Source organism: Rhinatrema bivittatum, chromosome 15, assembly GCF_901001135.1.
Source record: "Rhinatrema bivittatum chromosome 15, aRhiBiv1.1, whole genome shotgun sequence".
In the NCBI taxonomy this organism is placed as follows: domain Eukaryota; kingdom Metazoa; phylum Chordata; class Amphibia; order Gymnophiona; family Rhinatrematidae; genus Rhinatrema; species Rhinatrema bivittatum.
The window spans coordinates 58,153,102-58,297,280 of record NC_042629.1 but is presented as its reverse complement, the minus strand read 5'-3'; the positions used below and the strand labels follow the sequence as shown (position 1 = coordinate 58,297,280).

Genomic DNA, 144,179 nt, shown 5'->3' with positions numbered 1-144,179 from the left:
ATCGACTCATCCCGACCAGCGAAGTTTCCTTCTTCCTGTAAAATTTTTATTTTATTTTAAATTGTTTTAAAAATTTTTAAATTTTCCACTCTGACTAAAATTCAGCAGGTTCATCAATGAAAAGGTAGTGTATCTCTTTTCTTTGGTTTGAGAAGTATAAAAACACCTTTTCATTGTGTGTGTACACTGTGCTAGAAATGACCTGTTTACAGTTCCTTCCTGCATACTGATCGGGTTGTGCACTTTTCTTGTGATGTGATATATAGAAACAATTTTCCAAAGATTTAACCTAGGTAACTATGCAGTCACCCAAAAGTTAACACTGTTTGATGACGTCATAGGAAGAGGAAGTGTGTCATAAGCCATTCTCCCTGGGCAGTAACAGGGTGCAGAGCGAGGGGTTTGTTTAGAAACACAAATTCATGTTCATCTATTTTGCAACATGCATGGTATCACTGAGGAGATACACTGTAAAGGAACTATCGAAACTATCATAAAACTATCCCATGGCTTATTTTTCTGTGTTGTGTATCATATAGTTTGCATTGTGAACAATATCAGTTTGTTCCTAGTAAAGTAATGTGATTTCAATGTTCATCCACTTGAATGTGTGGAAATAAAGGTCTTCAAATACAAAATACATAAGGTGGTATCTTTTTATTGGACTGATAAATACATTTTTTGACTAGCTATCGGGAGACCTCATTTTGTTTTGATATGATGAAGGGAGTGTAACTCTTGAAAGTTAGTCAAGAAATGAATTGTTAGTCCAATAAAAAGAGATTGTTTTACTTTGTTGAACTTTATTTCCATGCGTCCTAGTTTAAGGAATTTTCAGATAAAACATAGGCCTTGGCTCTTTGGGAGGACAGAATCATTTAAGTGGAGCTGAGTTTGAATAAGTTTGGTTTTATGCTGTTTTGCTTTTACTTTAATATTGCAGAAATTGGACTTCACTGTGTCGGACTGCTGCAGTCCCTCAGAAGCACTTTCAAGGAAAGAACTCACTGCAGAAGAGCTGGACAAGCGACTAGAGAAACTCATGATAGAAGAGAAAGCAAATGATGAACAAATCTTTGATTGGGTAGAGGTATATAGGCTCTTGTCATCCTCCTTCAATAAGGCTAGATTGAGAACAGTACAGTTAAACATCCATGTCTGCCCACCCCGCAGGCTCTCTGTCACCTCCATTCTTTGTTCTTGCATATAAGATCCCTGACATGCTCTCAGTTCCACAGAAGCCTTGAATATGACAGATAATCATAAGGCCCATCCAGTCACTTATAATGCTAGAGACTCCAGTTAATCTCTGCCTTTCCATTCACTTCACAAATATGGATCCTGTTACTCTTTTCTGCCTCTACCAATTTCAATCGAAGGCTTTTCTCCTGAGTCTATCCACTTGGAGCCTCATATCGTGAACTTTTGTTCTAGAACTTCCTTTCCATTGAAAAGTATTTGCATCTGGGCATGTATTATACCTTTGAGATGTTTCTGTCTCTCCTTGCTTTTAAGATGTACATATTTAGGTCCTTAAGTTTAATTCCATAGGGCTTTTGATGCAGACTTTGCAGCACTATGGTAGCCCCTCTCTGAGCTGTTTGCACTGTATGACTGTTTCATGCATCTGAGAGGGACCTGGAAAGCATTCATCAGTTTGGACTAGATTGCTTGGTCCTGAGGCACTGTGTGCCACTGAAAAGTAGAGGGGTCCTCCTAGCACTTGACAGGCAAACCTCAGAACAGAGAGGGGGGGCTTTCAACTATCATATTCCAAACCTTGGGGAACACGTTTCTCCAACGAAAGAGTATTACATATGCAAAACGTTAGAGCTGGTTAGTACACCATTGTTTGATCACCTTTCCATGTATCTGATCTGTATCGTCTTTGAAACAGCAAAATTAGGGATAAGTGACTCTGGGCACCCACCCACCCAGTATTCTACGTTATCTTTGCCTTGTCTTGAGTTCCAGACATGTCTGATTTCAACAAGTCATTTTTACAATAGCTTTAAGATTTCAACAAACATATTATTTTCCAAATAGCTTTAAATGTTCACGCTTGTTCCTCCCATTGCTTCTGTTCTCAGCTTCCCTCCTCTCTCTGTCCTGTTTATATGTGAGCTCTGTCACCTAGCACCTATCTCATGCTCAGCACTGGCGCTTTGCCATACTGAGCACCCAACCAACAAGATCACTTATAGCTGCTGCTTTAGCAAACCAAAATAGGTGAAATTTTGTAATAAATTGAATTTGGTATACTGCTTTGAGACTCCATCAGACTTGTTATACCAGGTATCATTTTAAATTTTATGTATTTAGAGTTCTATGATAATGGGGCTGATTCATGCCTTCTGATTTATATGCACATATTTTAGTATAGATGTGAATAGCTTTATAGATATGGTAAAGACCTGGATTTATTCATCGGTCTGTACATTTATTTACATGTATAGTCTTATATTCCGCTACAGTCCAATAAAATTGATCAAAATTGATTACAATAAAATATTCATAGTTGAATAAAACAAACACAAAAACAAGTATAGAATCTACTTACTCCCATAAGCCTGTCTAAATAACATTGTTTTCACCTTCTTTCTAAATTTTAGCCATCCAGTTTTTATATTAATGCAAATTTCTATAATTCCAGTATAGAGAATGGTGTACTGCGCTGTGTGAGTCTTCCAAGTGTTTTGGGGGGGTTTTTTGTCCCAGTGATTTCCTCTTGCTCTTTTGTGCTTCCAGCTCATTCGGAACCAGGCCTGAAATCTGGTGCCATGAGCCTAACTATCTAGAACTTGTTCTCCTATTTTGTATCTTCTTTCCAACTTACTTTTAGTCCAGTTATTGCCATGATGGTCCTGTGCAGGGTCCATGCCCCAGGGTTGCTTGTAGAAGCCTGCAGTCATGGGTCCTGAATCCAGCCCACTAGGCGTCATCCTTAGACAATGACCATGACACTCTCATCCTCCACCAGGGGCCCTAAGCAGCCCAGGCTCACCTGGGGAGCAGAAGACCTGACCCAGGGATCAAACCAGGGACCGTCCATATGGCAGTGCTCAGCAAATAACAACTGAACCACCGGGCCAGCTCTCTTCCAAGTTTTTAGTGTGATATATTGGAGTACTTTATCAATAGCTCATATCCATATTTAATATCTGGAAAAGTCTATTATATTCTGCTTGTATGTAACCATCAGCTGCATCAAAAAATATTCCTAAAACTCTTGAACCTCATTTGACAAGCCTACCAAGTCTGGATCCAATTTCTCTTAGAAGTCCTGCGTAGAAAGTGTATGCTGAGTCCCAGCTGGCCTCTAAATGGGCATCCACATAACAAACCTGCCACACGCATTGCCTTTTTTTTTTTTTTTTTTTTAACAGGCACAAATAAGTAAATATTTTATAAGTCCTGCCCATACTGCCTGCTCTGAATTAACCTGGGAAGTGAACGCATGAAATCTGCAGTGAAAAAAATCATTGTGGTACAATGCAGAGATCAGAGGGATTCCTTCGAGGGAGCTAGTCTAGTAACCATTGGGTGGGTTATTGTATATTAATGTCCATCCAAGTTAAACTTTCTAAATTAATTTTAATGTAGAATAACTGAATATGCACAAAAAAAAGTTACATTTTAGCTAGTAAAATGAACAGAAATAGCCTGGAGGTGATTGAGCAGGGCATATTGTAAGCATTCTTAATCTCATTTTGCACAATGCTTTTAATCACTGGAGGCCAACTTTAAAAATAGAAAAACTAGAACTTAAACCTGGTGGCATCCACCCAGGTCTTAACAGCAGTTGTACACAGTATAGGTGGAGAAGCCCAAACCACAATATGTAATCAAGACACAAACATTAGGGAGTAAATCTCAGAGTCCACCAATCTATGCTCTTCATAAAGTGGCTTTATTGTCGTTTCATAAAAAGGTAACTCCAACAGTAGAAAACTGATTGGTGATCCTCTGACACGGACAGTGTTTCGGAAAACTGCATCGGGAGGGACCAAATCAATGATTTAAGGCAAATGTAAAGCTTAAATAGCAAAACACCTTCAAAATGTTCAATTTGCATATACAGATCAAAAATCAGGAAATATTTCTTCACTAAACGTATGGTAGATGCCTGGAATGCACCTCCAGAGGAGGTGGTGAGAACAAAAACAGTAAATGAATTTAAAAGGACATGGAATAAACACTACGAATCTATAGAGGTTAGATGTTGGAAATGAAGAAAGAGGTGCATAGGGGTACCCTGCACAGAACGGTAGTTACTATCCTTAACAGAAAGTTGGGGGTAACCTGCACGAACAGCAGTTACTACTATGAGCAACTTGCGGGCCAGACTGGATGAACCATTTGTTCTTTACCTGCCATCATTACTACATTGTTACTATGCCTGACATATTCATGATGATACAAAATAGAATCTGGAAAATACCTTTCTCCGGTTCACCAGTAGCGAAGAATATCAACAAAGTACAGAATACAGAAATGCCCAGGACAACAGCTTCCTCATGATTCCATTATTGTTGAATTAGCAATGAAGAAGGCCAAGAAGACAAACACTTATTCAAATTCTCCTCCAGGCAAGAACCCAAGGATTATAAATACAATTGAAAAAAGGACATTCCAAGGAACAACTTTACAGGCCAGAATTACAGCACATCGGATCATGATGATCCAATATCTCTACAATAACCTCAAAAAGCTCCAGGAACATTCTTTGAAGTTACCAGAGGAGAAACAACATCCTCTTCTAAACAGAATAGGATGGCATTCAACTTTTTTTAAAGCAAGTTTGGATATGAGCAGTTTTCTGAGGCAAACTTCTAAGTTGCTCCAGCGTTGAGTATGAAGGCTTATCTGGAAATGGTATATCTGATTCTAATATGCAGGATTCTTTTGAACTGCAAGAGTTGTCTGATATAGTTTGTAAATATGAAGCTGTTTCTGAGTTGTTTCTCCAATCTTGTATTGTTGGCTTTCTTTGGAAAATAGGAAGATGGTAGTTTTGATTGTAGATGCTCAAGCAATTGTATTAAGCATCTACAATATATTGAGCAGGTAGCTGTTTCATGTACATGCTCATGAAGTCAGCCCATAATCTGCATAAATGAGTGACATTTTTGCACAGGTTCTTGTGGTATTCTCTGGTTGGTGAAGCCTTTACAATTTCGTTTTTAGCTCCATTGCAGGAAGTGAAGCCATACTGCTTGTTGATTCCATATGCTTTGTCTGTCTTGTGTGTTTATTTCCTACTTCAGATCTGAGGAAGACTGATGAAGAAGATGGAATGTAGAGTTGATATATTGTTGCTTTGATTTAGTCAGTACTTTTGTCACTTGATAGGATATCTGTGTACTTTTGCTTGGGCAATGAAGCTTGTTTGCACCTGTGCTTCAGTGCTGGGGATTTTCTGTGCTGTTGCTTTGGAGCTAGCAATTTGTGGGTGCAACTTTGTGCACTGATGTTTCGGCCATGGCGATTGTCCATGCCGATGCTTGTGTTGGTGAGTTCTCTCTGCTCTGTTGCTTTGGCTCTGATACTGCAGGATGCTTTTTTTGCATGGTTAGCTATCTGCTCCAGTCTGGTTCGTTACTTTGCCTCTTCGGCATATGCAAGTTCAGTTTCTTCTGCACTGTAGTATATTCTCAGCTTACCTTATGATTTTGCATTAGTCTTTGATTTGTCTTCCTTAGATGAGCTTGGGAGCTGTTTGTAAATGAACGCCCTCAGGGACATCCATCTGCAGGGGCCACAATGTGACAAAATGTGGTCTAAACATAGGCATTTTAGGCACAGGGAGTACAATGCCCACATTGTTGATACTTTTTAAATGGACTCTTGCCCGTTTTCTCCAGCGACATCATCAAACAATTGCAGTGGTGCTGTGAGAGTGCTGACTTCGCTGAAGCAGATGAAAACAGCCTGAGGCGACTTGGGTGTGGGAAGGACCACACATGTGCAGAAAGCAAAGCTCAAACTTTCTGAGCTATGAGAAACAACCTGACTCATCGCCATAAGATGTCATTACCCATCTGTGTGGCCGTTTGGGATGCTTGTCCACAGAGAAATTGTTAGTTGGTTTGGCCTGGTGGCTCCGTGGCAGTTGGCTCTTTCTTTTTCTGGGTTGGCCAGGGATGTTGCAGAGACAGTAGTCACAGCTCCTAGGGGAAAGGATGGAGACTGTTGTCATGGTCATTACTCAAGGGTGACACCTAGTGGCCAGATTTAAGACCCATGATTACAGGGTTCCAGAATGAGCCCTGGTGCATGGCCTTTGGCCCTTTGCAATGATGAGAATAAGAATATTTGGTGGGGAGGAGAGGAAAAGGGGGTAAATAAAGTTTTTTATGATAACACGACACAAGCACTGGCAGATCACTGCCCCACTTACAATTTATCTTTTTTTTTTTTTTTGCAAAAAAAGGCAGCCATCTTAGAGCAAGACAATAAGGGGATATTCCCCTGAGTCTTGCAGCCCGGAACAGGTGAGGAGGATACAGAGGGACTGAAATAGCCAGGACCCCTGACTTTCAAGTCCTTTGCTTACGTTGGGCTGAGACACCCAGGGATCACTAACCTTCGACTCGACCTAAGGGGGATGTCCCACGAATGAACTTAGCACCTTAGGGAGCCCAATCCTTTCTTCTTTTATTTTCTTCAGCTTTTAATTTTTCTTTCTTTATTTTTTTAAACTCTTCCAGACTGCAGGGTTTACACCTCTACCATCTGCTGGAAACAGAGAAATACTGAGGGGACTGCAGGTGGCGCTCTCAGTTGTTTTTTTTATTCTCTGCCTCCATCTGCTGGTAGGGATGCAAACCCCACTTGTCTGGACTGATCTGGAGTCTGAACAGGAATGAAGGCTGTTGGTTTCACCTCCAGCTTATTTGTCAACCTTTAGTTCTACGTTCCCGCTAACATGAATTCAATTTAATATGATGTATCCTAGTATTAGCACTAGTCGCTACTTGTAAGAGGTCGCTAGCTCATGCCAGTGTCCATACAAGGTACTGAAGACATCTGAGTGCTGTTTTCATAACAATTTGTCTATTTTTGCAAGCAGGCTTAATGGGGGGGGGGGGGGACGACTCTTAGTCTGCAGATTTTGCTGAAGTCCAGGAAACTTGTGCAGGTCATGATTTTATGAAGTCCTACATTCAGATGTCACTGTTTGCTTATTGAGCTAATTAAAATGTTGTTCCAAGTCTGAATGAGAAGGTATGTCAGTTGTTCCCTTGATCATTCCCTCAGCCATTTGGAGTTCTCTTCACCAATATGACAGCCTCTAGGGTGGGAATACTTTTTATGATTATATATTTTAATTTATTATTATGTATGACTTAATATAGTATGTGTGAGTATACCACCTAGAAGCTTCTTGTGATTTCTGCAGTAAATCATTTTTAAGGTAACGATGAATGCAGCATTTTTTTTTGGTTGGATCTACAATTTGCTCAGTGGATTTAAGGGACAGTGATGGTTATAAGGAAAACTTCCTTAACAGATTTATTTGGTCTTAATTGCAGGCTAACCTAGATGAATTCCAGATGAGTTCACCTACATTCCTTAGAGCTTTAATGACAGCGGTTTGTACTGCGGCCATTATAGGTGAGTGTTCTGGCTCTCTCTTCTTCCATTTCTAAAGAAATACCAAAAGTCCATACAGAAAGCGGAAGGATCTAATCACCACTCTTATGTTTCGTCATAGGCTTCCATTGCTCTGTGGCACATTTACATTGTTCTTTAGACCTCTGTATGTGAAATGGGAAAGCAGAGCATCACTAACCTAAGAAGAAACAGCCTATAAACATTGAAAGTAAACATTCTGCCCAAGGAAAACCAGCATTTGCTTGAGGAAGAGAGTCTTAAAAGCTTACGTCTTTAAACATTTGTTAGCCTTAAAAGGTTCTCTTCTCTAGCCAGCCACTTTTTTGTTTTCTTCTAACTAGTTTTGCTTTTGGCAGGTAGGCACTATACTCCCATTCTACCTTTAGGCATTTGCTTCAGCGCATCCTCTTATTGGAAAGGTTTCACTTGCATCAGAGTGCTAGGTCCTGAGAAACTGAATAGTTGGGGCTAAAAGGTATCTCTGAAGATCTGATATGAAATAATTGGAAAACACAACACTATTAAACTCTAGTATGTGTTCAAATCAGTCAGCTGAAGCACACCACTGGACAATCATGCAGATGTGTGTACTCTGTTGCATTCATGCCATGAGCTGGTTTAATCCTACATGTACTGGTGTCTTCTCCAGGAAGGAGAAGCCGATGCACTAGAAAGTGCTGAGAGGAAGAGGTAATAAAAGCATTCTAATACCAGGAAGGTTTAGGGTGGAAGAATGATTTTTTGTCTTTTCAGAAGCCTGTAGCGGGAATCTGTCCAGTGAAGACACATACTGTGCACCTTGGGGATGTTAGGTATCACCAGTGATATGCTGAAGGGAGCACATGTGTCTCTTGTTACAACAGAGGGACTTATTCAGAAAGAATTCTGTGCCTGTGGAACACATTTTTATTGAATAATGCACAGAGAATCTGTGCATGGTCAATTGATGGGACCTAGTTGAGAAGCCTGAACTGGATCAGGGTTGCACTAATAGTAGAAGTAATCTACTGTGTAGCAACAGTATAGACAGCAGCAGAGGAGGAATTAGGTGCTTTATGCAAGAGCCCTTTGATTAATAGCTGTGCAGCACTTCACTGGATATCACAGTCCTCAAGGATGGCACGTGACTCCCATGTCCATGCCTAGCATGGAGAGGAATGTGGGATGAAAAGGCTGGGAAGAAGGCTGGGGAAAATCAGGTAGAGGGGGAAGGAAAAGAGGAGAGGATAGAATGGGAGGAACAGACAATGAGAAGAGATGAGAAATGGGCAGAGGCAGGCAGAACAAAAAGGAAGAGTCAGACTGAGAAAATGAGTGGGAGTGCTAGCCTGAGGTAGGCTAGTAAGGAAAGAGAATATATTGAGCATAAGTGACTAAATAAAAAGGGAAGATGGAAAAGAATGACAGGCAAGGAGTGAGATTAGAAGAAAACATGACAGTGTGTAACAGAACTTGTTAGTTACGAAGAGAGAGTGATAGGATCTTTTATTCTGTTACGATGATGCTTATAATTAGGAATATTGACTGAGTTTGTTTATTTTACTGTATGTAATTCTTAATATTTTAGTTTATCATGTGTTTCTTTATCTGTTGTAATCTACTTTGGAATGACTTTTGTCATGAAAAGCAGAATAGAAATGTATAAATTAAATATTGACACCATGTGACATAAGGCAACAGAGAAGCGAGACTAGTACATGGTAAGCTGTGCCAGATCCCAAAGAGCTGAGGGGAAGGCAAAGGAGATATTTAGGTTAGGCTTTCACTTTTCAAATATTAGAGAGAAACCTTTTAAACCTCAACTAATGCAAATATAAGTCTGTTTCAGTTTCACAGCTGGTGAGAGTAGGGGAGATGTATGACCATGAAGGTCCGTGGATCATCAGATGATCTAGCTCTTGGTAGGTCTTCCCTGGGAGAGTGACCCCATGCAATACTGTGAAATTTTATCCCTTATATTGGTATCCCTGTTTATTATGGGTGGGTTGAAATCCAGCCATTTCAAATATTATGTTCTCTCCTCATTTCATAGGATTTCTAAAAGGATGGTCAAACATGGTCTGCATACACCTCTGCCTGCCTAATGCAGCTGTTTTTCTTACCTCCTCAGGGGACTGTTCTTCCTTCCGTGTGGACACTGCTATTATCAAGCAGAGAGTGCCGGTCTTACTCAAGTACTTGGGCTCTGTTACAGAGAGGGAACTACAAGCACTTTATGCACTACAAGCATTGATAGTAAAACTTGATCAACCTCCCAGTAAGTATCCAATATGTCTACAGTTACCAGAAGTCATATTAAGAAGAAATTACCTGAGGATGATTGTCAATCATTTTCCTTCCCTTTTGTGTTGAAAATGGCACATGTGCTTTGTGAACATATAGAAAGACATGGTTTAATGGAACAAAGTCAGCATGGCTTTACCCAAGGCAAGTCTTGCCTCACAAATCTGCTTCACTTTTTTGAAGGGGTTAATAAACATGTGGATAAAGGTGAACCGGTAGATGTAGTATACTTGGATTTTCAGAAGGCATTTGACAAAGTTCCTCATGAGAGGCTTCTAGGAAAAGTAAAAAGTAATGGGATAGGTGGCGATGTCCTTTCGTGGATTGCAAACTGGCTAAAAGACAGGAAACAGAGAGTAGGATTAAATGGACAATTTTCTCAGTGGAAGGGAGTGGGCAATGGAATGCCTCAGGGATCTGTTTTGGGACCCTTTTCAATATATTTATAAATGATCTGGAAAGAAATACGACGAGTGAGGTAATCAAATTTGCAAATGATACAAAATTGTTCAGAGTAGTTAAATCACAAGCAGATTGTGATAAATTGCAGGAAGACCTTGTGAGACTGGAAAATTGGGCATCCAAATGGCAGATGAAATTTAATGTGGATAAGTGCAAGGTGATGCATATAGGGAAAAATAACCCATGCTATAGTTACACAATGTTAGGTTCCATATTAGGTGCTACCACCCAAGAAAGAGATCTAGGTGTCATAGTGGATTACACATTGAAATCGGTACAGTGTGCTGCGGCAGTCAAAAAAGCAAACAGAATGTTGGGAATTATTAGAAAGGGAATGGTGAATAAAACGGAAAGTGCCATAATGCCTCTGTATCGCTCCATGGTGAGACCGCACCTTGAATACTGTGTACAATTCTGGTCGCCGCATCTCAAAAAAGATATAATTGCGATGGAGAAGGTACAGAGAAGGGCTACCAAAATGATAAGGGGAATGGAACAGCTCCCCTATGAGGAAAGACTAAAGAGGTTAGGACTTTTCAGCTTGGAGAAGAGACAGCTGAGGGGGGATATGATAGAGGTGTTTAAAATCACGAGAGGTCTAGAACGGGTAGATGTGAATCTGTTATTTACTCTTTCGGATAGTAGAAAGACTAGGGGGCACTCCATGAAGTTAGCATGTGGCACATTTAAAACTAATCGGAGAAAGTTCTTTTTTACTCAACGCACAATTAAGCTCTGGAATTTGTTGCCAGAGGATGTGGTTAGTGCAGTTAGTATAGCTGTGTTTAAAAAAGGATTGGATAAGTACTTGGAGGAGAAGTCCATTATCTGCTATTAATTAAGTTGACTTAGAAAATAGCCGCTGCTATTACTAGCAATGGTTACATGGAATAGACTTAGTTTTTGGGTACTCGCCAGGTTCTTATGGCCTGGATTGGCCACTGTTGGAAACAGGATGCTGGGCTTGATGGACCCTTGGTCTGACCCGGTATGGCATGTTCTTATGTGATGCATGTGTACACTGTCCCCTGTAGTAAATGTAGTAAATGCTCTGTTTCAGTAACTCTGTTCCTCTTCATCCAGTCAGACCAGTCTGGACAAGTTGGTTATGCAGATGGAGATAGAGAACAACAGGCTTGCGGATGTTATATACTTCCGTGCTGACAATATTCTCTGGCTCCAGCAGATGGGTGGACAAACCTCCTGTGCTGGAAGCGAAGGCCTGGTTAGGCCAGGTGAACAGAAAAAGAGTGGTGCGCAACTCCTGAGGTGACTGATGAATTCTCTCTCCCTCAGTTGAGCCTGACTCTAAGCCTGAGGTGACAGCTTCAGGCTCCTTCCCTCAGTGGAGCCCTGCCAGAGACCATGCATATGTACACTGTCCCTTTTAGTAAATGTTCTGGTACATACACCATCACAGGAAAACACGTGTGTGCATCACTTCTCATTCATCTGCTCTGCTTCACTAACTTATTGATTTCTCTGTTAACATTACCCACTATTGTTTTTTTCTTATCCACTTATGGAGACCTAATACTTTTATACACAGCTTAAGCCTAATAATCTTAAACAATTTATTTAAAGTACTCTTTGTTAGATACCTCATTACATTTTGTCTGATTTTCAATTAATCTTGTCTGGTTGGGAGAATTGGATGGTTTGTTAGATTGACAGAAAGATGCAGTCTTTCTTCTTTAGGACTGAGAAGCCATTTAATTGGCACAGAAATACAGAGCCTTTAAGCTGTGGGGCATAGGTTCCAATCTGATCTAGGTCACCATTAACCAAAGTTTACAGTTTGGCAAAGGGATGACCTCAGTCTTGTTTCCAATGAATGGCATGAAATCCTTCAGGATATGATGCTAAACATAAAAAGTCCTAGAAACCAAAGCATCTTCTTGCTCTTGGTTGTTAACGTTTTGATGGAGCAGGGATAAGGTACATGAATAGGGGAGAGTGGATAAGCTCATATTCTGTCTGCATCATGCCTGCTGTCTGCATGAATGGAGGACTGTTTTTTTTCTATTGCTCTCAATCTATCTCTAAAATTAACTTGAAATATATAGGGATTTAGTCTGAGCAACGAAGCCTGGTTTTAAAATCCAGCTCATAATCCTTTTCTGTGGTTTCTACTGCACCCCGTGTAAGCTGCTGTTCTCTTCTCCTTTCCCATGCAGATTTGTTACGGATGTTTTTTGACTGCCTGTATGATGAGGAGGTGATCTCGGAAGATGCCTTCTACAAATGGGAAAGCAGCAAAGACCCAGCAGAGCAGAATGGCAAAGGAGTAGCATTAAAATCTGTCACCGCTTTCTTCACGTGGCTGCGAGAGGCAGAGGAGGAGTCAGAGGATAACTAGAACTTACAGCAAAATAGATAAATACAGGCACATGAACAGCAACAACGAAAAGCAAGAAACAATTTAAGTATTTTTTTAAATGTTTCACGTCTTCGCCAATCACAGTGCAGCAAGGCCAATTCCCGCGCCGAAAATATACCCCATGTATGCACGAGTAGGGGAAGCAAATAAATGAAACATTACCCACCAAGGGTGATCATGGAGAAATACGGTACTGGGGAAGGGGGGGTGACAAAAGAAATACAACAGGAGGGCAGGCGCACAGAACCAAAATTTCACCTATGATCTCAGATATTTTCTGTCCATTTTAATTACATTTGTTCTTAATAAACAAGGACTCCTCTTCAAAACAAAACCACAAAAAAACCCGATCTGTTTAAACTATAAAAAAAAAAATTAATTTATTATTTTAAGGACTGGAAATGGCAGTTTAATTTTTTACAAATTAGCAGTTTCTGTAAACAGATTATATTGTATGAAAGGAAAAAATATAGCAAAGAGTTAATTACCCTCCCCTTCCCATGCACCTCACTTTTTGCTTTCAGAGCATGGTAGATAGTTAAAAGCACCAAACCAATTTACAGGGGCTTCAAGTGAGCAAAGCAAAAAGCAATGATCATCAAGTTTTGTTTTGGGTTTTTTTTTGTTTTTTTTTAATTATTGTTTTTCCCCTCATCCAATCTTCCTGCCTGCCTCTCAGCTTGCTTCACAAATTAAAAAGAAAAAATAAAGTAATCCTTAACCGTACATAAACCTTGGAACCGAAGAAAAATACATTGGAAAGCCGGAAACATAAATCTCGCTGTGGACAGAAGTGCTTGAAGAATGAACTTGTACAATAAGGAGGCATGATGCCGTGGAAAGTACTCATCAGAACACCTTTAGAGCTACTTTAAGGTTTTGTAAATACATAGAACAAATATTTAAAGAGAAAAAAATGAAACAAAACAGAGAAATTGACTCCATGCTCTTTCTTTTCATTTTCCAAATATAAAGAACAAAATAAAACGAACATTGCAAGTTTAAAAAGGAATAAAGCCGCTTCTCCTTCTGAAATGTTCTGGGTGAGAGCCCTGGCTTCAGCAAGGAAACAGTTCCTTGTCTTTTTGTCCACTTGGTGTCCAGGTACAGGAGGTATATTTTTAATATATAGTATATGTGAGCAAATGATGACTGTGTGTGCGTGTTTACAAAAATGGGGTAAGACCAGTACAACCGTACAGCTTTATAAATGAACAGTATGCCATGTACAGAAAGTATAGACTTTTGGAGCATGCTTTATGTGCCTGGGGGGGGACTGAAGGTCTCGCACTATAACGCACTCCAAGGTTCTACTCTGTTAACCCTTCTCCTGCTAGAGATCTTGAATTGTCCATCTTCAGTGAAGAATAGGAGGCACAAATGTAAAAATAAAATAAGAGATAGGAGAGCAATAATAAGATAGGGAGCAGATGTTATGTTGAGAAAAACAGATCTGAAAATTGGAAGTGATTTTAGTGCCTAGGACTGAGCATCTGGATCCTTTGTCCCTGCTCTGCTACTCACTGTTAATGATCTTGACTCATTACCTCCATATGTTTTACTTTGGCCAACCCTTACTGGGTGAGCAAACAGACTTCAGTGAAACTTACATGTGAGGACACCTAACAACAAAGGCTACCCATTTGTTAAGATCAACCATTGGATGCACTAATTTGTCAGCATGTAAGTAAATTGTTCAGGAGACTACTTCCCCAATAAGACTAGAAATGTGATAGTATTAAGTTCCCTATTTCAATATTCATATAGTTAGACCTGGGTCTGTAAGAAAATAATTTCACACACATTTTCTGTTTACACTCCCTGATTATGCTATAGTTGGTTTTCTCCATGAACAAGCAGGACAGAGTGGGTGATGTCATCTGACGATGTCAAGATAGAAAAGCAGAAACCTCATGGAGTTTTCCCGAGTATGTATGGGCCTTCCCGTGCATCAGTTGCCTTATAAGTATCCTCAGTCTTTTTTCTTCCACTAAATGCCCTCTCCACAATCTCTTACGACCCCTCGCCACAATCTCCTAGGATTATTTCTCTTCCTGAGGACACAGCTTATCCTGTTTTTGTCCAGAAGGTAGCCAATTGATCCTCCAAAACAAGTTGTAGTAGTACCAGCACATGGAGTACATCAGGAGCTTAAGACAAAATATGTGCCAGACACCTTTATCAATGTTACCAGTGTCGTGAAAACTACATACCAAATATAAAGTTCAATCTTATCCAAGAAATCAGGAAGTTCAGCTGTCCCACCAATCAGTGGCTGTAGAATCAGTTTTAAAAAAGGCAAACCCCCCCCCCCCCCCCAAACTCCTCCAGTCAAAGATCGTGCCTGGTTAGATTCCACAGCAAGAAAGGTGATCTAGTCACTCAGCTATGTTAAGTTCCTGAATAGCTGCATATCAGTTAAACATGGTACTATATATGTATTCGTGCTTGCAAAAACTAGAAGATATTACCCACCAACTTTCATCTGAGTTGAAGCAAGATTTAATGCCAACTCTCCATGAAGCTGAAGAGTGTGATGTGTACCTCATTAGATCAACCTTTGAAGCACATGATGTCAGCTATAGCCATTGGAGCAAGACTAGCTTGGCTTAGAACTTCAGGGCACCATGAAGATGTACATGAAAAGCTTTCTGATATCCCATGTACGGAGAAAAAGTGAAAGAAACAGTAAGCATTATTTAAGATCATTGTGCCACTCTACATTATTGGCAGCAATGACAGAGCAATCTTCTTGCTTAATGGTTCCCAAACTATGGCCCAATGGCCAGATGCAGCCCTTGGATGAATTTTATCCAGCCCTTAGCAGCAATGGCAAAAGGAGTTTGATCTGGCTTGCAGCAGTGATGACAGAAGGCATTTAATCAGGCCTGCTGTGGTGGCAGTGGGGAGCGCATTCTGCCTCTATCACCAACTCAGATACTTGAAGTTGGAAGTGCAAGTGGCAAAACATTAGAGCGGCATTGGCAGGGCATGCTGATGCAAGGCCACCACTGGCTGGTTGCATTATGCATTGCTGGTGTAAGTGCTGCTTGTACAGGTGGAGCCACTTGGGCCAAAGACAGGGAAAGAGGCTGTAACACCACTATAAAGAGTTTGGGGCTGCTGTGGAGGGCTGTGCAGGCAACTGGGATAAAGGCACTGGTAGTACCAAGCCATGGGTTCTGTGGGGTTGCCAGAGAAAGCCAGGTAAGTTTGGTAGTTCCTGGAGTTCCCAACTGTGCTACCATTTTGAGCTGTGGAGAAGGAGCATGGACCCCATCCCCTAAGGATGCAGGCTTTGGAGGTGCAAAGTACAGAAATGTATTTATTTAAAGGCGCTTATTACCCGCTCTTCAAACGTTCAGAGCGGGGAACGTATATAGGCAATAGGGAGAGGAGGGAAGGTAATACGAAATCTTAGGGGGGGAAAGGACCGTCATCAAGGGATTGAGATCAGATGTGACAGGGGTCATCAGAGACAGGAGAAGAAGGCTAGGTAGCATCCCCTGCCGTGGGACAGGTTGAGGGTATTTTTTTGTCATCTTGGTTTGGGAATGCTCTCTTGAAGAGGACAGCTTTTAGAGCTTTTTTGAAGAGTGTATTTTGTCAGAGACATCTTATTGTCTTTGGTAGGCTGTTACATAATCCAAATAGCAAGTCTGAGCATGTATCCCTAGATTAGGGTCTCCAGATTTGGGTTATTTTGCTCATACCATGAATGTTGCAAGAGAAGGGGAGTGGTAGGGGAAAAGGGAGAAGGTTTTGGGGGAAAAGGTTAAGAAAAGGGAAGGAAAACAAGAGGAAGTAAGAGTGACCTGGGGATGTGAGAGAGAGTGCACCACACACAGTTCATCCTGCCATATATCCACCTTCCCTGCCCCCTAGTTCCCTAGCTGAGCAGAGAATAGGGAAATGAGGGAGACAAGTTTGCTGGGGCTCTGGCAGGGTTGCCAACATTTGATTTTTAATCACTTTGATTTTTATGAGAAAGGAGATTCATCAATTAAAACCAAATATAATTGATACTATCTAGTGCCTGCCTACACTCTCTTCGGCTTGCCTCCCCACTTCCCCACCATTTCAAATCACCGAAAGGACCAGACAGGGTCCTTCTCTTGAACCCTTCTCAACAAATAACTCCAAGAAGTTCTCCCCCATCCCCAGCTTCCTCAGTGATTTGAAATGTCCTATGTGGCCCCTTGAAAAGTTTGGTAACCCCTGTTCTAGATCTAGGAAGCCCTAGCCTCAGTTCTACAAAAGGCAATATTTCTATTCAAGGAGGCTATATCAGCCTTACCCTTTTCAGAAGCAGCAGCAACCTAAGCAGTAACTCCAGAGTGCAATCCAAATCTTTGCCACTCATACCAAACAATTTGTTGACTGTGCTACCAAATAAAATTCCTGGTTAATCTTGGACAGTCTTCCAGTGGGGGAAAGACTCATGAGAACATAAGTACTTCAACATTTCATTCCTACATGGTCTTTGATGACAACAGATCACTGGGCATTAATTAAAGATCATACAGCAAGCGTACCATTTCAAATCTTTCCCTCTAAATAATCCTCCCCCTTTTTTTTTTTTTTTTTTTACTTACTGTGCTTCCCTGGAGCAACAGCTAATGGCTGCTGTCCTGGCTGTCCTCCATCCTGCCCCGCCCAGACCACACACCCCCCGGTCGGGTCTTTTTGAAAATGCGCGCAGGGCCTGGCCACACGCATAAGTTCCGATTTTTACGTGCTTGGACCTTTGAAAATTCACCCAATAGGTTTTTACTCCAGGTTCTTCTTAATTCTAAAAAGACCAGAGGTCTTTGTCTCACCTTATTCCTCAGAAACTTCAATAAGCATCTCAAGAAAATGTTCAAGATTTATTCCTTAAGCATTATCCTCCTTCATCTGGAGATCAATGACTGGCTATCTACCCTAGATCTTGAGGATCTTATACCCAATTTCAGTGCACAAGAATTGCAGCTTAAATTTCTACATTTCACCATAGGGAACAATCAAGATCAGTTATCAAGTTCTTTCTTTTGGCCTCTCATCAGCTCCCAGCGTCTTCATAAAATGCCTTGCAGTAGTTGCTGCTTTTCTATGAGTGCTCAGTGAATTTGTTTTTTTTCTACGTAGACATAGCAGGCTGTCTCCTCCAGATTTGGTATGATGGAAACTCTTCAGTCCCTGGGTTTTGTCATCAGTCTCCCAAAATCCAAGGTAGAATCTTCTCAAGTAATAGACTTTATAGGAGCTCATCTGGATACAACACGAGAGAGAGCTATTCTTCTTCAGCAAAAAGTAAACATCTTATTCAGCATAATCCTGACAATCTCCGAACAAAGACAAGTCACAGCCTAGGTGTTTATGCTGCTGATGGGTCTCACAGGTCCATGACACCGCTTTTGCTCACCTTGCTATAAGACCAGCTTATTGCACTACATATTCCAGTGAACCAACATATTCAACTACTATTTCATAAGGTGCAAATATCCACCATGCCCATCAGTTCTCTGACATGGTGGTTAAATCCTTCCAACCTACACAGAAGTTGGGTTTTTTTCACCAACCTCATCTTCAGGAAACAACCACCGATGCTGCAAACGGAGGTTGAGGAGCTCATTTCAGCCACTTATATTCCCAAGGAACCTGGTTACCAATGAAAAAAATTACTTCCCAAAAACCATCTAGAATTAAGCCATCTTCAATGATCCCAGAGTATTTAGTCTTAATTCAAACAGGCAACCAAATGGCTTTGTTTTATATAGACAAACTGGGAAAGACTCACCCATTCAACTTTGTCAAGAAATTAAGATTTGGAAATGTGCAATTTCCCAAAGAATTATTCTTCAAGCTGTCTGTCTACCAGGGATAGAAAACAAGATAGCAGGCAAACTCAACAATTGCTGTCTCACAAATTGTCACTGGATGATTGAGTAGCTCAGAACCTGTTTCAGCTCTATGGTACTCCAATCGTAGACCTATATGGAATTAAGCAGCAGGTTTCCAACATACTACTCCAGGACACCAGTGGAGAATAGTCTGGCAACAGATAACCTCTCAGTTCCTTGGAATTGAGGACTACTGTGTTTTTCCCCCAATTTCACTTATAACCAAAGCACTTTAGATGTTTAGAAGGGAAAAAAGGGCCAAATAATTTTGATAGTTTCATTTTGGCCTTGTCAAGTTTGGTTTCCATGACTACAATACCTAGCTGTTTAACATCCAGTAAAATATTGCATATTCCCATCCCTGATCATGCAGAGCTCCAGGATTATTCTACATCCTATCTTTCAGTCACTGGCTCCATAGCAAGGTGAGCAAAAGCGGTTGTTGAAAGAAGTTGAAATCTTCTCTACAATTGACTTCTGAAGTGGGCCAACTTCTCCTAGCATTTAGAAAGTGCTCAATGAGAAAATCTTATAACCTCAAATGGAAAATGTTTACAATTTGGTGCCTTACTCTTCAATAAAGACCCCTTTATGTGGCCTATTCTGTTACTTCAATAGCTGTTAAGCCTTTCTAAATTAGCATAGCATTCACTTTTGTATACCACCTTCCTCATCAGAAGTCCCAAAGCAAATTACAAAAAAAATAAATAAATAAAAGTACAATAAACATAAAATATCTAAAAATACATCAGCATAAAATAGGTAAATTTCATCCCTAATCCACAACACCATCCACCCTCTACTCTCACTATCAGAATTTCTTTCAGTGTTGTAGTAACATATCATGAAAATTTCAAGGGTCTTCCTATTTCTCATCAATCAACAGTTGCCTAAATCATCATAAACCTCTGATTAAAGATCCTCTTATACCCTGGAATGTAAACATAGTTCTGGCTCAATGAATCAAACTGCCATGTGAACTTTTGGCAAAAAAATGAAATTTCTGTCTTGGAAAATTTTATTTTTTATTAGTTACATCTATGCAGAGAATAAGCATGTTCTCCCTATACTAAAAAAGTTCCATAACTGAATGGTTTTGAAAACTCATCTTAAATTTCACTGAAAGTTCTCTTTCATTTTCATTTAAATCAATCCATTGTCTTGCCAACATTTTTTTCCAAGACCACATGCCAGTAAGAGCGAGCGAGCAAGCAAGCTCTTCATACATTGGCCTGCAAAAGAGCTGTGTTCTTGTTAGAAAGCACAAGGTCTTACAGAAAGTCTTCACAACTGTTGCCTTCAACTTACTTAAACAAGATTTGACTAAAACCAAAACTCAATTTCAATATCTGATTGATTTCCTACTGTTATAATCAGTAAGGACAGGAGCTCAGCTGTTTGATCATATCACTCCCATCTTGCTCACATTTCACTGGCTCCCAGTACATCAGCGGGTAGAATTTAAGATCTCTACTCTGGTTCCCCATGCTCTTGAGTCATAACAACCCACTGTGTGTCAGCACTTTGCTCAAAATCTATCACCCATCAAGAGTCCTAATATCAGCAGGCCAGAACCTATTGGATGTTCCATCAGCTCAACAAAACAAGGGAGAGGATCTTTTATGTAGCAGGCCCAGTACTCTGGAATAGTTTACCAGATTAAATTAGTCAGATTTTCTGATACAACACCCTTAGGAAGCAATTAAAAGCTTTATACTTCTCCTAAGCTTTTGGCATATGATTGATTCACTACTAAGATGTTTCTTCTTTGCTTGTTTGGTCTCACATGATCTTTTGTTTTTATTATGTTTAAGATGGTTTAATTGTTTTTATTTCACATTTAAAACATTTTAATTATCTTTAATTTTAAATTTTCAGTTCACATTTTTGTAGTTTATTACGTATATTCACTTTGTCATCCACAGAGTATTTCAGACATGCAGACTATAAGTCTAAAAATAAAAAATAATTAAGGACAAAATCTTCAATGTAAAGTGAAAGCCCATCAAATCAGGGCTACAGCAGCTTCCTTATCCCGTCTTCACTCTGCCGCCATTAGAAGACATCTGTAAAACTGCCAGCTAGTCTAGCCATACCTTCACTGCTTATTAATGCCTAGAAAATGCTTTATGTCAAGATAGTTTTGGCCAAGCAGTTCTCAAGCTTATTGAATTAATTCATTCAACTAGCCTAATTATGGATTGCATGGTCCTCTAACAATGTAACAGCATGATATACCGTTCCATGCAAACCTCTGCTTTGGAGTCCCCACTTGTGTGGCAGATCTTTGTCCTGCTTGTCCACAGAGAAAGCAAAGTTGCTCATGTATAATGAGCCACACGATCCCACCTTTTTCCCCTAATGGTCATCTTGCTATCTAGACTGAGGAGAGTCTCTTGGTGCCAGCTGTGAAGGAAGGTCCACTTATGCTCAGACAAACCACCTGGCTTTTTCAGTGCTTTTCCATCTCCGTGCTGTTAGATGACATCACCCACTTGTGTGACTGATTTGTCCTGTTGTCTGCAGAGAACATCTGCTACAGGTGAGCAACTTTACTTTATTATTCTACACTCTGGACACACCCTTCAGCACTCCAGCATTAGTAGAGACCATGGTGCTCTTAGATCCTTTGTGTGGCAGTGCAAAGCATGGTCACTGAGCCAATTCTTCAACCTTCCAATGAGTATCTATGTTCAATGCCAAACCAGGCTTTGGGTTGTCCAGGGCTGAGGATGCTGAAGAGGAAGAGTTCTCCGCCTTCTTCCATTGGTGACCCCTACTGGACACATTTAGAGTCCACATAAGCTGGGTTCTGAAGAGAGCTGCAGCTTGTACCTCTGGCCAAGGACTATTGCTGCAATGACTAAGTTGGCGAGGGGCATAGAAAATGGGATGGAGAAAGAGAGGTAAACCTTGGCCTCTCTGCTCCCATTAGTTACTCATTTTGGTTCTACGTAGTAGTAGAAGTAACAAACCTGAAAAGCCTTTCCTTCCCTCCACCCCCCCCCCCCCCCCCCCCATGTGCCAGAAGTATATGTGAAGGCTCTTGGCCAGAGTCGTGGAGGACATACGGAAGTGGGTAAGGTTGCCAAAGTGATAAACTGCTTGAGTTCTCCCATGATAACAATTCATAAATGTCTGTGAAACTGTATTGTGTAGTCTGGTGGTTTGACATTTCTGTGGCTCTACACTGAATGATGTTTGTATATTTTATTGTATGTAATTCTGGGATTCTTTTTATTTTTTTCCTTCCAAAGACAAGGTGACTTTAACAATCACACTGATGGGTAATGGTAACAATGCACATTAGTCACAATGCTCACCCAGCCAAGCCTTGCATCCCAGTTCTTTGCTTTCTGTTTCCAGCAATGGGCATGATGTTCCCCTCGTTAGGGGATTTGTTTTCTTGTTGCATGATCCCATAGTGTTTTCTCTCATCCTCTAATGCCCGTTAGCTTTTCAGCAGATTTTTTTTTTGTTTTATTTTTCAAAGATTCCTTCCTGTAGGACCATCATTTCCACAGTTTCAGACTGGCTTCCACTGATCAGGAAAAACCCTTTTTCTTCAGCTCATCTGTCTTAAAAAAAAAAAAAAAAAAATCTATTTTGCTTTCACTGTCATTTTTCTGACAAGGTTATTTAAAAAAAAAAAGTCAACAGTTCAAATTGTGCCCTGAGTGCAGGCAGAAGGTCTCAGTTACAGACCATCATAAGACCTGAACCAAGTGCTTGTGCAAGGCTCATAATGTCTCACCTTGACATCTGTACAAGGATGCCTCCAAAAGCCACCAAGACTCAACAGATGAGATTTAAATTCTATGCAGAAGATTTGAAGTCCAAGTCCACCAACTCATTTGCAAAGGCATTTGCTGGAGGCTTTGCTTTCCCTGCGGTTTTCCATCAGGTCTGTTCATTAATTACTTTCTGCCCTCTCTTCCATTCCCCAAAGATCTGCAGAGAATTTAAGGGCTTGTTACTCATTTGGCTGTGACAATATTTTAAAAACATTGAGGCTAGAGCTCAGCTTTGCTGACTGACCCCAAATTTCAAATTGCTGTTAACATTTTAACAGTGGTGATCAGAACAGCTATTACCCTTTCCTCAAGCTAATGTCTTTATTTTGAGTTAATTGCACTGTAAACGTGCACACTGCGGTACATTAATATTAACAGAGGAAAAATGGAGAATATATCACATGAGACAGCAAACAAAACATCGCATTAAAGGATAATGTTTAGATATTCAGGAGATCTCGGATGCAGCAATAGTTCTTGCCAGAAAGCATTCCCTGTACGTACCCGGATCATTCCAGACCGTGGGTTGAGCCTCCTGTCCAGCAGATGGAGACAGACCAAAATTGAAAGGGTATCCTATATCAGGACAGAGCCTACCCTGCGGCCCCTCTGTATTTGTCTGTCTCCAGCAGATGGATCCGCTCAACCTGCGGTTCCCTGATCTTGGCCAGTCAGCCCTTTTCCCTGTTGGGTACTTTTCTTTCTTAAGGATCAAGCAAGAAGTAATTTATTTTGAGATATATTAAAAAAAAAAAAAAAAATTAGAGACTTGGGCTCTGTCTGTTTTTTCCTATCAGGAGACAGTTCTGTCTCCTGGCTCTTGCGGGGCTTAGGGGGGGCTTGGCCCCTTATGTTTGGAATAGCCTAAGCCCTGTTTTTTTCTGGGTGATCCTTTGGGGGGTGAAACTGGTGGTCCAGTCACTCCTCCCTTATCTGGCTGCCTTGGGGCTCAGAGGCTTTTCTTCCCCTGCACTCGGGAGGCACTTTCCCGTCTCTCAGCTTTTGGGGGAAAAAAAAAAATCCACAAGCCGGCAGCCAGGGTATTGTGTACAGAGGAGCGTGCAGGGTTCATTCCTCTGACTCCGCTCCTGCCAGCAGCTACGTTTTTGAAATCAGCTGTTTGAAGATCGCGGCTTCTCTGCACAGAGTATGCCGCGATCACATTGCTGCATTGCTTGTGGTGAGCCCTCACTCTGCTCTTCATGTTTGCCGGGTGAGGAGGGTCCCTCCTCAGCAGCGCTAACAAAACCAGCCTGGGGTCGCGCTTCTCACCGCATGGCAAGGCCGTTCCCGGGTTGGCAAACCGCAGGAACGGTGGACATTTTGGGGGTTTCAGTAGCTCCCGATTCGGGGCCGCTTGGCGCTGAGGAGTCAGTTTTTGTGGAGTCTCCCCCCAGATTTGAGCCCCGTGCAGCCCCAGGACATGGTCCCTGACCCCCGCCCCCCCCCTCCGGCAAGTTTAGGCCCCGTTATTCATCGGAATTTATGCTTCTCATGCACAAATCCTACCTGGCCAGCTTGCAGGAGGAGGAGGACCCTTCCCCAGGTCCCCTACCGGCCAAACTCCCGCGGCCAGCCCCTCCACCCGCTCCTATGGCTCCGGAGGTGCAGGGGTCGGTCCAGGTGCAGGTAGTGCCGGGGGTCCCTCCCCTTCCTGATCCTCAGACTCCCCTGGTCACTCCGGATCCAAGTATGGATTTGGTGGCTGCCCTTCCCCCCCCCCCCCCCCCACCCCCGGAAGGGGATGATCCCTGGGTTCTCCGTATGATACAGAGGGAGGAATTGGAACCCTTCATTCCCTTTGTTCTTCAGGAGTTAGAGATTGAGGGGCCCCCGGCGGATACTCTGACTGCTGCGCTGCCAAAGCACATGGACCCGGGACTCAGGGCTCCAGCTTCTGCTTTTCCCTTTCACCCTATGCACAAATTGCTGCTTTGGGAATAGGAAGCTCCCGAAGCAGGGCTCCATGTCTGAAGGGCTATGGACAAGCTTCATCCCCTCCCGGAGAACTGCGTGGACGTGCTGAGAATTCCTACAGTTGATTCCTCCGTCTCCGCTGTTACCAAGCACACCACTATTTCAGTGGTGGGTGCGACGACCTTGAAAGATTTACAGGATCATAAACTCGAATTCCATCTTAAGCTTATCTTCGAGGTTCTGGCCTTGGGAGTTCGGGTGATTGCAGCAGTCTCATGCAGCAGGCAAGCCTTAGGTAGGTTCAACAATTGCTCGGCACCCAGGACCTCCTGTCTGCAAAGGCGGAGCAGGCTGAACGGTTGGAAGGCGCCATTGCGTATGGGGCAGATGCGGTGTACGACATCCTCTGCATCCAGGCAAAAGCGATGGTCTCGGCGGTATCCGCCAGAAGGCTCCTCTGGTTGCGCAATTGGTCAGCGGACCCGTCATCCAAGGTGCGGTTGAGCACGCTGCCTTTTAAGGGTAAGTTGCTCTTTGGAGAGGACCTTGAGCAGCTTATTAATTCCTTGGGGGAAAACAAGGTCCATAAGCTGCCTGAGGACCAACCGAAACAATCTCGGGCGTTTGTACCCTCCCGTTCCAGGGTCAACGTAGATATACTCCTCGAGGGCGAGGTGGCTCCTCTACAGGTTATTCTTCCCTGTCTCAATCTTGGTCCCAGCCCTTTCGAGGTCGCAGGCCCTTCTGCGAGGGGGCCTCCCAGCGTACCACCCCAAAGCACGCTTCCCAACGAAATTCGGCCGACCCATTCCTCTGTTCCCAATCTAGGTGGTCGTCTCTCCCTGTTTCTCGAGGAATGGGTCAAAATCATGTCGGACCAGTGGGTTCTCGAGATTATCCGAGACGGTTACGCTTTAGAATTTTCTCGATCTACCGGACCTCTTCGTAGTCTCCTTGCGGCCATCTGAAGCGGGATGCGGTGGACCAAACGCTACCAGGCTCCTGGTGAGCGTTTGGTCCACATCCTCTGGAACTGGCACAATGGGCGCCATTGTGCCAGTTCCGGAGGAGGAACTTGGTGCAGGCCAGTATTCCATCTACTTCGTAGTACCAAAGAAAGAGGGTGCTTTTCGTCCGATCTTGGACCTCAAGAGGGTCAACCGGACCCTCAAGGTGCCGCATTTTCGCATGGAGACTGAGAGCGGTCGTCGCAGCGGTTCATCCCGGCAAATACCTTGCCTCTCTCGATCTGACAGAGGCCTACTTATACATTATGATTCGCCACGACTACCAGAAGTATCTTCGCTTCCACATCCTGAACCAGGATTTTCAGTTCCGGGCGTTACCCTTCGGTCATGCCACCGCGCCGCACCCCTTCACTAAGGTCGTGGTGGTGGCGGCTGCTCTCCGCCGAGAAGGAGTCCTGGTCCATCCTTATCTGGACAACTGGCTCGTGCGGGCCAAGTCGGACACTCGTTGCCGGCAGGCTGTCGTTCGGGTCCTAGCTCTCCTCACCTCTCTCGGGTGGATAGTCTACTTTCCCAAAAGCAATCTTCAGCCTTCTCAGGGGTTGGAATTTCTGGGGGCACGCTTCAATACTCGGATCGGCAAGGTATCCCAACCTCGTGCTCGGGCTCTCAAACTTATCGACCAGGTGCGCAATCTTCTCTCGCTTCCGCTTCCGACGGTGTCGGACTACCTCCAGGTTCTGGGATCTATGGCCTCCACCATCGACCTAGTCCCCTGGTCGTTTGCGCATATGCAACCATTACAGAGAGCTTTTCTATCCCGCTGGCAGCCGGTGTCGGAACAGTTTCACGTGGTTCTCCCACTTTTGGCCTCTACCATCGCCGACTTGCAGCGGTGGCTTTCGCTTCCTCATCTTCTGCGAGGAATGCCTCTTCAGACCCCACAGTGGATGGTAGTCACCATGGATGCCAGTCTCTCCGGCTGGGGAGCAGTCTGCCAGTCTCAGACCATGCAGGGAGTTTGGTCCCCAGGTCAGTCCCACTGGCACATCAATCGGCTGGAGGCCCGGGCGGTGCGTCTGGCTCTCCAAGTGTTTCTGCCCCTGATCCGCAGTGAGGGTCCTCGCCGACAACTCTACCACAGTCGCTTATTCAACCGGCAGGGGAGCACTCAAGAGTCACCTGGTGGCCCTGGAAGCCTGGGTGGAACGTCATTTGGATTGCCTGGAGGCCTCTTACATAGCGGGCAAGGAGAATGTGCAAGCCGATTTTCTCAGTCGCCAGCATCTCGATCCAGGAGAGTGGGAACTCGGACGAAGCCATGGAGTTGATCATCAGCAGGTGGGGTCCCCCTCACATGGACCTCATGGCGACCTTGTGCAATGCCAAGGCCAACAGATTCTTCAGCCACTGGAGGGAGCACTGTTCGGAGGGAGTGGATGCTCTAGCTCTCCACTGGCCCAAAGACATCTTTCTCTACGTGATTCCTCCATGGCTTCTGGTGGGAAAAGTTCTCAAGAGAATAGAACTCCACAAGGGGTCAGTTATTCTGGTGGCGCCCGAATGGCCGCGCAGGCTGTGGTTCACGGATCTCGTCAACCTGGCGACGGACGGGTCTCTTCATCTCGGCCATCTTCCTCGTCTGCTTCGGCAGGGGCCCATATTTTTCGACCAGGCAGATCACTTTTGTCTAGCAGCCTGGCTTTTGAACTGAGACGCCTGAGGCGTAAAGGCTATAAGGAGGAAGTTATCTCCATTCTCCTGCAGGCTCGTAAGCTGTCTACTTCTTTGGCTTACATACGCGTTTGGAAAGTTTTTGAGACCGTCTGTGCGGAAAAAGGTGTTTTGGTGCGCTCCGCTCCGATTTCGTTGGTGCTTTCTTTTCTCCAGAAGGGTCTCTCCAAGGGTCTCTCCTTCAGTTCGTTGTGTGTGCAAGTCTCCGCTCTCGGCTCTCTCCTCAGTAGTGTAGAAGGTCATACCTTGGCATCTCACCCGGACGTGGTTCGGTTCTTGAAGGGCATAAAGCACTTGTGGCTGCCCATCCGCTCCACTTGTCCATCCTGGAGTCTTAATCTTGTCCTTCGGGCTCCCTGTGTGGCACCGTTCGAGCCCATCCGTCGGGCTACGGTAAAGGATCTTACCCTTAAGGCAATTTTCCTCATTTCTATCTGTTCCACTTGGCAGGTTTCAGAGATTCAAGCGGTGTCCTGTCGGGAACCTTTTCTGCATTTTTCCAATTCAGGAGTCTCTCTCAAAACGGTTCCTTCCTTCTTGCCAAAGGTCGTTTCCGCTTTTCATGTCAACCAGTCTGTGGAGCTTCCCGTGTTCTCTCCAGCGGATGTTGCGGTCCCGCTGGTGGCGATCTTCACCGGCTGTATGTGAAGCATGTGTTACTACGGTACCTCCAGATTACCAATGAGTTTCAGGTCTCTGATTATCTTTTTGTCCTCTGGAGTGGTCCAAATCGGGGCAAACCGGCTTCTAAAACTACTATTGCTCGGTGGTTGAAGGAGGCAATTTTCTCTGCCTATCTTTGCCAAGGCCGGGTGGTTCCTGAGGGCCTAACATAGAAACATAGAAATGACGGCAGAAGAAGACCAAATGGCCCATCCAGTCTGCCCAGCAAGCTTCCCTCATTTCTTCTCCCATACTTATCTGTTTCTCTTAGCTCTTGGTTCTAATTCCCTTCCACCCCCGCCATTAATGTAGAGAGCGGTGATGGAGCTGCATCCAAGTGAAATATCTAGCTTGATTAGTTAGAGGTAGTAGGGGTAGTAACCACCGCAATAAGCAAGCTACACCCATGCTTATTTGTTTTTACCCAGATTATGTTATACAGCCCTTATTGGTTGTTTATCTTCTCCCCTGCCGTTGAAGCAGGGAGCTATGCTGGATATGCGTGAGGTATCAGTTTTTTTCTTCTCCCCTGCCGTTGAAGCAGAGAGCTATGCTGGATATGCATCGAAAGTGAAGTATCAAGCACATTTGGTTTGGGGTAGTATCCGCCGTAACAAGCCAGCTACTCCCCGCTTTGTGAGTGTGAATCCTTTTTTCTTCTCCCCTGCCGTTGAAGTTATGCTGGATATGCGTGAAGTATCAGTTTTTCTTTTCCCCTGCCGTTGAAGCAGAGAGCTATGCTGGAAATTCGTGATGTATCAGTCTTTCTCCCATGCCGTTGACGCAGAGAGCCATGCTGGATATGCGTCGAGAGTGAAGTATCAGGTACATTTGGTTTGGGGTAGTAAAGGCTCATTCGTTGCGTTCTCAAGCTACTTCATGGGTGGAGAGTCAATCTGTTTCTCCACAAGAAATCTGCAGGGCCGCTACATGGACATCCCTGCATACTTTTGCTCGACACTACCGTCTGGATGTGCAAGCACCGGTTTTGGTTTCTTTGGTCGGCAGGAGCTTCGAGCAGGACTGTCTTGGTCCCACCCGGTTTAGGGAAGCTTTGGTACATCCCACGGTCTGGACTGATCCGGGTACGTACAGGGAAAGGAAAATTAGTTCTTACCTGTTAATTTTCGTTCATGTAGTACCACAGATCAGTCCAGACGCCCTTCCCTGTTTCTTTCATTTTGTCCACTCTAAGCTTTTCCTACAGGTTTCTGGGTGACAGTTATCTATCTCTATATTCAGGACACCGGAAGCAACCGTGTTGATGACCACGAATATGCAAGAGCGTTCTTATACAGAGTTCCTTCAATGGTTGTAATTGTTACTCAGTTGAGTTTTCTGGTTACTTGCTTGATCTTCCTCTTTGGGGGTTTTTCTTTGTTCTTATCTGCTTTGACAATGGTTATACTGAGGGGCTGCAGGGTAGGCTCTGTCCTGAATAGGATACCCTTTCAGTTTTGGTCTGTCTCCATCTGCTGGACAGGAGGCTCAACCCACGGTCTGGACTGATCCGTGGTACTTCAGGAACGAAAATTAACAGGTAAGAACTAATTTTCCTTTTAAAGAATGGTCACTACTTGTTCTGTAGAAGGCAGTAATAATATGAACAAAAAACCATAACCATGCAAACAAACTGAAAATGCTTTGTTCTTTTAGCTTAGAGGGTAATTTTTTCATTGAGCCTGTAGTGCTTGTAGGCCTTATGGATACTTCATACTCTGAAGCTTAGCTTCTCTGAAAATTATGGTGGGCTGGTGCCTGTGGGGGATCATTTACCCTGTATGCAGATGTGAGAATTTCACAATGAAATCCCTGGACCCCTTAGGGGGAAAAGAATACATGCTATTGGCAGCACACCTGCTTTTACTTGCTAGGGCCAGGGTAGTTTTCAAAGGGGCGTTCTCTGTGGGCAAATGTGGGTTTATTTGCAGAGAATCCCTTTGAAAATTGCTTCCTTAATGTATTGCCCAGATAACATTGAGAGCATCATGTGTTTTGTAGTAAGGGCATCAGTAACCTCACCTATTATGGTAGCTGTTTACCATAATTAGTGAGGTTGTTATTACACAGCTTCTTTGTAAAGTATGGAAAGAGGAGCCTAGGTGTTGGATTAATGGGACTTTTAGGAATTAAGAGGAATACAAAAAATGACTTGTATAAGGAACTATTTTACAAATGATCAAACTTCTATGGCAGGCAGCTGGACAATTCTTAGCTAAGTAGACTGGATGAGCCAATCAGGCTTTATGTGCAATCATCCTTCTCTACTATATATTAGGCACAAAAGAAACGTGAAGAGGTGGCATACTGGCAGAGTTTGGACATGCTTGGGAAAGATGTGGGTAGCCACAGGACCAGATTCAGAGGACAGGAAGGAGAACCAGTTTTTGTTTAAATAGGGAAACATAAGAAATGCCATGCTGGGTCAGTCCAAGGTCCAGCGAGTGCAGCATCCTTTCTCTGACAATGGCCAGTCCTGGTCAGAAATGCCAAATAAGAGCCCAAAAAGTGAATGTATATCTTTATATTCCCAGAGATATCGGTGGCTTTCCCCAGTCTACCTGGATAATAATATGGTGTTGAGTTTTCCTCTAGAAACTTGTCCAGACCTCTTTTTAAACCCCACTATTCCATTCGTTTTGACCACATCTTCTGGTACTTTGTATGCTCAATAGAGAGAGAGAAAATGAAGTAGGCAAGGTGGGCCAATTCTGTCTGCTGTCGTCCATGTTAATATTACCATTTCACCATTAATTCAACAGTTTTTGGGGTCAGGCATAAAGATCTAAACATGTATACTCTAGAGCAGTAGTTATCAAACCTGTTCTGGAAGAGCTCCAACCAATTTGGTTTTCAGAATACCCACAATGAATATGCATGAAATAAATCTGCATAGTTGTTCTTCTGCAGTAATTTCCACTTTGCTAAGGGCCAGAAAATTTTCTACATCTCTGGCTTATGTTATAGTTTGGAGAGGTTTTGAGGCCTGGTGTGAGGAGCGAGGTTCTCAGCCTCTCAAAGTGGAAATTCCATTGATTTTGGAATTTCTACAGTAAGGATTGCTCAAAGGTTTGTCCCTTAACATCCTGAAGCTTCAAGTAGCAGCTCTCACCTGTTATAAGAGATGAGTCAATGGTGACTCTTTGTCTTCTCATCCAGATGTGTCCTGTTTCTTGCAGGGAGTTAAGCATCTCCATCCTCCTTTGTGGCTACTGGTGCCTCTATGGGACCTTAATCTGGTTTTGAATTTCTTGGCGGTTCCTACCTTTCAACCGCTATGTGGTCTCTACTTGCAGATACTTAGCTTGAAGACCGTTTTTCTTGTGGCAATCTGTTAAGCACATCGGGTTTCTGGGCTGCAGACTCTTTCTTGCCACGAACCGTTTCTGCGTGTGACTCCAGGAGCGAACTGTGCCTTCCTTTTTGCCGAAAGTGGTTTTGGAGTTTCATTTGAATCAGTCTATTTCCCTGCTCGCATTGGACAGATGAGAGTATCATATCGTCTTTTGTGTGCCTTGTATGTCAAGCGGCATCTGATGAAGGTTACTAATTCGGTCAGGAAGTCTGAACGACTGTTGTGCTCCATGATGGAGGTAAACAGCGGGAACTGGCGATGCGGGCAACTATAGTCTATTGGGTTAAGGAAGCTATCACGGCTGCCAATGTGGAGGCTGAGATTCCTTTGCCTAAGCAAGTTAGAGCGCATTCCACTAGGGCTCAGGTGGTATTGTGGGCAGAGCTTTGATTATTATCTCCTGTCAAGATTTGCCGAGTGGTGACATGGTCCTCCTTACACACTTTTTCCAAGCATTACCGCTTGGATGTTTGGGCTCAGGAAGACGCCACCTTCACAAGTGCAGTGTTGACTGGACCACTCGAATGGATTGGCATGCCTGAGTGCAGAGAAAGGAGAAGTTACTACTTACCTGATAATTTTCTTTTCTGTACAGAAGGCAGGTCAGTCCACAACCCGCCCTTGGCTGCCAATTTGCCTTTAGTTTGTCCTTTAGTTGCGGACGATGCAGAGTGTTGTTCCTATTTCTTTGTTGAAGGACTAGTAAGTGTCACAACCAGCCACTCAGTTTAGTAAATGTTCATTCTTTTGTCTGAGTTAAGTGTTCCCAATTGGTTGGAAGCATGAATGGTTGACTGTTAATAGTCATGTTCTGGCTTTTCCAGAGAATACTGGTGGGCTGATGTCGTGACATCAGCTTTGTTCTGTCTCCATCTGCTGGTAGAGGTGCATAACCTACTCATGTGGGTTGGCCTGTCTTCCTTAAAGGAAAGAAAATTATCAGGTAAATAGTAATTTCTCCTTTTTTGGCCCAGTAATTCCTTCTCTATTTGCTTCCAACTCAATCTGAACCAGTGTTGGGATTCTGGCACTGTGAGCCTTACTCTGCAGCTAGCTACATGGGTATTTTCCCCCAATTTTAATAGACCAATCATCCCGCAGGAGCCATGCACCAGGGCTCTTTCCAGACCTCTGTGTTGTGGGCTCTAAATCCAGCCATTTGGTGTTGGCTATTTTTTTTTGATGGACATGAAGTCCTCCTTCCAGGTGCTGTGAATGCTAACTCGGCAGCATCCCCAGTTCAAGCCAATGTGGGGTGCTGCCAAGGACAGCACACAGCACTGCCACTGAGCCACAAGTCTGACCATAACTGAAACTTTTTCTGTGAGCTGACATCACTGCATGCCATCAGTGATCTCGCTACATCATATTGCTTGTCTCATTTTTTTATCTCAGACTCAGTTATCTTGAAAACACCAAAATAATTATGTTTTGCTTGCAGTTCTGCTGATGCTGCCTTTCACAACATAGTTTGTTGGTAGCTGTTCTCTTTTAAGTCTTTGACTTGAAAAGATTGAAGATAACATCTTTCTTGCCTGCTTACTACTGCACTACATGTGTTCTAAGCTTTATAGCAGGAGCTGATAGTACCTTGTCTGTCTGGGATCAATTTAAGAGAGAGAGAGAAAACTCAGGACCCACTTTCCAGCTGTGACAAAATTAAGGGACATAGCACTAAACTGAGTTGCTGCAGTTTATTTATTTATTTATTTATTTGTAAACACTTGTTTCACAATTTTGTGCTATGGTTCTAGCATTAAAGCTTTAAGTTTTTGGAATAATAACCACAATCAGAGCAGTCACTGCTATAATAGAAAACATAGCAGACTGGTGAGGAGGGTTTTGTACCACACCTCCTCACTGATTGGCTGGGTTGTAAGAGCCCTGCTGTTAAACAGAAAAAGACCTTTTTCCCTAAGAGGTAAAACTACAGAAAGAATCAAGAGAAGAGTTTCAGAATCAAATTGAAGACCCCAACTGGATCTCTACCCTGCTATTAAGTTCACTTAGAGAATAGCCACTGCCATTAGCAATGGTTACATGGAATAGACTTAGTTTTTGGGTACTTGCCAGGTTCTTATGGCCTGGATTGGCCACTGTTGGAAACAGGATGCTGGGCTTGATGGACCCTTGGTCTGACCCAGTATGGCATGTTCTTATGTTTTTATGAAATGTGATAATCTGTTTTAATCTCTATTTTCCTAATCTTACGTGACATGTATGTTTTCTGGGTCCCATTTTTTAATCCTGATCCACTGCCAAAGAAGACACTAAACACCTGAGGAAAAACCTTTCTACTCTGTCAAACCATATGGAAGTGCACATGCCAGGCTGGGTTCATTCAAAGCCCCTGGTTCTGAGTTTGCACTCTTATCTATTGGTGCTAGCTAAGGCTAAGAAGACAATCCAGGCATAAAACCCTGGCTGCAGGAGTGAACAAAATATTGCAGATTTCAATGTAAGTTTCAGGTAAAAGTTCTAGGAAAGCTGCAGTAAGTGCCAGGAGATTGCAGTATTGTCAACCAAGTAGCACATAACTCGGGGAACGTTCCTGCAGTGCTGTTGGATTGTGGCTCTGTATCCTGATTATTGCTTTTGTCACTAAATGTTCTCTCCTATTTAGCATGCTTAATTGTTTTCAGTACCTCTGTTTGCCTGTCTGAATACCAAAATTATTAATCAAAACAAATTGTTGAACTGGACAGATATTCTAGTGCGGCTATTTTATGTTCAGCATTCATTCCCAACTGCTGAAATATGTTTTGAAGCCATCAGTAGATGTATTTGTTTCAAAGAAGCTTTCCCACCTTTCAGGAGAACATAAGAAAGAGGTGCAATGTTGGATCAGACCAGGGTCCATCTAGCCCAACATCCCATCTCTGATGGTGGCCAGGCTTGGGCACAAGTAGCTGGCATATCAGAATCCCTTCCTTTGTCATTTCCAGAAGTAAAAGGTAGAGATTCCTTTGGCTGCATTGCTGATATATGTTAATGGAACTGTCCTCTGAAAACTAGACCAAACCTTTTTTAAACTATTAAGCTTGGCCACATGCTGTAGCAAGAATTTCACATTTTAATTCTGAATTGACTGAAAATCTGCTATCATTTGGTTTCAAGGAGAATTCTCTAGTCCTAGTATTTAAAATAGTAAATAATTGATCTGTATTAACTTGTTCCATGACAGTTTATATAGAGTTCAGGAGCATATGCTACAATGGTGCTTTACCATGTCTTTTAAAGTTACTGTGTCCTGTTCCAAAAACTTAACTAGTAACTGAACATGGAGAAGCCATAGAAACGAAGTAAAGCCAGCAGATAAAGACCAAATGGTCCATCCAGTCTGCCAGCAAGTTGTTCATGGTAGTAACTGCCACTTCTTACTGGTTACCTCCATGCCTTCTGTTAAGTGTTATCTGCTGCTCCATGCCTTCTATTAAGGGTAGTTACTGTCACTCTGTGCAGGTTACCCCCATGCCTTCTGCTAAGGGTAGCAACTGCTACTCCATGCAGGTTAACCCCATGCCTTCTGTTAAGGGTATTAACTGTAACTGTGTACAGGTTACCCCCGTGCTCCCCTTTTCTCATTTCCAACATCTTGTATTTAGGGATCCCCAGTGTCTATCCCATGCCCTTTTGAAGTCATTTACCGTTTTCATCCTTACCGTCTCTTCTGGGAGGGCATTCCAGGCATCCACTACTCTTTCTGTGAAGAAATATTTCTTAATGTTGGATCTGGGTCCCCCCTGGAGTTTCATTCTATGACCCCAAGTTCTACAGTTTCTTTACCAACAGCAAAGGTTTGAAGTTGCGTGTCATTAATACTTTTCAGGTATCTGAAGGTCTGTATCATAGACCCCTGCACCTCCTGTCCTACAGAGTATACATATTTAGATCCTTCAGCCTTTCCTCATAATTCTTCCAATACAGACTTCATACCATTTTGTTTGCCTTTCTGTGGACTGCTACCATCTTGTTTCCATCTCTTTTGAGATACGGTCTTCAGAATTTAACACAGTACTCCAGGTGAGGCCTCACAAAGGACTTGTACAAGGGAATTATCACCTCCCTTTTCTTAGTAGTTATCCCTTTCTCTATGCAGCTCAGCATCCTTCTGGCTTTAGCTATCACCTTATCACATTGCTATGCTGCCTTCAGATCACCAGACACTAAAACCCCCAAGGTCTTTTTGATCCAATCACATCAATCTTTTGCCCCCCATCACATACAGCTCTTTCGGATTACTGCACCCCAGATGCATGACACTTCACTTCTTGGCATGGAATCGCAACTGCCTAATCTTCGACCACTCTTCAAGCTTTCTTAAATCACTTTTCATTCTCTCCTTCAAGCGTGTTGACTCTGAGAGTGTAGTATCGGCTGCAAAAATATAAACTTTACCTTTTATCCCTTCCACAATGTCCTTCACAAAGATACTTAACAGAATTGGTCCCAAAACCGATCCTTGAGGCACTCCATTTAACACTGTTCTCTCCTCAAGAGTAGGATCCATTTACAATTACACACTGTCAGTCAACTAGTTCGCAATCCACTCCACCACCTTGGCACCCAATCCCAAACTCATTTTATTCACAAGCCTCCTATGCGGGACTGTATCAACAGCTTTACTGAAATCCAAGTAAATCACATTGAATGCTCTTCCTTGATCCAGTTCTCATCACCCAATCAAAAAAATCAATCGGATTTGTCTGACAGGACCTTCCTCTTGTGAATCCATGCTGCCTCGTGTCCAGCAGTCCACTGGATTGGAGATAGTTCATTATCCTTTCCTTCAGCAGAGTGTCCATTAATTTTCCTACCACCAAGGTGAGTCTGACCGGACTATAGTTTCCAGCCTCCTCTCTGCTATCACTCTTGTGGAGTGGGACCACAACTGCTCTTCTCCAGTCCTGTGGCACCACTCCCATTTCCAGGGATCTATTGAACAGGTCTTTCAGCAGACCCACCAGCATATATCTCTGAGCTCCTTAAGTATCTTGGGATGTACCTCATTCGACCCCATGGCCTTGTCCACTTTCAGTTTTCTTAGCTCTCATACATTCTCTTCTGTAAATGGGGTTGCATCTACCCCACTCCCATCCAGCAATGGTCCTTCTCCAGGGTCATCTTTAGTGAACACCGAAATGAAGTATTTAATATTTCTGCTATTTCTTCATTTTTCTCCATACATTGCTCATTGTCACCTATCAATTTCACAATATCACCTTGGGCCTTCCTCCTCTCGCTTACATATCTGAAAAATGTTTTGTCACTTTGCTTTACCTCCTTGGCAGTCCTTTCTTCCACTTGAGCTTTTGCTTTCTTGATGTCTTCATCTCCTTCAGGTTCACTAGATAATCTTCCCTGTGTTCGTCTGTTTGGGATCCTTTGTACTTCTTGAATGCTGTTCTTCTTGCCTTTATTTTATCCACTGCCTCCTTTGAGAACCAGATTGATTTCTTTATCCTTTTACTTTTGTTTATTTTTCAAACATAAAGATTTGTTGCCTTTGTAATAATAGCTCATTTTAATTTTGCCCATTGTTGTTCCACTTCACCCATTTCCTCCCAATCTTCATCCTCCAGGTATTTCCCCATATGGGCAAAGTCTGTATTTTTGAAGTTCAAAGCCTGGATCTTCGTGTGACTTCTATCTCCCCTATCTGCGATATTGAACCATACTGTCTAATGATCACTGGTGCTCAGGTGAACCCCTATCAAGCCATTAGCCACACTATCCCCATTTGTGAGCAGTAGGTCATGTGTCATTCCTTCCCTTGTGGGTTCTAGCACCATCTTCTGGAACAGAGCCCCTTGAAGGGCATCCACTATCCCTACTTCTTGCAGATTCTGCAGTAAAGATAACTCCAAACCCCATCTGGCAGATCTCCGCCTTAAAGTACTATAAGCCTCGGTAATGTTCCCCCTAAAAATATACCAATACCATAAACAAAATACAGGAAATTATTTATTTTATTTAAAAACTCTTCTATACCGTCGTTGAGTTGGATAACCATCACAACGGTTAAGAAAAAGGCACGATAATGAAAAAATGAGTGGTATAGATTACAGATTAACCATGTGCCATCATAGAACGGTAACAATTTAGTTTAAAAAAACTGTGTGTAAATTAAGCTTGTTTGTTAGGAACATATTAGGCGGTTTTAATTTAACATTAAAATGCATTTGTCTGTTACAAGTAATAACTTCTAGTTAATACCGCTTAGTGATCTCTGTTATCCGGTACCTTGTACAGGGGTCATGCTTAACCTTAAATATATTCAAATACCATTTTTTAATTTGGTGTCCTTTCTTCTGATGGCAATTCAAGTTTATACAAAACAATTTTTTTTTATTTAATCTTTATTAATTTTTTCATCAATGACCATCATCATGAAAACAAGAAAATATGTATTCCAACACAACATAGAATAAAGGAAAACAATTACCATTCTAATCTGTTGTTACATATTCAATAATTGAGGGAGTCTCATGGAAACATATATATATATATATAATCTTCATATATAATAAATCAGGAAAATTCCTACATTCCATTTATTTAAACAGAAAAATATATAAGAAGGGAGTTATGCTTTTTCTTTACTGAACGTTGTCCTTTGATACCTCATCTTGACTTTTATCTGATAAAAAAAAAAAAGTTTATAGATGTGTTGGATCAACAAATCCAAATCTTTTTCCTCTATAATTAACTAAACATAGACATGGAAATTTTAAGAAAAATGTTGCACCAATTGTAATTACATGATTTTTTAAAGACAATTGGTTTTTTTGTTTAAAAAAAAACCAATTTTTTTAAAGACTTTTTCATCTTTTCTGCTCCTTTGCTTAAGCATAGAATATTGAGTTGATTGATTCTATTTTGTCCTCTCTATATTGCTTGGGGATGACATTCCAATTTTGTTGACTACCTTCTGCCAACCCCATCCTCGAGTTTAAATGTCTGATGCAGTATGACTGGAACTTCTTGCTTTGGATCTTCATTCCTGCCACTGACAAATGTAAGCCATCCTTATGGTATAGTTTTTTTTACTGTTCCATAAACGGCCCCAGCCTCCTATGTATCCAAATCCACTTTCTTTACATCATGTTTTAAGCCATGTATTGAAATTTTCTATCTGGGGTATCTTATCCTTTCCATGAACAGGTAGTATTTCAGAAAAGTCAATATTATTTGCCTAATCTTCTTCCTCATATTCTGGAAATCATTCTATACTACTTGATTACTTTTTCTAGCAAGGTCATTGGTCCCCCAAATGATTGATAGTATTGATATTGCATTGAATATCTGGTTTGTGTTTCTATTAGCTGAAGATCCAAGAAAGCATTTAACTATGGTGTCCCCCCTCAAAGTTCTGCCCTCTCCCTGCCTACCCCACGTGTATACTATAACCTCAACTCCAAGTTTTGCTTATATTTATTATCTATTTGATCTTTCCAAAGCTTGCTATATAACTGTATACTCCCAAGTTCCACCTATCTCCCTGTTTAATGTATTTCCCTGCTGTTACAAGTTACATGTAAACCAATATGATGTTTCAACGAATACCGGTATATAAAAAGCTTAAATAATGCCTGAATCTCCCAGCAGAAGGCGATTTCACTTATGAAATGTCTTCATAGGAAAAGGATTTTCAGGTACATGAGGTGTCTTCTTCCTTTTCCCACACCACCTCATTTTCTGTTCCATTTTCCAATTATGTAAAGGTGTCATCGGGGAAAGTGGATGCCTTTTCTTCACAGGCCTTATTCTATCTGAACCGCTATAATCCATTTATTGCTGGATTTTAGACACCTCTGTGGGAGTGGGGGCAGATATCCTGGATGTTGCTCAGTTGAGGATACAGGCTCTCTCAGGGTCATAAGTCTTACTCTACCAGAGTCCACTGTAAACCTTTTTTTTTTCTTGGATTTCTGAACCTTCTGTGGGAGGAGGGGATGATATTCTGGATTCTGTGAATAAGGGGAGGTTTTCTGAAGTGTAGACAATTACTCTTTTTTCATTGCAAACAGCTGAATGCAAATTGGACAACCCTTAAGTGCCCAGATGGTCTGCCTTGGGATGTAAGCACCACATTGTTCCTTTGAATAAAAGACATTCTGCTCATAATGGTCAGTGAGAATGACTTGTAATAAGTTATCTTCAATACTTACAAGCTGTTTGATTTGTACTTAGGTTAAGTGAGTAACAGTAGACTTAAGTCCTTCGAAGAAATATTTAAGAAGAAAAACTAGGGGAGGGTGGGAGAGAACAAAACAACTCCTAACAGATACAAGCTTTTTTTTTTTTTCTTTTTAAAATTCCCCTTAAAATACAAACAAATTTTAAAAAGGGCTAGCAAAAGATTCTTTATATTGTAATTAAATAAAGGAAAAATATGACTTCAACAAAAGCCAATAGCACAATTTAAGCAGAATATCAGCAAGAGAAAGGCAAGCTATACTTTGGGAGAGTTAATATTTTCCTAGCCAATTAAACAGAAAGTAAAAACTATTTTCAAAAACCCAAATTAGGCAGAACTATCAGTAAAGGACAGCAGGCAATATTAAGGAAGGCTGAAATAATTTAAATTTAAAATTCCAGAGTCTTAGCTGAGGTGCATCTGGCTGGCTGCTTGCCTGTCTACAATCTGAACGATCAAAAGAGGGAAGGGAACATTGGAGGTGGTGGTGAAGTTATATATAATGGCACAAGTCCTTCATTTCATTTTAGGGGACATAGTAAATAATTTGCTAAACTGTTTCCCCATTAGACACGGAATGGGAAAAAAGCCCTAGTGAATCAGCCTCTTTTCTAAGACGCCATAGAATGCTGATAAAGGGAGTTTGATTTGATTTTTTTTTGGTCATTTATCATATCTGGCTCTTCTTATAAGAGGCAGAAATGATAATCAAACTCTATATAAAGTACAGTATGAATGTATTAAACTATTGTCAATCAGTTTTATTTAATAGGAACAAGGATACATTGTCTAAAATTAGAGACTGTATAGAGTTCTATCAATTAAAATCTAATTGATTAATGTAAAGATTGTTGTAGGGAATAGCACTTAGATGCACTTTCACAGTTTCTAAAGTAGCACAACAGATTATTGACCACAGGTTTGCACAGGTTTACTTCAGAGCAATCTCAGGCCATCTACCCCAAAACTAAGAGTTAGTTTCTTCTCTCACCATGCTGGCAAACAGTGGTTGAAGGAGATGGATAGCTTCTCTCTGTAAAGACATCGTCTGTGTACCAGGCTGGAAGGCTTAGCTGAGTGCAGGCATCTCTGGTCGGCATCTGTTCACCCCAAAGATCAGGTTCATTCATCTGCTTCGAAGGATACTGTCCATTGGTATTGTTGGAAGCTCTGTGGTGATAGGCTCTCTCTGATGGTGGCCATTTCTGAAAGCAGGCTTTTTGGCTCCTTTGCTTCACTTACCTTTATAGGAATGAATAGGCATAATCCATGCATAATCAGTGCATATGGATAAAAGCCAAGCATAGCTCTCTGGGAATTAATAAGTGAAGAGTTAATTTTAGCATGGAGAACTGCATAGTCTCAAAATGACAGAGATTGGAAGACCTATCAGTAGCAAAGCTCTTTGTTTCAGGTAAAACTAAAAGCTAGACAGTGCGAAATATGTTTTATAACCTAAGCATTCTTTCCTACAGGGCCTGCAAGTCTCCGAAAAAGAGTGGAGAATAAAATGGAAAATATATGACCTCTATCGATCCATGGTGCAGCCACACCTTTGAATATTGTGTGTGATTGCATCGGATTGCCCCATCTCAGAAAAGATGGCGTGGATCTAGAAAAGGTGTAGAGTACAGCATCAAAACCAAGAAAGGGGATGGAATGGTTCTATGGAGGAAGGCTATACAGATTAGGACTGTTCAGCTGAGAAAAGAGAGGGCATGATAGAAATGTATAAAATCATGGATTTTAGGACAGTTTCGCTATAGGAATAAAGGGCATTTACTAAAACATGGGACCATGCCATGAAACAACAACCAGCAGATTTAAAACAAATCATAGAAAGTATTTTATCACTAGGTACACAATCAAGCTGTGGAATCTTGCTATGGAAGGCTTTTTATTTGTAGTAACATTACAGTAATGCACAAAACTTTTCCTTGGCAAATACATGTATTAACAATTATCTGGTAACTGCAGTTAGCCTTTAGTAACACAAAATAAGGCACAAAGCTTCTCACTAGGGGGATGTACATTTGTTCTGTTTTGGTGGATTCGCATGTACCTCGCCGACTCAGAAGCAAGGCATAAATAGTGCCCAGGATTTCAGCCTGCCTTACCTGCCCACAGAAACCCTTTTACCTTCTGGCTTGTCACTTAGAGGTACTCGTTAGTTCATGGGAATCCTCACAGCCCTCTGTTCTTCCACTTCCATGGCTCCTGAGTCTGGCTGCCTGTACAGAGAACCATCCTTCCCTTCCCTCAGAATAGTGTCTATTTTATAAAGCTAGTCCCACTCCTTAGAGCTCACTGCTAACCCCAGGGAACTTGGGAAATCTGTGTTTCCTGAGTTTCTGCTGGGTTCTAGAGGTTTGTTCCCTCCTGTTTGGTACTTGAGTGGGGATTGGGGTTATTCGCTCTTTCTCATCACAATGATTGAGAAAGGAATATGATGGAAATTTATAAAATTATGGGTGGGATGGCATGGGTAAATATGGAATGGTTATTTACTAGGGGATGCTCCATGAAACTAGCAACCAGCAGATTTAAAACAAATCGTAAGAAGTACCAGTATTTTTTTTACTCTGCGCACAATCAAGCTATAGAATCTGTTGCTGGAGGATGTGGTCAAGGCAACTAACACAGTGGGATTCAAAAGAGAATTGGACAAGTTCTTGAAGGAAAAATCCATAAACAGTTATTAGTCAGGTAGACTTGAGAAAGCATTTATCCCTGTAAGTGTGAAACAAGAAATAGATCAAATATTGGGGATGTGACTGGAGAAAGTAATCAATATATTATTGGGATAATTGGTTTATGCATGTAAATGATTTCTTATGAAAGTGCATGGCGTGCACATAAAAGTAGGTGCGGAACCTGATGCATGCATATGAAAAACATACATTCTGGGGGTGGAACTGGGATTTACATAAATACTTTTGATTTTAAAAAGTGCGGTTATATCTTGCAAAGAACAGGTGTAGCAGTGTGCGGATTTGTGTATGTACTGCAAATAAGTCTGCTTTGACAGTTATATAGGTTTACTTTAAAAATTGATGGTTTTCAAAGGCATAAATTACACAGCTTGTTATAAAATTATTCTCCCCGTGACTAATACCCTGGTTAACTCAACATGCCAAACTATTCCAGTTGAAATGACAGATGAGCTAATAGCAGTGCTTCAGTTTGGCTGTGGTGCAGGCAGCGGATGCCTTAGGCAGTTGAGCAATGCTGTATAAAAGTCAGGTTAGCAGCAAACAGGTATCCTCTCAGATGCTGTATTATATTTGCTTTTATGTGGTGATTGAAAATTGAGCTGTAGCATTTTCTCAGTTCCATCAGAAATTGATTATAACTCCCAGAAAGCTTCAGAATAACAATTAAAAATAACCAAACAGGCTAAACATGCTGGAGCCATCTGGTCACCCTGTGGATTAAAGCTAAAGCTTTTTCAGGAACAAGCTATAGTCTTGAGCTGTAGAAGACAATGGTAATCATAAATCTGTGAATGTTAATGTCCTCATTACACAGGACTAAATCATTTCACTTTTGATGAGGTAAGGGAAGGCAACATTTTAGAGCAAAGGAAGTGTAGGCAAATGTGCCATAAATAATATAACTACTTCCTCCATATAAGCTGAACCAAATCAAGAAATCAATACTTAGCATCTTAAGAAATCACAGTAGCCGTTAATAATATTCAAGGAAATTCATGGTCAAGACTTGCCTGGAGTACTGTTTAGTTCTGAAGGCTGGATCACCAACAGGATATGCACAGAGTACAGGTGGTCAGGAAAAGGTTACCAGAATGGTCAAAGGTCTGCAGCTAAAGCCTTATGAGTTGAGACTTAAGGCCCTAAGAGGTGAATTTAAAAAGCGCAGTGTGCACCAAAATCAGAAGATATGCACGGAAGTCAGGCTAGCGCATGCCCACTCAATTTTAAAAGCTGTCTAGAAGAGCACACATCTCAAAAGTTTTCAAAAAGGGGAGGGGGTGTAGGGCACGGCCAAGGGATGTACATGTAAATACTTTTGTGCTGTGTACCCAGGTCCAGTGGTGCATAAGTTTACTTCTGCTATGGAGGAGGTGTAAGTTTAAAAAAAAAAAGCTATAACTGAGGTGATTTAAAGGCCTGGGGGAAGTGAAGGCTATTAAACTAGGGGGGATTGGAGGACCTGATGGAAGAACTAGTGAAACTGGCAATGTCATGGGCCCAGGCCCCTTTTAAAATTCCCTATTTATGTGGTAGAAGTGGAATTTATGTGCCCACTTAGCCTGTCCATGTGCCCAGTTTTATTTTATAACATGCGTGCATATACGCATGTAAGTTATAAAATGGCCGCATAGCTGGGTGTGTGCCCACACACCGGTTTGAAAGTTACACCTACATATACCTAAGAGGACAGTGTTATGGGCTGAAAGAAGACTGACAAACCAACAAGAGAGAAAAATCTTTTATTCAAAGTAAGATCCCAGGAGAGTGCTATTAGCAGCAAAGGCAATTCAGGAGCAGTCTCAAAGATGATTACTGATGCATTAGGTTAAATAGGCCTCCACCTCTAATTTACACACCAATTAATTTGTTAGTTAACATTTCTCTAACTGGTTAATGCAAACGTCTTATTACTAATATGCAAAATACTATCTTGTAAGATGAGTCTGCAGCCGGGATGGCATGCAGGCATTGAGCTTTTACACAGTTTTGCATTCCACTGTACCCTGTGATTCAACATTCTGCAGTTCTGATCATTTCCGGAAGATTATTTCTTGTACTGCTATTGTCTTTACTCTGCCCCTTCACAACATTTAAATATATTTTATATATTTTCACAGACACCATCTAAATACCCTCACAAGGGGAAGATACAGGCATTCAAGGAAATTCTATAACAAAAGTTCATGATATGAGGCCGTAGCAGGGTAGACTCAGGAGTCGCAACAACAAATTTGTTTTCATGAAAATGAGTGGAACTGCTTCCCAGTGTAGGCCAAAACAGTAATGGAATTCATGGGATAAGCATAGAGATTGAATGGGCCTTACAGTGCCTATTGTTATTTGTATAGTGCTAGCAAGTATAGTTGGCAGTTTACAGAGCCCTATAAGAGATTGTCCCTGGACTTTACAGTCTAGTCAAGATGGCCAGACAAAAAGCAAAGAGGAGGCTTTAAGTTAAAATAGTAAGGTCATGATTGGGAAGAGCTAAACTAGGTGATTAATAGAGGAAGTGGCAACTTTAATTGCATAAAACTGCAAGGAGTGAGGCCTCTAAAATGTAATCTATAAGAAATATAGCTAGTGGGGTGGGTGAGATCCCAAAATATTGGAACAATATTAGACAGTGACCCCCTAAACTGATGCCCACTCTGTTCAGCATTTTAAGCTAATTTAATACATTTCTCAGTAATTCACTAGAAAGCAGCAAATAAAACACCGGCTGGCAACTGAAAATGGTACCCATCAATGACAACAAGAATGCAGTTTATGTGCAAATCCAAGATTTATCTGTAAAAGAGAGGCTTGTGTAGACCTCCCAGTCACCACATGTCTCAAAGGTAGGTGAATAAGGGGCTTAATTAAGGATGGAGACTACTGTATCTAATTAGATAAAGATGCAAAATATCAGGACATTGCCCCACAATCAAAATTATAAAAAAAAAAAAAAAAAGCTGGAAATGGGGTGAGGAGTAGGAAAGGAGTTGCTTGTTAGTGGTGTGCAGGGGTAAAAAAATTAGTTTTGTATTTTTGTTTTCGGTGGGGGAAGGTTTCCCCACAAACTTCGTTTCATTTGTTTATTTCATTTCTTTAGAAAAAACAAACTTTTTAAAAAATGGGGAAAAAAAAAGAAACGGGACCTCTTGATGCCCCCCCCTCCCCCCTCCCCTATACACACACACACCCACCCCTCCCACCTGAAAAATGCCAGGACCAAGATCCTCCCAGTCCCCCATTTTATCGCTCTGGAGGAGATCCAATTGCAAGGCCTAGATCCAGGCCAAAGCCTCAGTCTTGTATAGGCCTAGGCTGCGGTAGACGGCCACAACATCGGCCTAGACCCTCGCAAGGCCCAGGCTTGAAAGCCTGGAACTGTCCACACGACCTCTGTCCGGGCTCAGGTCTGACACTAAGGGCCCGGTCTGGAGGCTGGGTCCTGATGACTGGGTCTTGGCCCGATGCCAGGGCCCCTTTTGGAGGCCAGAGTCCAAGCCCAATACCTGGACCTCGGCCCAAGCCATGGCCGACGACCAGACCTAGAAGCCAGACACGAACTCGAGCCTCAGAACCTTGTTTCTCCAGATGACGCAATCCGTTCGGGACCTGCCAAAGCTCGGCGCGTCCCTAGCAAATGGCATATGAAGAAAGAATACTCCAAGGAGGCCTGGGCTCTGGCCTCCATGCCTGGGCTGAGACCCAGGTGCTGGGACCCAGCCTCCAGATCTGGACCCGGGCTCTAGCCTGGGGCTCCAGGATCTGCGGCAAGACCCGGCCTCTGGGCGAGTCTCCAACATCAGGCCTGGGTCCAGGCAGAGGCCAAAGCATTGTAACCCAGCCTCGGGACTGGGCCCCAGTATCAGGCCTGGGTCTGGGCTCTGGCCTAGGCTGAGGCCCCAGTGTTGAGGCCGGGTTCCATCATTGAGCCTGGGCCTAGCTGTAGTGTAAAATCCTCAACACTGGAGGTCTGGAAACTTCCAGATCCCAGCAAAATTTTTTGGGGGGGGGGGGCTTGGGTCTTGGTTGGGGCCCAGGCATCCACCTCAGGTTTAGGCTGTGGCCCCTGCGTTGGGCCATGGCCTAGGTGCCAGTGTCACTCTCAGGCATAAGCCATGGTCCTGCTTTGGGCCTCGGCCTATTCCTTACAAAAGGTCCCGAGAGGCCCAGGCCAGAAGGGAGATTTTATTTTTTCTAAGCAAACACACAGGATTCTTTTAATTTGAGGGGCCCCACAAAAGAAACCAATTGGCCCTGTTTGTTTCATTTTTCACATTCAGATACAATAAATGAGCATCCCTAGGCCTTATATCCCAGTAACACATTTAGCACATGTGAAGGAGAGCGGGATAAGACCATGGTAGCCAGGAAGATACATGCAGATACAAAGAGCAAGCCTCTATAAATACAGCAGTGGTTTTATTCTGACAGCACAAAGTGGTGGTTCTGTTTTGCTGACTGCAGTAGCTACACCAAGGCAAGCTGCACTCACCCAGACACTGGCCCATGCCGTGCTGCTCCCTCCAGCACTTCCCCTAGGTGTGCACATTCTGCCTTTAGTAGGTCCTGTGGCAAGAAACCGCAGCACCAACAGATGATGTCATCAGGCCAGGGGATTTAAATGCCAGCCTCTCAGCTAGTCAGTACCTTTGCAACAGGTCTCCTGCTTGTTCTAGCAGTGCTGGTTGCTCAGCCTGTTCCTATTGATCCTGCTCAATTTCTGATTCCTACCTTAATCCTGGTGTTCATCTCGTAAGTCCCGGTCCTGCCCCTGTCTTGTTTGTCCTTGTCTGTCTCCTGGTGCCTCTGTTCCCAGTTCTCTTTGTTGTCTTGATCTTGGATTGGACCTCAACTCTGCTTCTTTCTCAGCTGCCTTGACCTCGGATTGAACCTCAACTCTGCTTCTCTCTCAGCCTGCTTTGACCTTGGATTGGACTTCTACCCTGCTTCGCTCTCTGGCTGCCTTGACCTCGGATTGCATCTCGTCTCCGCTGCATCTTCAGCCTGCCTCAATCTCAGCTCGGACTCTGACCTGGTCTACTTCCATCCTCGTTCTCGACCTGTAAGTCCTGTGGGTTCAACCCAAGGGGGAGATGGCTGGTCAGATGGAAGACCTAATCTCGTGGCGAGTCAGCTGCCACCTGTTAAGGCTAATCTTGTGCTGTGTCAACAGCGGTTCAGGGGCTCACTAACCACTCAGTGAGACATTGGTCTTATATCCATCAGTGCAGTTAGCACCTGGAGAGAGGAAGGAAGACAAATGCAAGTAAAATGAGCAAGCCTCCATACTAGCAATTCTCAGCTGGTATGTCGCCAAGCACACACAGTTGTATTGCCACACTTCCTGATCCCCCGCTGACCCAGCAGCTACTCCTGCCCCAGCGAAACAGGAACTCATCCTCCGCCTGCGTGGAACGAGGCAGGAGAGCTGGAGTCAGCTGCACCAACATAGTCTCTTCTTCCCGCCCCCATGGCCCAGAAGAGGAATTGGTGTGCAGTGGCCATGCGCGCGGGAAGAAGAGACCATGCTGCTGCAGGCAGCATCTGCCCAAAGAAGAGAAGAAAGGCGCGGCCTGAAAAATGAGCAGTGCAGCGTGGAGCACGTCGGCCCCCGTGGCCGATGGGACTCATTTCTCAAGGCCGCGAGGGCTGGAAGTGGAGGAGGCTGCTGCTGCCACTAGTTTGGTGGGAGGGGAGAGAGTGAGTGAGCAAGCATACGTATGTGTGTGTGTGAGACAGCATATATGTGAGTGATTGAGAGCCTGTATATGTAAGTATGTGATTGAAAACCTGTTTGTGTGAGAGTATGTGTGTGTGATTAAGGGACTGTGTTAGATTAAGATGCTTTGTGTGTGAGAGAGATAGCATGAATGTAAGTGTATGATTGAGAATCTGTGTGAGAGAGATCATGTGTATGTATGATTAAGAGCCTGTGGGGCAGATTTTTTAAAAAATACGCACGCCCGAGGCAGGCGTAACTTGTGTGCGCCGGCGCACCATGTTCCGGTCCAGGGGCTGGTTCGGAGACCACGTCCATGCCCCCCATGATGCGCCGGCCGCGACACGCCCCCCCAGGAAAGCCCCGGGACTTACGTGCATCCCAGGGCTTGCTCGCGCCACAGAGACTATGTAATATAGGTTCGGCGTGTGCAGGGGGTGGAAGGGGCAGCTTTTCGGGGATTACGCGTGTACCCCTTTAAAAATCTGCCCCTGTGTGTATAAGTAAGAGAGAGAGAGCATGTGTGTCTGTGTGAGATGGAGAGCTGGTGAGGGTGAGAGAGTATGTGATTGAGAGAAAGAGAGAACATGTGTGTGTGAGAGAGAGCATGTATGCAATTGTGTGTGATTGAAAGCCTGTGTGTGACTGAGAGCCTATGTAAGTGAAAGAGCATGCGTATGTGTGTGTGACTGAGAGAGAGGAGAAAGTTGCAAGCAGCCCCCCAATTCACCACAATTTCAGGGTACCTAGAAATAGAACGTTTCCAGGTATGGAGAGCAGAGCATTTTTTATCCTATTTTTAAATTATTGGGTCTTTGCGTGTGCGTTTTTGAAGTATGTTATTGGTCTGGACAATTTTTATGAGTTTTTAATTATTGGATATTCCATTCATCAGCTGTTTTGAAATAATCTGTTCTTTTTGTTAGGATGGTTTTACTGCTATTGATTTTATATTTCTGGCTTTATTGTATGAGGACTGGTGGTGATTTTCATTTTCCTTTGTTACACTGCATACATTCTCTCTGGCTTGTTGCGGTTTCCGGTTCAGTTTTGGTCTGTATGTTTCTATTTATGCTTTATGGTCTCTCTATCCTTTGCTAGGTGAGGGTCTGGCACGTGTGATTCAGGTGAGGTATTCTGCTGGCGTATAGTTTCTGTGTAGGGTTCTATAGCAGCCTGGCTTGGTCCGTTTTCCTAATAGGAGGAGTATTGGAGTTTTAAGGCCTGCTGTAATGTTTTCAGTTTTGCCTTGTAAGGTGGTTACTGTTTGAGTGCTGGAAATTGGTGCTGTTTTGGTATGGGATGTTACTATTTATGCAATTTCTGTTCAGACAGAGTACTTAACTTTGCCTTGTGTCATTCTTAACAATAAAAATAATACTGGGCCTTTATTTTTTATTTCCGTTATGAATTGTAATGAGCAGTGTGTCACACATGTGAGCATGGTCTGTCAGGTGTGTCACGATGGGGAAAAGGTTAGGAACCACTGCTCCATACCAGAGCAGTGGCCAGATATAGCCATATTCTTTGTTGCTCTGTTAAAACCAGTTTCTGAGATTGACTAGAATTGAATTGGGAGTTTGGAATATTCCAGAGTTTTGACCTTTTCCACCCAATAGTTTGAATATCTTGCCAGTCATGTTTAAATGCACTGATGCAGATATGTAGCACAATTATATAGTATTTACACACCTGGAATCTAAAAGTAACCTTTAAAAGAAAAGTTGTTAATGCTTGTGGGTGCCATGAACTGATTTGTCGTGGTCTTCATCTGCTGCTATCTACTTTATTACGATGTCATTTCCCTGGTCCCTTCTGTGCCCTGGCAATCTGAACAATTCTGTTTTGAGGTGAAACCTAGGCAGGGACTTGTAACAGGGTCATTTCTGGAGTTCAGGACAGTAGTTCTAACCCTTAGACTAGCTGAGTGCCTCTAAGGAGGAGAAGCAGCAGAGAAGACTGCTTCAGGTAGTCGCCAAAGTCACACCTCCAGCTTTCGGGGCTTGGCTAGGCTCAGTTAAAAGGGGTTGCAGAGGAAAAAAAAAGTTGTTTGCAGCAAGCCAAAGGCTGACTCGCTCTCTGGCCATTGGATTTGCTACATCCTGGACCTCAAATCTCCAGACTCTGTGTCGAGATTTTGGTTCCATTCTGTCACTGCAATCTTGAGTTCAAGTCTTTCAGTGCCTTCCTGACATTCTACCAGCGTGTCGTTAGCAGTGGGCATTCAGGGCCCATTTTCTTTTTCGGTGTCCCAAGTCTCCACATGTTTGGCCAGTGGCAGAGTAAAAGAGGCCCTGCAAGGCCGCTGGCATTTCCTGGAGCTGGGTGACTGAAGAAGAGAGGCCCTGTGAGGCCGCTGGCATTTCCTGGAGCTGGGTGACTGAAGAAGAGAGGCCCTGTGAGGCCGCCAGTGTTCGCTGAAGCCAGCAGCCAAGGAAGAGAGACAGGTTTTGTGTGCATGGGTGTGTGAGAGGGAGTGCCCCTGTGTGAAAGAGAGGGCCTGTGTGTGTCTGTGAGGAAGAGTCCCTCAGAGTGTGTGTGTGTGTGTGTGTGTGTGTGTGTGTACACGTGCCTGAGTGTATGTATATGAGAGACAGAAGTTAAAGTTGTGCGTCCTCCCGCCAGGGTTAGGGTGACTGTAAATCTAAAGTTCCCAGGTATGGAGAGTGAGATTTTTTTTTTAATCCTTGTTAGTTTTAATTCTTGGATGTGATGCATCTGCTGTTTTTAAGTATTTTATTGATGTTTGGTAATTTTTTATGCATTTTTTATTATTTGATGTTCTGTTCATCAGCTAATTTGATTTTTTTTTTTATTGCTACGATTGCTGTTTTATATTTCTGGATTGTATTTGATATTCAGTGAGGAATGGTAAAGTTTCTTTTTTCCCATTGTTGCAAGGCTTACATAGTCTTCTTGTCGTTTCCAGTTCTGATTTTGTCTGCATGTTTCTATTTATACTTTTTGGGCTCTTTATTCTGTATTTGGCGAGGGTCTGTTTATGTTCTACTTGTGACCAAAGTGTGAGGTATTTGCTAGCATGTAGTTAGTTTCTATGTAGAGATCAATAAGCAGCCTGACTTATTCTGTTTTCCTAATAGGTGTATTGATGTCTTAGGGTCTAGTGTAATATTTGCAGTATTGCCTTTTCATGGGTAGCATCATTACTGTTTTGAGTATGGCAGGTTTGCTATGGGCTCTGAGTACATTTTTTGCAGGGTTTGAATTATTACACTATTTATTTATTTATTTATTTGTGATTTTTCTATACCAGCATTCACGGAGTTTGTATCATGTCGGTTTACATAAAACAAGGGGTGAGCAATACAAAACTATAACTTGAATGTATACATTACAACTTATAATAAATTATAACAAATTATAACAAGTGCTCAGAAGAAGAAGTTACAATAAAACAGGGATGATTCTAACTGGGAGTAAAAGAAGAGGAAGATAGAAGTTTAACAAGAGGTAGAACTTTGCGGAGGTTGTTAATGACTATATTAGTTTAACGGAAGATGATCAGTCTTGTTGTATTTAGTGTAGGAGAATCAGTAAGGGTCCGGAAAGGCTTTCTTGAACAGCCATGTTTTAAGTCTTTTTCTGAAGGTTGGTGGACATGGTTCCTGTCGTAATTCTAAGGGGATTGAGTTCCATAGTGGTGGGCCTGCTGTAGAGAAGGCCCGGTCTCTCAATGTTAAATGTTGGGTGGTATTGGCGTGTGGTACCTGTAGATATTCTCTGTATGTTTCTCTGATGGGTCTGTTGGAGGAGTGTTTTTTGAGTTCTATTTGTAGATGGAGTGGAGCCAGTCCATGAATACTTTTGTAGATTGTAGTGAGAGATTTATGGATTATTCTGTAGTGGATTGGCAACCAGTGCAGGTCTTTAAGGACTGGCGTAATGTGATCTCTTCGTCTCTTGTTTGTTAAGATTCTTGCTGCCGTGTTCTGTATCATTTGGAGAGGTTTAGTATGGGATGATGGGAGACCTAGTAGGATAGCGTTGCAGTAATCTATTTTAGCAAAGATTATTGCTTGGAGCACTGTTCTATAATCATGGAAATGAAATAGGGGTTTTATTCTTTTCAATACGTGTAGTTTGTGGAAGCAGTCCTTAGTTGTTTGATTAATGAATGATTTTAGATTTAGCCGGTTGTCTAGAGAAACTCCTAGATCTCTTACTTTTGTGATTTGCAAATTGGCTGGCGGGTTTGTAGTGATTTTGCAATTGTCTGGAGAGATTAGTAGGAATTCACTTTTTGATTGGTTCAGAATTAAATTTAAGCTGGATAGGAGGTCATTAATTTCTTGAAAACAGTTTTCCCAAAGTTGTAGGGTTTTAGTTATGGAATCTTTGAGGGGGATCACAATCTGGACGTCACAATCTGGACCTCAGTACAATGGTACTGAGGTCTGCTAATTTGTTGCTGTTACAATGAAGTGACCCCGTAGTTTGAATAGTATTGTTCTATGGTGAGTGATAAGCAGAAGTGTCCTGGTTCTGCATTGCACCCTTTGTTGGGGGAGTTTCTGTGAATGTGCAGGGTCTTGTAGAACTTGGGGTGCGGGGCTTATACTGGGATTCTGTCCTATCCTGTATACACCCCAGACTTCGCTCCCATTTGTAGTGGTAGTTTTCTTAGATGGTTGAAACTGGCCAGGGGTTTCTTGGTTGCACAGAAGGTCCTTCCTTCTTATCCGCTCTGATTCTTAGCTTTAACAAGATTAATCTGAATGAAAGTGAGAGCAAAACTTTAAAGAATGCCTGGAATGTTGAGGACAATATTAGGTTTTAGCAGGGGAAAGGATAGGGGGTTAAAAAAAAAAAAAAGTATAACAATAACATTACTTCTTACCTGACCATGTCCCTTGGCACAGATGGCATAGTGGTTTGGAGCTAAGTGACAGAGCTGTAAAGGCCCAATGTCTGAAGACAGTAGCAGAGGCATTATTCTGGAGACTTATAGTTTTAGTATTTTTCATTTCTTGGTATTCCTGCTAAGGCCTGGGGCTTCAGGGGACTGGGAGAAGTAGAGGCAACATCAGGAGGAAGGCAGTTCAGGACTGTGGCTGACTGCTTTTGGGACATGCATATATGATAACTTTTATTTTGCACAGTATAGGAAGAAATGCATTTCTCTTTGTTGCTCCAGTGTTGCAGTGCTTGCAGGCTGTCACCGAAGGGTTTCCATTTCAGTGTTCGTCAGCACAGTTCTAATTTTTAATTAGTCACTTATTCTGTATTTGGTGTTCTGCATGTGTGGCTGAGGTGAGGTATTCTGCTAGTGTGTAGGGATTTATAGCAGTCTTGTCTTGTTTGGTTTTTCCAGTAGGAGGGGTGTGGATGTTCTAGGCACCAATGTAATAATTGTAATGTTGCCTTTTCATGGATAACATCTTTGCTGTTTGAGTCTGGCAGTTAGTGTATGATAGATTTCCTACATAGGTTCTGAGTTACGTTTTTGTAGGGTTTGGTAATACTTTACAGTGTGGCTGGTGGTGAAGAGAGTTGAGTTGCTGTTTCTGACGTGACACCAGAATTTGAATATTTCTTTTTGCATGGTGAGTTGTAAGGGGAAACCACCTAGTTCTGCTTTGGAGGTTTCTGTGGACACATGGGAGATGATCTAATAAGCCCCACTGAGCCTAATGCAGATTTTTACTTACGCTTTAGCACAGGCTTTTTTGGCACTAACGTTACCCAGGTATGGTCATATGGGTTTTAGAGCCAAAAATCCCACAGTCTGATTATTGTACTGTGGGGGGTTTCAGGGGCGGATTCCCGATGACATCTGGTCCGGGAATTCGCCGCCCAGGAGATACCATGTGATCTGCCCAGCGCAGCTCTGTCACGGCCTCGCTCGGCAGACCACGTGACGAGATTGACCAGCCCACCGGGGGATGCCTGATCACTCCAATAGGCCAATCCGCCCCGGGGGGTTTTGGCTATTAAAATGGTCAATGGTCTTCGTTCTAAAGCATATGGGAATAAACAAAGATGTAAATATGTATACCGTAAAGGGGAAGGCAAGATTTCTATTGGAATTATGTAATTCAATGGTCTAAGCATTTTTAATTTGTAAAATGCTGGTTTTTGCTAGCTGCCTTATATAAGGGTTCAAAGTAAGTTGTGAATAAAACCACCAATGCTTGTAAAATAGCACATAAAGGGCCAAGATACAGGTTGAAAAGGACCGAAGAGAGGGTAGCGCCCTGAGGAACACCAATTATTAAATTACTCCAGGTGGAAATTTGATTCAATACTTGTACACGCTGTTGTCTATTAAGGAACTACTCAAACCACCTAAAAACCATTCCCGTAACTCCAATAGCTTGTAAACTGGCTAGTAAAATACTGTCATTCACCATATCAAATGCACTTGAAATGTCTACCTGGCTCTAAAATACCAATCAGCCCATGTGCCAAATTATACAGCAGTGTATCAAACAGAGCTATCATTACCACCTCCCTATTAGGATTCTGCCCAAACCCAAATTGGTTCTTACCAAGATTCCTGTGCTCCTTCAGAAAGTCATTCAATTGAATCAAAACACTTTTTTTGTACGATTTTTGAAAGTGTAGGCAAATTTGAAATAGGCCGATAATTAGTAGTAATATCAGCAGGCAACCTGCTGTTTTTCTGTATTGGCCTAACAGTTGCCTGTTTTAAAACACCAGGGACAACTCCCTCCTTTAGACTAGTTGACTACCTTTTGTATTAGTTTAAAAGAAGCATCTTGCAAATTTTTTACTAAATAAAATGGACATGGGTCCAAAGTTGATAATGTACTCTCTAAAGTAGTTACAACTGAAGCTACCTCCTTCAAGATTACAAGAGAATTACGACCATTCATTCACTGTTTCACTGATAGCAGGATTCTCATTAGTTCTCCTACATGTTCCTAGTTGCTTTTGTATAATATCTATTTTCTCTTAGAAATAGTCAGCTAACCGATCACAATCAGGGATCTTTTCTTCAGTCCCTATTGTTTTTTTAGTTAGATTTGTTTCAATGGAAAATAACTCCAAAGGCCAATTAAGGAAATTAGTTAACGACTAAGTATAGTGCGTAAACCTTGCCAAAAGACAGGATCTTCTCTAATTCAACAAAAAGGTGATATTTCTGCCTTAGGCCATCTGTACAACACTTTTTCCATTTTCTTTCTGCCTTACATAATCCTTTCTGCATTTCCCTTATAGTTTCAGAGAATCAAGCTACCTGTTTTGATTTAATACTAACCCATTTTTCAGTTGCTGGTGCCAAAGTATTGTGTAACTGTGATAATAGACTAGAAGTCCACTTTCCAACCAGCATATCTGTGCAATCGCCCTCCCAATTTGGGATTCCAGTTACCCTCCAACAGTCTACAGTAGGATATTTTCGGGGTTTTTAGACCTCTTTTTATAACTTTTTTAGCACATGGATAACAGACTATATTAAATTATGGTCTGACCATAGCAGTTCCTTCATGTGAAAATCCACCATTAGGTTTGCTCGCTGCTGTTGAGAAATGACTGGAGCTAGCATATGACAAGTGTAACCCTTTTTTGGTTTATACGGAAGTCCAAGGGTGCACACAATTTCTCTTGGGGCTATCTCCTTTTCCCACTTCCCCAATTTTAACAAGGTCCACGGAGCGTATTCTTTCTATGGAGGGAAATGCTTAACCTTTTAGGCCCAGACAATGAATGGGAATCCTTTCTGAGATGTTACTGTCCCCTTTGGTGGTGATAGAAACAGGCAGGACACGATGTGCGTGTTCAAAAGAAACTTTACTTTGATTTGCAGAAATTAAATGTCCAATAGATGGGTTACTTATCTGTCTTCACATCCATGTTTAATCTGGATCACACATAGCTAACTCTCCCTTCCTCACTCTGTGCAGGTGTCCCTAGTCCTACTCTCTGGGAGCAGCTCACCCACTTTTCTTGTCTGTGGGCCAAGGATCCCAGCCGGGAAGGGAAACCTATTGAGGGGAGCCCCTAAATCCTGAAAAAAAGTCTCGTACCTGCAGACCAACAGAGTCCCAGATGTTCCCAGCTTGTGTCCTGGGTTCCTCAGGGTGGAGATCCAATTGGGGCCTCCAATTGATCTTGAAACTCTTCTCTTCTGGATTCTTTCTGTAGTTTGATCTCTTAGAGGAAAAGGTCCTTTTCTGGTTACCAGCCGGCCTTTTAGAACCCAGTCAAACAGTGAGGAGGGGTGGTACAAAAGACCCCCTCATTAAAACAACTCTCAAAGAGCCAAAACTTCACTACTGGGTGAGGAGTCACTGTGGCCTCTCACTGGCTGGGAAGGTATAACCAGGTCTTCTCCCTCCTGCCTGTGGTCATGGAGGTTGCCTCACCAGCAGGAACAGGATTCACCCGGGCACAAACAAATTTAGAAAATCTTCCTAAAGTCCTTTCTCCTCTCAGAAAGGGATAGCCCCTACCAGTCAAGGGGTGCACTGGACCTGGGCAGTCTCTCAACCAAAAAAGCCTGCTCCTCTCTCAACAAAACCCAAACCACAGTGATCACACTTACTAAGGCTCTGCCCCCCCCCCCCCCCCCCCCCCTTTTCTGGACAAGGACTGATCCATTGCAGGCATCTGCAGGGGAAGGTGCTAAGGAATGTTCTGTTCCTCCTCGCTGTCACCTACCAGGCAAGGATCTAGGGCGAGCTAGTGGGGGAGCAAAGGTTCCCCATACTAGCATTATGCATAGTACCAGCAACTACATGCTCACAGAGGCCAATGCCATAAATTAGCATAGAAAACTGGCTAGGTGTTGAGCACCCGCTTTCCTAACACACGCCCAGCACCTCTCCTGCGCACATGATCGAATATTTAAATGGGGTCACCCTGCCAAGGAGGTGCTAGGGACAAATGTGCACCCCTAGCACCTTCTTGGCAGCGGGTGCCCTGGAGAGGAGGCTGTCAGGTGCCTGTCAATGGGTTAGGAAAATGGATGCTTGTTAATTGAGCATCACTTCCTAACCTGACCAGCACGCATTTATTTTTTGGGCCTTTTGGTTCCTCTGCCTTAATATCACCATGATATTAAGTCAAAGAAAGTACTCTTTTTTGTTTTTTTTAGGTTGCTTAAAAATTAATGCCTGCACCGTTTTTTGATCTGGGAGAATAGCTAATAGCCTCTTCAACATGCATTTACAAGTGATGAGCGCTATTAGTTTTGCAGGCGGTTGGATGTGTTTTTGGACCCACTAATCCCCTTATAGAAGAAGGGGTTGTGGATGCGTGTCCAAAATACGCATCCAACCTCGGGCTAAACTGAGCACACTGTATTGTATCCGCCCGATCATGCATAATCCAAACTGAAGTTAAAATGTCCCTGCTTTGACTATAATCAGTCTTCTAAATGTATATTAAAATCTCCCAGTACTGATAAGTTCTGGAACCTAAGACCCAAAGACATCATGAAGTCAATTAAACTATACAACCCATCAATTGCTAGAGTTGGCATAGCCTAGAAGATTAAACAAAAAAACCCATCGTGTATCTTAACGGGGGTATCAACTAGAATGCGTGGTACCTTGAACGCAAGAGCTGTCTCCTCTTATACGGAACTGTAGGGAAGTGTTTACTATACAAAGTATTACCAAAACAAGGGCCTCAGTTACCTTACTTCCTCCTATCGAACAATATAAACAGCAATTTTTAGGCATGCTTTTTTTCGGGAGCTGAATGTTTTAATAGGAAAAACTCGTTTTTTTCTTCTTTTTTTTTTTTGTTTGGTAGGCGGGTAGTCTTGTTTAATATAGATGTCGTTTTAATCAAAATGTGGTGGTTATAGATTCAGCAGAGCGGGAGCTACCCTGCATCGAGCTAACTAGGCCTACCCACATCCTCCATAAACAAATCTTTTTTAAGCCCAAATGCGCTAAAACAGCACGGGCCGCTAACTGAAGAGGGAGCAGAGGACGGCAACAACAGCGACGACCATAAGCGCAGTGACGTCACTCCGCGGAGGGGGTGTGGCTGCGGGAGGGCTCGAGGCGCTGGAGAGCAGAGGACGTACACCGCGAGCGCGACTGGACCCGGGCAATTGATCCGCCGAGGTGAGAGGAAGCGACGGGATGAAAGTAGGGGAGTTGCGTCGAGCGCGCGGCCAGCGGCGCCAGAACGGCGGTGCATGAAAATAAGAAAGCGGAGGGAAGGGGGCGGGAGCGAATGCTCTGCTGTGCTCGCTCCTCTGGGCGGTGGGGAGAGGACGGAGAGCGGGGAAGGGAACCCCGGCTGTGGCAGCTGCGAGGCCTCGGTCCCTCGGAGCCTTTTGTTTGAACGGCGCGCGCTCCCGGCACCCTTCTCTCCCGCTTTTCTCTCGTGCGCGCGCCTGCCTTGTTCTGTGTTTGTGGGTTTTTTTGTTTTGTTTTTTTTTTCTTAAATTGAAAGGGAGGGAGGCCGTCAGAAAGATCCGCCCCACTCCCTCTTTAGCGATAAACAGCGTGCGTACGTTGCGGACCCCCCACCCCTTCTCTCCGTGATGATAGGTTGCACTCTTAGAGGGTTTTTTCGAAAAATCTCAAGAAGTCGGTGATTGGTTACCTCTTGGCGTTAATCCCGCCTCTTCCTTTTGTTTTTATTTCCTCCGTCCTTTTTCCATTGGTCGATTCTCTATCTAACGTGCGGTTTTAATGTTGTTATCCAGTAGTGGAGGTGCTTGTAGGGAGGTTGCCTGGTAAATTGACAATAAATGATTTTGTATAATAGCTACAGTATTTCCAAACTGGGCAAAATGGTTATAGGATATTCACCATCACTGGCGGGTATTTGAGGTTACACGTGCTTGCATTATTGGTGATCTTAGTTGGATCTCTAGAGAAGAGTTATTTCCCTTAAAATCAAGGAAAGCATCCCTGCTTTGGAGCAATAGTAGTATCAAAGAAAAAATGTTGGTGGTGGGAAGCAGGTTATGAAGCTGAAAGGCGGTAGATTCAGAAGTAGCAGAGAGTAATGGGTGATGAAGAGACAAAGTAAAAGAATTTATAAAAGTGAGAGTAAAGTTGGAGATCAAGAAGTCTGTGGCTTTGGTTAGAGAAAACAGATATGGGCCGTGTAGTTCTTATCAAGCATATTTTTTTGCTTCTGTTTTCTTGTTACCAAAAAAAATTGATGCTTAAAGTATTTAAAAGTTCCCTTCTCTCATCCTAGACATTTCGGGAGTACTGATTGCTTAACACTTTTAAACCAAAAACATTATCTCTCTTCAGTCTAATTATTTTATTGCTGAAGAGAAATTAATTCTTAAAGCATTTGGAAACTCTTTTTAGTCATTCTCAGGAATAATTTTCCTAAGTGACGTGAATACAGAGCATGGGCAGTTAAAGAATGCATTTGGGGAAATCTTTTTAAAAAATGTGTAGGGTAGGCATAATTAAAAAGTGAAAAAAATATTATGGCATAAATATGTAAAAGATGTCAGGACAGAAATCAAAAGAAGACTAGACCAGCAGAGGAAGTAACAGAACCAATAAATTTGACAAATGTAATTTTATTTTTGCTTTCAATAAAAGCTAACGAATCTTAGGATGTTAACATTGCATTCAGACTGACATATGTCTTGTCCCTTCCCAAAAACAATCTCAGGACTTTTTTTTACAGTCATTTCTCCATAATTCTAGTTGCCTTTTCTTGTCATCCTCCCTTTCAATGCATTCTTGCGCCAGTAATCTGGAATACAGGTCTTAGCATGCACTGAGTTGTAAACTATATTCATCTAATAACAAAGGATTCAGAAATTGCAGCATCAGGTTCTCAAGCTCAGCCCAAGCGGGTGCTCAATGGTGTGGTTCAGTGGGCAAGAAGGCATATGAGACCCCTTCGTTAAGGCATATCTACACTGGATTTCGATTTTTTTGAAATATAGAGCACCTGACCCTGGCAGCCTGATTTGACCACCAAAATTTAGGCAGCTAAAGTTTTTAGCTGAAAATTTTCTTAAATCTAGGTGGCCAAAATTGGACCATCTAGGTCTTCTACTGTAGCTTCTAGTTTTGGTTTTAAAAAAAGGTTGGGATAAGTTCCTGGAAGAAAAGTCTATAAACCTTTGTTAATTTGGACTTGGGGAAACCCACTGCTTTTTCCTGGGATAAGCAGCATAGAATCTATTGAATTTAGGAATCCTGCCAGGTAGTTGTGACCTGGATTGGCCATTGCTGGAAAAAGGATTCTGGGCTTGATGGACCTTTGGTCTGACCCAGCATGGCAAAACGTTTGTTCTTGTGTCAACTAAGTTAGGAGTCTAATGCTGTAAATCAGTGCCAGGTGTCTTACCTTTTATCCCCTGACCTATTCCTACCCCTAGGGCTACCTATTTTGTTTTTATATCTTATTTTTTATTAACCATGGTTATACATGTAACAATGCAACATGTAACATCTTCATTATTGAACAGTAAAACATGCGTAACTTACAGTTTTCTGCTCTTATGGTTTTTTAGTTCTTATTTATTATCCCGCCCTCCTCCCGCCTGCCCATCCCCCCACCCCCATTCTAAGATATTGACTGTTCAGTGTTTTGCATACAATAAGGTGTTCTGCATATGATAAGATGTACACCCATGGGTATAACATAAGGTAGAGCTAACCTTCCCTTTTTACTTAAAGGCCACTGAAGAGTTTAAGGCTTGGTCAATTACTGATGGGAGCTTGGAGAAATGCAGTTAGTGTAGGAGGGAGATAGTTAATGTAATCAGACGAGATGTGTCTCATATAAGCCAGATTCTTGGCCGTAAGGAATTCCATTGTAAGCAATTTGTGGATCTGTTGGTTCCAGGCTGGTATGAATGACGGTGAGCTTGAGGTCCATTGAGAGAGTATAACCGATTTGGCTGTAAGGGCAAATTTTTCTAACAGTAGTAGTCGATCTGATTGGTCAGTTAATGAAGAGTTATAGACACCAAACAGCCAGATATGAGGCTCTAGTGGTATCGCATGCTGCCATAGAGTGAAAATTGTATCTCAATATGGCCCACAAGGGTTGCAGGGCTGCGCATCCCCCAGAAACTGTAAATAATCTGCCTCCTGATGAATACAGCAGAGACATTTATGAGTGAGTATTATCCGCATCTGGAAGGCCTTTTGTGGAGAGTATAAAGCTTGGTGTAGAAACTTAAATTGTTTGTCTCGGAGGTTCATATTCTCTGAAACTTTTGCAATTCTGGAAAAACTCTTTTTTAAATCAGAGATGGTGATTGCCAGAGGGTAGTCAGAGTTCCATTTTTGGGCCAATCAGGATAGGTAAGTTTAAGCTTGAATAACCTGTAGTGCTTTATAAAATTGAGTACACTTCTGTCTCTTCCCGTCTGGGCCCTGGAGCAGGTCCAACAATATCTGAAATTTAAATAGGGATGGGTTGCTTTTCAACAAATCCAGTGAATAGTGTCTTAATTGTAGGTATCCATAAAAGTCCCTGGAGGGCAACGAGAAAGTGTCTTGTAGGTCCTGAAAGCTTTTCAAGTAGCCAGTCTCCTCCACAGGTACTAGTATCTGGTGGAGCCTCCTCAAGCCCCTTCCCTGCCGTTGAGTAAAGATACCTTGTTTGATTCCTGGGGGAAAAAACGGGTTTCCTTGTGTGGAAAGAAATGTAAACGTAACTGGTAGTAGTAGCATGTCACAGGTGAATTTCCAGGATTTCCGTAAGGGCCTCAATATTAGACTTGTCCGAAGGTGTGAAGGAAGGGATTTAAGATCCAGCTGCAAGATCGCTCCCAAGGAGAGCGGTGCTGCCCACTGTTGGAAGTGTTCCACGGGTGTATGAAAAGACGAGTCTAAGATCCAATCACATATGTGCTATAATAGGCTGGCTAGATTATATAGCACCAAATTTGGGCAATTCAACCCACCTTCTTCTTTGGGTCTCATCAGTGTATCCACAGAAATACGAGATTTCTTCCCTCCCCATAAAAATTGCCGCATTTCTTTGTGGATTTCCAAGATGTCCTTTTTCTTCAGCCAGAGAGGTAACAAGCGAAATACATCGAGCCATCTGGATATTTCCATCATTTTCAATAGATAAATTCTTCCAAAGAGAGGCAAGGGGAGTTTCCGCCAAGATTGTAACCTGGTAAGTAATTTCACTTTTAAAGGAGTGAGATTGTATTCATAAAGTTTAGCAGAGTTAGCAGGAATTTGTATGCCCAAATATTTTAATCTCACCGTTATCCATCTCAAAGGGAAGGCTCCTGGCCACTGAGACTATAAAGCACCTAATACATCTAGAGTCTCAAATTTATCGCAGTTAATCTTAAGACCAGCAAACCGTCCAAAGGCTTGTTGGATATTCAATACATGCGCAAGGATTGTACCGGTTGGCTTAAATAGACGAGTACGTCTATTGCAAATGCCGCTACTGTAAAAGTATTGCCATTGGAGGTATATCCCTATATCTGGGGAGTCGAGGCTAGCTTCCGCAATAAGGGGTCAATTGACAGTATGTATAAAATTGGTGATAAGGGACAACCTTGGCGGACTCCTCTTCAGATTGTTATTGCATTTGAGATTAGATCATTCATTAATATATGAGATATGGGAGATTGATACAGAATAGCAATGTTAGTTAAGATTGGTCCATGAAACCCAAACCTCTTTAAAACAGAAAACATATATTCCCATTAGACCTGATCTCGGAGTCAAACCCCACGGCTAGCGTCGGGACCTGAGCCACCCGAGAAGACTCAATTGCTGATAATAACCTCATGATGTGGGCCCCTGCATTACGGTTTTTCACAAAGCCCGCCTGATAGCAGAGATTATGAAAGGGATGACATTACCTAGCCGCTTTGCGATGACTCTAGCTTATAGTTTCAGATCACAATTTAATAGTGATATAGGTCTATTGGTCGCTGCCAAGAGAGGCTCCTTCCCTGGTTCGGGAGAACAGTAATGAATGCCTTAAGAACATAAGAAATTGCCATGCTGGGTCAGACCAAGGGTCCATCAAGCCCAGCATCCGTTTCCAACAGAGGCCAAACCAGGCCACAAGAACCTGGCAATTATCCAAACTCTAAGAAGATCCCATGCTATTGATGCAATTAATAGCAGTGGCTATTCCCTAAGTAAACTTGATTAATAGCCTAATGGCTATTTCATTTTTTAGTTCCTTCAATACCCTAGGATGCATACCATCCAGGCCAGGTGATTTGCTACTCTTTTTAGTTTGTCAATCTGTCCTACTACAGCTTCCAGGTTCACAGTGATTTCGTTCAGTTCATCTGACTCATCACCCCTGAAAACCATCTCCGGAACTGGTATCTCCCCAACATCCTCATTAGTAAACACGGAAGCAAAGAATTAATTTAGTCTTTCTGCCCCTTTAACCCCTTAGTCATCTAATGGTCCAACCGACTCCCTCACAGGTTTCTTGCTTTGGATATATTTTTTAAAGTTTTTATTCTGAGTTTTTGCCTCTATGGCCAACTTCATTTCAAATTCTCTCTTCGCCTGTCTTATCAATGTTTTACACTTAACTTGACAATGCTTATGTTTTATCCTATTTTCTTCAGATGAATCCTTCTTCCAATTTTTGTAGGATTTTTTTTGGCTAAAATAGCCTCTTTCACCTCACCTTTTAACCGACTGTAATTGTTTTGCCTTTCTTCCACCTTTCTTAATGTGGGGAAAACATATGGACTGCGCCTCTAGGATTGTATTTTTAAACAATGTCCAAGCCTGTTGAACACGTTTAACCTTTGCAGCTGCACCTTTCAGTTTTTTCTAACTATTTTCCTCATTTTATCAAAGTTTCTCTTTTGAAAGTTTAGTGTTAGAGCTGCAGATTTACTTATTGTCCCCTTCCAGTTATTAGTTTAAATTTGATCATGTTATGATCACTGTTGCCAAGTGGCCCCACCACAGTTACCTCTCTCACCAAATCCTGCATTCCACTAAGAATAAAATCTCAAATAGCTCCCTCTCTTGTTGGTTCCTGAACCAATTGCACCATGAAGCAATCATTTATTACATCCAGGAACTTTGTCTCTAGCAAGTCCTGATGTTACATTTACTCAGTCAGTATTGGGGTAATTGAAATCGCCTTATTAAAGCCTGGAGGAAACATACCCTTCTCATTGGCTGCCCGAAAAAAATGAAGCATGGGCTCTGCAATTTGGGGGCACAGCAGTTTATAAAAATCAACCATGAACCCATCAGGTCCTGGTGCTTTATGGGCCTTACTGGTTTTAATTACTGCTAGTAATTCGGTTTCTAGTATTGGACTGTTTAAATAGTCTAACTGTGACTGTCAATTTGAGTATATGCAAATTCTCAAAAAAACGTTGTTCATCCTCCATATTCCCTTGTCTATCTTCGTATACAACACTTCATAAAATAATCTTAGGGTCTCACAAATGTCAGTGTCCTTTGTCACAGTCTCCCCGAAACTGTTTTTTAGGCCTGCAATGAAGGATTTCCCTTTCTTAGCAGTTACTAGCCTAACCAATAGTTTACCTGATTTACTGAAACCATTTACTTTAACAGCCAAACCACATTTATGAAGCCTACTATATCTATGTTAACGATCACAGAACTCTTTTGGAAACTCTGTTAAACATCGAAACTTTGTAAACCGTTGTGATGGTGAAACCGGACGGTATATAAAACTCGATAAATAAATTAATTAATTGCCAAAACGAAAAAAGGAGTGCTCAGATATATTTACAGCTTTTTGTGCCCGTATGTGTAAGTAAGTGTTAAGGGTATTTAGGCTGGATCTATAAGACTGTTTATTGCCTTGGGAGGGGGATTCCGCAGAGCCCGCTTTGCAGTTTGTAATTTGTCTTCAAGTTCTAAAATTGTTTTGTTCAGTTGTCTGATTTTTTTTTCTTATTACATATGCCAAGATTTTGCCCCTGAGGACTGCTTTGGCTATCTCCCAGAATAGACTTGGGTCATCTCTATGTTGGGAATTGTGTAGATTAAATTCCTCCCATTTCTGGATTATAAATTGGTGAAAACTATTATCCTTGGTCAGGTAATTGGGGAAGCGCCAAGGTTTCGTAGAAAAGGTGTCCTTGGAAAACCGGATGTCTACCCATATGGGGGCATGGTTAGCTACCGCTATTGTTCCTATTTCTGCCCTTTCCACCTTGAAAAACAGATCTTTAGAGATTAATATATAATCAGTCCTGGAGAGGGTGGCATATGCACGTGAGACATGCGTATAGTCTCTCTCCTCTGGGTGGAGGGTCCCCCATATATCCAATTGTAATTGTTTAATGGCCAGAGTTACCCCTGTTTCTGCTGGTTTTCGAAAGCCCCTAGGTATGGACGATTTGTCTAACATGGCATCATGTACGCTATTAAAGTCACCCATTAGTAGCAGTGAACCCTGCCTATGAATCAGTAGGAGATTAAAAATATTGGTAAAGAATGCACAATCATAGGTGTTTAGAGCATATAGGTTGCAAATAGTAATGGGTTTATCCTCTAAGTGGCCTACTACTATGATAAAATGCCCATTAGGATCGGTAAATTCTTGGTCTATAGTAAAAGTCACCTTATGAATCAAAATGGCTACCCCATCTTTTTTACTTTTAGCAGGGGAGAAATAACAGGCCACTGCCCATTCCCTCCTGAGCTTTTTACTCTCCTCTGCATTGATTTGTGTTTCTTGCAGGCATGCAGTTCCACACTTTAGCCTTTGTAATTTCTGAAAAACCTTTTTTCTTTTTATAGGGGAGCCTAGCCCGGCCACATTCCAGGACAATATTCCATGCTTATACCCCCTATGTCCTCAAATAATTTGCATATATAGGTAAGTAAGAAATCTTAAGGCTGTCAGAGGGAGGCTCCCAGCCATACCTCCGCCCTGCGGTAACACCAGAGCTGCAGCAATATTCAACATAGAACAGTTAGCTGTCCCAAGGGACTGAAATCTCAAGTCTACATGTAGAACTTCAGTTGTAGGAAAAAACCCCACTTCCCGTTCCCTTACACCCTACCCCATCCCACCGATACCTCAATATTAACCATAGACTCTATGAGTCCCATCAGGAGATCATGATTACATGTGACTGGGTGCCACAGCTCGCTACCCCCAACTAATACATAAGAGCTGATGATTCACTTTACAGCTTCCCATATGAGAGTCATGTGTTTAAAGCATCCAGCATATTTCTTGCCGCCTCCGGAGAGTCTAAAGTAGACCACATCCCTCCTTGTAAGACCTTGAGCTTTGCTGGGAATTGAAGAGTGAAACGGATGTTTTTTTAAGCCAGTTCGGATGGGGGCAAGATGGCGGCGTAGGCAGACGCTAGTACGCTGAGCTCCGTTTGTTTGAAATTTTTTCTTGCTAAAGATGCCTGCGAAAAGGAAGGGTAAGCTCCGTACCTATCCCTCAGATACGGAGCTTATGGCAGCACAGCGTTTGATTACAACTTACGCGTCTGTGAAGGTCCTGGAAGTTGGGGGAGCGAACTCCGTTGAGGGATCCACCGAGGAAGCGCTGGTCTCTCCAGGAGATGTGACTCTCAGCCCCCCTGTTCCTCGTAAACCCGAGATTGCTTCTCCCCCTCCACGTCCGGAGGCCGCTGAGGCGCAGGCACATGACGTGTTGCTGTCGAGCTTGGCGCAGGGAGGTCAGAGGGCGGTGGATGATGAAATGCCGGAGCAAGAACTAGAGGTCCCCGGAACCTCAGGGGCAGAAGCTAAGGATGTGCCCCCCGTTTCTACCCCGATTCGGAGTGAGGACAATGAAACATCGAGAGGCGCTTCTTCAACACTGGAGAGGGAAAATAGCCTGGCCGGAATATCACCGGTATTAAAAACGGGTGAGCCTGCAGCAAAACCCCGTTTTCAAATGCCTTCTAAGCCAGAGAAAATCACCTTAGAAGCAATATGGGATATTATGGCGGCGTTAGTGAATGTGATTGGAAACTTTCAAGATAATTTGGAAACCGTTGAGCAGAAAGTATCTTCATGTGAAACCCAGATAGAAGATATAAAACCTAAGCTGGCTTTGATGGAAGTTGAAGTTAAGAAAAATCAGGATTGCAATGTAAAGATTACAAAAGATGTCACCTCGATTTCTAGAAGGTTGGAAAACATGGAAAACTACTCTAGACATTTAAATTTGAGATTTTTTTTTTTCAACTGTACCTTAATTTTTGAGCTCTTTCATCTTTGTATTTATACTTTTCTCACACTCCATTTACTCTATCTCTTTTATATTTTTTTTTTTTATATAATATTTATTACTACATTACTATGTTTAATTGGTTATCTATTCTATTTGTTCCATAATTTATTGTTAGTTCTATTGTTACCTGTTTTATTGTTCAACTGTTCTATGTAAAGCCCACTACTCTTTTTGGGCATTTAAAAGTTGTATGTAAACCGGATTGATTTGTAGTTCCTACAAGAACTTCAGTCTATAAAAATTAAAAATAAATAAATAAATTTCTCAACTTTCCAAAAATTGTTGGTGAACTGCCGTACATAACGTTGAAAAAATATTTTGTTGAGAACTTGAAATTTCATGAGGGAGAAATCCCTCAAGTGAATAAATTGTATTATATATCAACATCGAATAAAAATAGGAATGTTTTGCAGACTAATGAAGGGAATCTAACAAGATTCCTAGAAGACTCAACAATGGAATATTATGAAACAGTTACTTTAATGGTGTCTTTCATTGTAGAAAAAGATTTAAATGATATTATGAAAAGGTACTTCAAAAATATTCAGAACCAGTTTCGGGGGATAAATATCCGTGTGTTTCCTGATTATGCACCTATTACTCAAATTAGGAGACGTGATTTCCTCGTAATGAGATCCCAAGTATTAGCCTTGGGTTTTTCCTATGTACTGAAGTACCCATGTAAGTGTATTATTAGATCTGGGAAAGATATATATGCCTTCCAATAGCCAGAACAGTTAAAATCCTTTCTGAATGCTAGGAGGGTAATAGCTCCCTCCATAGTTAAGCCTTAATATGGAACAAAGATAAATTAGTACCTTTAGCTACGTAAAGCTATTATTACATGTTAGATTATAGTTTTTGAACTTCCTTAAATTTCTGTCCCCACAGCTTATATTTCATATGATGAAATGCAATAATATATCTAACTGATGAGATGTTATCAAGTATTCCTGCATTGTAATTGGTTGAAATTAGATTAATTGCATTTTTTTTTCTGTAAGTAAGTATATACTTGCTGTGATTTTTGAAAATTTGAAAAATAAAAATTAAATAAATAAACCAGTTACCCGCAAATAGATGAGAAAGGCCTCAGAAGCGCTGTCACCTTGGCCAAATAATATTAGCTATTTTGAATATTGCCTTAAATATTGAATATTAGCTATTTTGAATATTGCCTTGGCCGAACCCATATTAGCTATTTTGAATATTGCCTTTTTGTTATTGTTTTGTACCGAGCAAGCTCTTAGCCTTGGTTTGGTTTGGCACCGGGCAAGTTATCAGCCTTGGTTTCTTAAGCAGTTTCTTGTCTCTTACATTGTCCTATGTAAGCTCTTATGCAAAGTTTTTGTTCTCTGTAAACCAGTGTGATTTGTAGTTTTGTACAAGAATATCGGTATATAGAAGTGAAAAATAAATAAAATAAATAATCTGGTGCCATGCCATGGAATTGAAGGTCTGGTCATTTCCTAGCTTCCTGCAAATGTGTTGCTTATGCACATAATTTAGGATTTTAATTATGGTGGTTCTTGGCCGTACAGCCGCCGGTGTGCGCGGCCCTAGTCGAAGCGCACGTTCAATTTCCAGCGTGCCTTTTAGCTCCGGTAAGCCCAACACGTCTGGGATTGAATCTAAAGAGAAGCCCCCGTAAAGTATTCTCCTCCACCAATTCCAGTATACCTATGAGGCACAGGTTCAACCGTCTTGCCCTATTTTCTAGGTCGTCAATTTTTTCGGCTTGGTCTTTAATTATATTCTCCAGCGAGGAGGCCTAGTACTTCATCCTCTAGCACAGAAGTTCGACCCTCTTATCTGATCAAAGCGCGGTACAAAATCCAAACGCGATGTCTGCAAATTTAGTAATTTGTTGGGAGATGTTTGTAAATGTATTATCTAGAGCTTCCATTACTGTCTCTTTGATTTCACTAACCATCGGGTGCAGCGGAAGAGTCTTTTCTCCTTCCTCACCAGAAGGGCCTCTGGCAGTCGGCACCATCTTGCCATCTGTACCTCGAGGTTTTTCTTTGTCCTTTTTAGTCGTTCTCGGAGGCATCGAAGAGGGAGATTTGTGCATAAAAGTAGTGATCGACATAGGCGGAATAGTATCGGTCAGATTCTAGTCACTTGAGCCCGTTATAATAGCGGATTCTTGGGGATTTTAAGCTGCGGCACCCAGAGCTAGCCCAGGCACAGCCTCTCCAGTTCACCACATCACGTGATCTCCAGGGCTACCCATTTTTTAAATTTATAGCCACTCAGTGGGGGAAATCTTTTTGAAAGACTACATGCATAAAAGATTTTTCTTTTGTGCAGTTTTGTTTTTTTTAGAAGCTGAGTTTCAAATTTGTGTGCTACAGCCAGTATAATGCAAATGATATTGGGATTTCCCTGTACGTACCCGGATCAGTCCAGACACCTGGGTTGTGACACTCTAGGTAAATTTCCCTAAATTGCATTTCTAGCCTTCACTCCAATAAGAATTCCTTAGGGCATGACAGATGCCTAGGTCCCTCTCACCAAAGGGTGTTCCCAGGATGTAGCCTTGGCAAAGGAGATACTTTAAAAGCATCAGACACATCCATATTGAGAATGCTGGGTCTTAGCTGTAACATTAAATTTCGTACCCATGAGGCAAACTGAGTGGACCCTAAAGTGGGTCGTTATATTCCCCATTAGTAAGGACCTTCATTTTCAGTTTTTATTTTATTTTTCCCCAGGAATTTCTCAATGTTTATTACAACAAGAACATACATCATATTTACCTGGAAAAATGAGGAGTCTTTCTTTTTTTTTTTCCACCGACTTCTCCTGTATTTGTTCTTGTAATCTGCACTCTACAGCATAGATCAAGGCAGGTTACTTAAGAAACATGTAATTAGAAACATAACTGGGGGGGGGGACCCAGAAACAGTATCCATTGCAATATCAATAGAGTAAAAAATTTACAGTGCTGGGCCCCTAAGAATAAGGGTTAACACTTTCTATTGGATTGGCCTTGAGACTGGAAGCCAGTGAAGGGAAGACAAAATAGGTGTAATATGGTCTCTGGTTCTTGCACGGATTAAAATCTTTGCAGCAGTATTCTGCACAGCTTGTAGAGCACAGATTGCATTTGCAGGAAGACCAAAATATAGCGGGGCTATAAGTATCTTAGATCCTCTGTCCCTTCTGAATTTTGCTAAGGTTTTGGCTGCCAGAGGAATGGGAGGATATGACCAATGACCTTTCAGTGGTGTCAAATGGCATTTGCTGTTAGCCTGCCAACCTATTCAAGGCTGTCAAAACAGATCCACCTTGGGTAGTCTGCACTTGAGGAAGATCCTGTTTGCCACATCCTAATCCAAGGATTACTTGTCGAGGTCTAGCAACTGACAACTCAGTCTGCTAAGAGAATGGCCCAGTCTTGCATCTTGTTTGCATACCACGCCTGTTCTCAAATCCTGTTCCTCCCTGTTTGTTCTGAAGGTATAAGGAGGTCCATATTCAAAAGCCATTTAGTTATCTATAGTTATCTATCTAAATGGCTTACCAACTGTATTCAGCCTTTATCCGGCTAAATTCTAGCTGGCTAATAGGTTACGGGGCTAGCATTTAGCTGGATAATTTAGGGGCGGTCCAGGGGCGTAACTGGGAGGAATTGAGTTAGACAGCTAAGTCTGGTTATGTCAGAGTTGTCTTAAAGTTAGTCGACTATAGTTAGCAATTAACTAATTAAGATAGCCGGCTATATTCAGTAGTGTGTAGCTGCCCTGATTAATATGCCTTCAAAGTTAGCCAGATAAGTTTATCTGGCTATCTAGACTGTCTCAGAATATAGACCTCAAGATTACCTGGCTGCTGTTCTGAACCGTGACAATATTGTTGATCATCTGATTTTTTAAGCCCTTTAGTGCATTCAGTGTAGTCTTCATCACCAAGAGACTTTGTTTTTTTCTAGGAGGGACTAATAACTTTGGGTGCAGAGTTCAGCTACATAGGATTTATCTGATGTAGAATTTGGAAAGGTAGTCATTGTTTCAAATGATGGTTTTTGCCATCTAGAGTGAATATAAATCCTCTGATCCTTTTTGTTGTTGTGCACACACACTACTGTACTACCTTTCTCATCCAAGTCTGGTTTAAAAGTAGTTAGAATGCAGTTCAGTGTTTTTGATACACATCACAACTTTATGGAAAGGGGCAGATTTCTGCTCGGCTTCTGCTTTCTGTTTACCCATTTCACATCACTCAGTATTTTACAGACCTGTATCATATCTCCTTTCAGCCATCTCTTCTGCAGACTAAATAGTCCTAATCTGTTTAGCCTTTCCTCTTAAGGGAGCCATTCTGACCCGTATATCATTTTGGTCACCCTTTTCTGTACCTTTTCTAGTTCTGCTATATCTTTTTTGAGATGGAACGACCAGAAATTCATACAATATCCAAGTTACAGCTGCACCATGGCATTATTCTATCCTCTATTTTATTTTCCACTTATTTCCTAATTCCTAATATTGTATTTGCTGTTTTAAGCACTGCCGCACTCTGGGCTGACAGCGCACTCTGGGCTGACAGCGTCGGCTGTCAGTGGGTTTGACAGCCGACGCTCAATTTTGCCGGCTTAGGTTCTCGAGCCCGCTGACAGCCACGGGCTCGGAAACCGGACGCCGGCAAAATTGACCGTCCGGTTTTCGGCCTGACAGCTGCTGGCTGAATTCAAATATTTTTTTTTTCGGGACCTCCGACTTAATATCGCTATGATACTAAGTCGGAGGGTGCACAGAAAAGCAGTTTTTACTGCTTTTCTGTGCACTTTCCCGGCGCCGGCTAATTTCTGAAAGTAAAATGTGCGGCTTGGCTGCACATTTTACTTTCTGTATCCCGCGCGCATACCTAATAGGGCCATCAACATGCATTTGCATGTTGATGGCCCTATTAGGTGCCGCGGTTTGGACGCGCATTTTCCTCCCCTTACTGAATAAGGGGTAAGGGAAAACGCGCGTCGGAGCGCACTGTACTGTATCGGCCTGTGAGTTTCTGGCATAGGTGTCTCCGCAACCCCTCCTGAGTAAAGTCCAAAGCAAAGAATTAATTTTAGTTTTTCTGCTAAGGCCTAATGCCCCTTTTAACCCTCTATCATCTAATGGTCCAACCGACTCCCTCACATGACTTTTTTTTTTATTCGGCTTTTCAGCACTTCAAAGCAGATTACATTCAGGTACTGTAGGTATTTCTCTAACCCCTGAAGCTTTACAATCACACTGGCCGATGCAGTAATCTGGGTGCTAAGTAGATTTGTGCTTGAATATACATGAAAGATTTTGTCTCTCTGGCAAGATTCTTTTCAAAATCTCTTTTGGTGGACCTTCGTAATGCTTCATGTCTAACTTGCCAGTCCTTATGCTTTTCCCTATTTTCTTCATTTGGATTCACATTCCAGGATTTGAAAGATGTCCTTTTGACTTTAATGGCCTCTTTCACCTTGTCATTTAACCATGCATGAAATACATCTAGTCTGGGCCTCTAAGATTGTAGTTTTTAAACAGCATCTACACTGCATGTAAACGTTTTAACCTTTGCTACTGCTCCTTTTAGCTTTTTCCTAACTAATTTCTTCATTTTATCATACTCTTTTTTTTAAAGTTAAATGCTACAGTAGTTTTCCTTAATGTCAATCCTTCAGTGATTGTTAAATTTTATTACATTATGAACACTATTGCCAAGCAACCCCCACCACTGTTGTCTCACACACTAGATTAGTGATGGTGAACTCCAGTCCTTGAGTACCAAAAACAGGCCAGGTTTTCAGGATATCTACAATGAATACGCATGAGAAAGACCTGCATGCACTACTTCCATTGTATGCAAATCTATCTCATGCATATTCATTGTGGATATTTGCATACAATGGAAGTAGTGCATGCAGGTCTTTCTCATGCGTATTCATTGTAGATATCCTGAAAACCTGGCCTGTTTGTGGCACTCAAGGACTGGAGTTTGCCATCACTGTACTAGATCCTATATTGCGGTGAGGATTAGATCTAGAGAAGTCCCCCCCCCCTTTCGTCAGTTTCAGGACCAACCAGCTGCTTCATGAAACATTTATGGCATCTAAAACCTTTACCTCCCTAGCATGACCTGATGAAACATTTACCCAGTCAGTATTGGGGTAATTGAAATCTCCCATAATTATGTGCTAATTTGTTAGCTTTCCTAATTTTGTTATCATATCTCTGTCGCTTCTTTATCCTGGACAGGAGGATGATAAAATACCCCCTTTCCTATACCCTTCTCCATCACACTTGGAATTTCTATTCATAGAGAGTCCACAGTGCATTTTGTCTCCTGCAGCCTTAACATATAGTGCCCATCCCTCTCCAGTTTACCTGGCTTGTCATTTCAATATAATTTGTTCCCTGGCATCACAGTGTCCCATTATTATGTCTATATGTTCCCAACTCTGCAGTCTTATTTTTTAGACTTCTGGCATCTGCATACAGATAATTCAAAGTATGATTTTAATTGTTTTCACAACCTGCCTAGCAGTTGAAAAGGGTGGTTTGGAATCCTTTACTCCCCAGGTGCTGCTACTTCTGCTTCTATCACAACCTCTCTATAAGGATGTTCTAATTTCCTTGATATGGCAGTATCCTTTGAAGATACCTCCTTCTGAACCATGCATTCCCGAGCAACTGTTGGTTTCCCCCCATAATCCAGTTTAAAAACTGCTCTGTCTCCTTTTTAAAAGCACCAGCGGTGTGCTGTACCCTGATGAAGGTGGATTCCATCTTTTCAAACTAGGCTTTCCTTCCCCCAAATATTTCTCAGCGCCTAACAAATGGGATGCCCTCTTCTCTCCACTATTGCCTCATTTGCACATTGAGATTCCAGAACTTGGCCTACCTTAACAATTGGAATGGGGCACATGTCTGAGAATGTTACCCTGGTGGCTCTGGATTTCGGCTTTCTACCTAAAACCTAAATTTGTTTTCCAGAACTTCCTTCCCACACCACCTTATGTCATAGTTGCCAACAAATTGCACGATAGCCAGGTCCTCACCAGCACTGTCTAAAATCCTGTCTGGGTGGGAAGGGTGAGGTCTACCACATTTGCACCAGGCAGGCAAGTTGCCAAATGATCTTCACAGCCATTGTCCCCTCTTAAGCTTTGCGGGTGCACGCAGGTCGTGAACCTTGTGCATATGGCAAAATATAGGACACATAAGAAATCCTGATACTTGCATTATACTGGGCCATAGTGCAAAAATTTGAACACTGCTTATAAAAACTTGCACAAAAGAAAATATTTGCGCAACAGCCATCCTAATGGTTCTCTCCTGGACATAAGGCCTTGGAGACGCATCTTCAATATGAGGGGATCGTGTCCCTTTTAAGTTCTAGAATTAGGGTGTTGGATTAGCCTGATCTTGGCTTGTATTATTAACTTTCTTGTCCTTGCAGCCTCAATGTAACTTAATTTTGTTTTGCAGAAAAGTGAAAAGAGCACCATGCCGATTCGTCGAGCTGTGAATACTGCTGCACAGGAAACTCCTCCCAAAAACAAGCCCACTGAAGGTGAGGCGCGGAAACCAGGTAACATTAGAAACATAATAACTTAGTAAATGACAGCAGGTAAGGACTAGTTGATCCACTTATGCTTCCCTGTTGTTGTCTTCTCTGGTTCTCTACCACTTTGGGTAGATGAGCAATATTAATTGTCATGTTTATCAACACCAGCTCTTCCCCATGTCTTTTACCCAACCTCTGAACCCTGTTCTTACCACTTCCCTCTATATCTGTCCCAAATATGCTTAAAGTCCTTTAGAGTGCTGATCTCCACCGCCTGTTCCAAGCATCCACCACTCTTTTTCAGCAAAATATCTCCCCATGTTTCCTCTGAACCTAACATTTAATAGGTGAAGATGACAGATAAGGAATAATTGGCCCACACTGTCTGCTTGGCTATTCTTGCTATACTCTAAGGATACTGTATATCTTAACTGTCAGCCATAGTAGTTTGACTATCTACAGAATATCAGTTTCTCTTGTTCTCCCACACTTAATCAAACACCCAGACCTCTTCTAATGTCTTCCTACCAAGCTGTGCAATAATTCAGGCAAATACAAAAAACAAACTGGACCGCTGTTTGAATGTCTGGCCACCCTGCAGTTAGGATTGTAACCATGACCACTCCAGCCATCTTGGAAACTTGATGCTGCCATGTTGTTAATCTTTCTCCATTGCCTAACCTCCTTGGCCCTCTAAAGTTCCATATGTCTGAGCAAACACTGAAGCCCCTTCCCTCTTGTCTTCTACTCATTTACCTTCTGCTTGCTCTTACCACTGTATTCTGTCTATGCCAGGCATGTTTATCTTCTGTCATCATTTTGGTTACTACTACCTACTGCTGATATGCTATTCCAGATATCTACCACTCTCTCAGAAAAGTAATATCTTTTCATATTTCTTCTGAACCTTTCTTTCTTCAATTTCATATCATGATCCCTTTTACATGAATTTCCTTTTCTAGTATAAATTTCAAGTCAGACCAAGGGTCCATCAAGCCCAGTATCCTGTTTCCAACAGAGGCCAAACCAGGCCACAAGAACCTGGCAAGTACCCAAACTCTAAGTGGATCCCATGCTACTGATTCCAGTAATAGCAGAGGCCATTCCCTAAGTCAACTTGATTAATAACAGTTAATGGACTTCTCCAAGAACGCAACCCAACACAAGAAAAACGCCTCGTCCCTCGATCAATAACTCCCACAAACTGAACACCTAAGATAATTTGCAACTGACTTCACTTACTACCCCCAGCCTATATGTAACAAGAATTTCCTTCTCTTATATATATTAACACCATCATATGTTATTAACATTGCTGTCATAGAAGATTGCTAATAAGTAATAATAATTCTATATGTAACCAACTAACACTCTTAACCCCAAAACCTCTTTCTGTAAGATATTTTGCTACGTCGATGCTTGTAACCAATCTTATGTCACAACCACTGTAAACCGTTATTATGGCAAAACCGAATGACTGTATACAAAACACGTTAAATAAATACATTTATTTATTTATTTAATTGACAGTTTTATATACCGAAGTTCTGGTAACAAAGTTACTAATCATTTCGGTTTACATTACAACAATTGAATTGACAGTATATAGAATAATGTCTTACAATGAACAAGGTAAATTGAATTTGGAAAAATAAATAATAATAATAGCTTAAAATGAACAAGGAGAGTATAATTTAAATACAATATATTTTGAGGAAAAGTGAACATAATTGCTGGTACTGATTTTGTCGAGACTGAAGTCGGTGGTCATGGAGTTCAAGGCTTGGTTATTGGGATTAAGAGAATGCTTGGTTGAACAACCAGGTCTTGAGTCTCTTTTTAAAGGTGAGTGCCGATTGTTCAATTCTAAGGTCAGGAGGGAGTGAGTTCCAAAGTTTAGGGCCAGCGGTGGAAAGAGCTCTTCTACTTAGTGATGTTTTGAACTGCACTAACCACATCCTCTGGCAACAAATTCCAGAGCATAACTGGGTGTGTTGAGTGAAAAATAATTTTCTCCAGTTGGTCTTAAATGTGCTACTTGCTAACTTCATGGCGTGCTCCCTAGTCCTTTTATTATCCAAAAGTGTAAATAACCAATTCACATCTACTCGTTCAAGACCTCTCATGAGCTTAAAGAACTCTATCATATCCCCCCTCAGCCATCTCTTCTCCAAGCTGAACAGCCCTAACCTCTTCAGCCTTTCCTCATAGGGGAACTGTTCCATCCCCTTTATCATTTTGGTTGCCCTTCTCTGTACCTTCTCCATCGCAATTATATCTTTTTTTGAGATGTGGTGACCAAAATTGTACACAGTATTCGAGGTGCGGTCTCACCATGGAGCGATATAGAGGCATTATGACATTTTCCGTTTGGTTAACCATTCCCTTCTTAATAATTCCTAATATTCTGTTTGCTTTATTGACTGCTGCAGCACACTGAGATGATGATTTCAAAGTATTATCCACTATGATGCCTCGATCTTTTTCCTGGGTGGTAGCTCCTAATATGGAACCTAACATCGTGTAACTACAGCAAGGGTTATTTTTCCCTATATGCAACACCTTGCACTTGTCCACATTAAATTTCATCTGCCATTTGGGTGCCCAATCTTCCAGTCTCGCAAGGTCCTTTTTCTGAAGAGACAGTTCAGTGGTTGGTGTTGAACAGACAGATTTTCTGTCGATAAGCAGTCTGAATTAGCCATTACATGTGGGTGGTGTAATCTGGCAACACCGAATGGACTTGTCTCTTCGAGCTGTAGAGCTTTTAGCTCTCTTCAGCATGTGCGGGAGTTCTCTCATGGGCGTTGCTTTGCGAACCTCCTCAGTCATTTTTTGTCCAAGCTGAAGTACGGACGTGTATTTCATCTCTTCTCTATTTTTTCCTTCAAAATATTTGTTTTGGTCATAAACCTTTTTCTGCTTTGCCTCGCTGCTTTTGCAGCCACAAACAGCATTTTAAGTGCTACCGAAAAAAATATCAAAAACAGAATTAATTTCCTTACTGAAGAATGCCAGATTAGAAGAAAGGGGAGTAGTTTTAAGAGCTGCCAGTGTGTAAAAATCATGTTCCTCACCAACAGGTATGATCTGTTTTACCATTATCTGGGGCTGGATCACGACCAGAAAAAAACTGAAACCAGAGGTCAGAAGTCCCCACACTCACAGCACTCCAGGGCCTTGCACATAGAAGAACTGCATAAATCTTTCTGCAGTCACAGGAGATCATCTTCTTGTAATTTAGCATCATCTGCATCCTCGGGGAAAAGGCTTGAAATTTTTTTAAAAACTCCTCTGTCTGTGCAGGCTGAGACTGTGGGGTCTAGTTCAGCTGGTTGCTCAGCATTGAAGCAGAAGTGGCACCATTTTTCTAGATCAAGCAGGATGGTAGACCTCACATGTGGGTGACATCCTCACATAAAGCCCGGCATGGAAAATTGAGCATGCTACTATCCGTGCATCCACTCTGGGTCCCCCTTCAGTCTTTTTTTTTTTTTTTCAACGAAGTGTTTGCCTTGCGGTTGTTGAGCTCTGCTCTTCTATTTGTTTTTTCCAAAATCTTTCTGTCATTTTTCAGCAGTCTCTGCGCCAGGTCCCTCTTCTACCTGTCGGTGTCCTTCCTGCAACACCCTGTGTTGTGGTCAATTCCCAGTGTGTTGCTTTCCAGTGGCCGCCGGCCATCAACCGCTCGCTGGCTGCTGTTCATGGCATCGTCCGGTTTTCGACGATGCCCCCAGTGCCCGTGGACCATGTCTATCACTGATCTACATGAGGTTTGTATCCTCTGTCTGGGGGCATCATACGACATCCGGAGGTGTGCTCTCAGCGATCAAATGACTCCCAACGGCCGTCATGCGTGGCTAAATAAGATGGAAAAGCTTTTTGGGCTCAAAAAGCCTGATCCATCTACTCCGGCATCAAGGGCGTCGACACCGGGGGGGGGCCGAGGAGAGCCGCTAGATAAGCCGTCCCGCTTTACTCCTCCATCGGGACCCGAGAGAGAGAGAGGGGGGGGGGGGGGGCCGGAGATAGACCATCTCTGGTGTCCTCGCATTCCAAGACTTCAGGATCTTCGCCTTCCTCAGCGCTGGGGAAAGATTGGGCAGAGCACAGAGGGAAGTCCTTCAAACATTGGCAATGGTCGCTATCCTTACATGGCACCTGGTCAGGTGCGGTACCGGCAACTGCTGTGCCGGCACCAGAGCAATACCGTAGAGAGGAGCCCTCTACCTCTCTCAGACCCGGGAGTCTTAGGCATTCCCCACCAGTGTCGGTGCCTCCTCCTCAGTCCGTTCTTTCTTCAGCAGACTTTCAAGAAGAGTTGGATTGCAGGGTTCAGCTAGTGGTGCTACGAGCTGAGCGGGGTATCAAGTCGCCAACTGCACCGGTTCCCATGCCGGTGATAGAGCCCACGTCATCTCTCTTGGCGGCCCTACTCGAGCGTCTAGATGTCCTTTTTTGGCATTCCTCCAATGCAGAGGGTGCCCGAGGCACCATTGGTGCCCCAGTGGCCACCAATGCCCTCCTCCAGAACAATTCCCATGATCGGGTCCTCCTCCGAGGAAGATTTGTTGCAGCCAACGAAACCTGTGGAGGCGCTAGTTCCGCAGCTGCAATACCCTGATTCTGGCCATCTGGGGTTGTGGGGTCATCAGTGCCCCTGGTGCCCAAACCGAGAGGCTTGGGCAGGGACACTCTGTTGGCCCCAGGGGACCTTAACGAGGAGGAGCCCCCATATATGATCCATTGGAGGATGACAGCTCCGACTCCTCTTGGAACTGTCTCCACCAAACGAGAGGTGTAGCCTCCCCCCCCCCCCCCCCCCCCCCCCCCCCGGGAAGACCTTTCTTTTGCAAACTTTGTCCGGGCGATGGCGGAGGCCATCCCATTTCAGCTCTTCCCTGAGGAGGATGCCCGGCACAAAATGCTGGAAGTCCTCCAGTTTGTGGATGCCCCAAAGAAAATAGTGGCGGTCCAGTCCATGACATTTTCAAGGAGCTACTCCTCAGGATCTGGGAAAACTCCATGACTGTTCCTCCGGTCAATCAGAAGGCGAATGCGATTTATTTAGCGCAACATGCATTGGGATTTGAAAGGTGACACCTCCTGCATCAGTCTGTGGTGGTGGAGTTCACCATCAAGAAAGCCAAGAGCTCCCGCACCCATGCCTCTGCTCCTCCAGGTTAAGAGCATCAGGCGTAGGAAGCTCTGGGTAGGAAGGTCTACCAGGCTGCTATGCCCATCGCCTGTGTTGCTTCCTACCAACTGTATATGACCCAGTATAACCAGAACTTGTGGAAGCAAGTCCAGGAACTATTGGAGTGCCTGCCTCAGCAGCAGCAGGACGCGTTCTCGGCAGTGGTACAGCAGGGTCTAGAGGCGGGTACACATGAGGTGAGATCCACCTACGATGTTTTTGAGATGGTGGCCAGGCAGCGGGCATTGGTGCTCAAAGGATGGCTTGGCTCTGTGCCTCGGACCTTCGACCGGAGGTCCAGATGAAGCTGGCAGATCTGCCCTGCACAGGGGAGAACCTCTTCAGGGATAAGGTCAGAGACGTGGTAGCTCAGCTGAAGGACCACCATGAGACCCCCCTTCAGCACTTTTCTGCCAGTACCTCTGACTTGCCATCCTCAGTCAGGAAATACTTGCGACAGGGCTCCAGGAAGACCTCCTATCGCCAGAAGAAATATTACCCTCCTACCTCGAGGGCACGCACGCCATGTGCAGCTTCCCGGGGTCGCTACAGGCAGCAGAGGGTCCCCAGGACCGTTGGCACCCAGTTAGGGGCTGTTGGTCATTGTTATATCCGCGAACAGCCTGAAGCTTGGTATTCACCCACATGTGAGGACTACCATCCTGCTTGTCTTAGGAGAAAGCAGAGATGCTTACCTGTAACAGGTATTCTTCTAGGACAGCAGGATGTTAGTCCTCAGGAAACCTGCCCACCACCCCGTGGAGTTGGGTTCTCCTGCGTTTTGTTTATATTTTTTCGCTCCTGAATTCTTATGAGACTGAAGGGGGACCCTGCGTGGATGGGGGCATGTTCAATGTGCCACTCAAAGTTTCTAGTGAGGGGATTTGAGGTACTCACTAAGCGATCTTCTCTCAGTACAGAGTATGTCTGCACTGACCAGTGGGTTCCAGTTTGGGGTTTTCCAGTAGGCTCCAGGAGGGGTTACAGCTTTATACATCTGGGGAAAGTGGCTTGATTGAAATGTTTTCAGTTATTTTGTTAAATTTCTAGTAGTAATTGCCAAAAACATGCCCTGCTCATCTTGTGATTTTACTTTTATAAAGTGCTCATCATGTATGCTGTGCTATCCATGATAAATGGCAATAAATCAGTAGAGAGTCTTCTGCCTTGAAGTCTTAAATCTTAACAAATAGAATTTAAAAATGTGAATGTTAACGTTTGGCACTCATTGGGGCAAATATCATCTGAGTGTGGCACGCTCAATACTGTGAAAGGTGGGGGGGATTCAGCCTTAAAGTTGAAGTTTTATTTGCATATAATTCTATTCTGTTGAAACAGTAGCAGCGTGAAAGAGCTACAAGTTGAGTATTATTGACTTAATTTCTGTATTTGTGGCCTACCTGATTTTTCAAATTGACAGTCTCGTGTAAAGCTGGAGTGCCACAGGGTCCAACAAACCTTGACTTCTGTTATCATCTTGTATGCTTTTGTATATCTTTCCCCTGTTTCTGTTTCAGATCCTGAGGTCAGCTCGGAGGAGTCTGCCTCCACAGGAGAGGAGCAGGAAAATGAAACCCCCCCTGCCACCTCTAGCGAGGCAGAGCAGCCTAAAGAACCTGAGAAAGTGGAGGAGAAGAAAGGCGACAGCAAGACCTCCAAAGAAGCAAAAAAAGAGTAAGCAGTAAATGCTGACCACTTCTTTTCTCCAGCGGGACTTGCTGTTGGTAACAAGTATGACAGAACAAAACAATGCATTTACTTAGTGGGCAGTAATGTCAGCGTCGTCCAGGACAAGAGCCCTAGTCTGTCTTCATGGCAATATGGAAGAGAGAATTCTTTGAGGAAGTGATTCCAAAGCTAATCCTTTAGGCCCCTTCCCTGAGCAGGTCCAGAAAAATCCTGGGTGACTAAAATTCAACACCAAGTACTGACCTTGGAGGGGGGAGGGGGGGGTGAGCAAGAGGAGTAGAGTAGAGGAAAGGAAGGAAAAGTAAAATAAAATAGATGCATGCAAAAAAGAAAAAAAAATTCAAGCAAGACAAGAGAAAAACATTTCCTGATTCTTAGATATTCTGTCTTGCATCCAAGATTGCTTAATATTTTTCCACCCCTGGATACATATTTTCATCCAGCTGCTTTATACTATTTGGGGGTAATTTTCAAACTGCCCACCTAAATTAGGCAGCCAAAGCATTCTCTTCATCAGTATAGATGAGGACCAGGTGGAAGATGTTAGAATTGTATTGTCTTTAGCTGATAAGTTGACACCAGTCCGACTACATACTATAGGAAAACAATCTTTTAAAAAGAAACCTTGATATATTCAAATGCTTAGTACAGATAAGATATGGCGGAAAGATAAAAATCTAGTGAATTAAGAGAATTATAAACATCAATTAGAGAAATATAGGCCAGATATAGAGAAGGCTAAAAATAATTTTTTTCTAAGAAAATTCATGAAGTTAACTTTAATTGTAAATGGTTCTTTTCCTTAGTTCAGTGAGAATATCTAGACATCTTTAAGTTTATCAAGTGACTTGTTTGCAAAAGCTTTGTTAAAAAAGACTGAAGATATCTCTAGTAAATTTCCAAAAGTTTTAGACTTTTTTTGACCACTGAACCAAAATTGGTGTCCCAATGAAGTATCTTTGATTATGTCTCTACGGTGAATTAGAACAAATTATTGCCAAAATGTATCCATCTTATTGCCAGTTAAACCCAGATCAAGTTAATTCTTTTAAAGCTATTTGTATGGAAATTTCTCAGTTTATAAAGAAGTTAGTGAATTTATCTTTAACAGAAAGGACCTTTCCAGATCAATTAAAAAAGCTATGGTACTGCCATTCTTAAAAAAAATAAGTTGGATCCATCTAATTTGATGAATTATCGTCCTATATCTTCTTATTCTTTATGGCTAAAGTCATAGAGAAGGTGGTAGATAAACAATTGGATGAGTACTTGCAGGAAAACTCCTTGTCAATCAATATAGATTTAGGGAAGATCATAGTACAGAAACTTTATCATCACTGTCCAACACAATTTTAAGATGTTTTGACTATGGACAAATGTATTTGTTGGTGCTGCTAGATATATCAGTGGCATTCGACACAAATGACCATAGCCTTTTACTATCTCGCTTGTCTGAACTGGGCATAACTGGCATTGTGAGAAAATAATTCTCTTCTTTTCTTTCTAATAGGAGTTTTCAGGTAGCTTTTGAAAAAAAAAAAAGCTTCTCAATGGTTTAATATTAAAGCCGGTGTTCCGCGGGGCTCTTCACTATTTGCTTCCGTATTTAATGTATACATTGCTCTGTTATGTAAGCTATTAAGTGTTTGGAGACTGGAATTTAAACTCTATGCAGACAACATTCAGTTTTGTTTTCCCATTAGAGATAGTGTCGTCAGCTTCAAAAGATAAAGACATGGTTACATTACAATCGCCTGGCCCTGAATGTGAATAAGACCGAAATTATGGTCTTAAATTGTCAGTAGGCTGTTAGAACATATAGAACCAGTGCACAAGACAGACTGCTTGTTTGTTCTTCTCGGTGGAAGGAAACAAGGCGAAGCAGTTTCGTGAGCTACCATAGCTCGCTGGATCAAGGAAGTGATCACAGGAGCTTATGAAGAGGCAGGGGGAAGCCTTTAACCCTTCAGGTTAAAGCTCATTCCACTAGGGCCCAGGCAGTATCCTGGGCGAAAGATATGCTACTGTCTCCCATCGACATCTGCCGAGCAGCGACGTGGTCCTCCTTACACACCACCTCCAGGTTCTATCGCCTGGACGCCCAAGCCCGTGAAACACAGTCTTTGTGAGGGCGGAGCTAACCGGGTCGCGGGCAGCCTCCCACCCCATTCGGGAGTAGCTTTTGTACATCCCATTGGTCCTGAGTTCAATCTGGCTACACACTAGGAAATGGAGAAATTACTTACCTGATAATTTAGTTTTCCTTAGTGTGTGGACAGATGGACACTGCATCCTGCCCACGGCTGCCCATGAACAGTGCCAAGGAATTGCATATGAATCTCGATCCCAAATATGTTATGGGTAAGCCATCACCCTATGCCTAGATCTGGGCATCTGTAGTACTGCTGGGATTCAGTGCTTATGTTTGAGTATAGTTACGGTCACCAGTTTTAATCACGTTCTTAATCAGATTATTAAATTGTATTCAAGTTTTTCAATAGTATGTCCACAATGGCTTTTGAAGAGAATACTGAATGGCTGAAGTCACTACAGGGGTGTATCTAGGGTGATGTCAGCTTTGAAACCTGACCCCCATCTCCATCTGCTAGCAGGGGAGCATATAAACCATTGGTCCTGAGTTCATCTGTCTACACTAAGGAAAATGAAATTATCAGGTAAGTAATTTCTCCAATAAACTCCCAGTCCCTCCAACAAAGTGGGCTGTACTTTCCAAACTTAGCAAAGAAAGCTGGGAATCTATAGGTACAGTGTAGTATCATCAAGCAACAAGTAACATATGTCAGTAATGCAAAAACAACTTGCGATTCACCGTTCAGAGTACAGTAGAGAACCCGGAGAATGGGAGTGGTCCGGAGAGGCGATGGATTTGATCATGCACAAGTGGAGGGTTCCTTACTTAGACCTGATGACTACTCTGAGCAATGCAAAGGCTCCCAGATTCTTCAGCCGCAGAAGGGAGTACTGCTCAGAAGGTCCTACCCTGGCCTCACGATGTCCTCCTTTACATGTTCCCATCTTGGCCTCTGGTGGGAAAGGTACTCAGAAGAATAGAACTCCACAGGGGGTCGGTCGTCCTCATGGCTCTGGAGTGGCCTTGGAGACTGTGATTCGCGGATCTGGTTAACTTCGCTACGGACGGTCCTCTCCACCTCGGCCATCTGCCAAACCTGCTCCAACAGGGTCCAGTATTTTTCGATCAGGCGGATCGCTTTTGTCTAGCGGCCTTGCTTTTGAGCAGCAGCGACTAAGGAAGAAGGGTTATAAGGAGGAGGTTATCTCCACGCTGTTGTAGGCCCTTAAGACTTCTATCTCTCTGGCTTATAGTCAGGTATGGAGAGTGTTTGAGACTATATACGCTGAGTCAGGAGTTCCAGCGAGTAAGGCTTCGGTGTCCCAGGTTCTCTCCTTCCTGCAGAATGATCTCTCCAAAGGTTTGTCTTTCAGTTCCTTGCGGGTACAGGTTTCGGCGCTCTGTTCTCTCCTTGGGCGGGTCGATGGTTATGCGTTGGCGACCCATCCGGATGTCATTCGGTTCCTCGGGGGGGGCTAAGCACTTGAACCCGCCTGTCCGGGCTACTTGTCCGTCGTGGAGCCTTAACTTGGTTCTCCGCGTTCTTTGCGAGGCGCCCTTCGAACCCCTTCAGCGAGCCACACTTAAGGATCTGACCCTTAAGACTGTCTTTCTGGTCTCTATTTCCTCAGCCAGGAGAGTGTCCGAGCTCCAAGCCCTGTCTTGTAGGGAGCCTTTCCTTCGCTTTTCTGATTCAGGTGTTTCCCTCCAAACAGTCCCATCCTTCCTGCCAAAGGTTGTGGCCTCCTTTCATGTAAATCAGTCAGTGGAGCTCCCTGCTTTTTCTCCAGAGGACATTGCGTACACTCCTAGCGCGGATCTACGGTGCCTTAATGTGAAGAGGGTCCTACTGCAATATTTGCAGGTGACCAATGATTTTCGAGTCTCTGATCATTTCTTTGTCTTATGGAGCAGGCCGAGTAAGGGGAATAAGGCTTCTAAAGTTACTATCGCTCGCTGGCTAAAAGAGGCGATTGCGTCGGCGTATATTTGTCGGGGCCGGTCTGTTCCGGAGGGCTTAAAAGCTCATTCTTTACGTTCTCAGGCTTCCTCTTGGGTGGAGAGTCGGTCAGTCTCGCCACAAGAAATCTGCAGAGCAGCTACTTGGAAATCCATACATACCTTTGCGCGTCATTATCGCCTCGATGTTCAGGCGCCAGTCTTTGGCTCTTTCGGCAGACAGGTACTTCGAGCGGGACTGTCTCGGTCCCACCCTGTTTAGAGAAGTTTTGGTACATCCCACTGTCTGGACTGATCCGGGTATGTACAGGGAAAGGAAAATTGGTTCTTACCTGCTAATTTTTGTTCCTGTAGTACTATGGATCAGTCCAGACTCCCGCCCTGACTACATCTACATTGCTACGTCCGCTTGGAGTTTCTTTCACATGTTCTTTTTGGGATTCCCTACTTCCTATTTGAGCTTTAAGACACTGGAAGTTCATCCGAATTGTAAGGCACTGGAGGTATCTGCTATATATATATATTGATAGCTGTGAAAGAGCATTTTTCATACATGTTTGAATTTCTTGTTTCATTTTGATAGTTACAGTTGTTTACTTGCTTGATCTTATCCTGGTTCTCTATGCTATTTTGGCTGCTTTGATATCGATTATACTGAAGGGACGCAGGGTGAACACTGTCCTGATATAGGATACCTTTTCAGTTTTTCTCTGTCTCCCTCTGCTGGACAGGAGGCTCAACCCACTGTCTGGACTGATCCGTGGTACTACAGGAACGAAAATTAGCAGGTAAGAACCAATTTTCCTGTATTCTGTTTGCTTTCTTGGCCACCACTGCACATTTGGCAGAGGATTTCAACATATTCATGACGCCTAGATCTTCTTTCTTTGTGGTGACTGACAATGTGCAACTTTGTATCATTGGGTATAATTTGGGTTCCTCTTTCCTATGAGCATGACTTTCAACTTGGCCACATTAAATGCTATGTGTCATTTATTTATTTATTTATTTATAGCTTTTATAAACCGACTTTCTTGATACAAATCAAATCAACTCGGTTTACAGAGAACAAAGATCTTAACAATAACGGTAACAATTAACAAGAGGTAATAAATAGAAGAAGAGAGGAAAGTTACAATAAAACAATAATAAATAAAATAAATAAATAAAATTTAGATGCCAATCTCCCAGTTTCACAAGGTCCTCTTGCAATTTCTCTTGGCATAATTTTTTATCGTTAGTAAATTTGACCATCTCACTCATTATTCCTATTTCTAGGTCATTTATAAATATGTTAAACAGCATCAGTCCCAGTACAGAAGATCCCTGGGGGCACTCCAATGAAAAAATTGACCATTTAGCCCTACGTTCTGCTTTCTATCTTTTTAACAAGTTCTCAATCCACAGTAAAACATTGCTTCCTATTCCATGACTTTTTAATTTCCTCAAGACACTCTCATGAGATACTTTGTCAAATGTTTTCTTAAAGTCCAGATACTCTATATCAACTGGTTCATCTTTAGCCCCGTTTATTCACATCTTCCAGAAAATATTTTATTATAAAGCTCACTACATGCTGGGATTTAAAGCGAGGCCATCCTATATATGTGTATGCATTCAAGGATTTGTTTTTTGTTTCAGTACAAAAGAGCAGTCCAAGGAGAAGAAAGTGAAGAAGACCATTCCATCATGGGCCACACTGTCCGCAAATCAGCTCGCCAGAGCACAGAAGCAGACGCAGATGGCTTCCTCCTCACGTCCCAAGATGGATGCTATCTTAACGGAGGCCATCAAGGCAAGTGAGAGTGTGTCTAATTTGGAGATAGGCAATATAATCTATATTACCAAGCCGCATTTCTCAAATGCAGCCACCATCAGATGTATGTTTGTGTGGCTACCGCAGATGGAGTTGGCTAAAGTTAAACTAAGTATTTTAGGAAAACATTGTCAATGAGCCAGCAGCAGTAGCTGTGGAATCTGTTGCCAGAGGATATGGTTAAGTCAATTAGCATAGCAGGGATTAAAAGAGGTTTGGATAAATTCCTGGAGGCAAAGTCCATAACACATTTGTGGCAAAACAGAGTTTTGCATGCTTTGTGATTTGCTGTTCTGCCCCAGAGAGCTCATTTCCTCTGTGCTGGCCTGCAGGTGGTGTTGGACTTTTGTACTGTAGTTTAAGCAAAGGCTTTGGATGCTGCCTTGATTCAGCAAGAAGCTTGAACTGCATATGTATCCCAGCATCCCTGAGGACATATAAGACTGAAACATCATGCAGTGCCATTGGCTAAAAATCTATTACTAGTCAGAAGGTCATTGGTGAGAAAGCTGTTAGTATTTTGTGCACTGATTGGCCCTGCAGACAGAGAACTAGCCCTGTATGTTTTGGAACTCTCTAGTTTCAGCTGAGAGTAGAGAGAGAGCAGGATCTCTGTGCTGAAGCCCTGTTAAGCTTCTGTGGGCAGCCCTTTTCCTGACCTCCCCAGGCACTAATAAGTAGCAAAACGTGTAGTTAATTTATACTGTTTAATCCTTGTTATCTTATCTGTTCCTGATTGCAAACTTTCTGTTAATAAACTTATTAGTTTAACAATCACCTGTCTTGGACTGATTAGCAATCCCGGTATTGTATGTATTTGGTTGATGAATGTTTTTCTAGGAACCTTGTGATCCTTGGATAGTGTGGGGTCTCAGTGTCCCTAGAAACCACCAGGGGATAGCTTGCAGGTGGGAAACTTGCTCAGAGGCAAACAGGAACCCATTTGGCAGGTGGGAGGTTGCCAGTATAGGAGCACATGCGCAGGTGCAAGTGGGCCTGGGCACTGCTTGTCAGGACCTTCCGAGTGGCCACAGGGTAACCCTGAGTGGGTGTTAGGGGTAGCACTGAGGCATTACATGTCAACATTATTAGCCAGCTAGACTTTGAAAAGCCAACATTTATGCCTGGCAGCAAACAACAAAAAATAGATCATTGGGAACTGCTGGGTATTTGTGAACCAGACTGACCACTCTCAGAGATAAGATGCTGGGCTCGATGGATTTTGGTGTGATCCAGCATGGCACACAGACACCCCATTATGTGCACTGTACCTCTAGGGCAAGGGATGTGCACTTTTGTTTAAAATTTGATTCCTGTGCGTGTTTTGTGGTGGAATCTTTGATAAATATACAGTTGTCAACTATGGGACTTACTCTGTGAATGTGTTTGGGTAAATGTCTTTTGCTGCACTCATCCCTCAGGTTATTGATTCAAGTGGATTCTTGAAGTACAATGAAAATTCAATTAAAAAAAAAAGTACTGTATTTGTGGAAGGAGAATGTGTGCATTACTGAAGGACATAACCTCTGTCTGGGAGGTAGTGTACGTGATGATGTCCACAACAAGTTGGCAGATGTTGCAAGCCTGGGTGATCACCTTTTCAGAAAAAAGCTTAGAGAAATGATTGCTCAAAGGAGCGGCCTTGGAGGGAACGGAGGATGGCTGCATGGCTCGGCGTGCGCAAGTTGCACAATTGTGCATCCCCTTGCACTCGCCGACCTTGGATTTTATAACATGCGTGCGGCAGCGCACCTTTTAAAATTTGGCCCAAAGTGTGGAGCAGGATTTTGTGGGTTTACTCTCCATGGAGTATTTAGTCTGGACAATTGATAGCACTAACAGAAGCCTGAAGAAGGCCTCCCTTTTCTCCCAGGTCGCACTTGCTATTTGGGCGAGGTACAGAAAACAGTTGGTAGGGGACTATTCCTTTTGGTCTTGCACGTCCTTTTTATTCAATAATTGTTCCCCCCCCCAGGGATGGGCGAGGTCTACAGTAGACCTCTGGAGGCGAGTGGGGATTGAACGGCTGGAGCAGGTGTGGGATTGGGAGATTGGTGTATTCATTTGAGACACTTTCTCAGTTATGTCCACTAGCAGAGAAAGATAGATTTGCCTACCTTCAATTGCTACCATTTGTTAAGTCTCAGGGTACTGAAAGTACGTCCAAGAAGTAAATCCATGTTTGAAGTTTACTGCTCTAGAGCAGATAAAGTGGTTAAGGTAATCTCTAAAATATACGCATTATTGTTGGGGAGATGACTACAAAACCGCAATATGTGTTAGCTTGGGAAAAGCCTATGCAATTGCAAGTGGAGCTTGTTATCTAATGACTGAGAAGAGCTTAGTCTCATCAGGAGTAGTAGAGAATGGTTGTAAATTGCATTACTGCTGGAATCTCACTCCGGTCAGAATGACTAGGATGTTCCTGGGGTTATCTGACTAGTGCTGGCGCCAGTGTGGGGAGAAGGGGCATTTCTATCATATTGTGCTAGATAATTGGAATATGATCCTGGCTTTCATTTTTGAGATCATGGGATGCATGATTGCCAGAATCCCTAGATTATTATTACTTTCTCTAGATTTGGGCACTGTCAGCAAGAGGTTTTGCCGCCTGATTCAGTTTATAATTGTGGCTGCAAGATGTGAACTGGCAGCTTGTTGGCATAAACCTGAGACTCCTCAGAAAAGCAATGTTTAATTTAGACTGGCAAACCTGCATACTATGTATAGATTGACTGCTCATCTCCATGATGCCCTTCCAACATGGGCACCATATATCAGGTGGCAGGAGGCTCAGCGTTTAGGGCCTGGACTCTTGATGGAGGATGGTATGTGAGTTAGGGTTACACATGTACACACAGCCTTTGAGTCTTGGGAGGTAATCTCTTGGGATTCACAGGGGAGGGGAGTAGAGGGTGTGTGGGGGGTAATGTGATGGGAGTTGAGGGGTAAAAATAAATCCAGGGTTCAATGGATGAGTTTTATTGTCACATACCTTTATTAGATATTCCCTGTATGTTACAAATTTGTATTGGAAACTGATAGTTATGGAAAATTGTACTACACTAGTGTTTCTTCTTAAAGTGCTATGTGTCTTGCTGTTGCGATCTTGACCTAGCTTAATAAACAGTAAATTAAAAAAAAAGAAAGAAATACAACCAAAATCAGAGAGTAGACATTCAGAGCAACAGCAGCTACTAGCCTGAAGTTTCTTTGGATCCTAAAGAAGATCTTCTCCAAATCAGTGTTAATTATTTTTAACTACATAATTCAGTATGCAGAAGTAGTCTGAATCCATATTCAGTTTAATTTGTTTGGTCCACACAAGAAATTGCAACAGAGTATTTTTAGTTAAAATTACTTATGTTTTTGAGCCCTTTCTTTTTTTCTCTCTTCTCAGGCATGTTTCCATAAAAGTGGGGCTTCAGTGGTTGCAATTCGTAAATACATCATTCACAAGTACCCATCACTGGAGCTGGAGAGGAGGGGTTACCTCCTAAAGCAAGCCTTGAAACGGGAACTACAGCGTGGGATCATCCGGCAGGTAATGATCACCATCAGACACCGTTCTGGCCTTCACTATGGGAAAGAGAGAGTAGTGGGCATAGAAAATTAACAAAGGGCAAGAAATATTATGTTAGCTTAGTGATGCAGAGGACAAGGCAAGAGGAAATGGCGCTAGGGTTACCAGCCAGTCATTTTTATGAATTTATCTGTTGACAGAGGAAAACATTTTAATTGGCCATTTTGTTCTTTTTAGGTGTTTTTGTTTTGTTGTTTTACGTGGGTCTCAAGATTTGTATTACATGGAGATATTTAATGTTTCTGTGTCTGTCTAAAGACGCTGCAGTGTTCCTGCTTATGCAGTTTGAGGAATGTCAGATCAAAACTGTTGAAACCACAGCAGTTTTCTATCCACCAGCGCATATATATGAAAGAGAGAGGAGGCTGAGTCATGGGACGTGCCCATGAGTCAGAAATGTGTGGTGTTAGCAGGATCAGCAAATAACAGAATAATTAATAACTACAAATTAAATAATCTAATGTAGTCCTCTGATTCACTGTGTGGAGTGGACTTGCCTTGTGGTGGTGGGGTGGAGTTGCCAGGGGACGTAGGGGGAGGAGAGAGATAAGTACCATGTATATATTTTTGCAACTCAAAAGTGGTAAATCCTTTATGGTTGTGATGAGGAAAGAGTAAGGGAATGGGGAGATGCTCAGGGAAGGGAAGGGACTTCAGTTTGGGGTGTGCAGGTTGTGGAACTATAACTATCGTTGAGGGGTATCCATTTTGTTTTCAGAAGCTGTAGTATGTAATGGTCTATCCCTTTGGTGGATATCATTAGCTAATCTTTGACTAGGAGGCCAATATTTAAAGATACCTGGCTATGTAAGCTAGCCCGATAAGACTTTTTTGACTAACTTAAATGGGATATTCAGCAGCACGGCAATGCCGCTAAATATACCCAAATAAGTATTAAAAGTTAGCCAAATAAGCTTATCCTGCTAAGAGGCACATCTAACTTATCCGTCTAGGTTAGACAGATCAGTCTAAATATCAGCACATCTGGCTAACTACTTAGCTGGATAAGTCATTTATTTGGCTAAGTACTGCTGGTTGAACATAGTCAGATATGCAGCAGCTGCTACTTAGGATTTAGCAAGGTAAGTAGGACTATTTGAATATCGGCCTCAATACAACTACTAAAATCAAGTAAAATACCATTATGCACTGTCATCTAGAGGCACAGTAGGGAGTATATGTGCTGCCCTCTAAGGCAAAGATGAGAAAACTGGAGGGCTTCAACCACCCTGAAGGGGGGCACATTGGCAGCCCATTCAAGGAAGAAAAAATGGCTAATCTGAGTCTTGGTGCCATGGAGGCAGTGTAAGCTCAGGAGGGAGGGAGCTGCCAAAACATGGTGACATCATTGGTAAGCAGGTCATGAGTAGCCATGAGTCTCTCTTCGGTGGGCCCGGGGGAGGAGCTACTTAAGCTAAGTAAGGCCTAGGTTGGGAGGAGCTTACTTTGCAGCAGAACTGTCCATGAGAGCAGCCACAATCCGGGAAGAGCTGCCACCTTCGGGCCTCAGCATAAGAGGAGTTCCTGCCCATGGAGAGAGGTCACAGATGTTGCCCGCTGAGAGAAGGGAATGGGGGGAAAAGCAAAGAAGCCAGAGAAAATAAGGAAGTGGGGAAGGGAAAATAAAGGATAAACAAGTTAAATAAGCAAATCAAAATATGAGAAAATAAATACTAAGAAAGATACAAACATAGGGAAAAAAATAGGAAAAATTAGTAAAAACAGTAAAAAAAAAAAAAAAAAAAAAAAAGTCAGGTAGGGTGGAATTGAGATTTTCTCAGCTCCTGAAGAACTTTACCTGGCACCTAAGGTTTTGAAAATGTTTCCAGCCCTTATCATTGTGGAATGTGGTCTGAGTTTGTATAGTGTGCTTCTGTCCCGGTGTATGTGGTCTTATATCTCTGTGTATGGTGGAGTCTGTCTGCCTGTGTCTTTGTGACTGGGTGGGGTGTGTCTATGCCTGTCTCTTTTCTACCTGGGGGTGGTGGGTCTGCCTGTGTTTTTCTGTCTAGATATGGGATGTCTGTCTGGGTCTTTGTGCCTGTCTGGGTGTAGGGTTTCTGTTTCTCTCTGGGTGTCTGTCAGGTTCTGGGGTTTCTGTGTCTGGGTATCTCTTTAACTCTCTCTTGGTCTGGGTATGGGGTGTCTGTGTTTGGGTATGAGGTTACTGTGGTGGGTAAGATGGAAGAGGAATTGGATTCAGATGACAACCAACTCGGGCCCTCACTTTTACAGTCTGGGGTATGGATGTGCAGACCTAAGTGAAAAAGCACAGGGTTGCTTCTGATTCGAAATTCATAAGCAAACCATGTCATCCCTGTCTGGATTTTCAAGAAGGCTCATCACCCAGTAAAAATGTCGGTATCAGTACATTTTTTATGACCAGAGTCGGGTGGCATCTTATAGACTAACTTATTAAAGCATGAGCTTTCGATGACAGAGTCCACTTCATCTATAAGGTGCCACCCGACTCCTGTCATAAGGCTTGGGAATAACTGCACAGAGCGGCAATTATTCTCCTTAAGAGAAACATGGGGATAACCTGCACGGCGCGGTAGATACCACCATAAGAAGCTTGCTGGGCAGTCTGGATGAACCAATTGGTCCTTTTCTGCCGTCATTACTATGTTACTGTGTTCAGCTGTTTCTCTCTGGGTATGGAGCGTCTGCCTTTCTGTGCTTGTGTGTGAGCTTACTCCTTTCAGCAACTTGAAAATAAACAAAATGGGGGCTTTGAGCCATTGGTTGGCAGGCAGTGAGGCTACCTGTGTGTTATATATGGATGTGTATAGTAACCCATCTTGGGGGGAAGGCTGGGTCTCAACCAATTGCATAAATAGAAGGGGGAGCCGCAGCTCAAAATGTTTGCTCGCCTCTTCTTTAAGGACCCAAAAAGCTTAGAAGAAAACTCTTTGGGGAACTCAAGTTGTCTGTGGTGTTTGCTTGTATGGCTACTTCTTGTATCATGGCCACATCTAGTACTGTGTAAGCTTTTAAGATTAAATGTCCAAGTATGGGGTTGAACAGACGACTCCTTTTCTGCTAAGGTAATAAGACTTCACCAGGCATTGATTTAAAGTCATTTTAGAAATGTGCAATACCCATTAATTGCATTGGAGACCTTAAATCCAAATTTGGTGTTTGTTTCTATTTTTAATCAGGTGAAAGGAAAAGGCGCTTCTGGGAGTTTTGTAATGGTGGCAAATGCAGGAAAATCTGTTCAGAAATCCAAAGGAGACAAAAAGGTACAAACATGACTACAAACATGACTACTTTATATGAGAAATTAAATTCTGAGAACTGCTCTTACAAAAGGAGTATTATTTAGATAGACATTGACAATATGAAGTATTGCATGGAAGCTAAAATTGTGCCTTATAAGCTTAGTAAGTAGCTCAAAGCCATTTACTAGATTTATTCTGTGAACTAGTAAAAGTTAATATTTGATTGCCACTGTCAGAATTGTGTGTTCTGAGAAAATAGATTCTGTGAGCTAGTAAAAAATTAATACTTTGTCAGTGTTAGAATTGTGAGTTTGCAAAGGTCACAACCAGCAGATGGAGACCGAGAGTAACAGGTTCACCGATGTCACCCCTTAAAAGCTCCCACACTGACCTTAGTGTGCCAGTGTTCTCTGTCTCCAGCAGATGGTCAGCAAGCATATCCCATGCTGTGAGCTGAGGCCTGGTTATGCAGAATGAAGAAGGGTTATGCCCACCAACCAGCACATGGAGATGCAGATTAACAGGCTCGCTGACATCAGAAAAAGGAAGCAGTAAAAGCAGCTCTCAAACAGCTTCTCCTTTTGGGCGCTGTGGTGCCAGTCCTGAAAGATCATTGGGGTCACTGTTTTCTCATCTTTATGTTTGTCATTTCCTTAAGGGAGCACATTAGGCCACCAATAAAAATCCTGTTATATCTTGGGATCTGAATTTGGTCTTGTCTTTTTTGTCAGGCTCAACATTTGAGCCATTCAGAGAGATCTCAGTTAAGCTTCCAACTCTCAAAACTATATTTCCTCTTCATCCAGTCAGACAAGACCAGACCAATGGGTATGCATGCCAACCAGCAGATGGAGACAGAGATCAATAGGTTCGCTGATGTCACTCCTCATATGCATCTGGGCTGTTTCTCTATCATTTTTGAATTACAAATTTCAAAAATAATTTCAAAGTTTGATACGAAAATTTTGATACAGTCAATTACAAAATCCACCATTATCAATATTAAGAAAAATTATATAGTATTCATTTTCAATTCTGAAATTTTCAATTTCTATAACCATTTATGGCAAATAAAGGCTGAGAGGACAGAAATATCAAAATAAGGAGATTTTACAAAAGAAACATAACTGATAGGGCATTAACATAGCAATTACATCTCGTGTATTGCACATTGTTTAAGCCTTACTCATTTAGAAGTAATGGTGATGAGGTAACAGGTGACCGGGCCTCCACAAACTGCCGCAACTATTCTGACTGAAAAAATACAAATGTTTCTTCACCTCTTTTTATAACACAACGACAAGGGTATCGGAGCAGAAAAGAAAATCCTAATGAGGTAACTCTTTGCTTTAAGGCTAAAAATTCTCTCCTCTTTGTCCGGGTAACTGCAGTTAAATCAGGATATATCTTGATAGGTTGCCCATGAAACAATATTGGAAATTTATGACATTAAATTCTCATAAGCTTATTTATATCTTGCATTGTAATAAATGATACAATTAATGTATTTCTCTCAATAACCTCTAGGCTTGAATTCTCTAGAAAACTTGTTAAATTGGCAGGTATAGAAACAATGGGAACAGGTCCTATGACAAAAGCTCTTTTAACTAAAAAGTAACATGAGTTTACAGAAGGAATATCTTCATTAGAAAAACCCAAGTGCTTCTGTTAAGAATCTTTTTAAGGAAATAAAAGGAATTTCACCTGCCAATTTCGGGGAATTCAACATTCTAACATTTAAGTGTCTTGTATTATTTTCTATCATCTCGAGGCACCTCGAACAAGCTAACTGATCTTTAACTACGGCAGCATTAAGAATTTGGAGAGACTTAATTTGTTTTTCAGTCTCCCCAACTCTGATGGAAACTTCCTTAGTCTGTTCCTGAATACCATGAAGCTTTTGATGGAAATTCTGAGAAACTAAGTCAATTTTTGTTTCCAGTCTGTTTATGGCTGAACCCACTCCAGTAACCAAATCTCAAATTGCGTCAAGAATTACCGTCTCTGGCCTTGATGTAATGCGTGGCTGTTCTTCTGGCTGTCTGGAGGTTGTTGGGTCCTGGTTCTCCCTCAAGGATACCTCATTATTCTCCCTCCTCTGCTGATTTCCCGGAGCTTCAGTTCCCATTCCTCCGTCGCTGCGGGTCAACACCTCTCCAACGACCGAGGGACTCCTCACCTCCAGAACCACTCCGGAGACAGCTCCCTCCTGCCCTGTTGCTCCAACCGCATCATCAGAGAGCGACTGGGCTGCATCTCCGTCGGGGCCACGCTGAGCAGGAGGCGGACGCGCTGGTCTGGGCCTCATCCTGGGGAGCTTCCCGGTCTCCTTCCCAGGAACTTCCAACAGGTTCACCGGCTCCCTCTCCTTCCAGCTGGGTCAAAAAGCGATTGATTTCAAGTTGCATAAGAGGAGGTAAGGGTTCGGTGGGATAAACCCTTACTTTTCCTTTCCTTTTGACCGGCATGGGTCAGGCAATTCTTTAGTAAAAGAAAAAAGGATAGCAGCTCGAAACGCTCAGTGAGCCTGCTATGTCGCCATCTTGTCCTCCAACGAGAGTTTAATGTTGTAAGAAGAAACTGCTTTCCTAGCGTGTAGCCAGATGGACTCAGGACCAATGGGTATATATGCTCCCCTGCTAGCAGATGGAGACAGTCAGGTTTCAAAGATGACGTCACCCTAGATAGACCCCAGCCATCCATTATCTCTCAGTCTCCTAGCAGATGTGGGCGTGCTTTCCCTTTGGGGGATCGCATTACCCTTTAGAAGAAGAAATTCTACTTTTAAATTGGAGAAAGATTGAGCCCTGCTCTCTTGCAGTGATACCTAAAGGTCCGTCCCCAGCTGAGAATTCCTGAGGTGATTTCCGAGATCCCTAAGAGGTGTGCCTTGGTCCAGTAGCCGGTTCTAGGTGCAGACATTGCTGCTGAAAAAAAAAAAAGCGGATTCCTCCCACTTCAGAGACGGAGGAGGAGTTTCGGTAAGACTTCCTTCGGTCTCCTTGCTCAGCGTGCCATACCAACATTGCTTCCGATCCCGTTGGGCTAAGGGGAAGTGGGCTTCAGAGCGTGTTGAGCGGCATGCCAGTGGGCTAGGCTTCACTTTAGGCTCAGTAGGCACACCACGTAGTAGGCCACTGTGGCCCCATCTTATGCAGGTTTTTGTGCGTCTTCTATTGCCCATCATTGAGCGTCGGTGCACGCTGTGCGTGCTGGCTCTGTGCACATAACGCCGCGCACGTCACGTGCATATCTATTTCGGCATGCCGAGATCCACAAAAAAGTTTTAAGCACAAGCCGGCTGAATATGCAGTTAGCGTCCCTAATTTATTTATTTATTTATTTATTTAAAAACTTTTATATACCGGCATTAGTAAGCATACATCATACCGGTTCACATTGTAACTGAAAGGCTGAAATTACAATCAACAGGGAGGGGAAGCAGGGAGGAATATACATAGTGCAGGAGACAAGGAAAAAGAAGCATTAAAACTGTAACAGGCTATTTACAGGTCTGGATATACAGGCTATTTACAGGTCTGGATATACAGGCTATTTACAGGTCTGGATATACAGGCTTAAACGTGTTGCTTACAGGGTCTATATACTTACAAGGGCCCAAGGGTCTATATACAAAAGGTTCAATGAGGGAGGGTGGAGATTAGACAGGGTAGGCTTGTTGGAAGAGCCATGTTTTAAGTTTTTTTCTGAACTTGGAGTAACATGGCTCAAGCCTGAGCGTGGTAGGGAGGGCGTTCCATTGTTTAGGGCCTGCAATGGATAGTGCGCGATCTCTGGTGGTGGAGAGGTGGGCTTTTTTCAAAGGGGGAATGGAGAGGGTACCTATGTTGACAGAACGAATAGGTCGGTCAGAACGTATGGGGCAGAAGGGTTCATCCAGCCAGTTAGAGTTGTGAGAGTGGATAGATTTGTGTAATATAGTTAAGACTTTAAAGAGAATACGAGATGCGATGGGGCCGGCAGCAAAAAATCATAAGCACCATTCTCTCTGCACTGCTTACCTTATTAGGGCTACACAGTCTGACCTGGATTCTTACTTATGTCAGCACTGTGAGGAGGCCCAGGGAGAGTTATCAAGTCCAGCTCCTCCCATTCTGAGGATGGGTTAGTCACAACCTTAACCGGAAGTACCCCGAATCTGAGTAATCCTGGGGCTGGGTCTTCCATGGGAGAGGGAAATCCAGCGGCGCCTACCCCAGTAAGCAAATAAGCGGAGTTGGTAAGTATAATGAATATCTGTGCTTCACCACATATTTTTTGTTTACTGTTGGAAACTCTTCGTTTCTGCTTCCTCATTCTTCTGGAAGTCCACTGTTTGTTTAAAAAACCCAGTAGTATAGTTCAATTATATTAAAGTTGTCCACAGTTAGCTTGTTAGAGAAATACTGACAGATTGGTGTCAGCATGGAGGTATATGAGGAGAGACATCAGTGAGCCTATTGATCTGTTTCTATCTGCTGTTTGGCATGCATAACCCATTGGTCTGGACTGGTCTGACTGTATTCAAGGAAAGGAAATTATCAGGTAAGAAGTAATTTCACCTTCTGGGGTAAGTTTTATACTGTTGTAAATATTTTCTTTCTGTTGTTAGGTCTCCTTAGAAGACCCATAGTTAGTGGGGGAGTGGAGAAATTGCCTAAGTTAATGAGTTAAGCTCATTAGAATTGTGAGTTTGCGAAGATCACTTATTTGATCTGAGAAAGTGAGAGTACTTGTTCCAAGGCAAATATATTCACTGGTTTGATGCCCATCCACCCCAGTTACACTTTTTGATATATGTAGATTATTACCCTCATTAGGAAGAAAATCTTCAAAATTAGTCAATTAGTGATTTAGAATAACATTTAATTATCCCTAATTTTAGTCTTTGTTGGTCATTCATAAAGTAACATTTCCTGTACGTACCCGGATCAGTCTAGATAAACTAACATTAGTCGCCTAGTAAACAAATTTAAAATTCATAGATTTAAAAGAAACGTAATAAATTTGACTACAGTTTTTTACATTTATTTAACAACCCTTAAATTGACATACTCCTTAATTCACTTTTAAGACTTTAGCAAATCAATAAATTAAGATGTAGACAAAAGCCCAGCAGCAAGATAAGAGCTATATGCATACTTTTACACTGAGTGCCACATATATGATTATCTGTTGGCGAGAGATGTGTGCATCTGGTACAAAGAGCTCTTGGCTTTCAGAAAATGATTCCGATCTCTGGAGATCAGAGAGGAGACTTTCAGGGATATAGTAGAGCAGTCACAACTCTAATCTAGCAGCCCTTGTGCTGGTTTGGAGGAACCAGGTCACCTGGCATGGGAGACTATTATCTTGGTGTGGCAGGAAGTTATCCTGTAGCTAGGTCCTGCTCTCCAGATTATGCTTTATTCTCTCGCACCAAGGATGTATCTCCAGAGGTCAGTGCCCAGGAGGGAAGAGTTAGGGCAGCCATTTTAGTCTGTGATTTCATCAATTGCAAAGTAGAGAAGCTAGTTGGCTGGTGAGTCTGAGGATTACTTAGTAACATGCCTGTGTTACTTTTTAGCACGCACACACACAGTTTTGTGACACTGCTAAATAGTGCTCTACACCTGCAGAAAATATTTCTTACATAGTTGGCTTTGTGCACCTTTGTGATACACTGCTGTAATGTCCTGATGTTCACATCTGTACAGGTTTATAAAATGTATTGTATCTCCATCTCCCAGAAAAGCAGCTCCACATCCTCTCCAGAGCAGCAGGTGAAATTGGAAGACATCCTGCCACTGGCCTTCACCCGTCTTTGTGAGCCCAAGGAGGCTTCCTATAGCCTGATCAAGAAATATGTGTCTCAGTATTATCCCAAACTCAATGTGGACAGCAGGTGGGTGCGATTGGGGAATATCTGAGTGCATCTCATGACTTCTGGCAATAAATAAATTTAGCTTTTCTTTTCTGCTATTCTTTACATGTACAGTATCACTTAGGCATTTGCAAGTTACAGCATGATTGTGTGTGTCTCTCTCTTTCTTCTCTCATTGTCTGATGGAGTATTTGTCTGTTTCCTTTCCCCATTTACTAAATACAAAAAAACACTAATCGATGGAAAATTAAATACAACCATTAAATATGAATCTAAATTTATCAAAAAAAACAATTTTCACATCAGAACCCAAATTAGTAAGAACATAAGAAAATGCCATACTGGGTCAGACCAAGGGTCCATCAAGCCCAGCATCCTGTTTCCAACCATGGCCAATCCAGGCCATAAGAACCTGGCAAGTACCCAAAAATTAAGTCTATTCCATGTAGTAATGCCCTTATGGAAAAAAGGACTTTAATAAAAACCAAAATGCAATTGGTGTTTTTAGATATAATCATTGGTAAAAGTGTGCAAAGATTAATTAACCCAAATAACTTCACCATTCATATCAGCCAAAATGGAAATTTCAAAATATACTTATAACACACGGAATCCAACACCAAAGTGTCTGTAATAAGTCCTCCTGACATAAAACCATGTTTCGAGATGTCTACATGAGGGGAATCATGGCAACAAGTCACTCACAAAGGTTGTGCAATGCTGTAAAAAGAAGGCCATTTTAACATCATCACATGACAAAATCCATCCAATCATAAGATGACACAGAAACATGGGGGTAACCTGAACGGAGGAGCAGATGTTACCATAAGAAATTCAGACTGGATGGACCATTTGGTGTCTTTCTTCCATCATTACTATGTTACTCTGAGATCCAAAAAGTGTGACAATTGCAGAAAGGCAAACTTATCAACAATTGGAAGAGGAATCTTTTCCTGAAGAGCAGCAAAACTCAGCATCCCAGCAAACTCCCTCACCTGACCCAATTGGGATAGACCTAAACCCTCCCATCTCTTGAAAATAAATGAAGTTATCCCAGGTTGAAAGTCTTGACGAACTCTTAAATCATTTCTATCCCCCACTAACTTAAACTTCCATTTATCCCACAAGTTAAGGTGAGGGTAGTAACTGATGAACTCAACAGTGCATGGTTCGGAGGAATGTATCTTTGAAGGACACTAATGAAACAGGAGAGGTTCCAATAAGAGCAAAAGTAGTCCATGTGTCTATAAATAAAGAATTACCTGCGCTAAAGAATTCCAAATTATCCCTATCAACTGAAAAACAGGTTGTTGATACAAAAAAAAAAAAACACACTTTGAAATGTCTGTATGCCAATGCCAGAAGTCTAAGAAGTAAGATGGGATAGTTAGAGTGTACAGCAGTGAATGATGAGAGAGACATAATTGGCATCTCAAATACCTGATGGAAGGAGGATAACCAATGGGACAGTGCTATATCAAGGTACAAATTATATCGCAATGATAGGGAGGATCAACTTGGTTGGGGTTGTGGCACTTTGTCTGGGAGGGTATAGAGTCCAACAGGATAAAGATCATACAAGAGACTAAATGCTTAATAGAATCTATATGGGTAGACATCTCATGTATGTTGGCTAAGAGTATAGTGATAGGAGTATACTACTGTCCACCTGGCCAAAATGATCAGACAGATGATGAAATTATTTTTTTTATTTTAATTCTTTATTTAAAAGTTTTAACATACATTCAAAAATACAAAGGAGAAAAAGAAAAAAAAAATATTCTCTTCTTTCCTTCCATTAGTCCACAATATGGGAATCCAATTACAGAATAAGGAAAAAAAAGAAAAACAAGAAATGTAGCAAGAAGCGATATTAATTCAGCTGAATTAATATCGCCTACTAAAGGAAGTATGGACTGAGCTGGATCAAGAACCCCAGACTGGAGAATAGGTTTATCAGAAAGAAAGGGAGATAACTGAGTAGGAATAAGAAAAACATACGACAAACCTTTATACTTAATAAGGCACTTGTAAGAAAACTTCAAAACAAATTCGGCCTCAATCTGCAGCACCCCAGGTCTCGATGAAAGAAACTGACTCCTCCTCTTCTGTGTTTGTTTGGAGAAGTCAGAGAAAACCCTTATGGAGAAATGAAGAAAAGGCTCGAGATGGTGCTTGAAAAAAAGTCTCAATACCCAGTCATGGTTCACCAAACACAAAGGTGACCAACATAGTGGCTGCCTGAGAAAGAGTGGTATCTGAAGTTCCTAATAATTGAGATATATCCAAGTTGAGAGTCGTCAAATCTATACCATGAGCACTTTCTTGATTTTCATTCCTCTTGAAAGGAGGCAAGTAATATACTTTAGAACGAGGAGGTAATGCAGCTTCAGGAACCTTGAGAATTTCCAAAAGATATTTCTTGAACATATCTTTAGCGGAAATATGTGAATGTTTTGGAAAATTTATGAAACGTAGATTTCTTCCACGAACTACATTTTCCAAGTTTTCAATTTTATACAGAAGCAATTGATTTTCTTTGATCAACTAATCTTGAATAAGTTTCAACTTTGAGAATTTTGTTTACTTCCGCAGTTTCCTTCTGAAAGAGAACCTTTGATTTTTCCAAGAAAAGTCTATTTTCAATATTGTTAACTCTATCACCAGCCGGATTTAATTGAACAGCTATAGAAAATCCAAGGTTTACTATAGCCTCCCATATAACATCAAGAGTAACCACTTCTGGTCTTACCGGAGATGGAACAGAAAATTCTTCAAAGGGCTCGCACCTCCACTAGACACAAGTTCTTCCAGGATCTAATTGCCTCCATGAGTCGGTTAGCCAGCTAAACCCCCGAAGGAGTCTCCTCCAGCAACTTCATCAGGGCTCCCTGGGAGTCCTGACCCTGCACTGGGTCACAGGGCTTCAGCGTCTTCGGCACAAGCCCCTCCCAATTAGGGCGTCCTGGTCCCTGGAGACAGCGGGATTCGCCAGGGGGAACCATTGCAATCGGGGAAAGATCAATAGGTCCGGGGAAGAGGTCGGCAGCTCCGGTCCCTCCTCCACCCCCAAGGACACAGCTCCCGATTGATACCACCACCCACCCCCGCTGGACGTGAGTGTCCATGGAACCCGAAACGGGAGGGCCCGGGAGGATCGCAGGGTAGGTCCATAAGAACATAAGAAAATGCCATACTGGGTCAGACCAAGGGTCCATCAAGCCCAGCATCCTGTTTCCAACAGTGGCCAATCCAGGCCACAAGAACCTGGCAAGTACCCAAAAACTAAGTCTATTCCATGTAACCATTGCTAATGGCAGTGGCTATTTTCTAAGTGAATTTAATAGCATGTAATGGACTTCTCCTCCAAGAACTTATCCAATCCTTTTTTAAACACAGCTATACTAACTGCACTAACCACATCCTCTGGCAACAAATTCCAGAGTTTAATTGTGCGTTGAGTAAAAAAGAACTTTCTCCGATTAGTTTTAAATGTGCCCCATGCTAACTTCATGGAGTGCCCCCTAGTCTTTCTATTATCCGAAAGAGTAAATAACCGATTCACATCTACCCGTTCTAGACCTCTCATAATTTTAAACATCTCTATCATATCCCCCCTCAGCCATCTCTAGCCCTTCACTTTCGGGCCAAGTGCGGTATTGTCAAGGCAAAAAGAAGCAGTAGAAAAGGAGGAAATTAACGCTGAGCTCTCATGAAATGCTTCACTGCTGCCATCTTGATTCCCCTTAGATGATGAAATTCTAAGAGAAATCAGGGAAGCTAACCAATTTGGCAGTGCAGTAATAATGGGATATTTCAATTACCCCAATATTGACTGGGTAAATGTAACATCAGGACATGCTAGAGGCAAAGTTCCTGGATGGAATAAATGACTGATTCATGGAGCAATTAGTTCAGGATCCAATGAGAAAGGGAACTATTTTAGATTTCTTAGTGGAACGCAGGATTTGGTGAGAGAGGTAATGTGGTGAGGCCACTTAGCAACAGTGATCATAACATGATCAAATTTGAACTAAAGACTGGAAGGGGGGCAATATGTAAATCTATAGCTCTAACACTAAATTTTCAAAAGGGAAACTTTGATAAAATGAGGAAAATAGAAAAAAAAACTGAAAGGTGCAGCTGCAAAGGTTAAAAGTGTAGAATAGGCGTGGAAATTGTTTAAAAATAGTCTTAGAAGCGCAAGCCAGATGTATTCCACATATTAAGAAAGTTAGCAGGAAGGCAAAACAATTACTGGCATGGTTAAAAGGTGAGGGTAAAGAGGCTATTATAGCCAAAAAAAATATCTTTCAAAAATTGGAAGAACGTTCCATTTGAAGAAAATAGGAAAAAGCTTAAGCATTGTCAAGTTGTGTAAAGCATAAGGCAGGCTACGAGAGTTTGAAATTAAGTTGGCCATAGAGGCAAAACCTCATTATAAAAACTTTTTAAAATATATCTGAATCAATAAACCTGTGAGGGAGTCTGTTGGACTGTTAGATGACAGAGGAGTTAAAGGAGCTCTTAGGGAAGATAAGGCCATTGCAGAAAGATTAAATTATTTGCTTCTATGTTTACAAATGAGGATGTTGGGGAAACTGGAGGGTGGCCAGTGTTACCCAATATTTAAAAAGGGCTCCAGGGGCGATCCAGGAAACTATATAGACCAGTGAGCCTGACTTCAGTTCCGGTAAAAATAGTGGAAACTATTCTAAAGATTAAAATCTCAGAGCATATAAAAGACATGGTTTAATGGAATACAGTCAGCATGGATTTACCCAAGGGAAGTCTTGCTTCACAAATCTTCATTTTTTTGAAGTAGTTAATAAACATGCATAAAGGTGAACCAGTAGATATATTGTAATTGGATTTTCAGAAGGCATTTGACATAGTCCCTCATGAGAGGCTTCTAAGAAAACTAAAAACTCATGGGATAGGAGGTGATGTCCTTTCATGGATTACAAACTGATTACAAGACAGGAAAGAGAAGGATTAAATGGTTGATTTTCTCAGTGGAAAAGGGTAAACAGTGGAGTGCCTCGGGGATCTGTACTTGGACCAGTGTTTTCAATATATTTATAAATGATCTAGAAAGGAATACGATGAGTGAGGTAATCAAATTTGCAGATGTTACAACATTATTCAGAACCAGAGGTCACGATTTGAAGCTCCAGGGAGGAAGACTCAGAACCGATGTCAGGAAGTATTTCTTCATGGAGAGAGTGTGGTGGATGCCTGGAATGCCCTTCCGGAAGAAGTGGTGAAGACCAGATCTGTGAAGGACTTCAAAGGGGCGTGGGATAAACACTGTGGATCCATAAAGTCTAGAGGACGTGAATGAAGAGTGGGTGGCTCACGGGAATGACGGCTGCTGCCTGGAGATAATATCCTTATTCAATAAATATACACACGGTTAATGCGACTCCAACATTGCTCTAAGCTTCAACGGCAAGAGGAAATGTGGAAAAAGATTTGCATTCACAAAAAAAGCGGGGAGTAGCTTGCTTGTTACGGCGGTTACTACCCCAAACCAAATAAGCCTGGTACTTCACTTTCAATGCATATCCAGCATAGCTCTCTGCTTCAACGGCAGGGGAGAAAGACTGATACATCACGCATATCCAGCATAGCTTTCTGCTTCTACGGCAGGGGAGAAAGACTGATACTTCACACATATCTAGCATAGCTCTCTGCTTCAATGGCAGGGGAGAAAGTCAGATACTTCACTTTCAATGCATATTCAGCATAACTCTCTGCTTCAACGGCAGGGGGAATGAAGAAAAGTAGATCTATATACAGACAACAACCAACAAGGTCTGAATTATTTAGTCTGGGTAAACAAATAAGCATGGGTATAGCTTGCTTATTGCGGTGGTTACTACCCCTCTAATTATGCTAGATATTTCACTTAGAGGCAGTTCCAACACTGCTCTCTACATTAATGGTGGGGGTGGAAGGGAAATAGAATCAAAAGGTTACTAAGAGGCAAGAATAACAGATAAGAATGAGAAGGAAAAAAAAAAGTGCAAAACTTGCTGGGCAGACTGGATGGGCAGTTTGGTCTTCTGCCGTCATTTCTATGTTTCCATGTTTCTATAAATAGTTAAATTACAAGCGGATTGTAATAAATTGCAGGAGGACCTTGCGAGACTGGAAGATTGAGCATACTAATAGTCGATTAAAATTTAATGTGGACAAGTGCAAGGGGATGCATATAGGGAAAAATAACCTATGCTGTAGTTGCACGATGTTAGGTTCCATAGTAGAAGCTACCACCCAGGAAAAAGATCTAGGCGTCATAGTGGATAATACGTTGAAATCGTTGGCTCAGTGTGTTGTGGCAGTCAAAAAAGCAAACAATGTTAGGAATTATTAATAAGGGAATGGTGAATAAAACAGAGGCATTATGACATTTTCCGTATCGCTCCATAGTGAGACTGCACCTTGAGTACTGTGTACAATTCTGGTCGCTGCATCTCAAAAAAAGATATAGTTGCAGTGGAGAAGGTACAGAGAAGGGCGACCAAAAAGATAAAGGGAATGGAACAGTTCCCTTATGAGGTAAGGCTAAAACGTTAGGGCTGTTCGGCTTGGAGAAGGGATGACTGAGGGGGGGATATGATAGAGGTCTTTAAAATCATGAGAGGTATAGTATGGGTAAATGTGAATTGGTTATTTACTCTTTCAGATCATGGAGTGCTCCCCTAGTCCTTCTATTAAGTTAGCAAGTAGCACATTTAAAACTAATTGGAGAAAATTATTTTTCACTCAATATACAATTAAGCGCTGGAATTTGCTGCCAGAGAATGTGGTTAATGCAGATAGTGAAGCTGGGTTTAAAAAAGATTTGGAGAAGTCCATTAATTGCTATTAATCAATTTGACTTAAGGGAATAGCCACAGCTATTACTGGCATCAGTAGCATAGGATCTACTTAGTGTTTGGATACTTGCCAGGTACTTGTGACTTGGATTGGCCACTGTTGGAAACAGGATGCTGGGCTTGATGGACCCTTGGTCTGACCCAGTATGGCAATTTAAGTTCTTATTTAAGGCAGAAGCGCACACACCTTCTTCAGGAGACAGAATAACGTGCTTATGCATACAATACAGCCAATGACTGTTCAATGTGAGTCTATTATTTACAATCAACCTCCCTGAGCCAGTGTACAATGGACTTCATCTGGGATGCTAAATAATAATTAGCAAAATTAGGGACCCCCATTCCAGCTATTTATTCTGATATAACTGAGCGAGTTACCCTGGGGGGGGGGCCTCCTCTTCTAGATAAAGCTAAAAACTCTTCTAGAGACCCCTCAAAAATGTGTCCAGTACCTGAATAGGCAGCTTCTAGAGCAGATATCCAAAATGCAGCAAAATATTAATCTTAACTGAAGCAATTCTCTCTAGCCACAACAAATTAAAGGGTTCCCATGTATTTAAATCCCACTGAATAAACCGAAAAATATCATCTATATCTGATACACACCCAAATATTTCAACTTATCTTTTACCCATTTGAAAAGGAATTGAGACTTTAAGAGCAAACAAATGCAATCTGGGACAGCAGTGTTAATCTCTTAATTATCCATATTAACTTTAAATCTGGAGATCCTCCCATAATATTCCCATGATATCAAAGCAGCAGAGGCAACTCTGGCATACTCATAGTAAAAAGGAGATCATCTGCGAACAAGGGTCTCTTGTATTAAGAACCACCTAATAAAACTCCTCCTATCCCTGTGTTGTTCTTAACCCTCCCCACTAATGGCTCCATCGCTAGGGTAAAAGGGGATAAAGAGTATCCCTGACTGGTACCTCGCCTCACTGGAAAAGTATTAGAATACCCCCCCACACACACACACACACCTAACGTTCTTAATTAGGGCCATAGGTTCTAAATACAACTTTCAAACCCAACAAAGGAAATTGTTCCCAAACCTTATGTATTCCAAGACTTTGAACAAAAACCTTCAGTGCATCCTGTCAAATGCTTTTTTTTAGCATCAACAGCAAAGAAGAGAGAGGCAGCTGCTCATACTAGGCATACCAGATCAAGATAAGAACCCTCCATGTGTTATCTGCCGCCATGCGCCCAGGAATAAACCCAGATTGGTCACTGCACTAGATAGGGGACCATCCTACCAAACCTACCTGCTAATATTTTAGCTAGGAACTTCAAAACAATATTGATAAATGAAATTGGTTTATATGAGCTATTAAGCGCAGCATCTTTCCCTGCTATAGGTAAAACAGTAATAACTTGTGATGTTGAAGAAGATGACCATCCTTCCTCCAACAAGCTATTAAACATATCCACCAGAAGGCCTACTAACAAGAAACAATATGTCTTGTAAAGTTTTGCCTTAAATCTATCTAGGTCCTGGCACCTTACCAACTTTCAAGTCCAGAATAGCCAGGGTAACCTATAAGATTGATATGTCTTTGGCCAGAAATAGTTGGGACTTCTTATTCAATAAGGGAAGATCGACCTCCGTCAAATAACTGTCCTCGCTATCTTCTCAAATGGAGGAGTCTGCAAACGCTATCTTTAATCTTGTTACAATCAAACACCAAGGGGCACAGGGTTCTAATCACATCAGAGAACTCTTTAGGACTGTCTTGTATAATGTCTGTATTCATTTCATGTTTTCACCAGGCCTCAGATGTTGAAGAATGCCCTCCAGCGAGCAGTAGAGAAGGGACAGCTAGAACAGATCACTGGCAAAGGTGCTTCTGGGACATTTCAGGTCAGAACAAATGATTTTGTGGGGGGTGGAGGGGGTGAAGAAGAACAAGGGACTTTGGTAATACTCATAATTTCGGTATCTTATTCAAGTAGTTATAATTTGATAAGAATTAAATTGGGCCATGTGTTTGTGAAGTATCTCGCCTGAGGGTTGTCGCTTGGTTATCTGTTGAATTTTATTGCTTTGTTGAGTGGTACTATATCTTTCACCTGTAAAGTGTATGAGGATATGGAAAGATCGTGTATAAAAGTTGCTGTATGCTGCACAATCATCAGAGCCTCCTAGCGGTGAAACTGCCTTAGGAATAATTTTCTGTTCCTTATTTTAAACAGCTGGGAGAGAAAATGTTACCATGACTTCTATAGTGCAGGGATTTCACTCGGCTCAGGGTAATCAAATCTGGAGGTACTGACCAATGGCCAAGCAGCCTATTATACTACCCGATGACATTACAGCACTGCATTGTCATGCCGTGAAACTGAAAGGAAATTGAAGCATCTGAACACTCGTAAAGAGCATAACTGTGTAGTAGTGTGAATGAAAATTCCTAATTTTAAGGGTTTATTTTTAACGTTTTTGTGGAAGGAATCTTTAAGCCCAACTGCAGGAATTTTGTGGGTCTGAGGGTTTCTTTTAATTAGCTACTGGTCAGCATCTCCCAGTGAGTTTTTTTTATTAATGTTGAATTGTGCGTCTGGAGAAGCAGAAAGGTCTGTGATGATATGTAACTCTTTTCATAGTCCATCTGTATAGTAACAACCGTTCCTTCTGCCTCTTCTCCTCCTTGAAATCTGATGGACAGCCAGAACGCGGAACATTACGTACTTGAGTGCCTTACAGTGATAATATTTCATCTCTCTTCACTCCTGTGTGGCATTAGCTGAAGAGATCTGGGGACAAACCTTTGCTAGGTGGGGGTGTGTTCGAAGATGCCATTTTGTCTGCCATCACAGCCATGAATGAGCCCAAGACGTGTTCAACCACCGCCATCAAGAAATATGTGCTGGAAAACCACCCTGGAGTCAATGCCAGCTTTCAGGGTGAGCGATTTATCATAGAATCTGTTGTGTCTTCACATGAGAAGGAAGGTGACCTCCAGCTAATGGAGTGAGCTGCTTCTCATGGAGCAGTAGGAAAGGAGACAGGCATGCTGGGGGAATGGGGTGAGAAACGTTTGGAGTCTATCATAATTGTTGGAGTAAGAAACAATGAATCAGTTCTCAGTGCTATGTACTCTGGTGCAGAGGAGTCTAAAGGTTTAACATTTTTTTAAATTTTGGGGCAGGGACCACATCATTGTTTTAAAGCCCTGCTGAAAGGCAGGCGCCTCGTGGGATGAAGAGTTCCAGCCCCAGGGGTGCTGAGTGTCCTAACGTGCCTTGTTCTGTCTCTCTAGTGCACTTACTAAAGAGGACACTTCAGAAGTGTGAGAAGAATGGCTGGATGGAGCAAATCTCTGGAAAGGGCTTCAGTGGTACCTACCAGCTGTGCTTCCCCTATTACCCCAGGTAAGGGGCCTAGAGCGTTCCCTTTTTCTTATTCCTGGGACAGAAAAGCTGCTCTAAGCTTTAGAAAGCTGTAGTGACATTCTAATATGAACAAAGTACGACTACAAGGTGAACAGGTGAAACATGACCTCTACCCTCCCCTCTCCCTTCCAACAGAAAGAGAGTTTTAGAAACTGAAATTGTGATGTTAATAAAAGACATCTGGGTTGGCTCACTGACTGCTGCCTTGCAGAGGGGACCTGGCTGTGATTCCTGGGTTAGGTCTTCCACTCTCCAGCTCTGCCAGGGATCCTGCAGAGGAAGCATTCACAGCCCCAGAATGGTTGTATGCCTCAACCATTGCTCAACTTGTAGCCAGGCTTAGGGCCCATGGCTGAGGGGTTCCAGAAGAAGACCTGGTGTGAGCCCCTGGCTGAGGAGTGTCGCTGCAGTGACTGGGCTAAGTGATTTGAGAGAGGGAGATAAAAAATGGAAATAACCCCCAGGTAGGTGAGTGAAGGTTCTTCGTACCATAGCCCAATAGAAGCTGGTTCTAGTTCTTTTGGAAGCCCAAAAGAGCAGGAGAAAACTGCCAAATAAAAACACACCATATTCTGTTAAACAAATGTAAAAATATACAACATAAGCTGAGCAGAAAAAGGGCAGCAATATATGAACAGGAAGAAAAAAACGGATAAACTGGTCTTTTAAGGGAACTAAATAGTACTGTTGATTTAATTGAAGGTGGCATGGCAACTGTGAAATGAGGTACAACTAACATGAGATTGACACCAAGGGGGAAGAGTGTAAACAGCACCCCTCTACCACCACCACCACCACCACCAGAAAGGGTGGCAACTGCATGGGCCTGAAACAAAGACTGGGGAATCTTCATAAGGGAGAAACCAGAGGGTTTTGGTGCTGCAGCAGCAAAAAAAAAAGTGGACAGGGTTGTGGTCTTTCTCCAAGGACAAACAGGATGGTAGTCCTTGCACATGGGTGACATCATCAGATGGAGCCCGATGTAGAAAACTAGGCACATTGAGCAAGGCCAGAATGCCATATACCCTGTGTCCACGCGAGCTCCCTCTTCAGTCTCTCTTTTTTTTTTTTTTGTTTGCGGAGCTGTTAGCATTGCAGTTGGATTGAGCTCTAAAACTTTTGATTTTTTGCCTCACAGGAATTTTCTCTTTTTGCGGTTTTTCAATTCTCTCTTCTAAAGTCTGGCACCAGGTCCCTATAGGTGCCTCCCCATAGTGTTCTCAGTCATGGTTTTTGGCGTTCGGGTAAGTTTTCTTTCAAGGTCTGTTCTACCTCTGTGCCCATCGACTCTGACCACCTCATTCCATCATTTTCCTGTTTATTTCGCCCCTCAAGGCTGAGTCTGGCTTCTGCCGATGCCCCCAGTGCCCGAGGACCAGGTCGATTACTAATCCTTATGAGGTTTGCATCCTCTGGCTGGGGGCATCGCATGACATCCGGGGTTGCCTTCTGTGCACCCAGATGACCCCAACATTGGGTTCGTTTTGACAAGATGGACAACCTCTTCAGGTCGAGGAAATCCGAGCCGTTGGCATTGGCATCAGAAAACCTCAGAGCCGCACCAGTGGACACCACACCATTGACATCTACAGGATCATTGGTTCTGTCGGTCGCCGGTGGATAGGAGCACCTGAGACTAACTGTTGTCATCTTCTTTAGGCCGAGGATGTCTGTTCATCATCCTCGACCTTGGCACCAGGAAAAGACTGGGCGAGCATCGTGGGAAGACCAAGAAGCATCGGAACTGGTCACCATTGATGCATGGTGCCAGCACAGGGACACACCGGTTTTTGCCGTGATGCCCCCAAAGTGACCCCATGGCGAGGAGCGCCAGACTTCCATCAATGCCCAGGGTCCATGATGGTCTCCACCAGTCCTGGTGCAAGTTGCCGATCCCCCTCGTGGGTCCAAGGAAGATCTGGCCATCCCTCCTTCCTCCCTGCCTAAGCTCTTACCTCTTCTGGAGAAGCTCAAAGTGTTCATCGGTACTTTACGATACCAACTGGCATTAATTCTTGGGATAGCACCAGTGGGGCACCAAAGCCTCCCCATACCAATACTGTGGTCGTCGCCTGATCCTCCAAGGAGTAAGCTCCGCTGAGGCCGGCAGAGACACCGAGGCCAGTAGTCCCCCATCCAGTTCCATCGGTGCCTGCACCTCTGGACATCGGTTGAGCACCTAGGGCCCATTCCCTGTGGTATACAGTGAGGATGAGGGTTCCTATGACCCCTGGGAGGATGATCAGATGGAATCCTCCTCTGAGGATTCAGATAGTTTCCTGTCAGACTCTTCTCCTCCAGAGGAGCAAAGGAGGTACCCGCCTGAGTACTTGACCTTCACAGGGTTAGTCAGGGTGATGGCGGAGGCCATCCCTTTCCAGCTTTTGACTGAAGAAGAAGCCAGGCACAAAATGCTTGAGGTTCTTCAGTTTGTGGAACCTCCTAAGGCGATCATGGCGGTCCTGGAACACAAGATCCGTATGAAGTTGCTGTGGAGGATTTGGGGACACCCCCTCACACTGTCTCCCTTGAATAAGATAGCGGACAGGGTATACCTCGTCCAAAAGGCTGCCAGATTTGATAAGCGTCAGTTTGTCCATCAATTGGTAGTGGTCGAATCTGCCTTCAAGAGGGCCAAGCATTCTCTGACCCACTCCTCGGCGCTCCTGGAAAAGGACCACAGAGTGTTGGACGCTCTTGGGAGGAAGGTGTTCCAAGGTGCCATGCTTACTGCCTGCATCGCTGCCTACCAGCTCTACATGAGCCAGTACTCACAGGACATCTGGAAATAAGTACAGGAAGTGGCTGAGCAGCTGCCTTAGCAGCAAAACACCCTCATGTCACTGGTGCACAAGGGCTTGGAGTGTGGAAGACAAAAGGTCCGTGCGACCTATGATGTTTTCTAAATGGCCTCAAGAGTCTCTGCAGCAGGATTCGGCACCCGCAGACTGGCATGGCTGCAGGCCTCTGATCTCAGACCAGCGGTACAAGAATGTCTCGCTGACATGCCATGTACTGGTGAGAATCTCTTCAGAGATAGAGTGAAGGATGCTGTGGCCCATCTCCGGCACATCATGAAACCCTCCAACAGCGCTCTACTAGCACTCTGGAACCATCCTCTTCATCTAGGAGGCCGTCGAGGCAGGGGCTCAGGAACTCTTTCTTTCGCCAAAGCCTCAGCTGCCTCGATCCCATACACATCAATCGAGCTCTTGTGGCCATTCCAGGCAGCAGAGAGCTCCCAAGCCCCAGTCAGCTCCTCAGTCAACTCCGGGGGTGGGGTTTTGACTGGGCCGTAGGGAGCAATAAGCCAGTTGTCTGTACCTGGGACAATGGACCAGGCTGCAGTTCTTTGCGAACTGGTGGCCCAGAGTAACCACAGGCCAGTGGGTTTTGTCCATCGTCCACCAGGGGTACCAATTAAACCTATTGGGTGTCCTGCCAAATTTCCCTCTGTGCCCATTTTGGGAGCCAGTATTACGTCAGGAGGTGCTACAGACTGAGATCTCCTCCCACTTAACAGCCAGAGCAGTCAAACCCATACCACCAGGGCAAAGAGGACGGGAATTCTGCTCCAGGTACTTTCTGATTCCAAAGAAAACAGGACTCCATCCCATCCTAGTCCTGAGGGCCTTGAACAAGTTTATAAAAAAAAAAAAAAAAGTAAAGTTCAAAATGGTTTCCTTAGCAACCTTGATCCCCCTTTTACAAAAAGGGGACTGGCTATGATTCCTTGACCTAAGGTTTGTCTTTTCTCCGTGTGGACTAAGGAAACAGGGCGCAGCATGTCAGACGCTAGACCGCCTCCTGGATCTGGGAACCATTCTTCCGGTGCCACTACCGGAACAAGGACTCTGCTATTATTCCGTCTACTTCGTAGCCCCCAAGTAAGAAGGCTCCTTCCGGCCAATCCTGGATCTCAAGATGGTCAACAGGACGCTCAAGATACCACGCTTCAGAATGGAAACTCTGCGCTTAGGGATTGCTGCAGTGCAACGGGGAGAGTTCCTGGCGTCCTTGGACTTGACAGAGGCTTATCTTCATATCCCCATCCTGAAGGAGCATCAGTGCCTCCTTCGCTTCAAGATTTTGGGGCAGCTCTTCCAGTTCCAGGCCCTGCCATTTGGCCTGGCAACCGCTCCTCGCACCTTTACCAAGGTGATGGCAGTGGTGGCGGCGGCCCTGAGGAAGGAACGGATCCTGGTCCCTCGACTTTCTGGGAGCTCATTTTGACATCAAAATAGGCACAGGCTCTTTTCGTCTGGAGCGGGCCCAATCGCTCCTTGCTCAGGTTCAGCGTTTCGGGACCTCTGACTTCCCACAGCCTGGGACTATTTCCAGTTGCTAGGTCCATGGCCTCCTCAACAGATGTTGTGCCTTGGGCCTTTGCCCACATGCGTCCCTTACAAAGAGCATTACTCTCCCGTTGGAAGCCGGTATCTCAGGAATTTCAGGCTCCTCTGCAGATACTGCCCCTACCCAAGGACAGCCTGACCTGGTGGCTTGACCTGGATCATTTGCTTCGAGGAGTAGAGCTTGAGGTTCCACAATGAGTACTTGTTACAACAGATACCGGCCTTACCGGCTGGGGCTAGTGTGCGGTCGACACTCGATGCAGGGTCAGTGGACGCCAGAACAGGCAATCCACCGTCTAGAAACAAGAGCGGTCCATCTTGTGCTGCGGCATTTTCTGCCCCTAGCACAAGGCTGAGCAATCCGGATCCTCTCTGACAATGCCACGACTGGCGTACATCAATTGTCGGGGGGGGAGGGAGACAAGAAGTCTCCATGTGACTCGGGAGATGAACAAGCTGATGCAGTGGGCGGAACTATCTGGTGGCGTCTCACATTGCAGGAGTGGACAATGTTCAGGTGGCTTTTTTAAGTCGCCAGCACTTAGATCCCGGAGAATAGGAACTGTCCCAGGAGGCAGTGGCACTATTCGTCACGCGATGGGGGACTCCCCATCTGGATCTGATAGCCACGCAAAGGGACACACAGGCTCCGTGCTTTTTCAGCCGCAGAAGGGAGCACGGAGCAGAAGGCGTCGATGCCCTAGCCCTCCCATGGCCGAGGAACATCATCGTTCCGCGTTCCCGCCTTGGTCCCTAGTGGGAAGAGTGCTCCGAAGAATAGAGGGTCACCAGGGGCTCGTGATCCACGTGGCTCCGGAGTGGACTTGTCGGCCGTGGTTCGCAGACTTAATCTACCTAGCAGTAGACAGCCCGCTGCGCCTGAGGCATCTGTCGAATCTCCTACGGCAGGAACCAGTATTTTTCAACCAGGTTGATCGCTTTTGGAACGGCACCGGCTGAGGAGATGAGGGTATCCAGAGGCGGTTATCTCCACTCTTCTCAAGGCTAGAAAGCCTTCCACCTCCAGGTCCTATGTCCGAGCTTGGAAAGTGTTTGAGACTTGCTGCCAGTCCTCACGTCTCTATCCATGGCGTGCGACCATAGCCCAGATCTTGTCATTCTTACAGCGAGGGCTGGAGAGGGGATTAGCCTACAATTTTCTCCAAGTTCAGGTGGCAGACTTAGGTGCTCTAGTTCATCATCGGGATGGCCCTCCTCTTGCGACACACTCGGAAGTGGTCTGGTTCTTGAAGGGGAGTAAAGCATGTGAAACACCGATTCACAATTTATGACCCTCAGGGAGGTTTTGAATTTGATCCTTCGTATTCTTGGCGGGCTGCCCTTTGAACCGCTGTAGACCGCTACTCTCAAGGACCTGACTCTTAAGACAGTTTCCTTGGTTGCCATTTGTTCCGCTCGCAGAATCTCGGAGCTACAGGCCTTGTCATGTAGAGAGCCTTATCTCCACTCTACAGATCCCGGAGTATCCTCGGGTATCATGCCATCTTTCTTTCCAAAGGTGGTCTCGTCTTTTCATCTGAATCAATTGGTGGAACTGACATCATTCCAGGATGATGATTCCAAGGAGCTCAGTCACCTAGATGTCAAGTGAGTCCTCCTTTGATTTCTGGAGGTTACTAACGACTTCCGCTTAAGAGATCATCTTTTTGTCTTCTGGAGTGGCCCCAAGAAGGGGAACTAGGCTTCAAAGACCACCATTGCCCGATGGATGAAGGAAGCAATCTCTACCGCGTACATTGGCGCGGGGCATTAGCCCCCAGACGGTATTAAAGCTCATTCTCTCCAACCTGGGCAGAAAGCCAAGCGGTCTCTCCGCAATAATTTTGCCGAGCGGCCACTTAGAAGTCTTTGCACACTTTTGTGCATCGCTATCGCTTGAATCTGCAATCAACGACCTTGGGTTCTTCTGGGGCTCAGGTCATTCGAGCTGGGATATCAGTGGCCCACCCTATTTAAGGGAAGCTTTGGTACATCCCACGGTCTGGACTGATCTGGTACGTACAGGGAAAAGAAAATGATTTCCTTACCTGCTAATTTTCGTTCCTGTAGTACCATGGATCAGTCCAGACGCCCACCCTAAGGATTTTGGTGTTTCTTCTTTGGGGTAATCATTTCAGGACCTGTTTGGGACTGACTGAAAGTTCACATTGCAAGTTTGCCTATTCAGATTTACAGTTTGATGTTCAATTTAGTTGATATTCATTTTTGTATTGATCCATCCAAGGGGTTTTTCTTTGTTGCTTGGATGTTCTTAATACTGAAGGTTTACAGAGGGCGTACCAGTCATGAGAGGCCGCCCTCTCAGTTTTTGCTCTGACTCCATCTGCTGGAAGGGGGACATAACCCATGGTCTGGACTGATCCATGGTACTACAGGAACGAAAATTAGCAGGTAAGAAAATAATTTTCTTATACCCATGTTAAATGTGTCATCTGTCTGGGGGCATCGCATGATGTCCAGGGTTGTCGCAAGTGCATTTAAATGATCCCAAAAGGACGTCGCGCTTGACTCAAAAAGATGGAAAAACTCTTCGGGTCGGAGACGTCCGAGCCGTCGGCACCAATGGACCTTGGAGCTGCACTGATGGACATTACGACATTGGCAGGACCGTCTGTTCCATTGTTGTCACCAGTGGATAGGGGCACCAGAGCCCGGCCACACTCAGTCTCTTCCAGGTCAAGGAGGTCTGGTTTCTCATCTTTGACCTCGGAACCAGGGAAAGACTGGGCAGAGCACCAAGGGATGCAGAGGAATCATCGGCACTGGTCACCGATGCAAAGGGCCGGGCATGGGGATGCGCCAGCTCATGCTGTGATGCTCCCGAAGTGACCATGCGGTGAGGACAGCCCATCCTTCATCGATCCTGCGGTTCCGCAGCGGTCTCCACCGGTCCTGGTGCCAGTCACCCATCCACCTCGGGGATCCGTGGAAGATCTGGCCACTCCTCCTCCTTCCCAGTCAGTGTTTGCTTCAGCACCTTTTGATGAGGAGATGGGGTGGCAAATCCAGCTGGTGGTGGAGCAGGCACTGACCCAGGTCCTGTCTGCTTTGGATCTGCTGCTGGAATGGCTCAGTGTGCTCTGTGTGTTACCGGCCTGGCTGACACCGGTTCCCGGGAGACCATAGATGCCCGACAGGGTACCGATGCTTCTCCCAACCGATGTGGTGGTCATTGTCTGTTTCTCAGAGGAGGAAGCTCCTCCTTAGGCCTGCAGAGATGCCACAGCTCGCTGCCCCCCATCCAGCTTTGCCAGGGCCTACACCTGGTTTGCTGGTGATTGCACCTCTGGACAAAGGCCATGCACTCAGGGCCCCATCCCCTGTTGATTACAGTGAGGATGAGAGTCCCTATGATCCCTGGGGGGATGATAGTATGGAGTCGTCCTCCTCCGAGGGATCGGAGGGTCTCCCCTCAGAACAGTGTCCTCCAGAAGACCAAAGGAGGTTTCTGCTGGAGGACTTACCTTTCCCAGGTTTTGTGCGGATAATGGCGGAAGCCATTCCGTTTCATTTGTTGACGGAAGAAGATGCCAGGCACAAGATGCTGGAGATCCTTCAATTTGTGGAGCCTCCTAAGGAAATCGTGGCAGTCCCAGTGCACAATATCCTTAAGGAGCTGCTGTTGAGGATATGGGAACACCCCTCATAGTACCTCCCGTTAACAGGAAGGCAGATGGGGGTCTACATTGTCCAGAAGGCTACTGGATTCAATAGGCATCAGCTCCCCTACCAGAGGCGTTTTTAAGTCAGGGGAGGAAAAACATATGCAGATAGCATTTTCAAACGTATGCATGTACTTGTGCAGCAAAATTCTACCCGTGGAAAAGCAGGTGTGTGTGATTGCATGCACTTTGTACCCATGGCAGGTTTCAAAGCAAAAGTTTTCACTTTGAGAATTGGTGCAAAGCCTACGGCCAAAAAATACCCATGGACTTTGTCCCAATGCAGTTTTAAACTTGCCCCGAAATCTCTAATTCATTAAAACGCAGTGCACACAGCCTAGAGCAAATAAATCACAATGTCGCCCAACTATTTACTGTACTTGTGATTTTGCAGGACAATAATTTAGAGATCCAAGATTGCCCCCCAGAATAACCTGCCTATCTAGTAATGCCAGGGCAGCAAGTGGAAAGTCAGGTTACCAGCTCAAATGTTTGTTTTCCCATCTCTAATCATCAATTTTTCCCCTCTGTAAATTTGTCTAATGTCCCTGCACCTGCCTCTGGTTATGCACGGACAGTTGCTGCCCTGGGTATCTCACACTGCATCATTTTGTTCCTTAACAGTTGTTTTTCATTTTATCCAATTCAATTTGTAGCCCTTTCATGCTGTTCCCAGAGAAGCAGCAGGAAGAGGATGAGTCTGAAGAAGAATCTGAGGAGGAGGAAGATGAAGAAGAGGAGGATTCTGAAGAGGAAGAGTCCGAAGAAGAGGAGCCACCTCCTAAAAAGAGAAGGTAACAGTCTGAGTTCACAGGAAGAATGAGTGCACATGTGGTGGGAGCAGTTGATGAGCAACAGTTTGTTAGATCAGGACAGCACTCAGCAGAGGTGATCATGTCTGTTTCTCTCAACTCGGGGGCCTTATATATAAGTGCTTGCACAGATTTGTATGTGAGGAGTGAGAAAGATTTCAATGTTAACCTTCTGAGGAAATATGCTGGTTCCTTTCTGAAATACTACTTATCTGTAAATAGGTAGGTACTAGGGCTGATCAACCTCAGAGTCTATAAACTGATTTGGTTTTCAAGTTTCCTCAGTTACTGAGATATATGAGCATACAGCAGTAGGTATAAGTTAAATATGAATTTCCTTTTCATCCAGCCCAACCAGTCTAGATGTGTGGGTTATGCCCTGAAATCATTAAATGGAGACTAAAAGACGACTGAGGCTGCTCACAAGGCTACGCTCACATGGGAACTCCTGCACTCGCTCTGTAGAGCTCTAAGATCTACTAGCTAAGAGAAACAAGTCTGTTAGGTGCCACTCGACCACGTCACACATGTGTAATAGCTAATTCAGCGTCCTTATCAACGGAAAACAACTCACCTGGTGCTTTCCTTCCCAAATATCATTGCTGACTGCTCCTCTTCTTCAAACTCTTTTTTATTTTTTATTTTTTTTAAGCTTTATTGTGCCAAATGGAGGATATGCTTGCCTACCATCTGTTGGATACAGAATACTGGCAGGCTGAGGTCAACATGGGAGCCTATAAAGGGTAACGTCAGCAAACCTATTTTTTTGTCCAAGCACAGCACAGATGTATTGCATCTCTCCAGATATTATTTTTCAAGATCCTTTAACATTTTTAATTTTTTCTTACTTCAGTTTTTCCTTAGCTACCTTGCTGAACTGCAGCACCCACAATAGCACTTTTCAGTGCTACAAAAAAGAAAAAAAAAGTTTTTGCCTCCTCAAACTGAATGTTCAGGCAAACTGTTATGGCTGTGGACAGATGTACCCGCATTCTTAACGCTCCAGGGCATATCGCATAGAGGGTCTCTCAGAAGTCACAGTACATCCTCTTCCCACAGTGCAGCATCGTCTGCCTTGCCCGGGACATGGGTTGAGCAGGAGCATCTCAGACTCCCCCCATTGACCCAAATCAAAGCTGCAGGGGCGAATGATACAGTCCACCCTGCAACAAAGAAAAAGCATAGTCATTAGGTGACATCTGAGTCTACGTGGAAGAAACATGTTAGCATTGGCATGATTCATCAAAACACTGGACACATGGCCCATCGATGCACTGGATGCAAGGTGTACCTCTGCACTCGACGTATGGGTGCACAGGAAGCATTGATGCATATGTTGCACCTCTTTCACTTCCTTGTGCTGTGGTGCTGTGGCAATGCAGGAGCCATATCCTTTACAGAGCGCATCGGTTATGCATGCTCAGCGTGTTAGGGGAAGATGTGCCACAGGTTTGTGGAGGAGAAAAAGATGCTGAGCAACATAGAGGTTCGATTGCTCTGGGTAGGGGGAGCACGTTAGCAGGCTGGAATAGTGGCCATGTTTGAAATGTGGCAAAAGGATAAGGAACTAAAACCTCATTCCATTAGCCCTGCAGTGCAGGAGGCGAATCTAAACTCATGTGTTAACAGCAAGTTTTAGAGATACTGTAGCTTCCTCCAGGAATTTTGAGGTTTCAAAGGAATTAGGGAAAAAAGACTTGTCTTCACGAGGCGGTCCATATTCAAAAGCATTTAGCCAGATAACTCAGAAGTTATCTGGCATGAGAAGATTTGATATAATTCTGCGATGAAACTGTCTCGATCGGATGAGGTTAGCTTTCTTTTTCAAAGAGAAATTGCTCACACACAACCAGAAATGATTAAATGTGGACGAGCCCTGCCTCCATTTTACCCCAAACAAAACCAGGTTGCCAGTTCATTTTGTACTAGCTGAAAGAACCCGTCGCAATGTGACGGGTAGACATGGCCTCCCCGTGCGGCCTCTACCTCAGCATGCAGAGCGAGTGTGGTGAGCTCAGTACATGCAGAGGGAGGAAACAGTAGGAGAGTCAGTAGGCCAGGATTATCAGGTGCAGAGGCAGTGTGGTGGAGTGAGTACACAAGGAGGGAGAGAGCAGTAGGAGGAAGGGCTGGGATTATTAGATATAGAAGGAGTATGGTGAAGTACGCAGGGAGGGTCGGTGACCCTTTTGTTAGCTCGGCCCGGAGTTCCATAGGGTGCACATCTGGTGGTCCAGATCCCTCCCCTTCACGAAGCAGCATGGAACCTGCTGGCAACTCCAAGCCTGTGCAGAAAGTATTCCCCCTTTTACTGCTTGCTTGCCTGGGATGTTAAAGTTACTTTAAAAAAAAAAAGAGGAAAGAGCAGAGGCAGGAAGTTAGTTCCTGTACAACATTACCAACAGATACTTATTCATACATTTTCAGCATAAGCAATGTATGAAAGTAATGGACTAGAGCAATTTTAGCTAAACCAGGGAAAGACCTGAGGAATGTGGGTTCTACAGACCCTTCTCATTATTAAATATAGACTTGTTAATATTTTATCTTAAGCATCAGCCTTATGGTTAGAGAATATTCTACCTGACCTCTAATTTATCCAGACTAAACTGGTTTGGGGTCAGATAATATTAAATGATTTCTGACTGTTCATCTCAGCGTTGATCTGAGATGGAACAGCAGTGCGATAGTACTTTTACTAGATGCAGCAAAAGCTTTTGACGAGTAAGCTGGAAATATTTGGCGGAGTATCTTTTGGATGTGATATTCACTAGCTTTACGACACACTACACTTACTCAGAGTCTGGAGTAATAGGGTTGAATCTGAGGGGGCCTGAATAATGCTGCCTAGTATTGCCATTAATATTTTCCCATTGCTGTTGAACTCCTAGCTAATGAAGTAAGAGACACAGCAGAAGTGTTTCCTCTTAAGTTGCATATGTACATGGCCACATACAGTCTGTTTTCGTCCCCGTATCTCCCGGACACTCCCAAGTTGTAGCCTTCTGCCTGCCTGCCAACCTCCTTGGCCAACAAGAGTGCAGTACTTGATTACTTTTAGCTTTTGCTGTCTGCACAAGATGTAAGGAACATCCAGTGTCTGTCTCTTACCAACAGTGGGTCGAGATCACTTCGGACAAATGAGTATTGGAAGTCATACAAGAAGGTTATGTGCTGGAATTCCACAGCACTCCTCGAGAAGTATTCATGATGTTGCCTTACCACACCCAGCACAAGAAGCAAGCAGTGGAGATTACATTTCTAAGGCTCCTCTGGATGAGGGTTGTGATCCCAGTACCTACATCCCAGGAAAATATGGGGCGTTATTCCATTTATTTTGTTGTACCCAAGAAGGAAGGTTCCTTTCATCCCAAACTGGACCTCAAGATGTCAACCATCACCTGCAAATGACTCATTTTCACATGGAGACCTTAAAGCTGCGTGATGATGACCATACAATCAGGAGCGTTCCTAACCTCCCTGGACCTATCCAAGGTCTACCTTCATATTCTAATCCGACAAGAACACCAACGTTTCCTACGTTTGCGGTACCGGGTTGACATTATCAGTTTCGGGCACTGCCCTTTGGCCTAGCCACCGCCTCCAGAACATTTTCCAAGATTATGATGGTTGTGGTGGCAGTGTTGAGGAAAGATGGAATCCTGGTGCACCCATACTTGGACGATTGGCTGATCCAGGCCAAGTCTGTGTAAGAGAGCCTCCTGGTGACCAACAAGGTGATCTCCTTGTTACAGGAAATCAGTTGGGTAGTAAACCTCACCAAGAGCAGCATCGAGCCTTCCCAGTTCTTGGAGTATCTGGCAGTCCGGTTCGACACCAGACGGAGTAAGATCTTTCTTCTGGCCACACGGATACGGAAGCTGATGTACCAGGTGCGTCGATTGGTGAACATGGTACGCCCAACAGTGTGGGGCTATCTCCAAGTCTTTGACTTGATGGCGAAAACCCTGGAAGTAGTACCATTAGTGAGGACACGCATGCGTCCACTTCAACACTCTCTGCTATCATGTTGGAACCCACAGTCTCAAGACTACGCAGTTTGTCTCCACTTACCGAAGGAAGTCTGTTCTTGCCTCCAGTGGTGGTTGCAGGAAGCTCATCTGAGCAGGGCCGTGTCCCTGTCCTCCCCGAACTGGCTGGTGTTCTCAACAGATACAAGCCTCTGGGACTGGGGAGCTCATTATCAGGAGCTGATGGCCCAGGGACATTGGACGGAAGAAAAGGCCCTCTAGAACATCAATCGCCTGGAAGCCCGGGCAGTCAGATTGGTGTGTTTACAGTTCAGCCTCAGAATTCAGGATCCAAGTGGTCCATGAGATGTCAGACAACGCAACGATGGTAGCCTACATTAACTGCCAGGGAGGAACCAAGAGCCAGCAGGTGTCAAAGACCTCCCTATGGGGTGGGCCGAAGTACATCTACAGATGGTCTCAGCCTCCCACATTGCAGGAAAAGCAACATCAGAGCAGACTTTCTAAGCAGGGAGAGTCTGAATCCAGGAGAGTGGTGGTTGTCGGCCAAAGGGTTTCATCTGATAGTAGATCGCTGGGGCCTCCCATCAATGCAAAGGTTCCTCGATTCTTCAGTCGCAGAAGAGATATGTGGACCCTGGGAATCGACGCTCTCATCCAGATCTGGCCAGAAGATGAGTTGCTATACGCCTTCCCTCCATGGCCCCTACTAGACAGGTTCATTCGCAGAATCGAACACCACGGGGGACTAATCCTACTAGTAGTGCCTGATTGGCCCAGGGGTCCATGGTATGCGGAGACTCCTGGTGGAGAACCCCCTGCACAGGGACCTGTTGCAGCAGGGACTGGTCCTTCACAAGGATCCGACTCGACTCTGTCTTACGGTCTGGCCCTTGAGAGGGCTCGCCTGATGAAGTGGGGAAATTCTGCAGCGGTAATTGTCACCTTACTCTGCTCTCGGAAGTTTTCCACATCCCTAGTGTATGGGTGGGTCTGGAGAATATTTGAGGCCTGGTGCGAAGAACTTAGTGTCCTACCTCAGATAGTCAAAATCCCACTACTTCTGGAATTTTTGCAAAACAGCTTGAATAAAGGTTTGGCCCTTAACTCCTTGAAGGTGCAGATAGCGGCGCTCTGCTGTTTCAGGGGTGAGGTGAATGGGGGCCCCCCCCTGTCGGCTCATCCTGATGTGAACCATTTTCTGAAGGGAGTGAAGCACCTTCGACCTCCCTTATGGTGGCTGGTTCCCTTGTGGAACTTAATTTAAGAACATAAGAAAATGCCATACTGGGTCAGACCAAGGGTCCATCAAGCCCAGCATCCTGTTTCCAACAGTGGCCAATCCAGGCCATAAGAACCTGGCAAGTACCCAAAAACTAAGTCTATTCCATGTAACCATTGCTAATGGCAGTGGCTATTCTCTAAGTGGATTTTTGGCAGGACCTTCCTTTTGACCACTGCGCAGTCTTTTCTTGCATTTATTAACTTCTAAAAAGGTGTTCCTGGTGGCTATATGTTCGGCACATTGCATCTCTGAACTGCAGGCATTGTCGTGCCTGGAGCCATTCCTCCAGATGACTCCAGGGGCATTGCAGCTACGTACTGTTCCATCCTTCTTGCCCAAGGTAGGATCTGAGTTTCATTTCAATCAGTTCATTTCGTTGCCATCCCTATATAAATTCAAGGGCGCGGAAAAAAGGATGCGAAATTCAAGGACAGAAAAAACCCCTGTAGTACTACGGATCAGTCCAGTCACCCTCCCGTGCTAGACCTGATCCGCCCGCTCGAAGGTTCTTTTCTTTCCTTGAGCCTCCTGTCCAGCAGATGGAGACAGACCAAAACTGAAAGGGTATCCTATATCAGGACAGAACCTACCCTGCATCCCTTCAGTATTTGTCTGTCTCCAGCAGATGCAGGCAGCTGAACCTGTGGCTCCCCTTCTTCTCCTTATTTTCTTTCCCAGTTGGGATTCTTACCTTTCTTTTGTTCAGATCAAGCAAGTATTAGTTTTCTTTGATATTATTTCTGTTGATTAAAAAAAAAAGTTGAAAGATTACTTGTTTTTAACTTTTGGAGACAGCTCTGTCTCCATGCTCTGCAGGGGGGGGGCTTTGCTCCTTGATTCGTCAGCCTAGGCCTACCATTTCTTGGTGATCTTTTGGGGTGATACTGGTGGTCCAGTCACTCCCCCTTGCTGGCTGTCCATCCCCAGGAAGTGCTACTCCTAGGGGTTATTTCTGTCAGGGAAATTCTCCCCTGTACTTGCTGCTTTAAAAAAAAAAAAAAAAAAAAAAAAGCCTCTCAAGCCGAGCAGTTTTCAGCAGCAAAGCCTCAGGACAACGGACAGCTCCGGTAGCCGTCAGTGTTCAGTCCCTGCCCCCGCTTGCCGGCACAGCTCAGCTCAGCTGTTTTTTTCTTCTTGGGCTTTTTCTTCTCACAGCTGATGCCGCGACCCAATGTCTGCTCGGCCTGCGGGGAGCCTGCCTCGCGGCTCTCCCCAGCGGGCTCTGCTCCTGGTGTCTGCCGGGAGGGGAGGGGCCCTTCTCGGCAGCTGCGAAATCAACCAAGTTCATAATATGCCGGAGGACCGCCCGAAACAGTCTAATGCCTTTTTTTCCTTCCCGCACTCGCTTCAGAGGTCAAAGTCGCTATAACAGCAGAGCATGTGGCTCCTTTCCCAGAGGCAATGCTCCAGATCCCAATCCTGGTCTCATTCCTTTCATGGACGTCGGCCCTTTCAGGATGGTAGCCAGCAACACTCGGCCACAAAGTCCTCCTCTCAATGAAATACGGCTGGCCCATCCCTCCACTCGAAACTTGAGTAGACGGCTGTTCCTGTTTCTTGAGGAAGGGGCCAAGATTACAACGGATCAGTGGGTCCTAGAGTTGATAGAAAATGGCTACGTGTTAGAATTTGCTCGAGACCTTCCGGATCTTCACTTAATCTCTCCCTGCAAAAGTCGAAAGAGGCCTGCAGTCGACCAGACGCTGAGCAGGCTGCTGGTACTGGGTGCCATAACTCCAGTCTCGGTGGAGCAAGGGTCCGGCCAATATTCCATATATTTCGTTGTTCCCAAAAAGGAAGGCTCCTTTCGTCCAATTCTGGACCTCAAGCGAGTCATCCGGGCTCTAAAGGTCCCCCATTTTCATATGGAAACACTAAGGGCTGTGATACTGGCAGTTGGCTCCAGCGAATTCCTGGCTTCTCTCGAATTGACGGAGGCTTACTTGCACAGTCTGATCTGCCTCGACCATCAAAGGTATCTCTGGTTCGAAACCCTGGGCCAACATTTCCAGTTTCGGGCACTCCCATTCGGTCCTGCCACGGCACCACGCACTTTCATCAAGGTCATGGGGTAGTGGCGGCCTCTCTTCGTCGAGAAGGAGTTCTGGTCCACCCTTATCTGGACGATTGGCTCATCTGGGCCAAATCGGAGTCTCTCTGCAAGTTGGCGGTCGACAAGGTCCGGAATTGTCTGACCTCTCTGGGTTGGATAATCAATTTTCCCAAGAGCAAGCTTCAGCCATCCCAGTCCCTGGAATTCTTGGGGGCGCACTTCGATACCAGAGTCGGCAAGGTGTTCCTTCCGGACACGAGAGCGCTCAAACTCAGGGACCAAGTGCGCACTTTTCTCTCACTTCCTCTACCCACAGCCTGGGACTACCTTCAAGTCCTGGGTTCCATGGCTGCCACTATCGATCTGGTTCCTTGGGCTTTTGCACATATGCATCCGTTACAGAAAGCTTTGCTGTCCCACTGGAAGCCGGTGTTGGAGCAGTTTCGGATGCCTCTCCCGTCGCCGAGCTGCAATGGTGGTTCTCGCCTGTCCACCTCTGGCAGGGGGGTTTCCCTTCAGACGCCACAGTGGATCGTTGTCACGATGGGTATCCAGAAACCTGTAAAGAAAAGAACCTTCGAGCAGACGGATCAGGTCTAGCACTGGAGGATGTCTGGACTGATCCGTGGTACTACAGGAACGAAAATTAGCAGGTAAGAACCAATTTTCCTTTCCCTGTACATACCCGGATCAGTCCAGTCCGTGGACAGGAAGCTCAACCCACAGTCTGGACTGATCTGTGGTACTACAGGAACGAAAATTAGCAGGTAAGGACCAATTTTCCTTTATCTGATGACATTTGTGTTCTTAATACTACTTTAAATTGTCTTAATTCATATAATACAAATTGCTGATGTTTTGTATAATTAGCAACAACGCCAGCGACACTGAGCCCAGGACTGCTTGACCTTACCAGTAGACTCTTATCTTCGTGTCTTTTGCTGTGTGATCCTTCCTTAGAATTAACTGCCTGGGATCTGGATCAGCGTGAAATCAAAGCAAGAGAAGCCATAGGACAGGGACTTGTGATATGAGGCTGGAAAGAGGCAAAAAAAGCAGGAATAGTGTAAGGAAGCATTTTTTTCACAGAAAAGGTGGTGAATGCTTGGAACAGCTGAGCTTAGTGGAGGTACTGGGGACAAAAACATGGGAATTCAACAAAGCCTGGGATAAGTAAAAAGGGGGATCCTTGGTGGTAAGGCATGGAAGGTAAAGCCGGAGAACGAGGTGTTGGACAGAACAGAGGCCGATGCAGGTCATGGTGGGTGTGATCTATGTGTTCTTTAATATGGGAATATTTGGAATTGTGTATACAGGGATCCTCTGGCTTTAGAAATACAGTTTTATTTCTTTGCTCTCAATGAAAGGCGCAGACCAAGCGCTCCTGCCCGCTCTCTTATGCACGTTCAGCTTTCTTCCCGTTGCTCCCGCTATCCTGTTTCCAGATTGTCGCTGCATGTTTTTTGACCTAACGAATGTAATTTAATTTGAGGGTGCATTCATAGCATTTTTACTAAGCTCTTTTCTTTGCTTTTCCGCACTACAGGCTGCAGAAGAGGAAGGTCCCGGCCAAAGCCCGCCCCAGGGCTCCCCCAGCAAAGCGAAGCCCACCAAAACCCAAGGCCAAGCCCAAGCCCAAACCCAAGCCCAAGGCCAAGAAGAGTGTCCCAGCACCAGAGAGCAAATCTACCAGCACCCCGAAGAAACCCCCCCCCCCCCCCCCCGCCTGCCAAGAAACCCCCTCCCCCGCCTGCCAAGAAACCCCCACCCCCGCCTGCCAAGAAACCTGCTGCGGCAACTGCTGAAAGGAAAGAGGCCAAGAGCCCAGCCAAAGGCAAATCCACCATGAGGAAGTCCCTGAGAGAGAAGAAGTAGCAACGGTTCGGGAGGTCCCACTGAAACGTCACACCATCCTTTTATACAGTTCTTGTGCATTTGGTTTTAGTACTGAGGCCTAAATCATTTCTCCCTACTTTTTTGGTTTTGTTTGGTTTTGGGTTGGTTTTTTTTAAAGAACCATAAAATTGAAAAAAGCTGTAAAAGAAAGCAGAGCCTTCTTAGGAGTATCCTAGTTGCTGCCGTTTCACTTGTCCTGCCCTCCACCCACCACTGCAAGTATACATGGAAAACACCTTGTAATATTAGTTCCTGCAATAAATGAAACTTTTTTTCTATGAAGTGTAATCTGTGCATGTTTCTGTTGATACATATGATTAGATATCTGTAGAAAGATAAATATTTGACACTCTTGCAAAAAGGTTTCTATAATGCATTTTGGGGTTTTTCTTTCTCTATGCAAAATGATGTCCCCAAGCAGCCGGCAAACCCGTTACGTGATACGGTTATATAGATGCCCCAGGACATTTGTCCTGGCCAGCTCAGCACACCATGAGCCTTTGTCATTTGTGCTTCAGCCTTGTGTATCATATTACAGTTGTACATTTATTGAGGTGACTGGATTGTGTAGGGGTGGTATAACCCTGCACATCCAAAATAGGAATTTTTATTTAAGTCCCAGAGGAACAGGGAGATAACATGACTTCTCCTGGGTCACAAGGGAAAGATCTTCTTTCAAAAATTGGAAGAAGGATCCAACAGAAGAAAAAATTGGAAGAAGGATCCAACAGAAGAAAATAGGATAATGCATAAACATTGGCAAGTTAAATGTAAGACATCGATAAGACAGGCTAAGAGAGAATTTGAAAAGAAGTTGGCCGTTGAGGCAAAAACTCAACAGTAAAAACTTTTTAAAATATATCTGAAGCAGAAAGCCTGTGAGGGAGTCAGTTGGACCGTTAGATGATCAAGGGGTTAAAGGGGCACTTAGAGAAGATAAGGCCATCACGGAAAGATTAAATGATTTCTTTGCTTCGATGTTTACTGAAGAGGATGTTGGGGAGGTACCCGTACTGGAGAAGGTTTTCATGGGTAATGATTCAGATGGACTGAATCAAATCACTGTGAACCTAGATGTGGTAGACCTGATTGACAAACTGAAGAGTAGTAAATCACCTGGACCGGATGGTATACACCCCAGAGTTCTGAAGGAACTAAAAAAATGAAATTTCAGACCTATTAGTAAAAATTTGTAACCTATCATTAAAATCATCCATTATACCTGAAGACTGGAGGATAGCAAATGTAACCCCAATATTTAAAAAGGGCTCCAGGGGCGATCCGGGAAACTACAGACAGGTTAGCCTGACTTCAGTGCAATGGAGAAGGTACAGAGAAGGGCTACCAAAATGATAAGGGGAATGGAACAGCTCCCCTATGAGGAAAGACTAAAGAGGTTAGGACTTTTCAGCTTGGAGAAGAGACGGCTGAGGTGGGATATGATAGAGGTGTTTAAAATCATGAGAGGTCTAGGACGGGTAGATGTGAATCAGTTATTTACTCTTTCGGATAATAGAAAGACTAGGGGCACTCCATGAAGTTAGCATGTGGCACATTTAAAACTAATCGGAGAAAGTTCTTTTTTACTCAACGCACAATTAAACTCTGGAATTTGTTGCCAGAGGATGTGGTTAGTGCAGTTAGTATAGCTGTTTAAAAAAGGATTGGATAAGTTCTTGGAAGAGAAGTCCATTACCTGCTATTAATTAAGTTGACTTAGAAAATAGCTACTGCTAATACTAGCAACGGTAACATGGAATAGACTTAGTTTTTGGGTACTTGCCAGGTTCTTATGGCCTGGATTGGCCACTGTTGGAAACAGGATGCTGGGCTTGATGGACCCTTGGACTGACCCAGTATGGCATGTTCTTATGAGGTGATATATGCTATATTACTTGGGATTTTTATTAGAATTCAATAGCATTTCTGGTAGATAAGCACTTAGTAGTATCGAGTAGAGATGTGCATTCGTCTGGGACAAATTAGACAATTTCAACGAAATAATCTAATTTGTCCTGTTTCGACAACCTCGAAAACAAGCAAATTTCTCTGAAATTTCGGGGAAATTCTTTTTTCGGGGTTAGTGTGCACTAACCCGAAATTCGGGCAGCCGAAAAAAAAAAAAAAAAAGGCCCAAACTGCGGGAAACCGAAATTTCCCGCAGCGGGCCGATAACTAAGACAACTTAGAAGCCTTAGGCCAATTATGAGGTCCATGGATATGACCGTAAGCTTTCATAAAATATAAAGCATTTTTCCACAAATTCTTTGTTAATAAATTCTCTTTGATTTATTCTGCTGTTGCATGTCCTCCTCATGTCTCTACTAACCACCAAATTAACAAAACTGTTCCATGACTCCAATTCCACTACATCTCCAACTAATCGTGTTCCTACCTTGATTCTCTTACTGACCCTGGTTGCATTTCTATGTTCTGTCCCTGGCTATCTATAACTCCTCTTTCTTTTCTAGCTTCCATCCTATCTCCCAGAAGCCTTCATGGTACCCCCTGTACTACCCCTAACCACTATCCTGCATTCCTTAACCAGTCACAAATGTATAAAACTGTATTAACTTATTGACCTTTATCTATTTAGGCTGACAATTGTATCCTATTGCAATCTAGTATTCCTCTGTAGCTGCAGCACCAATGGATCAGCCACTAGGGTGCACCGGAAGCAAAGAAAAAGGACAATTGGTTCTTACCTGCTAATTTTCATTCTGGGTACGTACAGGGAATAGTACACACTGCACTGATAACACTGCAAAGGTCTGGACTCATGTCTGTAGTTTGCATTTTCAAAGTTCATCATAATTTATATCCTGTCATATCCAAATTTCCTGCCATCCCATGCATACCACCTGTTCTTCCATTTTCATTTCTATTAATGTTACAAACACTCACTTGTGGAACAGAGCTCAGAAAAAAAATATAGCGTCTTGTATCCCAGTGGGACGGGACAGAGCACAGTTTACATTTTACCAGCAAGCCATTCACCCTTGTAGCATGGGACATTCTTGATTTACTGCCTCATTTCTGGCTGGTGCTGGGAAACCCAAGGACCTAGCCTTCAATGTCACCCCCCTCCAGCAAATTTGGATGAAAAAATTGGGAGAATGCAAATTGTCTTTCTTTTAAGTTGACTTTTAAGAAAAATTTAGCTTCAGTTGCGTGCTTTGTGTTGAGGGTCAGTATATTAACTGGGGTAACACCTCTTTAAAATTCAGTTTTGTTTAAAGACCACTAATTAGCAGGGTTTACTTCACATCTGGGCAACTTAATGACACTGTATGACCTTGAGTGCTCAAGTCTTAACTTTTCAGCTGTCTGGGTCAGGAACACATAGCCTGTGATTTATTTTGGACAGTGCTATTTCAGTCATAATAAATCTTACCGCATGCTACTTGTTTTACAGTAGCAATGAAAGGATATAAAATTATTGCTAATATATTGCCCTCTACATCTGTAAAGCATTACCGGAGAATTACTTTCCAGCAGGAGATCCTGAGTCTGGACCACATGCGTAGTTCACATTTGTGAGACATGTCTCAGAAGCATGGGTTAGAGTTAGTTTGGTTCGAGTCCAGCTCTTTGATCTTTTCCTAGCAATCCGGAACAAGATTAAAAAAAAAAACACTATACATCTGCAACCAATTTGATGAGGAAAAAACCTCTTCCCAATGTTTCAGTATGGTGCTGAATACTTTTCCTTTGAGCCTGAAGAACTCAGGGTAAGTGTCCAATGTAAATACTAAATTACGCTGCTTACTGTGGTTTTCTTTACTCACTTTGCAGCCCACTCCATCCATGTTGTAGCAAAGCCAGCAATGGTCATTTTAACTACATGTACTAACCAGACCTGACTCTGGTTCTGGTTCTTGGCACAGAGCATCCCAGCTACAAGTAACCCAAGTTCTGCTTCCCAGGAAGGGCATCCAAGCTACATGCATCCACCAAGCCAGCCTCCCTCTGCTACCCAGAAGCAGGTTTGGATTTGCACACAAGCTTTTTAGGCCTGTGCTGGGGATGGCAAAATTCCTGCTTCCCTCTGCCTCCCCTTCCACAGACATCTGATTTTCATTTACTACCCCTTAGCCCCAGGACGTCCAATATCTAATATTCAGTACCCTTCTCACTGCCTACAGACATCAGGGCTCCAGGTGTGCTGTAAACAAGGCAATGAGCCTTCAGCCCTGCCTCCTACATAAAAGCCCAAAGGGCATGGGAAAATGGGGCTGTGGTATGAATTAGTCCTGGCACTCACAGCCTTCGGTTTCCAGTGCTCCCTGAGGAATTCGAGGTTTGACATAAGGGGAAATTAATGGGTATTAGAGCCAACGTTTGGGGCGTGCAACCTGTATGTCTGCACATGGTGCCATATACGAGGGGTGCGTCCTGCCTACAACCTTCCTTAAGTTGTTGGTGGTTGACATATGTCAAGGTGGCCACCAGCTAGCAATGGCCTGAAGCTCTTCTCTCCAGATACAGCTGCACAAATGGAGAAGTCCTCGCTGTGGAACACTGCTGGAGCTATGCTGGCCCACAATTACTGATGCTGTGGAGCCACCACCACTGAAGAAGGACCTGCTCGCCAGTGTGCTGGAGGAGCCACTGTCGCCAATGAAGGAAGGAGGGGACGCTGTGCTGGAGCCACAAACCGGTAGGAAGCTTGTAGTTTCATTTGTAGATAAAAAGGATCATTATTTGCAAATCTCTTGCCAGACAAGTACATCAGCTGGGACAGCTGCAGAGCATAAGTTTTAATTCTTAGCATTAAAAATGTTTCAATTCTATTTTGGGTTCTATGAAGAAAGAGTGTTAAACCGCTGATGACAATTACATAGCTCCCTTCCACTCTGCCCCTCACCTACCTACCCCACTGGCTAATTTTCTTGTATAAATTGTTGGTGGGTGGAGATCTCTGTCCTCAGGATATTCACCTTTGGTGATAACACTGATGATACCCTTCCCTACAGTAGTGGTAATATTGGTAGTAGTCATTCCCTAAGTGCAGTTCTTTATATGCTGAAGTTATCTAATAACAGTTCCTATTACAGATTCCACTGCAACTTAGTCCTCTGTTAGACAGTGAGGAGAAAAAGGGAAACACTGTCCAGGCATCTTGACAAAAGTCTTATCTACAGGAGCCGTGTTTGCATTTAACTTACCTGAACTAGCAGAAGCAAATGGTTCTGTCTGCATCCCACACTCCTCCATCTGACTGTTTTCGCTTTGAGAGCCTGATGTAAAAAAAAAAAAAAAAAAGTGAATAAAAAATGTGCTAAAATTTAGCGCCCATTATCTTTGCTCACTTGTTGAAAAGCAAGTTAATTCCCAATTCAGCAATCAAAGGATAAATAAATAGATTGGGAGTTAAAAAAATAAAAAGTACACACAGAATAAGGGTGTGCTAAATCAGGAGTAAATAATTATGCTAAGCTTAGAGCATCTTTTTACATCAGTCAGGTGTGCTAAAAAATGGTGGTAAAGTGATAAGTGCACTAATTTTATTACTGCTTGTAACTTAAAAGAAATTGGAGGCTTTCTGATCCAGCCTAGGACTTCTGAGCTAGAGAGATCCTCCATCTTTACCCCCACCCATTCATACAACTACCAGTCCCCCCGAACATAAGAAATTGCCATTCTGGGTCAGACCAAGGGTCCATCAAGCCCAGCATCCTGTTTCCAACAGAGGCCAAACCAGGGCACAAGAACCTGGCAATTACCCAAACACTAAGAAGATCCCATGCTACTGATGCAATTAATAGCAGTGGCTATTCCCCAAGTAAACTTGATTAATAGCAGTTAATGGACTTCTCCTCCAATAACTTATCCATACCTTTTTTTGAACCCAGCTACACTAACTGCACTAACCACATCCCCTGGCAACAAATTGCAGAGCTTAATTATGCGTTGAGTGAAAAAGAATTTTCTCCGATTAGTCTTAAATGTGCTACTTGCTAACTTCATGGAATGCTCCCTAGTCCTTCTAATTTCCGAAAGTGTAAATAACCGATTCACGTCTACTCGTTCAAGACCTCTCATGAGCTTAAAGAACTCTATCATATCCCCCCTCAGCCGTCTCTTCTCCAAGCTGAACAACCCTAGCCTCTTCAGCCTTTCCTCATAGGGGAGCTGTTCCATCCCCTTTATCATTTTGGTCGCCCTTCTCTGTACCTTCTCCATCGCAATTATATCTTTTTTGAGATGTGGTGACCAGAATTGTACATAGTATTCAAGGTGCTGTCTCACCATGGAGTGAAACAGAGGCATTATGACATTTTCCGTTTTATTAATCATTCCCTTCCTAATAATTCCTAACATTCTGTTTGCTTTTTTGACTGCTGCAACACACTGAGCCAACAATTTTAAAGTATTATCCACTATGATGCCTAGATCTTTTTCCTGGGTGGTAGCTCCTAACATCATGTAAGTACAGCAAGAGTTATTATTCCCTATATGCAACACCTTGCACTTGTCCACATTGAATTTCATCTGCCATTTGGATGCCCAATCTTCCAGTCTTGCAAGGTCCTCCTGTAATGTATCACAATTCGCTTGTGATTTAACTACTCTGAATAATTTTGTATCGTCCGCAAATTTGATAACCTCACTCGTCGTATTCCTTTCCAGATCATTTATATATATATTGAAAACCACCGGTCCAAGTACAGATCCCAGAGGCACTCCACTGTCCAAGGTGGGCCTCGGGGTGGGGGGTGAAGCTCTGGGTCGGCTATAGGGACAATGGAGAGCAGACAAGCCACCCAGTCAATTGGGGCTGGCAAGGAGGCCTTTTCTAGTGGCGGGAGAGCAGCAGGCAGTATCACAGGAGGGAAGGGATTCCCCGCTCCTGTTATCACCAGTTGTGCAAGACTCTGCAGGTGGCCAAGAGAGTTGGGAAAGCTGAGGATGAGGTATTAAGAGGACAGCTCCAGTGATTTGGAGGTCTTTTCCTGAGACTTTGTTCTCCTTCTTCATAAGGCATATTTAGCCAAGAAAGGAGCCAGGAGGCAAGCAGTCTCAGTCACAGGGTATCTAGCAACCGGCCAAGGTACCATGAGTGGACCTTCCCAGAGGTTATGGGGCAATTTTCTGCCTGCTGGACCTCAAAGGGCAGTTCAGTAAGGATGCTGAGGAATTGGAGGGAGCAGGGGAACCCTGGAGATGACCCCCTTACATGATGGAAGACAGAAGCCTTTCAGACCTGGAGGACATCCCAGTGGCCAAAGGGAATGACCCTAGAGTGGTCAGATTGTTTAGGTGAGCATGATTGCGCCCTCTCATTCCACATGTGCTGAAGGAACTAGGGTTCAAGGTTCCTCAGGATCAGTCTGACTCGGGGGGGGGGGGGGGGATGAATCCCATCCTGGAAGGATTGTGCGAATTCTCAAAGGCCTTTCCATTCCACCAAAACGTAAAGGAGCTGGTAGTCCAGGAGTGGGATACTCCGGAAGCAGGCTTGAAGGCAAAACTCTATCCCCTACCTGAGGATGCTTTGGAGTTGCTGATGGCTCCCTAAGATGGATGCTTCAGTCTTGGCAGTGACGAAGACAAAAACCATCCCAGGATCGGAAGTTGGAGATCCATTTGAAGAGGATGTTTGAGGTTTCAGCCTTACGCTTGAGGGCTGCTATTGCAGCAGGTTTATGCAATGAGTCTGTTTATGCTGGGTGCAGAAGCCACAGGAGAAGGGCATGGTATCCTCAGCTGCTACCAAACAGGCTGCGTGCCTGGAAGTGGGTGTGGCCTATGTGGTGATCTGGACATCTGCTTGGAAGCATGGAGACTTTTGTGGTTGCGAAATTGGTCAGTGAATGTTTGGTCATGTCCAAACTAGGCAATATCCCTTTTGAAGGAAAGCTGTTATTCAGAGAAGACCTGAAACAGCTGGTGAAGCATTTAGGAGAATCAAAAGGGCATAGGTTGCCCGAGGATAATCCGAAGGGGAGCAAGAAGATTTTCCATCTTGGTCTCATTTCCAAGACACAAAGAGATACAAGTCCAATAGGGGTTCTTCTGCCTCTGTGAGACAAGGTACGGGATGGCAGCAGTCCTTTCGGGGGCTGCGTAAGTCAACTCAAATAAGTTCTGGTCAAGGGACTAGAGGATGCAAGGCCATACAATGAAACAAAGCTGCTCCACTCTTCACTGTAAGCCGCTGGAGCGAAGCTAGCTCTCTTTTACAAAGCGTGGACCAAGGTTCATGAGGTTCATAGTTTTGGGAAAGCATTTCCAATTCCGGACCCTTCCATTCAGGTTGGCGATGGAGATGAGGATGTTAATCAAGATCATGGTAATGGTCACCACAGCACTGCAAAGGGAAGAGGTCTTGGTACACCCTTACTTGGATGGATGACTGATTCATTCAGGCAAAGTTGGAATCCAGATGTTCACAGTTCAGCTGGTCATGCAGAGGTTGCAAACTCTGGGTTGGGTGGTAAACCTAGCAAAGAGCAATTTGGTTCCTTCCCGATCGCTGGATTACCTGTGGATGCATTTCGACACCAGGGTGGGGAAGGTCTTCATCACTTCAGACAGGGTGATGAAGTTGCAAGGCCAGGCCCACCCACTATTGCGGCTTTCCGTACCCAGGGTCTGGGATTATTTGCAGGTCCTGAGTTCTATGGCATCTTTGCTGGATTTAGTGCCGTGGGTGTTCTCTCACTCATGGCCTCTTTAGTTGGCGCTCCTGTCTACAATTGAAGTCTACAATTGAGAGTTTCAGCTTCCATTGCCACTTCAGGGGAGCTCCAAGTCCAGTCTTCTGTGGCTTTCTCAACCTAATCTGGAGAAAGGAGTGGTGGGTAACCACTGATGCCAGCCAGAGGGAGGCTGTTTGGCAGAAACAAGAACGGTATTGCTTTCTTTTCTTCCATGAGTGCAAGGTCATGCGTTGTGAATTTTGTCAGACAATGCGACGATGGTGGTTCAAGATTTTTGTTTCAGCGAAACAGCACCTGACAGTACTGGCGGCGTCCCATCTGGACGGGGTGGACAATGTGCAAGTGTACTAGCTCAGTTGGCAAGAGTTGAATCCTGGAGAATGGGAGCTCTCTGCAGAAGCCATGGATCTCATTCAGGCCTGGTAGCTTTGCAGTGGAATGCCAAGGCAAACTGGTTCTTCAGTTGCAGGTGAGAGGTTGGATCTGAAGGTCTCAATGCTCTAGTTTGTCATGGCCAGCGAGAAGTCTGCTATATGTCTTTCACCCATGGCTTCTGATAGGCAGGGTGTTGGACGTTTTTGAGCTCAACCCGCCAGCAGCTGAAAATGAGAAGAGGCCTCATTATTCCTTCGAAGTTGCAAGCATGTGCGCAGAGCTTCTCTTCCCCCCCCCCCCCCCCCCCAATGCAGGAAGGATGGTGGGGCCATGATGTAGCGCATCCAACCATGTTCTGAAGCAAAGGAAAACCCGGCAGGGCTGTGGAGGAGCTCAACCCACCATGGCCTGGAGGAGACCCACAGGGCTATTGTGGAACTCATCCTACCATGGCCCGAAAAGAATAGAAGGCCATGTATGTCTGTGTACATGGGTTTGTGTGTGTGTCAGCATCAGAGCCTGTGTGTGCCAGTGAGAGCCTAAATGTGTCTCACACAAGCTCTCACAGGCATGCACACACATAATTTGTCTGAGGGAGAGAGAACCTGTGTATGTGAAAGAGAATGAGTGTATGTGAGAGCAAAGGCATACATATGAGAGAGGGAGTGTGTGAGAGACAATGTTGTGTGTGAGAGAGAGAAGATAGTTTGTGCAGCCCTACCTCCCCAATCCATGGTAATCTCAGGGTGACTGGAAATCAAAAGATCCCAGGTATGGAGAGCAGGATATTTTTATAATCCTTATTAGTTATGATTATTGGGTGTAATTTGATAATTCTGCTGCTTTGTAATATTTTATTCATTTTTGGGGAAATATTAGAATACTTTTATTCATCAGATGTTTTGAAATATTTGAATGGTGTTTAGAAAATTTTGGATATTCTATTTAACTGGTTTGAAATGTTTTTATGAATATGATTTTACTATTGGGACCGATGTTTTATATTTATTTACTTTATTATTGAATGTTTTATGAAGAATGGTAATGTTTCTGTTTTTCCATTGTTGCTCTGCGTATAGGGGCTGGCCTGTTTCTATTTATACTTTCTGGTCTCCTTATTCTGTAGTTGGTCAGGGTCTGTCTGTGTTCTGCATGTGTGATTGGGGTGATTTATTTTGCTGGCATGTAGTTTCTGTGTAAGGACCTATAGCAGTCTGATTTGTTTTGTTTTCTTAATAGGAGGTGTACTGGTGTTCTATGGCCTGGTGCAGTGTTGCCTTTTCATAGATAAGGTTGTTACTGTTTGAATGCTGGCAGTTAGGGTTATTTTGGTATGGAAGGTTTACTATATTGTAAGGTTAATTCCGTTTATGACTTTCTGAGGGCCAGAGCCAAGCCCACACCCAACATGCATTACAAAAAGTCTAATTCCATAGGTATTCCAAGTATCTTTTTTGCAGTTTTCTGGCTGGCACCACAGCAGTGCATGAAAATATTATTTGTATGTTGTGATATTTTTGCCTCAGATCTTTTTTCATGTAAAATCTGTACTAAATGCTTAATTTAATTGTGTGTGTGTATAGAGAGGGTGGGAGGGGTGTAAGGTTTACCTATGGTACCTACTACCCTTCCGTTGACCATGGGTTCTGTGGGGGCAGGTGTCAGTTTTTAAAAATATAGATTGCTGGAGGGAGCTGGGCTTTTTTTGATGGGCCGGGACAGAGACTGAATGAATCGGGGGAGCTGCGCAATAAATGTTTGCACAGGACAGCAAAAATGCTAGCACTAGTCCTGCTCTTGAACCAATCTAAATGCTTAGGTTAGATGGTTTGCCGTAGAGCAGTTCTTGTCTGATAATCCATTGTACAGAAAACTAAAGCGATTACCAGGCCCTGGTTATTTTAGTGGGGCTATTGGAATGTCCCTGTTCCCTGATGAAGCAATGAAAAGGTTTATCTGAAGGTTCCCAAGCAGACAAAGTACAGACTGCTCGCTACACTCAAAAGCCAGAGAAAAGAAAACAAGAAGCAAAGCTCAGCCTGGAGCCCCTTTCAGCTCGAAACCAGAGCCCCTTGTGTGCTGAGCTTGACTTCCGAGAAACAGAAACTGTAAAGGGGGTGGTCTGGTCCCAGTGGTAAATCCAAATGATTCACAGTCTAATCACAAGAGAGGCAGGAAGTGAGCCAGGCAGTTTCACAATTTCACTGTCTCCGCTCTGCCCTGTATATATGAATGCAGGAAAGTGTGGGCTCAGATTGTTCCTGGATCTTTGCACATACAAAGAAAAAAACTTTAGTAATGTCAAGTGAATATACATAGAAGATGCCAGAATGCAAATGTTATAACTGCAGCTGAAGGGCATTCAGAGGAGGGCTGTACAAGTCATGCCAGTGGCAGCCTGAGCTTGATGGCCTCGTCCATATTCTGCTCCTTGATCTGGCTGGAGATGGGGAGTGCCAGTCCTTGTTCAGTAATGACATCTAGTGCCCAGGCTCTGTGCATGCAGACCAGATTCTGGAGGAAGCTGCAGCCTGTGGCCCTCAGCGTTTGCTTTTAGGGGGTGCAACCTCTAGGGTATTACCACCTTACCCAGTCGCAGGGGGCAGACTTTATGTCCAGTCCTAATTTTGAACTTATACCCAATGCAGTGAGGGATTTTATCCATTGAAATAAGTGCTGTGTGTCCCATTATGCATCAGGGTGGAGATGTGAGAAATCCAAGCATGTCCTAAAACCTCTCTCGTGGCACGGGGCAGTTGGGCAGCTTTGCATTAGGGAATGTCCCTGCTCCTTCCCAATGCTGCTGTGAAGAAGAGCTGCCTGTCTCTTCCTGATTCAGCCTTCAGGGCTGAGAAGCTGCTGCCACATCATGGCTGAAGCAGGGCTGGGTCCTTCAGCTGTTCCTTTCTCCTCTCCTCCTCCCCCCCCCCCCCCCCCCCCCCCCCCCGAGACAGCCTGCAGGACTGAGGAGCTGGTACCGCCTGGCTTCCTGTTATCAGCAGTTGCACCCCTTCTGCCTCCCTGATGGCCCAACAAGTAGAAGAGCTGAGCCAAAGCCTCTGGCTTCTCTCTCTCTCCTGCATTAGAGGTGGTTGGAAGGGATGGCCCACAGTTCTGTTCTGTTCCGCCTATCAGGCTGTGCGGGAGAGGGTTCACGGTAGGGAAGGGGGAGGATGAAAGCGGAGATAGATGGGATGGAATGGTGGGGGGTAGGGGCAACAGGAGATCAGAGGGGTAAGAGAGGGGACTGATTCAGCACCAGCATCTGAAGTGCTGGGAGGACACTACTTCCTCCATGGCACCCCACCTCCCAAACCCATCTTGACTTATTTTCTGAAAATAAAGAGCAGAGCGGGAGAGAGCCCAGAGCTGGAGCAAGATCTCACATGACAATGAGAAGAAGATCCGACCTTACGTGTGATGACATCAGAATCCACATGGCTCAGTCAGATCCAGCATGAGTGAGGTAATGTTTCAGACATGATAGTTCCCAGAGCTTTATAGGACTTGCAGAGAAGCTTAAATACTACTAATAATAATAGAAAAACAACTACTCAATCCAGCACTGGTGCTTGGTTGTTAAAGAAACCTTTCTATTCTCTGTCATGCCCGAGTACTGCTCTTCCCACCAGCCCAGAGCACCTCGCATTCCTACATAGCTGAGGAGAAACTGTCATGATGAATATCAAAAAAACAAAAAAAAGTAGGTAAGATAATTTAAGTTAACATCTGCGGGTGCCACTCCATGTGCCATTTAAAAACACTGCACATTACACAGTGAATACACTTTTAGATCTAAACGAGCCAATAATCCAACTATTTGTTCTATAGCACTATGGAAAGGGTAGTGTAGAGAGAACTATGTTCTATCCGTGAAATTATTCCACTCCAAAAATAATAAACTCTGCTGTGCTGAAGCGGGAACCAGGGCTGGGTAAAGGGCATTAGCTACCTTAGGCAACCTTTGGTAATGCAACCCACACTCTGAAACTTGTCTATAGGCAATTATGCACTCTTTGGGTACCATCGGCCCAGGGCTGCCTCCTGTGCTCTTCAGCCGCTGGCAGGTTCAATTTCACCAGTGGTCAAGGGCCTGGTTCTGGTGGGACTGAGTTGCACCTCCTCCAAAGTGTGGTGCTGGAGCAACAGAAGAAATAGGACCATGACAGCAGACAAGGATCCTACAGCCTGTCCAGTCTGCCCATCCACACAACTGTTCAGCCCTATAATCCCTACCTCTCCCGCAGCAATCCCCTGTGCTTTTTTTAATTCAGATACTGTCCTTGTCTCCACGCCCTCCACTGGGAGGCTGTTCCATATATCCAACACCCGGTCTGTAAAGAAATATACTGCCTTGGATTACTCCTGAGTTTACCCCTTTCATCCACATTCCATGACCCCTTCTTCCATTGAAAGAGACCCACTTCCTATGCATTGATACTTCTGAGGTATTTAAGAGGTTTATATCAGTCCCTGTTCAGATAGCTGAAACAGTTTATCCAGCTAACTTTACTAACCTGAGGTATATTCAATAGTGAAGCCACGTTATGGAATACAGCCAGCTATCTTAAAGTTAGATGGCTAACTTGATCCAGATAACTTTAGGACAGATCTGTGGCTCGACCAGACTTAGCCAGATAAGTTAGATGGCTAACTCTAACTATCTGAGTTAGTTGGATAATTTATCCAACTAACTCAACATCTCCCAGTTATGCCTCTGGAACACCCCTAACTTATCCAGCTAAATTCTAGAAAGCAAACTTACTAACTTGCTAGCATTTAGCCAGATAAATGACCAAATCTTATTTATCTGGATCTTCTGAGTTATAGCGCTAATTGCTTTTGAATGTGGGCCTCTAAATGTCTCTATCTTGCCTTTCCTCTCGGGTGTACCTGCTTAGATATGTCTGTCCCTGCAACCTTTACAATGAAGATAAATGACCATTTTAGGAGCCACCCTCTGGACCGATTCCATCCTACTTCTATCCTTTTGAAGGTGCAGTCCCCAGACTGTGTGCAGTCCCCAGACTGCACACAGTATTCCAAGTGAGGTCTCATGAAGGCAGGGCCGGTGCATCCATTAGGTGAACTAGGCGGTCGCCTATGGTGCCAACCCTTAGGGGAGGGCTGAAGAGCAGCCATTTGATGCCGTGAGCAGGATACTGCTCGCAGCGAAGAGGAGTAGAAATTCGTTGGGCTGTGAACAGAAAGCGAACGAGGTAGGAGTCAGAGGGACGGTGGGGGTGGTGCAACTCGCCCAGCGGGAGGGGGTCGCAAGGCAGAAGGTGCCTAGGGCGCCTGCCTACTACCCTTGTATAAGTCCTTCATGCTGGGCTGGTGCAAGGGCAATATCACCTCCTTTCTACTACAGACCCTTCCTCTCCCCATGTACCCAAGAACCTTTCTGGCTTTTGCAATTGCTTTCTGCACTGGTTTGGTCTTGAGATCATAAGCTACGATCACTCCCAGATTTTGCTTTTGTTTTGTGCAGAGCAGAATTTCTCTCCTTCCACTGTACTACTCCCTTGGGTTTCTACAGCCCACAAATGCAGACTTTAGACCAGCGCTTCTCTGGGCACACCTAGCCAGTCATGTTTGAAGGATATCTATAATGAATATGCATGAGATTTGCATGCGTTTCTTCCATTGTATGCAAATTTAGCTTACATCTCTCCTTAAGTTTTCCACATCTTCCTGACAGTCTAGTTTTCCTAATGGAAATACCAGCCCTTTAAATTGTCTAAAGAAAGCAGAAGATGAAAATTATGTTGGCACATGTATAATTTGTAATCTCTACCAATTATAGTTTTTCCTTATTGTGCCTTTCTGTAAACCGATGTGATGGTGAATTAACGACAGTGTAGAAGAGTTTTTAAATAAAATAAATAAATAAATTTGGTAAGCAGGGAAGTTGGAACAATTTTTATAAAAGGAAGGGGGTGTGGAAAACTTTATGAGCTGTGTGTAAAGGAAGCCTGCAACCCTCAAACCAACAAATGGACTCAAAAAGAGCAGGAACATTGTAGTTACCATGCAGAAAGCAAGCCAAAGGCTCTGGGGTTTGGAAATAGTCCCTTTATTGTGCTGTCCCTTCCCCCATTGGCCTTTGGAACTGATCGTGTTCCTGCCAAAAGTAAGTACCACTAAGCTACTCCTATCCTGCCTTATTACCTACTGTACCTGAATGAAAAAGAGGTGAGCAAAATCTAAGTGACTAATCTATGATAAATACTGTAAATGTGAAACGGTTACTTACTCTTTCAGATCATACAAGGATTAGGGGGCACTCCATGAAGCTAGCAAGTAGCACATTTAAATGCATTGGAGAAAATTCTCTCTTACCAATGCACGATTAAGCTCTGGAATTTGTTGCCAGAGGATGTAGTTAAGGCAGCTGATGTACCTGGGTTTAAAAAAAGGTTTGGATAAGTTCCTGGCGGAGAAGTCCATAAATTATTTTATTTATTTATTTATTTAACATTTTTCTATACCGAACTTCATGACAAGCTTCAGATCAGGCCGGTTTACATCAAACTTAGGGATTAACTGAACGTTACCAAATAACAGGAAGGCCGAAGCGCAGTAACAAATAACAGGGAGAATGAACTTGGGGGCTAGAGTAGCCAGGAAATAAAGGACAGAAAAAACTGGAGAAAGAGAACGTATGAATATACAGTGGCTGGGTCGGTCATTTAGTCTATTGGGTTAAATGAGAGTACTGTTGCAATGTTAGGTTTGAGGGAAGGCTTGGAGGAAAAGCCAAGTCTTGAGTTTTTTTCGGAAGGTAATCAGGCAGGGTTCCAGTCTTAGGTCAGTTGGCAGGTTATTCCAGTTGATGGGGGCAGCTGTGGAGAAATTAATCAATAAATAGCCACTGCTTATTGTGGGCATCAGTAAGATGGGATCTATTTATGTTTGGATACTTGCCAGAGATGTGTGACTTGGAAGCAGGTTTACTGGCCTTGATGGATCCTTGGTCTGACATATCTTAT

The 144,179-nt window shown here is 43.5% G+C and overlaps 2 protein-coding genes across 14 annotated transcripts in view; both read left to right on the top strand.

Moving 5' to 3' along the window:
• The window catches only part of EIF4G3 (eukaryotic translation initiation factor 4 gamma 3), a 523,222-nt gene extending 509,405 nt beyond the window's left edge, over positions 1 to 13,817 (top strand). For all 8 annotated transcript variants that reach the window (XM_029579175.1, XM_029579173.1, XM_029579174.1 and 5 more), the window contains 4 exons: positions 944 to 1,090; positions 7,536 to 7,617; positions 9,728 to 9,874; positions 12,540 to 13,817. In XM_029579175.1, coding sequence (XP_029435035.1) covers positions 944 to 1,090; positions 7,536 to 7,617; positions 9,728 to 9,874; positions 12,540 to 12,721 — 558 coding nt within the window. In that variant the 3' untranslated portion in view covers positions 12,722 to 13,817. The remainder of the gene's footprint in view (positions 1 to 943; positions 1,091 to 7,535; positions 7,618 to 9,727; positions 9,875 to 12,539) is intronic.
• A 43,772-nt stretch (positions 13,818 to 57,589) lies between these two features.
• Positions 57,590 to 128,424, top strand: HP1BP3 (heterochromatin protein 1 binding protein 3). 6 transcript variants are annotated; one of them, XM_029578440.1, is made up of 13 exons: positions 57,672 to 57,743; positions 65,358 to 65,436; positions 74,289 to 74,391; positions 81,082 to 81,238; positions 86,946 to 87,099; positions 90,521 to 90,664; positions 93,865 to 93,948; positions 99,657 to 99,811; positions 108,451 to 108,541; positions 109,422 to 109,581; positions 109,938 to 110,049; positions 118,765 to 118,902; positions 127,797 to 128,424. In XM_029578440.1, the coding sequence occupies exons 3-13, from the start codon at positions 74,307 to 74,309 to the stop codon at positions 128,053 to 128,055; spliced, it is 1,539 nt and encodes a 512-aa protein (XP_029434300.1). In that variant the 5' UTR covers positions 57,672 to 57,743; positions 65,358 to 65,436; positions 74,289 to 74,306; the 3' UTR covers positions 128,056 to 128,424. The 6 variants fall into 6 exon arrangements, with proteins under 6 accessions (XP_029434301.1, XP_029434299.1, XP_029434300.1 ...); XM_029578442.1 differs by having other exon boundaries at positions 57,673 to 57,743; positions 74,289 to 74,373; XM_029578443.1 differs by lacking the exons at positions 57,672 to 57,743; positions 65,358 to 65,436 and adding an exon at positions 57,747 to 57,767 and having other exon boundaries at positions 127,797 to 127,912; positions 127,944 to 128,424.
• The last annotated feature ends 15,755 nt before the right edge of the window (positions 128,425 to 144,179 follow it).

What these genes read in the sequence shown, in the direction of transcription:
- HP1BP3 (XM_029578443.1), top strand. An exon ending in AGCGTGGGATCATCCGGCAG is followed by an intron (nt 90,665 to 93,864) that starts GTAATGATCACC and finishes ATTTTTAATCAG; the next exon opens with GTGAAAGGAAAAGGCGCTTC. An exon ending in AATCCAAAGGAGACAAAAAG is followed by an intron (nt 93,949 to 99,656) that starts GTACAAACATGA and finishes TCCATCTCCCAG; the next exon opens with AAAAGCAGCTCCACATCCTC.